The sequence below is a fragment of the Rhyacophila brunnea genome, unplaced genomic scaffold (genome assembly GCF_057557595.1).
Source record: "Rhyacophila brunnea isolate RB1 unplaced genomic scaffold, BYU_Rbru_1.0 scaffold_13, whole genome shotgun sequence".
Lineage (NCBI taxonomy): Eukaryota > Metazoa > Arthropoda > Insecta > Trichoptera > Rhyacophilidae > Rhyacophila > Rhyacophila brunnea.
This window is the reverse complement of record NW_028232785.1, coordinates 8,403,955-8,518,436: the sequence shown is the minus strand read 5'-3', so window position 1 is coordinate 8,518,436 and position 114,482 is coordinate 8,403,955. Positions and strand designations below refer to the sequence as shown.

At 36.5% G+C, this 114,482-nt stretch overlaps 4 protein-coding genes and 2 long non-coding RNA genes across 9 annotated transcripts; 5 read left to right on the top strand and 1 right to left on the bottom strand.

Annotated features, from left to right (window-relative positions):
* Window positions 1-14,891: 14,891 nt before the first annotated feature.
* LOC147076350 (uncharacterized) lies at window positions 14,892-20,907 on the bottom strand. The gene is made up of 3 exons (XR_015069630.1): window positions 20,763-20,907; window positions 19,138-19,281; window positions 14,892-17,787 (listed from the first exon to the last, which is right to left on the bottom strand). It is a non-coding gene; the product is annotated as an uncharacterized LOC147076350 (long non-coding RNA).
* Window positions 20,908-36,157: 15,250 nt separating this feature from the next.
* LOC147076349 (uncharacterized) lies at window positions 36,158-46,193 on the top strand. The gene is made up of 3 exons (XM_085941732.1): window positions 36,158-36,402; window positions 41,669-41,800; window positions 43,401-46,193. Exons 1-3 carry the CDS (start codon window positions 36,262-36,264, stop codon window positions 45,096-45,098), a joined length of 1,971 nt encoding a protein of 656 aa, XP_085797858.1. The 5' UTR covers window positions 36,158-36,261; the 3' UTR covers window positions 45,099-46,193.
* Window positions 46,194-56,310: 10,117 nt separating this feature from the next.
* On the top strand, window positions 56,311-62,264 carry LOC147076348 (uncharacterized). Of its 2 annotated transcripts, none has more exons than XM_085941733.1 (3): window positions 56,311-56,553; window positions 58,297-58,428; window positions 59,904-62,264. In XM_085941733.1, the coding sequence occupies exons 1-3, from the start codon at window positions 56,413-56,415 to the stop codon at window positions 61,353-61,355; spliced, it is 1,725 nt and encodes a 574-aa protein (XP_085797859.1). In that variant the 5' UTR covers window positions 56,311-56,412; the 3' UTR covers window positions 61,356-62,264. The 2 variants fall into 2 exon arrangements, with proteins under 2 accessions (XP_085797859.1, XP_085797860.1); XM_085941734.1 differs by lacking the exon at window positions 59,904-62,264 and adding an exon at window positions 58,072-58,135 and having other exon boundaries at window positions 56,335-56,553; window positions 58,297-58,366.
* A 2,464-nt stretch (window positions 62,265-64,728) lies between these two features.
* On the top strand, window positions 64,729-75,217 carry LOC147076347 (uncharacterized). Of its 2 annotated transcripts, none has more exons than XR_015069597.1 (3): window positions 64,729-64,942; window positions 67,545-67,691; window positions 70,228-73,789. XR_015069597.1 is itself a non-coding variant. In XM_085941240.1 (3 exons), exons 1-3 carry the CDS (start codon window positions 64,793-64,795, stop codon window positions 75,022-75,024), a joined length of 741 nt encoding a protein of 246 aa, XP_085797366.1. In that variant the 5' UTR covers window positions 64,729-64,792; the 3' UTR covers window positions 75,025-75,217. The 2 variants fall into 2 exon arrangements, 1 of the variants encoding a protein (XP_085797366.1); XM_085941240.1 differs by lacking the exon at window positions 70,228-73,789 and adding an exon at window positions 74,581-75,217.
* Window positions 75,218-77,081: 1,864 nt separating this feature from the next.
* Window positions 77,082-95,464, top strand: LOC147076346 (uncharacterized). Of its 2 annotated transcripts, XR_015069596.1 has the most exons (5): window positions 77,082-77,287; window positions 86,927-87,079; window positions 89,487-89,636; window positions 92,478-94,359; window positions 95,131-95,464. XR_015069596.1 is itself a non-coding variant. In XM_085941239.1 (4 exons), exons 1-4 carry the CDS (start codon window positions 77,141-77,143, stop codon window positions 94,029-94,031), a joined length of 2,004 nt encoding a protein of 667 aa, XP_085797365.1. In that variant the 5' UTR covers window positions 77,082-77,140; the 3' UTR covers window positions 94,032-94,598. The 2 variants fall into 2 exon arrangements, 1 of the variants encoding a protein (XP_085797365.1); XM_085941239.1 differs by lacking the exon at window positions 95,131-95,464 and having other exon boundaries at window positions 92,478-94,598.
* A 6,479-nt stretch (window positions 95,465-101,943) lies between these two features.
* On the top strand, window positions 101,944-113,144 carry LOC147076345 (uncharacterized). The gene is made up of 3 exons (XR_015069899.1): window positions 101,944-102,396; window positions 104,040-104,192; window positions 112,806-113,144. It is a non-coding gene; the product is annotated as an uncharacterized LOC147076345 (long non-coding RNA).
* Window positions 113,145-114,482: the final 1,338 nt, after the last annotated feature.

Genomic DNA, 114,482 nt, shown 5'->3' with positions numbered 1-114,482 from the left:
TAATTTATGATGACGTTACATTTATTTTGAGGTTATGGGTACCTATTTAATTTTTGAGACGATGTTATGAATTAATTCGGATTTAATATCTCTCGGGAACATGATTAAATCAATAAAGTATGTGTATCAGCCGACCCCATGTTTGTGAAAAATGAATTTTAATTTTAAATTATATTTATATCCAGGCTTTAAATATTTTTCATTGGTTCAAAAAAATAGTATTTATAGCCATACTCTAAAAAACAAAAAAGAACTCTATATGTGTATCAATGTGTGTATACATTTTATGATGACGTTACATTTATTTTGAGGTTATGGGTACTTATTTAATTTTTGAGTCGATATTGTGAATTAATTCGCATTTAATATCTCTCGGGAACATGATTAAATTTAAAAAAAGTATGTGTATCACTCGATCCGATTAGGAAATTGTCTGTCAAAATGCATTTTAATCAATCTCTTAATCAATCTTTAACCTTTATTTACCTTTATCTTTAACCAATCTCTTTGATTTTAATATAAATATCGCACTCAAAAGTATATTAGTACTACATTGTTGCAAACATGTAAACGTGACAGCCGTAAAATATTATTTAAAAAGAATCAAATTTGGAATAGCAGTAGCGCACGCGGCTGTCAAAAGGTAATTTACCAAATGAATTGTACCAATATTATGGGTTTTTCACCGGAAAAAAGTGCGCCAATGCCTACATTACGATATTTGAATAAAAATAATCGAATCCGTTTGTCAAATAAAGGATTAGAAGGTCTTAAGCGACGAAGACGTCATTCTGTGAGGCGTAAACAGTAAATATGGCGATTGCATACGGTGTGTAAGAAAATATCGGATATAAACGTCACGTACATGTAAAATCATGAAAAAATTCTGAAATGTGTTCAATTTAATCGGTAGATGAATCGGTAGCGCACATTTCGAAGTGAAGATGTAAAAATAACAATAAAATGTCGCTTAAATGAGGTGTTGGTGTAATTTCCAAAATCTCTTAGGATAATAATATATAGGAGATTATTGTATTTACACTATTATATGGAGCATTGTACATAACTACACATATATATATATATATTATATATAATGCATTTCTTTATTTTTATTTCTCCTCAAACATGTAAAAAAAATACAAAACTGCATTTTATTTACAGCTGATAATTTATAGAAATATACCAGGACCAAAGAGATTGGATGGTGCTCTCTCACTCACTCTTAGACCAGGACATTTTGATGCCTTGTGTGACGAATATTGCATTTAGTTTACCGATTATAGGACGGTAGGTACAGTAAAATGAAAATTATAATTGTTTTTTATTTTATATATAGGTACTTACTTAGGTATATAATATTGCTCACTATAATTTTATAGTATTTTCAAATTGTTGCTCCGTTTCATTGTTTACGAGTAGACAATTAAATACTCTTACCTACTGGATGTATTAATGGTCAGGGCTCAAAATGGACAGGAGCTCACTGGAGCGCCGCTCTGGTTGGTAAAATTATCGCTCCGTCTCGTGGAAAAAATATGTTGACCATTTGAACTAGATAGGCTATTTATAATAGAAAATCTAACACACTTATTTTTATATAGTAGGTAGGTACACATACAATTTGATAATTATGTAAATATCTTCAGAAAATTGTCGAGCGCTCCGGTTCGTAAACTTTTCCATTTTTAGTGCTAATGTATCTAAGGAACCTATCTACTACGGGTTTTCCCAAATACTATAAGGAACAAAAATAGGTATTAAAAATTTTTGTTTTATACTTGTTTATTTATTTAGATTTTACTCTATATCAGTGACGTCCTGTGGGGGTAGGCAGATTGAGCGACGCTTGGGGGCGGCAGTTACTCGAAGGGCGGCAAATCGAGGAAAATCATTTGAAATATATAAAAATAGCTACCTAAACTTAGTAATAACGAAAATATCTTTCCATTATAAAAATCAGCTCACTGGTGTTATCGGGTTCGCGATATTTAGCTTACTTCCGTTGCCATTTGGCGTCCTTGGTGACCAGTAACGACACGTGCAGATTTTGAAATAATTAGTCTGATATTTTGTTAATGATGTATCCATACAACACATTTCTTAGTTATTGGACTCATAAAAGAATGATAAAAATCGTGTATAAAAAAAATGAGGTGGAATTTTGGCGCTGCTTAGGGACGGCATTTTATCAGGGACGTCACTGCTCTATATTATTATATTTTTCATAAGCCGAAAGACAAAACCTGAAATGGTACCTAGCACAGAAAATAATAATCAATTAAAATAATATTTGCTATTTTACATTTGGGACAACTGGACGCCACGCAATTCAAAAATAAATAGACGTTAGGTACCTACTTATACGTACTATAAAAATATATTTATTATTATTATTTATATTTAAATTATTACCTATATTATGATTTAAAAGTTGGTGAGAATTTAATTATACACGTTAATAATGATTTAATCTTGCATATGTTTAAGTCCCAACGAAAAAAGAGTTTTTATTTTTATATAAAGCCTTAGGCATGGTAATTCTCAATCCGCAATAAAAAAAACATTATGTTAACAGTAAAATGGATTAAAACTATTAAGTAGTAGATGGAAACTGATTAAAATTCATCGTCTACGTCCTGTTTACGTGTCTACGACAGTGCGGCGTCCAGTTGTCCCATTCCCTTTTTTAGAAATGCTGCTTAGACAATAATATTATTTCTGATTAGACTTTGCCATCCTATGGTCCATGACCAGTCCTCTCCAATATTCAGATCTTCAATCCTCTTGCAGTCAATATATCCACCTGGTCAGGATCTTTGAAGCCTGTAAGTAATATCAGGTTTACAGAATAATTAATTTTATTGTACCAATGGTTTGATCATGGCCGCCACAAAGGAGGGCTGACAGGGCTCTAGCCTAGAGGCCTGACGTGGCGAGTCGCCCAGATAAATGAGCTAAACACACATACCAATTGGAAGGCTGCAAAACTATAACGTTATAAGTGCCGCATATACTCAAATGCGTTGTATTCGTGATTTGCGTTGTATCTGCCGGCCTTTACTTGTACCTTTAAAATAATTTTGAAATGCCGCTTCCTAGTGATAAAAACTTGAAGTAGCAAGTCATAATGTTGTAAGTGCCTTATTAGTTTCACTGTTCCATTTCATTTTCATTCATCCCACTCACCTCACTGCTGTGCAAGTAAAATGGTACATACAACGTTATGACTTGCACATGCGATGAAATTCAAATGCAGCAACACTTGCTTCACCCTCCACCTCAACTTCCGCCAACCAGTTTCCGTCCCTACTTCGCCTCGCCCCCAGACCGGGAGTTCTCTTCTTCCCGACCGGTTCTGGGGAGAAGAAGTCGGATACCACGAAGGAAATACTCAAAAAGGCCTTCGACCCCAGGTCTCTTGGAGTACAAATTACGGGTATCCGTAACATAAGGAACGGAGGTGTCATTGTTCACCCCCGTTCTGAAGTCGAGGCCAAGGCTCTCATGAAAGCCCTGGAGACCTCGGAGGCTGCCCTGCGAGCCGAACTCGCCGGGAAAAAACAACCTCGCGTCATAATTTTCAACCTTCCATCGACCCTTACTGAATCACAACTCCGGGAAGCCATATTCACCTCCACCAGGGAACAGACCGGCCTGCCAGAAAAGGCATACAAAGACATCAGACTGAGCCACAAAGCCGGGCCAAGAACTGGCAGATGCCACTTCGTGGTCTTCGCCCCGGCGGCTATCTGGTCTGCCCTAATTGCAGAGGACAGACTCTACATGGGGTGGGAATCCTTCCGCCTTAGGGATTACGTTGGGGTAGTTAAGTGCAATATTTGCCACCTTTTCGGTCACATGGCCAAAGGATGTACGAGCAAAACTCCAACTTGCAGCCACTGTGCCATCACCGGCCATGACCGCGAGGACTGCCCCAACAAAGGAAACCCCCCCAAATGCGTAGCCTGTCACAAGCACAAGCAGCCGTCGGACCACTCCACCGGCAGTCTTGACTGCCCAGCAAGGCTCCACGCTGAACTGCGTGAGAGGGCCATGGTGGACTACACTGCCACGCGATGATCTCCTTCGCTCAGTTGAACGTCAACCTGAGCGACGCCGGCTCGGCGGAGTTAATTGAGACTATGCGGGCCAAAGGCCTGTCTCTGGCGCTGGTACAGGAGCCGTACCACTGGGCCACTGAAAGGGGCCCAAAAGCCACTAAAAAGGGACTCGGGTGTGCGGGTCTTGTCGTCAGCGCCAGGGGTGCTGAGCCGAAGGCCTGCGTTTTCGCTCTTGACCCTCGCCTTGGCGTGCTGTCGCTCTCGCACCTGTCAACTGAGTTAGTCGCGTGTGCAGACATAAGCTTTCCCGGAGGAGGCAGCGTGGTGGTTATCTCCGCCTACTTCAGCTTTAAGAGTACAAAGGAACACGTGGCATCAGTGCTCGACAGCATCCTACGCGCAGTTGGTGGCAGGGATGTCATCATCTGTGCGGATGCGAACGCGCAATCCCCCCTCTGGGCGCCCGTGGATACCCCCCTGTGCGACGCGGACGTCATCGAGGAGTTGGTTCACCAGCACAACCTGGTCGTCCTCAACGACCCTAATAGCGTGCCGACTTTTGTGTCGCACGCAAACTCCGGAAGTACCCACATCGACATCACCCTGGCCACTGAGTCCGTCGCGAGACGTATCAGCGGCTGGAGAGTCCATGAGAGCGCTTCCATGAGTGATCACCGGTTGATCACTTTTGAGCTGGCCCCTGACTCCTCGCACGATGGCGGCTCTGACATTTCCCCAACCCCTCCCGCGCGATTTAGAACGCGCGACGGGAATTGGGAAAAGTTTGAAGAGGCGCTTTCCAAAAAGCTTGACAGGACATCCAGAACCCGATTTCCGGACCTACACTCGGCCGCCTCACGACTGACTGCAGACATCACCGGATCAGCCGAAGCTTCACTCGGACGCTCCAAGCCCAAACCACCAAGCCAGTCGCCGTGGTGGACGCAGCATGTTTCTCGCCTGCGTGATCTTTTCAGAAAAGCGCGTAAGGCCCATCAACGTGCACGCCTGCGCAAGCAACCACCTGCCTCCATCGATCCCCTTGCAACCATGGCCAAATCCACTCGAACGGAATACAAGAAAGCGATCACTCAAGCCAAGAAAGACTACTGGCGTAATTTCGTCACCATTGAGGGAGGTTCGGACCCCTGGGGTCCTCCATATCGCGCACTGAGGCTGGGACTCAGACCGACGAGCCTCTTGTGCGGCATCGAGAAACCGGGTGGCGGATTCACCAGTACCGAGTCTGAAACGGCTGAGGTCCTACTCGAGGCCCTCATCCCCCTGGATGATGAATCCAGGGACGATGACGCCATGAGGATGGCCCGCTTTGAGGCTTCTCTTCCCATCGACACGGATCACTCATCGTTGCCTTCCGAACAGGAGATCAACCACATCGTGCGTTCGTTGATTGCTGGCAAGGCCCCGGGCCCGGACTGCATTGACAATTTACTTGTCAAACGCACATGGGCCATCGCCGCGCCAGAGATTACAGCCCTCTTCAGTGACTGCATCAGAAGCGGCACGTTCCCCGACTGCTGGAAGAGGGGCTTACTTAAGGTAATCCCCAAAGCTGGCAGCCGAGAACCGTCTAGCCCTAAAGCCTACCGCCCTCTAACACTTCTGCCCGCTCTGGGCAAAGTGCTGGAGAAGCTACTGTGCCACAGGATTGAAGCCCACCTGGAGACACACTCGCCGCTTTCCGATAAGCAATTTGGATTCAGAAGAGGCAAATCAACAGTCGACGCCATTAGGAACGTGATTGCCATTGCTGAAAATTCTCGCCGTAAATACGTCCTAGGAGTTTTCCTGGACATTGCAGGTGCGTTTGATAGTGCGTCCTGGCCTCTTATACTTCGAAAGCTCCGGCTGAAGAGACTACCAGGAAATTTGTTCGCGTCAATTCAAAGTTATTTCACGAATAGATCGATCGAGTTTCGTGTTGGATCAACAACAATAGAGAGGAAAACCAGCATGGGATGTCCCCAGGGCTCAGTCCTCGGGCCCCTTCTCTGGAACGTACTCTTCGACGATCTCCTTAGAATTCCGCTTCCAACCGACTGTACTGTCATTGCCTACGCAGACGATGCGCTGCTGCTGGTCGAGGCCGACAGCAGGGCGAAGATTGAGAGCACCGTTGGCGAAGCTTTAGCATCAATTGAGGCTTGGGGTAGATTAACTAGACTATCATTCGCACCTTCCAAGACAGAAGCCATTGTCCTTAAAGGACCGAGACGACTTAGCTGTTCGAGACTACCCACAGTCCGATTCGGTGACACGAGAGTGAAAGTGTCGAAGATCGTCACCTATCTAGGCGTCAAAATGGACACAATGTTAAATTTCCTACACCATGCCGAAACCCAAGTCCACAAGGCTGGGGTGGCCTTCCAGAGGATCGGCCGCATGGCTGGTGAAGGATGGGGCTTAAAAGTAAGGGCGCTCAAGATCGCCTACGGCGCCATTTTTATGGGAATAGCGGCTTATGGCGCCAGTGCCTGGTGCCCGCGCATTCCCAGGAGTGTCAAACTTAGAATCTCTCTTTTAAGAAGACAGCGCAGCGCGCTCCTGTCCATTACCAAGGCCTACCGTACGACATCAACCGACGCGCTCCCGGTCCTGGCCGGTATTCTCCCACTTGACCTGCACATTCAGGTCAGCGGCGCTTCAGTGTTGCTCCTCAAAGGTGAGGAGGCCGACGTTGGTGATTTTCATCTCGTCCCCCCCCCCCTCGACGAGCCGGCGAGGGATTAGCACTACTGAAGCGCAAAATTAGACTCATGTCGCTAGATGCGGCCATTAAGACCTGGCAGCGAAAGTGGGACGAATCCACCAAGGGCCGGCACACATACAGCTTTTTTCCAGACATTTAGTGGCGAATGGAGATAACCAAGTATTTGACTCCAGACCATTACACCAGTCAATTTGTGACTGGTCATGGTGGTTTCGCTGGCAGGCTCTTTGAGCTTGGACTTGTAAGCCATCCGACATGTCCATGCGGATGGGAGGTACAGGATGCCAATCACATCCTATGGGAGTGTCTGAGTATGTGCTCCGAACGGGAGGAAATGCTCAGGTCGGTCCAACCAGCTGTTGGACCCATCGGCCCGTCCGACCTGGTTGCTACTAAGGCCAACTATCTTGCATTCAAAAAATTTGCGGCGTCTTACTACGGGCGTGAAAATCTCTTCACATAAATTTTGCTGCCTGTATGATTAGCTTCGTTCTTTGTTATATTAAAATAGTAGCTTCTTTTTCTTTAAAGTAAATTCCATGTGCTTTTTCTCTCCCTGGCACTTTGCATTAGAGTAAACTCAGTCAGAGCTCACTTTGAGCGTAGCAACCTAAGCCCTCTTTCAGACGGGATTCCGGTGTCGAGCCACCGGCGTGGCTCGATTCCGCATTTACACATAACTAAATGGGAGCGTTCAGACGGAAGACACCCGTATCGCACTTTTTTTAAGCCACCTGTGTGGCGGAGATTCCGCATTTACACATAACTAAATGGGAGCGTTCAGACGGAAGATACTCGTGTTTACGAGAATCGCACATTTTTCCTTTGCCCGCCACAATGTCAAGCCGCTCGAACTCATTATTATTTGCAAAACGCGGTTTTTATTACCTTTTTTTATTCATTGCCTCGGTCGAAACTCCGGCCATCGTAATATTAATAATAATTAATACAAAGACCGCTTTGATGCGGCGACACGTGTGCTATTATTATTATTGAAATTAAATTTATCATTGAAACATAATTAATATTAATAGGCATGTTTTTTAGCTAAATAGAAATTTCTTCAAAATAAAATGCATAAATGAAAACAGTGTTTCATACTGACATGACATACATGAGATTCTGAAAAAAAAAAATAATATTATTCTGTTTTCAATAAAAAAGACAATTTACAGATGGTGGTGTTGGTGAGAAAATTTCTTACGATCGATTTGATGAATAATCAAATAGATCAGTTTGGTCGAGCATCTTCAAAATACCTACTTAAGTAGGTATGTAAAGAAATAAATACTAACAAGTTTTTCTCTCAATGTATTTACTATACTTTGTCGTGTAATTATTTTTATTGCTAAAGCCAGGTTTAATTACCTATTGTCTTTTCATTGAACTCCTCGGCGCTATTTATTTTGTAAATTATAATTTATCATTGACGCATAATTAATATTAATAGGCATCTAAAATATCTAAAATTATGTGATTAAATTATAGGTACACAACTTTGGATATTTTATAGATAGGAAATATATTTTTTTATTATTTAGTTAGGATGGGAATAATCAAGTTTGTATTTATCGAATACAAAATTTGTCATTGATAGGGAACCTTTTTTTTAACATACGGTAGGTGAATAATTTTAAACACAGCAAATTTTTCTATGATAAAATTGGGCAATCTCATAATGTATATAAATAAGTACAAATATCACCAACAAGTTAATATTAATTTAAGCAAACAATCGAAACCGACGTTCTCTATAATTTTTTTTTATTCAATAATATGTACCTATATTTTTTACTGTCATTCAATTGAAAATTTACGCTAGGATAAAAGCGCTTGTATATCAAAATTATGAAATAAAATGTGGAAAAAGTAAAAAAAATAAAAACCTTTTATTTTCTAAAAGTGTTTTTTGAATGAAATATGTAGGAAGGTACCTGCCGTTGCATGTCATGAATCATGTGTATTTCCACGTTATATATATTTAAATCAAATAATAATACCTCAGTAGCGAAGGGTGGAGGTAGGCTGTTAAGATCCACTATTTATAGTGCACACTAAACTTTATCAGGTATTAGTATTTTTTTCATTGAAATAACACCACAATTTACAGAAGCTGTTGTTTCGTTTTTTTAATTCAATTAAACCCTGCGAAACCAAGCCATAATAGATAATAGTAAAAAAATACCTATCTATAAAATATCTAAAATTATGCAATTAAACCATACATAACTTTGAATATTTTAAAGATAGAATAATTTTTTTTTAATCTTTTATAGTTTGGTTTAGACAAGGCTGAATGAATTAAAAAAAACAACCAACAAAATGTGTAATGATATTTATTCTTAATCCAACGAAAACAAATAAGTATGAATGAAAAGGTATGCACAAGTTTGTCGTAACGCCCAAAATATACCAAAATTAGTATGGTTTGGTTTAGGCAGGGTTTAATTGATTTTAAAAATCTAACCAATAATATCTGTAAATTGTTCAATAAAAACAAATACGTATGACTAAAAAAGTTTAATGTGCACTAATTATGGCGGATCTTAACAGCTTACCTTCACCCTTCGCTCCTGTAATACCTAAATACATGATTGAATAGAACGGGCGTGTGTTCTTTTAGAAATGAACGTTAGCCTGCATTTTATCTACTTAAGGTCTTATAACTAATTTAATCACGGTAAGTGGTATAGTGTGACATTTCGGATTAGTAGATATAAAATATTCTAAATCTAAATAAATTAACGTTTAGTATATTTTAGTTAGTTATAATATTACTTTAGGTATATATTAGTTGGTATTTGTATGTATCTATATTAGTTAAAGGTACCTGCGAAAAAGCTATTAGATATAATATAATTATTAAACAACGTATTCTATACGCATTGTATAAAATAAATGGTTTGTTAAAGCTGCATCGACTAAAGAACATAGTTTATTGCGGCAAGTAATTTCTTTATGATTCAACGTCGTAATAATAATACGTAATAATAATAATAATAGTATTGTATTCGTCGACCGACATGTGATTATTATTATATTATTATTAATTAGACGGCGTAATGAAACCGCACCATTTAAATTAAACCGCCTAACGCAAAATTGGTTTTACCTTTCACATTTTTGTACTGTGTTTTCGAAATATATTTAGAAATGACTTATAGATATGAAATTTTCGGTACATGTAGGAGAAGGGTGTACAAAATGGCATAGTGTTTAGTTTAATGAAAAAAAGAATATCAAAATGTATAATTTATTATAAAAACGGAGCACGAATAAAGTAAAACTACTTTAAAAATAAGAAGTAAAAACGTGTAGTTAAAAATCATTTCACCCCTCCGGTTGTACATAATGGCAAACGACATAAATTTTTGTCAAAAATAGAAACAAAAATATATTATCAAATAAAAATTTCATATTTTGACATTCAATTTCCACTGGAAAAGTAGTCATAAATCTTCCAAGATGTTTATCTCCGTTTTTATTGTTTTATTTATATTTAAAAAATGCCTTCTTTAAGTTCTTCCATTCATTTTCACATCTAAAACTGCCTGATTTATTTTCATTGTATCCCATGTCTCTTACAGAGTTTTACGTAGGTAATTTCGGAACATAATCTTTCTGAAACAATAAAATCATAAATCACATAATATGCCGTTTTAGCCTACCATAATGTATGCCATTTTATCCCAATCAAATGAATTTGGCAAATTCGTTAAAAAAATGCAGTTTACACTTCAGTAATTATGATAAATTTACATCGTACATGAACACTAATAACGGCTACTTAAGCTGGTTTATATATATATATATATATAGATTTAATAATATAAAATACATGTAATATTACCTTTTTTGTCGACAAGCTGCAAAAATATTCGTTTGGTTCACAAATCTTTCCACTGTATCTTCTTGTACGACTGTTTTGAGTAAACTCAATATGGCTGAATATTTAAAAGAAGGGTCATGCATTGTTACTCAGCTAGTTGCATCATGTTAGACTGCACCATTTCGCCAGTAGAGCAAAAGTTTATTTTTCCCCACTGTGCCATTTTGAACACATTTCCCCTACTATGAATGATAGACTATTAATCCTTACATCGCTGACAGCACAGCTGTTGTATCCTCATTTGGTGGCCATTATATATAATTAGCATGTTATATAAACGTGGTATTTAAATATTAATTAAATGTTCCGCGGTGAAGCGATTAAACGTAATAATTAACTCAAATCATATAATTTTGCACTTGTGGCGGTTTAGTTGTGATGGTGCGATATGAATTCAGTGGCTGCCATAGCCACTGCAGTGTAGAGTGGCTGGATTCTTCGGTGGCTCGACACCGGAATCCCGTCTGTGAGAGCTCTAAGTCTTGGGCATCTTCTCCCAGGACACTCCCAGGCCAATTTTTAGATGCTTCACATCACCAATTGATGGGTCCCGTGATACTCTCGATTAAGACCGAGGGTGGTGCGGGGCGGGTTTTGGTGGAGGGAATTTAACTTCAATGTCAAAATCAGATCCCAGATCCCCTTGTTTCCAATTGAATTATAAAAAAATCTCAAATCAAATATATTAATAAATTATATTCAATCCTGTTATTCATCAGCTGTCAAAGTCAGACTAGTCCTTAACACAAAAACCGGTGGTAATATCGATTTCCAAAAAATATGTAACATTGATCTATGCATAACATTTGTAGAAGGTGCGTTAATGCTAGTGTATTATTTATCATGAAACTTATCTATTCAAATCAAACCATTACCTGTGTAAATACGACAGACCGTGTCAGTATGAGCACTCTATAGTACAATGACAGGTCATCCATAGACAACAACGGGAGGGGAGGAAAAGTAGGACCAGTCGTTGTGAATGTATCGGCATTCTACGTGAGTCGGCAATGCGTGGAGGAGTCTTCATTTTGATATTTTTGTGTGAGAGAAGAGATTTGGTGACCTTGGAACAGGTGGTTATTTTTTAGGAAACGTTAAGAAAACACATTAGTTGTAATTTACATGGTAACTACTAGTAGTTAGATTTATTCTTAATAGGTAATAAAACAATAACATTATGGGCGAATTACTTGTTGGCCGAAATACAACTACAGTCGAACTTGGTTAGTACGGGGAGATGGGACCAACTGAATTTACTCGTTATAAGCATTACTCGTTAATCGTTATAATATAATATTTTTGCGCCACTTTCTATTTAAGCATAGAACATAAAAAATCTGAAAACCATCGTAAAAATCCCCGAAACAAGCATGGCATTCATAAACCACAAAAGAAATTGATTATTGTAATGAGCCGGCGGCAAAAGTAGGTAGTAGCAAAACAAAGCTTGGATTGTTTACATGCAATTTCAACCATATGCGTGGATTTTTTAAAATCTTGTCGAAAACACCAATTAGTTACTTAGACACTTTTAGTGTCATAAACGTAATCCGATCTCGGCGGCATCCTGCCCGGTCGGATTTTATTGCTTAGGATCGAAACGATCGACACATTAACAGTTTTAAGAAATTTCTGACGATATTTTTGCTCGGAATACCAAAAAGTAGCTCGTTATAAATGTATGAAGAAAATCATAAACTAAAATGTCAACGAATGTTTACTCATTACATCCGAGATCTTGCTATTTCTGTTATCGTAATAACCGAGTTCGACTGTATTGTAATATTCAAAAAATTAAATGAAAAACTTAATCTATCACTGGATATCATAAGTTTACCGTCACCATTACTTTAAGAAAATATACATCTAATTATTCTTCTTTTGATCATGTGTGACCCTAAAAGGATGATTATGAGCCTCCACAGAGAGGGGGGGTTTGTATTAACAGTTTTTTTTAACGAGAAATATATGTTTGGATCTTCGTTGTCGTTTCAAGTCGTGGTCACGTCAGCGTCACCACTTTGGAGGTTAATCCAGTGGAAGTATACCTACTTAACGGCATTTAACTGTTTTTTTCAGCTTACTCTTGAGCAAGGCCTGAACAAAAACGATGCATAAGTGCGAGTGAGAAAGTATTCGGCACCCTTATAATCTCTGCGACACGCGCTAGAGTAAGATAAAAGGTTTACAGATGTGGGAGATGGTTTTCTACGGTGTAGCCGCCAAATCTTACCTACTTGCTTAACTAAGCGTCGATAACCGTGTTGCTAAAATTGCTATTTTTGTGTTAAACATAAAGTCAGTGGTAAATATTTTTAGTTAATTAAGGGGGGACATGCTCGTCGAAGGTCAAAATTGAGTTTTTATTGTATTTTCAAACCATGATCCTGGACACTCCTTAAACGTTGTAGATAATCTATTTATATAATTTTGAAGCCTTATTATCCTTTATAGTTATTTTAAACATTTAATGACTGTAAGAAGTATTTTTGTTACATAAAATAGTATTCTTTTAAACCTCTCGCTCTAATGTTTTAGAATATAGTCATATTTCGGTACATAACTGTGCAGTGGTGTTAAGATTTTTTACATTTATTAATTTTTAAACGCATTTATAAAACTAATAGCATAATTTATTACGAGATAATTTTTGTAAAATATTCACGATAAAAAATTATATTGATAATCTCTGTGATCCCAAATTTGACAAGAATTAGACATTTTATTATTCAAAAAATCGGCAATATTAACACATTTGAAGATGATTCTAAAGATACTTATTATAAGCTATGTCTTTGACCATTCAAGTGTGATAAACATCTTATGAACAATGATTGCTTTATAATAATTATTGACCTAAGAATAAGGTAGTGTTTTTTTGAAATACGCCATTTTTTTTGTCATTCCCTAGTAGTTAAGCTACAACATACGGCCGTAGCCATAAATTGACAAACTCTAATTAAAGTAGGGAGTAAAATTATGTTAACGCGCGTGTTTGAACATGAACCTAACTGATTTTTTTTAATTTTTTTTTTTAAACGGTACATGTTCAAACACGCGCGTCAATATCATTTTACTCCTTACTTTAATTATAGTTTGTCAATTTATGGCTACGGCCGTATGTTGTAGCTTAACCACTGGGGAATGACAAAAGAAATGGCGTATTTAAAAAAAACACTACCTTATTCTTAGGTCAATAATTATTATAAAGCAATCATTATTCATAAGATGTTTATCACACTTGAATGGTCAAAGACATAGCTTATAATAAGTATCTTTAGAATCATCTTCAAATGTGTTAATCTTGCCGATTTTTTGAATAATAAAATGCCTAATTCTTGTCAAATTTGGGATCACAGAGATTATCAATATAATTTTTTATCGTGAATATTTTACAAAAATTATCTCGTAATAAATTATGCTAATAGTTTTATAAATGCGTTTAAAAATTAATAAATGTAAAAAATCTTAACACCACTGCACAGTTATGTACCAAAATATGACTATATTCTAAAACATTAGAGCGAGAGGTTTAAAAGAATACTATTTTATGTAACAAAAATACTTCATGCAGTCATCAAATGTTTAAAATAACTATAAAGGATAATAAGGCTTCAAAATTATCTAAATAGATTATCTACAACGTTTAAGGAGTGTCCAGGATCATGGTTTGAAAATACAATAAAAACTCAATTTTGACCTTCGACGAGCATGTCCCCCCTTAAGTAGAAAAGATGGTTCTGTGTGTTGTATTAACATGTGGTAGCCGTGCTGATAAGCAAGAAGATGGTATTACGTTTCATAGATAAGTTGATACATGTTCGTGATAATTTATTTGAATATTATTATATATTTTAATATCAAGTGACCGTGTTTCTATAAAATAAATTAAATTGTGGATATTTTTACCTAATGGTTTCATTTTCACCCCTTAAAAATACTATATAACGTAAAAAAAAAAAGAAAAATACATTTTAATTCTGAGCGTGTAGTGCGAGCACTTTGGGCGAGCACTGGCGAAATGGTCAATGGTCTCGAACATTTGTATACTAATGAGTTCGCTCGCCCATAAACCAAACGCACGGCACGCAGCTTCATTTAGCAATGCAATGGGTGGCGTCTAGATGTATCTATAGTCTAAGATCTTGAGCTTTCTTTTATATGCTGATTCTTTTGAACAATAATTGAGCATCAGCCGTGTAACTGTATTGCTTTCAGATAAATAAATGCGTAATTATTGTATTAATGTTCAATTAATCTGAGTATTATAAAGTTATTTATACCTACTAATAGATAGCGAAGTATATTACAATATATACAGCCAAGAACTTAACACATATAGTCAATTATACAGGAGTGATGACACTTCAAATATCTCAAATGATTTACAAATGTGTTAATTTATCAGATTTCACATTCTCTTTTTTTTAAACGATCATCATCATCATAACTGGCCCAATTAACAAGGTCTGGTAAAAGCCACTTCCAAGAATCTACTCCATCTCTTCTTATCTTGAGCCAGCCATGCTAGCATATTCGTTGACAGCGTCAAAATACCAGAGGCTGGGCATGCCAATCAACCTCCGTCCGAGAGAAGACGGAGCCAGCCAAGTTTAAGGAATGCAGATACATTCTTTGAAGATGTTTTAGACATCCAGGCTTTGCCGAACACGACATACACATTTCATTTATAAGTCCATATAATCTACATAGCGTCATTACATTAAATGAGAATGAATCACTTTGTATAATATCATGATAATTGCTCTTAGACAAGTGAAATAACAAAAAATTTTCACCTGTATGAGTTTTTTTGTGTACTTTCAAAGCGTCGGATTTAATACACGAATAATCACATTCATCACATTTAAACGGTTTTTTACCAGTATGCGTTATTTTATAAAATGTCATGTCATAAATAAATTACCTGAATGTGTCATTTTGAGTTAATTTAGGCGATTAGATTAGAGTTGCATCGTCACATTTAAATGGCATTTGACCAGTGTCATTCTATACAATTTCATAATTGCATAGTACATAAGTTCTTTACATTTAAATGGCTTATCACCAGAAGAGGTCATTTTGTGCAATTTAAACCCATCTGATTTTATATATGGAAAACACAACATTAATTGAATTTAAACGGCTTCTCATCGGTGTGTCATTTTATGCAGTCATTTCACTAGGTCCTATGGATGAGTACATATATTTAACATATTTAAATGTCTTTTCACCGGAATTAGTCATTTTGTGTTTTTCATGCTACTTGCATGTATACATGAAAATTTACAATCTTAACATTTAAATGGCTCTTCACCCGAATGAGTCATTTTGTGTTTTTTCATGTTACTAAGTGATATGCATGAGTAATTACATTTATCACATTTAACTGGCTTTTCACTCGAATGAGTCATTATGTGTGCTTTCATGTTACTAAGTTGTATGCATGAGTAATTACATATAACACATTTAACTGGCTTATCACCTGAATGTGTTTTTTTATGTGCTTTCAAGGCGTTGGATTTAATACTTGAATAATCACATTCGTCACATTTAAATGGCTTTTCACCCGAATGAGTCATTTTGTGTGTTTTCATGTTACCAATTAATATGCATGAGTAATTACATTTATCACATTTAAATGGTTTTTCGCCTGAATGAGTCATTTTGTGTGCTTTCATGTTACTAAGTTGTACGCATGAGTAATTACATGTATCACATTTAAATGGCTTGTCACCAGAATGTGTCTTTTTATGTGTTGTCAAGGTGTCGGATTTAATACACGAATAATCACATTCATCACATTTAAATGGCTTTTCACCAGTATGCGTCATTTTATGTAATTTCATGCTACCAGCGCGTGTACAAGAGAAATTACATTCATCACAACTAAATGGCTTTTCACCTGAATGTGTCATTTTGTGTAACTTTAAGCCATTAGATTTGATACTTGAATAGTTGCATTCATCACATTTAAATGGCTTTTCACCGGTATGTGTCATTCTATGCATTTTCATACCAGCTTTTCGCGTACATGAGAAATTACATTCTTCACATTTAAATGGTTTATCATCAGAATGAGTCATCTTGTGCAATTTAAGCCCATCTGATTTTATACATGAATAATTACATTGATTGCATTTAAACGGCCGCTCACCAGTATGTGTCATTTTATGCAATGTCAACTCACTAGGTCGTATGGATGAGTAATTACAAATATCACATTTAAAAGGCTTTTCTCCGGAATGGGTCATTTTGTGTAATTTCATACTACTAGCTTGTATACATGAAAATTTACATTCTTCACATTTAAATGGCTTTTCACCTGAATGGGTCATTTTGTGTGCTTTCATGTTACTAAGTTGTATGCACGAGTAATTACATTTATCACATTTAACTGGCTTATCACCAGAATGTGTTCTTTTATGTGTCTTTAAGGCGTCAGATTTGATACAAGAGAAGCTACATTCATCACATTTAAACGGTCTTTCGCCAGAATGTACCATTTTATGGAATTTCATTTCACGAGGTCGAAAACATGAGTAATTACATTGATCACATTTAAATGGCCTTTCACCTGAATGAATCTTTTTGTGTAAATTCATACTGCAAGCTTGTATGCATGAATAATTACATTTATCACATTTAAATGGCTTTTCACCGGTATGAGTCATTTTATGTGATTTCATGTAACCAATGTATGAACATGAGTAATTACATTGGTCACATTTATATACCTTGTCATCGTTAGTAGTCTTTATCATTGTTCCTTCATGACTTTTTCCATGAAGTGTAAGTATATCGGAAGAAGCGAAAATATCAAAGCAAATAGAACACACAAAACTGTGTTTTTGAAAAGAAGTCTTTCTTAATTTTACAACAGATACTGCTAACTCAGGATTTTTTGTATCTGATTGATTACTATTCCGTTTACCAGTACGACAAATGCCATCTTTAGTTGTTACTCCTGCGTTATTTTTCTCTGATTCCTTTTTCAGGTAATTTGTGTGATACTTTTTGTCATCGAAAGGCGCTTGATCCTCTGACACCATACACGACGATCCAACATCGAAAGGCAATACAGTTCCTGCAGCGATAATCTAAAAAACAAATCATAGATAATAATTAACAAAAAAAAAAGTTGAACATACATAATTTTGAAAAACACTTTCTGAGAAAATATATTACAACCAATAGAAAAAATATTTTTGAAAAAAGTAAGCCACCCCGGCAGGGAATCGAGCCCTGCATCTCCTGGGTTTACGCCCCTTCCGTTGCATTTACCTGTATGCTACAAGACGACGAACTAATTGCGACAAATTTTAACTATTGGCCTTTTTTAATACCTACTCATCAGCGTTCTTTTAATTTAAGCTACTTTGGCACTTACGTACTTAGGTATTAAAAAAGACCAATAGTTAAAATAATCAGAATGGTACAGTCAAATATTGTTTAATTATTTGGCAATCGGCATAGAGGTGTTCGCATGAAAAGCTTATTAACACAATCACTGCTGACCTTTTAATTACATTTTAATTACCACATTTAAATAACATGTTAATTATATCTAATGGCCAAGTACTCCAAACGCGCCAGTCGCGGTATTTGCACTAAATGAGTTAAGGGCCAAAGGGATTATAAATAAATGCTATTAAAAAATTGTAAACAACCAGACGACACTGCGTAATTGCAAATGGCTGCCTACTGTCCTGTGTGACAATCGTTTGCCGCGACAATTGAGAAGCTCTTTAAATTGCAGATTCCATAGGGCATATCATACTAAATACTCGGGAAATCGGGAATCGAATAGACGATTCTAACGCAGGAACAAAATTAAGGTGCATGTCGCGGACTATCACGTGACGTCACAGTAAGCTGCCGCTACGGGATGAAAGTGTGAAATGTCGTTTTTCTAGTGTTTAAAATGTTACCAGACTGGTGCTCCCATCCCGTAGCACATTTTGAACCTTAAAATTAACATCCTCAGTTGGCAAAATCAGCCGAATTCACCAGAATAATAATGAGGTCACCTCACGTTGAACTGCACCGCATCAACACCTGCATGACTCAGTGCACGTTTTTATCATCTTCTACATGCCTACGCTTTTCGACTGTCATGTTAAAATGGCTTTTTTTGTTTTGAGCGGTCGGCACTATGTATTTCCTATAATAATGTTGTCTATTATCTATGGTCTGCAGGTTGGATTATGTTCAAAATATTATCTATGGATGTCATGTCGGAAGTCATTTTAACGTGCGCACACGTAGAAGCTATTAAAATTAATTGAAATTAGGATGAATAATTATTAATAATTCTAATTACTAATACGTCATTATAGTTGGCACTCTTTATCAGTTTCATTCTTCAGTGAAAAGCCCATCGCCACTGCTATATAATATTATGCATATTTTTTTTAATGGATAAGATCTTGTGTGAATATTTGACTTACTGGTTTGTAGTTCGAATACGAGCAACCGGGTTGAGGGTCTTCATAATTGAATGTGCTTATTATATTTTTAGAAAATTCGTCCTTGATATCAACCTGTCGAAAATCAGTCTCACATTTTACATCGGCCAGATTTGGTTCAGTGTTCTGAAAAACGAAACATCATTTTAAAATATAATAAAGGACATTTTAAATGGTATGGTAATTTTTAAGGGTCAACCCAAATCTATCCCCGCTCTACCAATGATCATAAAATGCATGAAAACTTAACTATCATAGACCATAAAGCCAACCGCCAGTAAATATAATATTTACATAATATTTAAGATTTTGGTATAATTTCCTAATTGTACGATTGGTTTGAATTTTTTCGCAGCCCCTTTTTAAATCCATCGACGAATCGGTCGCGTCATCTACGTCAAAGAACATCACTACGGCAGCGAATTGCGAACTTTTGTATAAAAACATGAATATTGGTAATTTTTAAATGTCCCAGGAGCCTCAAAATTCCAAAATGGCGGGGAATATTTCAATTTTTCATATTTTCATTTTGCATAAAACTAATTTGATTTTTTATATACTGGAACCCCACAAAATACGTATATGGTAACCATAATTTTAAATTGTCTTTAATTTCTGTCTGATAAGGTGATGAATACTCATATATAGACAATAAAATACCAAATTATTATATTATTTAATATATTAGATTTTTTAATGTGCGTATATTCCACACACAAGGCGACTATCGGCAGCTATCGACGTTAGTTTATCATATTTATGTATTGAGGTATTATAATTGTTACAGTAAGTAAAGCGTCAATTACATTGAGCTTCTTTACGAGCTGTCTGTTGGCGAATTTAAAAGCGGGCGATTCAGCTACTGCGATTTGATGATTACACACAAAACTTTCCATTCGCTGAGAAGCCACAAGCCAGCGACTATTTTGACAGAACGTAGTTCGTTTTTTTACCGGGAGGTTGCTACTGCGCTCTACTACGCAGGCGCAGTAGGCCCACACGCCGGCGTGTGGCGTGTGAAGTTGACCGGCTTTCAACTTTTCTCGGTAGAGTGTTTACAACCTGCTTATTAGCTTGTTCGATGATTACACTGGGCGACTTTACAGGCAGATTGTAAATTCGACAATAAACAGCTCGTAAAGGAGCTCAATGTAATTGACGCTTAAGCCGTCTAACTAAACTATCCCTCTCGATCTAAAAATAAACACAGCCAAGAGAGGCGCTGTATAAACATGGCAATTTTTGACAGGTTAGACGGTTAACTTATTAATTAGCCGCCTCAATACATAAAAACGATAAACTAACGTCGATTGAAGCCGATAACCGCCTTGTGTATAGAATAGTTCCAGATTTGCTTAAAAACTGTCATGTTAGTCTTACGCAGTAGGTACTCTATATATTACTAGGAAAAAAATATCTGGTGTCAACATTCTGTCATAGCTCTTGTCAATGTGCTTTAAATCCATGTTTTAACAGCCCTGTCTTGGCTGTGTTAACTTTTAGAGTGAGATAGACAGTTTTGACGGCTAACCTACTCCAACAACACATGTCTCAATCTCAATCACATGTCAGAAGAATGACAATAATTAGGTATTAGAAAAACTAACCTCAAATGTGTAAGTATCATCGTCGACACTTTCTTGTTTTATATTAATGCTGGCGTCAGGACTGTTATGGTGCAATATTGGCACATCAAACCAATGCTGCCCTTCTGCGTCACTCTCCATATTATCTGGTTCGGGTTTTACATCCATTTTTACAACAAAAAACAAAAATTACAGAATCGCGTGTTAGTCCGGGAGCGGTGCAGTCCATAGATATTATATTGGTATCATAGACTAATATAATCTATGTGTCACCGAGCTATATTACGCGGAGCCAACAATTATTATAGTAAATACGCATTAAAATGTATTGGTTTTTGACTGTCACAAAAAAAGTAACATGGAATTGGAAATATTCACAATTTTATTTACCTATTCCAATCAAAAAAAAAATAGGTAGGTACCGGCGAAACTGAGAAACGTTCGCCAAATTTTCCTCTATTACGAACATCGCTTATGCATCAATGACATTGAGCTACTTTACGAGCTGCTAGTTGGCGAATTTACAATCTGCATGTAAAGTCGCCCAGTGTCATAATCGAACAAGCTAACAAGCAGATTGTAAACAATCTACCGAGAAAAGTTGAAAGCCGGTCTACTTTACACGCCACACGCCGGCGTGTGGGCTTACTGCGTCTGCGCAGTAGAGCGTAGTAGCGACCTCCCGGTAAAAAATGAACTGCGTTCTGTCAAAATTGTCGCTAGCTTGTTGGCTTCTCAGCGAATGGAAAGTTTTGTGTGTCATCATCACAATCGCAGTAGCTGAATCGCCCGCTTTTAAATTCGCGAACAAACAGCTCGTAGAGTTGCTCAATGTAATTGACGCATTAATATTAATTTTTACTAACCAGAGCGCTAAATACTTTTTCGGGAATAACAAAAATGATGAAAAAAACTATTTAGCTCCATTTAATTTAAATTATCACTATGGATTGCTTGTTTTGTTTTTAATATAAAGCGTCAATTACATTGAGCTTCTTTACGAGCTGTTTGTTGGCGAATTTAAAAGCGGGCGATTCAGCTACTGCGATTTGATGATTAGGTACACCCAAAACTTTCCATTCGCTGAGAAGCCACAAGCCAGCGACTATTTTGACATGACGTAGTTTGTTTTTTTACTGGGAGGTTGCTACTGCGCATACGCAGTAGGCCCACACGCCGGCGTGTAGCGTGTAAAGCTGACCGGCTTTCAACTTTTCTCGGTAGAGTGTTTACAACCTGCTTATTAGCTTGTTCGATGATTACACTGGGCGACTTTACAGGCAGATTATAAATTCGCCAACAAACAGCTCGTAAAGAAGCTCAATGTAATTGACGCTTAATGTTAAAATAATATTTCGCATGAACATTGTTGTCAGACAACAAATATTTATTACTATTTTTTGTGTTTTGGCAACACCACAGTAAATTATTAATAATGGCGTACGCGTTGTCGTAGAATTTCTACAAACTAATATTTTATGTTTACGCTTGCAATACGAATATGGATATAAAGAAGGAATGTGACCTGGATCTATCGGATGCAGAGGAAGAGTCTTGGTTTGATGTACCAATTGAACATCCGCATAGTCCGGTCTCCCTCACTCATGTAAAACAAGAGAATGACAATGATTCCAGTTGCAATTTAGAGGTTAGTTTTTTTACAATTTTTTAGTTTTGACATGTTTATATGTCACATTGTAACAGCATACATTCACCCATCGCCACTTGCCTCCACTAGTGTAGGTTTATAGATCTTTCGTTTAATCACAATATGAATTTAAATATTATGTTTTATTATTTATACATCTTAAACATTCGAATATAAAGCAAAAATAAAGTGATTACCTATTATCATAACTGGAAATCCATTATAACATAAAAAATTAATCCCCGGTAAATGGGACACTTTAGATTAAAATAAGGATAACCAAGTAAAAAATAAATTTGTATCATTGTATATAAAAAAAGGCTATAACTCAGTTGAGGCATGGTCTAAAAAGATCGTGGCTAGGCGATGCGCGGATTGCGGGTCGCGGGTGCAAATGACGCATGCCGAACGAAATATAATTTGTCCAACATTCGTCAATACAATTTTCTGTTTATTGTTCTATTAGTAACAATAATAATATATTCATTGACATGTTTTTTTTTTCAAGTAAACGGGTAACGTTTTTAGTCATCTTTACACGATTTAAGAATTAATACCTCTGTCGCCATCACGAAACAAATTGACGTGTTCCCAGCTCGACGTTCTCTCTCCGAATGCCAGCGAGTCCAAAATTTCGTCGCGCCTATAGTTGAAAATTATTTACCGTTTCAAGGATGTATCGTCTTAACGAAAGAAATATCTATTTGAAATGGGGTGAAATTAGATCAATTATTCTATTTTGAAACTGGCATACTTTGGCTACATCATGCGGCATCCCGAGAAGTATCGCCTTCTACATCTCATCATTCAAGGGAGGATCTCCGGTAAGCGAGGCCCTGGTAGAAGAAGAACGTCCTGGCTCAAAAACCTCAGGGATTGGTTTGAGCTCAGCACTCCATCACTATTCAGAGCAGCGACGGACAGGGGTCAAATGGCCAAATTCATCACCGACGTCTGATAACGGATATGGCACACAAAGAGAAGATTCTATTTTCAAAACTTTATGTATAATGTTTTAAGAATCAAATTTCCCAAAATAGCAATGCGACAAGGTGTTAAAAAAATATGTTTACTGAGGTAGAAATAATTACAAGATAAATATAACTTTTTATATACCACGTTTTTAAATTTTCTGTTGAATCAAATAAACTTGTCAACTCTGTGTATTAATAAAAACTTTTTATTGTACTTGATAGAAATACTGAATAAATATAGAATACTGAAATGTCATTTTGACATTTCATATTGATTTCCATAGTAACGCACGTATATATATTAATAATTTAGTTGCTAGGACCCTCTAAGTAACCAACAATAACAGAATTAACTGAAAATGAATTTAATTCTGCTTAAAAATGGCTAAAAGTATTAAAAGAATACATTGTCGTCGTGTTCTGATACATTCTAAAAGTTTCAAATGTTTAGCTAGTCGGGAAGTTAGTTAAAAATCTTCAATCGTCCAATACAAATCTTAAACAAACAAGAAAAAAAATACTAGACACATGAAAAAATCTGTACCGGACAAACAAGAATACGAGCTAATAAAAACGTGGTAAAAAATACGCGATGAGCTTCAACATTTACTTGTCAAATGCAGACAAAGGTACTTTGGCGACCTCTGAAGCAGAACAAAGAGATGTGGGAGGAGGATTTCTCCAGCCGTGAATTGACTCTGGCTGATCATAATGGTGATAGGTACTGTTACAATATATCATAATGTTGTTATTTGCAGAAGTGTGAAATCGATCTGATCAATACTGTAAAGTCTGAGTATGATAATGAGGGAGCCGTCATCAAAGAAGAATTTATTGACAACGCAATCCACCAAATCAATAATGAGAATCCTCAACCTGGATGCTCTCATTCAAAATACATGCCATTAGATCAGGTACGTTCAATTATAAAGGTGGTTTTAAGCTTAAAATAACTTTTAATAACATAATATATACTTTTAATACATAAATACTTAATCGCTGCCTATGCTGCTAGCATATGGTGAACGCGTATCCACAAAACTGTCAAAATTAGGAATATCCTTTTTAGTGGGCAGCGCAGAGCGTTTTTATCTATCGCAAAACTCCACGGACGCGCTCCCTTCTCTGTCCTGAATCCTTCGTCTTTACCTGCACATACAGGTCCGCGTGCATCTACGATGGTCCTCATAGGTGAGAAGGCCGTTATTAGTGACTCACCTTGTCCCGCTTTCAAACCTTTATGCTTAAAACTATCCTTGAGGAAGGAGACAATACGTATTTTGACGCTGGATACGGCACTCGAAGATTTGGCAGCGAAAGTGGGCTGCTTCTATAAAGGGCAGACACATGTTTGTTCTTTCCGAATATACAATGGCAATAGGAGATAACCAAATTGACTCCTGACAACTACACCAGTCAGTTTTTCACAGGCCATGGTGGTTTCGCTGCCAATCTCTATAAGCTTGGACTTGTTACCCGACCAACATGTCGTCCATGTGGCGTAGAACTACGGTTACAAACTACATCCTCTGGGAATAACCGAGAATGTGTTCCAAGAGGGAAGAGACGTTTAAGTCGGTCTAGCCAGCTGTTTGCCCATCGAGCCGTCCGACCCGGTCGCCACATAGGCCAATTATATTGCATATAAAAAAAATGCGACGTCTTATCGCGGATGTGAAGATTATTTTACATGGCTTTGTTTGTCTGAATTGTTTTAGCTTTTATTTTGTATCCTATAAGTATATTATTTAAATATATTTATTTATGTTAAATCCCCGTGCCTTCCTTTCCATAGTACTTTTTATTAAATAATAACGTCTTTCAGTAAACTCAGTCAATGCTCACTTGAAAACGTGGCGGTCTCAGTCTTAGGCACCTGCTCCCGAGACATTCCCAATCATAAACAACTGTTGATGCTGCACATCCATGTCCTCTTAGCGGGGTGGTGCGGGGCGGCTTGATTTGGAGGGTACATGTTTGTATTGTATAAAATAATACGAGTTAACTAACAATGCGTCAGTTCTTGCTAGTTTATCAGCATAAACCAGCGGCTTCACGAAGCCTCACATAAAATAATCGTTAGAATATCAAATCGCTTGACCTTGGAGGCCAAATGAGAGATGTATTTCTCGAAAGCATACTTATCACAAAATTTTGAATTCAATAACTCGATCATTGCTGTCGCAATATGGCACATAGAGCCATCCTGTGAACTACAAATCGTTCGGATGAATATCATCCATATTCTAAAAATTTAAAATGATTCGGTAACGCGATATCTGTTCTCATTTTTTTTAATGATACCACCAGCGTGTAAACCGCATCAAACGGTGCATTTTTGTGGCGAGTTTTGTCTCACTTCATATGCGGCAAGTTTCCTTACTAACAAACCGTTTAGCAAAATTGAGCCTAATGCTGAATGCAATTTTGCAATAGTGTGCAAGCATACGTTGCTTGTGTCCTTGATTGATTTTTTTTTTAATTGGTAGCATTGTTCAAGCGTGACTATTTATGATGACCAGACTATACTATGGCCATCCGCTCACGCAGAAACTAAAATCTGACGAACTAGATGGTGATGGAACTCACAAACTGACCAGTGACTGAAGCTTCGCACACGGCGCTACCTAGTGATACGTAATAATCTCATAACCTCGAACTGTCAAAACCATTGTCTTTCCTACTTCATTCAAAGCGTATTCCATATATCTTTACGGGATTATTCTGGCAGTATTTCTCAACATCTGCCACATATTTTAAATTAAAAATCGGTACGCCCATCTTTAACATTTGAAGTCTTGACTTGTTATTGCTTATTTAGTTCAGTTTAGTCCTACCAATTGTTACCAGTGCTACCAATCTGCTGATATTGGTACCGGTGACTGAAAACTGAGAGACTGGGAGACTAGCATGTCACGTCTTTTCAGTTTCGGTCGCGGACGTTTTGAAACAGAGATTTCAGTATTGCCGTCAGCTAGCCGCTATTGAAATCTATTATCTAGGTACTTCCATCAACAAGATATATTCGATAACCGGAAGTCGCTAAAATCGACTAAACAGGAGGGACTTGTTAGTTCACAGTTTTAACACGTGGACAAGAAGTTCTTGTTCGACAGTAGATACTGGAGTTTCAGCCTTGTCTTCTTTGAGTATTTACGTGAGCAGATGGCCTACCTAATCAAACACGTCAAAAAGTGAGCGTTGCATCACAGATCTGTATGACAGTTAACCGTTTCGTAAGTTCTATCTCAGCAAAAATAAGACATTAGGTATTTATAAAAATAACTTTCAAAACACATGGCAACCATACAAAAGAACATTAAGGAAAATAATCATATTTTGTTTATTTTAATATTGAATTGAATATAATTACCCTGTATTTTTTGTAGGTGTCTACGCAGCAATCTTTCACGGTACATTACAGTAAACCACTGGACAGTGTTAAAAGGGTTACAGATGACAATAACCTGGCCAACAACGATATAATATTATCACAATCATCCGATAAAATCAAAAATATGACGATACAGCATTTTGAGATGGATCAACAAAATGTTAATAAACAGAAAGTTGAGAAATTATACTTGCCAAAAGTGGTTCGAATTATGTTGAGGAGAGTTAAATATTTTCCACGTAACTTTATTTGCAATGATTGTTGTGGAGTGTTTGAATCATTAAATCATCTAAATAGTCACTACATTTCACATTTTCACACTCAACAGTCATACACGATGCATACCGATGAAAAACCAAAACAACACAATGTATGTTTTAAGAAAATTGAAGAAATTGGTGATCTAGGAACACATAAAACTATGCATTCTAGTGAAAAACAGTATGAATGCGATGTGTGCTTTAAAAAATTTGTGCAAAATAGCAATCTCAAAAGACATAAACTGATACATACTGGTGAAAAACCACATCAATGCGATGTTTGTTTTAAAAAATTTCTGCAAATTGCACATCTCAAAATACATAAAATGATACATTCTGGTGAAAAACCACATCAATGCGATGAGTGTCATATAAAATTTCAGTTAATTGGTCATCTCAGAAAACATAAAATGTCACATACTGGCAAGAAACCACATCAATGCGATGTATGTTTTAAAAGTTTTCTGGAATTAGGTCAGCTCAAAAGACATAAAATAACGCATACCGATGAAAAACCACATCAATGCAATGTGTGTTATAAAAAATTTCAAGAAATTGGTCATCTCAAAACACATAAAAAGATACATTCTGGTGAAAAACCACATGCATGTGATGTTTGTTTTAGAAAATTTCGGCAAATTGGTAATCTCAAAAGGCATAAAATGACACATTCTGGCGAAAAACCACATCAATGCAATGTATGTTTTAAAAAATTTCTACAAATAAGCCAACTCAAAACACATAATATGACACATACTGGTGAAAAACCACATCAATGTGATGTGTGTTTAAAGGGATTTCTGCAACTTGATACTCTCAAATTACATAAAATGACACATACTGGCGAGAAACCATATCAATGCAAAGTGTGTTTTAAAAAATTTCGGCAAAACGGTGATCTTAACAAACATAAAATGACACATACTGGCGAAAAACCACATCAATGCGATGTATGTTTTAAAAAGTTTCGGGATATTAGTAATCTCAAGACGCATAAAATGATACATACTAGAGAAAAACCGCATCAATGCGAATTGTGTTTTAAAAAATTCCTGCTAGCTCATCATCTCAAATCACATAAACTTACACATACCGGCGAAAAGCCACATCAATGCGATGTTTGTTTTAAAAAGTTTCTGCTAATTTCGAATCTCAAAAAACATCAAATGATACATACTATTTCAAAATCAAATCATTAATATGTGAGTTTTTAAAAATTTCTGCTTGTTAATTCAAAACACATGAAACGACAAACTTATGAAAAACCACATAATGCTATGTATGTTTTAAAAACTTTCTGGAAAGAGGTCAACTCAAAAAACATAAAATGACACATGCTGACGAAAAACAAAATCAATGCGATGATGTGTGCTTTAAAAACATTCTGCGAATTAGTCATCTCATAAAACATAAAAATGACACTTACTATGCATGTGTTGAACGACATAAGGCACCACACAATAAGCTAGCAGCAGTGTTTGATATGCGTAAGCCGCTCGGCCATCGTAAGCAGAAATTTACACAATTTATATTTTACGAGTTACAAATACAAGATAGATTTTTATAGAGACAAACCAGCTTGACTTCCAATTGCAATTCTGTACCCTAGAACTGAACTATATTAAGTGCCATATCCAGATTTCTCAGTAGAGCCATTTTAAGTTTATTGAAATATATTTTTTCTTCTGTATTAAAGTTTTGGCAAAAGTTTTATAGTTCTTAATTTTTTTTGAGAAGATATTTGATTATTTTATATACTTATCACAGTATATGTGCATATTTCAGTGTTTTAACTTAGTTATATAGAAAATAAACACTTAATACTATTTAGCTTTCAGAAAAAAATATTATGTTACTTTTAGTACTGCTTCAAATAGTATTATGTGCCATTAACATTCAGTGAAGGGATATATTATGTTGAGTAAAGTACACTCAATATTGATTTAAAAATGTATAATAATTAATAATATTACAAAAATAATGTATGTTTTAATAATAATCTCGAACACTGGGATTGCAAAACTGGAAATTTATTAATATGATCTCGAATATTTTGTTTAATAAATTCTGGTATTTTTGTTGATGGCAGTTGCTTTCCTCTTTTATCGTGTTCAACATTTCCTCCAACAGACTTTTTAAATAGTGCAGTAGTAATAAATGTTTGTGAAATATAAAAAGGTAAATAAAATATACTTTGCACACTTTAATAGACTGACCATCTAATTCAAAGTAGTATTGACGTGTATGATTTCTTTTATCGATCCTTTTATCATTTGTTATTCTCTTCCTTTTTATCGGTATGAACTTTACATTTAACGTAACAAATTGCCGTTTGTGGTCAATGTTTTTTTCACTTTTCCAAAATGCCTTGTGAATTTCATTTTTATGATGAGCTGAAAAATGTATGGAACATTTAAGGCGACATTCTGTCTTGCAGGGTGCAAGAACTTTTTGTGCTGGGATAGTTTGTGTTTTAATCGGACGTTCCTCTCCTGCTGCTACTTTTTGTTTTCTAATGTTATTTTTCCAATTTAATGGATTTTTCTTTCTTTTTTTTCCCTTTCTCACATTCAGTTGTGCTTCGTCCACGATATTAGTCAAATTTTGATTATCTGTATCTGAAATTTCCTAAACTGATACATCTGATTCAGAACCATTCTCGCTTTGATGGTAATCAGGATCGTCAGCTATACAATCTTCATCGATATGTGTAGATGTTTCATGTACAATATTAATGTTATCGCATTGGAGAAGATCTGAAGTCTCTGAAGCGAGAGTGGGTTGTATTGGTGCAACCGATGTTTCCAACACTTCATAGTAAACGATGTTACCACTCTGACCAAATGCATACAGATTATCATCACACACAATATCACTATGGCTTATTTCTTGATAACCAGCCACAATTTTGTCGACATAAATCAAGTCATCTAGGGGTGAATTTATTTGCCTTTCAATTGATGAACTCCCTGCATCTAAAACGAAAATGACCCATTATCAATCTTAAAAAATGAAAATATGAATACTGTATTTTTGTTTCACGGATCTTTTGTCAAACCAAATTAATGGATTTAATACTATGACATTCGGCTAAAACAAAATTAAACAATACTATTTCTAAACTCGAATAATCGAGCTACACTATTATCTTAAATACTCGTATCAGCCAGGTTTAATGTACAATTTAATAACATTGTTTGATTTCATAAAACTGATTATAAATTCCTACCTTTCGTTTCTGAATCGTTGTTTGACACTGCGGTAGTAATTCATCACAGTCATCAATAATATTATTGGTTTGTATTTTCACTAAGTCCAGAATACGTTTACTTCTCTCCGACATTATTGTAAGTAATTAACTTTTCTTATTTGGAATAAATGTTTCAATGTAAAACTGTTTCAAACATTCGCACAAAGGAGTTAATACCTACAACAAAAATGTGCGGTCGTCTGTCAAGTGTCAAACATTGTTCGTACTAACTCCGCAAGATAACACTTAATACTGTTTAATCGTATTGGTTGTTTTGACTGAGTGGACTTAATATCAATAAATAACAAAACACCCACAACTAAAGAGTATTAAAAGACTTAAGTATTCTTTGATTCCAAAATCAAGATGCACTTAATATTCTTTAAAATGCAATATCTCAGGAAATAATTGATATAGGAGTTAATACTGTTTACCATGGGAAAGAAGAGGCAAAATCATGAAGTTTAGTGCAATAAAGTGACTTTTGAAAATTTTGGAGTTAATACAGTTCGGTTCTAGGGTACAGAATTCTATTACAAGCGTAATGGTACTTACTCTTAACGTCGTGTTATAAAACAGATTTATTGAGATATCTGGAATAACACTATTTTGAAAAACCCCTGTAACATACATAATATTAGCTCCTTGAATAAATCTTGGAATAATAATAGGTAGTTTTCACTATTTGACGTTACGATTTAGGCGACTTTAAAGCTAATAATATACAGCTTCTACTGCTATAAAATAATAGGACTTACCTATGTCATTATAATGGTTATGGGTTTTGAACTAACTTTAAGCGTCAATTACATTGAGCTACTTTACGAGCTGATTTACAATCTGCCTGTTAAGTCGCCCAGTGAAATCATCGAACAAGCTAACAAGCAGATTGTAAACACCCTAAAGAGAAAAGTTGAAAGCCAGTCAACTTTACACGTTACACGCCGGCGTGTGGGCCTACTGCGTCTGCGCAGTAGAGCGCAGTAGCAACCTCCCGGCAAAAAAACGAACTACGTCCTGTCAAAATAGTCGCTGGCTTGCGGCTTCTCAGCGAATGAAAAGTTTTGTGTGTCATCATCATAATCGCAGTAGCTGAATCGCCCGCTATTAAATTCGCCAACAAACAGCTCGTAAAGTAGCTCAATGTAATTGACGCTTTAGACTTTATATTGTAAAATAAATAAACCAAATCTGACCCACTGCAATGCTTTTGACGCGACTATTACATTCTGTTCATTTTAGTCAATGGCATCCATAGTTGTCGATCTTTTTTAATTTGGTTTGACGTCCAACTAGGTACTAAGTTAAGTTTTTTTTATATGAATACATAATTATTATTGTTTATTAATCACTAAATTGTATTCAAGGTTGTTTATTGTTTTAAAATATTATATATTTTTAATAATACATGACAGTGTGGCTATATTTATTTGATAGTTTAATGGGTACCTATCTAAGAATGCTGTAATAGTAGAATTAATAAAATAAAACAAGATTTACTAGTAGTATAATAATTTATGGTCACTGTTACACCCCCGAATGGTCCCCATCTGGGGATGTCTCTGTGTATCTGGAGAGTCCCGAGTCGGTATCAAACGAACAACTAATAGTAAGGGTTGATTGCGAAAATAATTAAATAATGTTAAATATCTGACCGGCAACATTGTCTGAATGCCGTTACAAAAAAATACGAACGGCAACGCAGCATTTGTACCGCTCGTAAACGGCAGTTTGTTTTAACGTGAGAGAAGCATTTTTGACAGCAACGCAGTAAGCAGTGTTAACCTCGCTATCCGCCAAAATTAAATTGAAAAGAATTTGTATAAAAATGTAACCATTAGATAATATTAAACGTAAATACATCTCGCCGTTTCCAACGCAATTCCGGTGTTATTTGTCCACCTCCAAGTCCTGAATCCAGACGAAAAACCACAAAGAATAAAAGTGACTGCGTGTTTTCACTTTCGAAAGTGGAGGGAAATGACATCACCCTACTTTCAAACAAAAAATCATACAAAACAGGTCTGAGCTAGAGCGGGAATATACGGGCAACTGCGTGTTGCTGCTGCTAGCAGCAAACGAGCTGCCAATCAACGCAACGATGCGGCAGCTCACATTGCAGTGATTGGCAGCAAATGTGTCAGCGGGTGTGTTTATCGAATTGGAATGACGATGCACAGGACTAGGCGGAGAGAAAGGTGGAAGCGACTGTTGCACCAGTGCAGCCCGTGTATGTTTGACTCGGCAGCAAATTTACTGCGGGAACTCAGCGATTACGGGCAGCCCGTCGACTGTAGCTGCCGGGGTCGGCAGCAGTGAGTTGCTGTGTGTGCGTTCAGTATGAGTTTTGTATGAAAAATTGTTAGGCAAGTGTGTCTATTGCATTATTTTTAACACATAATATGCAATGCTTATGCATTTTAGTAAGAATTTACATTAAGTGTACCTATTTCTCCATGCGTTATATCAGTAGAGTTTGTTATGATTGGTAATTGCGACAATATCTCTTATAATGATATGTAGGTACTGCATTTATATAAATTGGAAGAACAATGCAGGAATCCTTACTCAACTTATCGAGTACATCACGAGATGCAATACTATTGTCACAAGTCATTCACTCGATATACATAGTCAACATCATTCCACTCTTATCAAGTCTCAGTTCATCAACACAAACAAAATCTTGATCATATTATTATCTCCTACGATTTTTGCTCTATGTACTCTGCATCAAGACAATAACCATATACATCGATGGCTCTATCAACTCACTTGCCTCAACATCATCTTTCTCCAAAAATGTTTAAGATACCTAATGAATTATTATTCGCCCTTTATAGCTGTACAATTTTACTGTGGTACTAAAATAAATCCAACTATGCGCAGTCAAATGAAAGAGTCTGAGTTTTCTTCACTTTTACTTAAAAATAACTATTTGTTTCAAATGTCTGCAAATGCCCCCTTCGTCTTTATTTACTCTTACACAAACAAAATAACTCCCGAGATATCATTTTTCAAGTTATACTTTAGGCGCGTTTGGAAAATCAGATCAGAGTGTATTTTTGGCGTGTGACATGTAACACATAGTTTATTTTTTCACACGAAAGAAAACGCACTCGATTGGATTCAAACCACCGATTGTTCGGTTTTCAGCCGAACGCACTACCTTTACACTACAGTATGTTATTACAATCGTGACGATTATACAGTATAATATTATAGTTTACAATTGTTCCCTAGGCAGCAAATTTATTATTGTCGGCCATTTGCAATTCCTTACGTAAACATACAAACGTCATAGTGGAAGTTGTTACTTTAAAAATAAAAACAACGATAAATAATTATATAATTTAGTAATATAAAGTGTATAGAAATAAACCAACGGCGTTCCAATAAGCGGTCCTTTTTCTTGAGTGTGTAATTTAACAAGATAATTAAGAGCTAGTCGTAGAATCTACTTTATCACATGTTTTGTTACGCCAAAGAAATATAACTGCTAACGTGCGTACACACACCAATTTTTTATGAAATATGCACTAATGTCTCAAATATTCTCTAACCTCTCAAACACCTATGCATTTGTATGCACAATAAAAAAAAATGGATTCTGCGTCTTTCAAAACGGATTTCTGTGCAACTCCATAGCTGTGCATACACCCTAACAAAACATGCACTAGCATATAAATCCAGCCCCTAATAATAACCATTTAGTTCATATTATCAATAGTAATTATCAATGTGTGTTTTTTTCTGTACCTATACCTACCTAAGTTAAAATATTTCGCTTACTTCGAACAATTATTTGAATAAGATAGGTATATTACCTATATTCGCAAAACTAAATGGACTGTTTTTACAAAGTTCCAACAGCATTTTTAAAAACTTGAAATTCACAACAGAAATGGATGGTTTTTTTTTGAATTATTAATAACCATGTCCTTGCATTTTCATACAAGGTGGTTGTTAGTAATTTTGGACAATTACAAGTACCCAGACTTCGAGAAAAACAAATAAATTTTTGTGTCCTCACCGAGTCGAACCCAGAACTCTCGGGTGGAAGGCCAGCGCCTTATACACTGCAACACAAGAGCCACCGAGAAATGGATGGTTTCACAAAAATGATACGACATTAATAATAAAATTATTGTGAATTGGTAGATTTTCAATATGGAAATAAATAGCGATCACTTTTGACATTAGATTATTGTAACACACAAAAATGAATAAGTAGGTACCTAGATTTATTGACGGAAAATATAAATGTTGCTCTTTTTTGAGGTTAAGTTTATATTTTAACACGAATATTTTTAAAACGTCAATAATTTTATTTCCACAGTAATATCACACTTTATTTTAGAGAGATCTAAAATATGTTGACGCCTAGCGCAATGGCGCACAGTAGCAGAAAAGCCCAAAAACGTGGCCAAAACCCCAGAAATGGATTTTCGAAATGGGGTTACATGAGTAGTCAGTCAGGTAGAGGACTAATGACTGCATTTCATTGTGAAAGGGGAAGCGTTTTGACCGTATACCTTCGTCGCTGCGTCAGTTGGAAGTTAGCCTTCGTGGAGAGTGTACGTGTCGCGTGCTAAACAGACGAAAATAACGGTGACCTTGAAAACCCATAAATTTCAAGTGAAGTGTTCAATTTCAATTCTGCGACATGAATACGACTTCTGGAGGTATGTAGAAAATATTTTTACATTGGTTGAGTCTAAACTTAATGTATAAATTATTGAAATGTAGTATAAACTTTTGCATAAATAAAATTGAATAATTTTGAAAACTTGCATTTTCAACTATTCGAAAAGTTATATATTTTGTCATATTTTGCAAAGCTCATAGTCTAGGCCTTTAGTTTATTGTATAAGCTTGCGGAATTTACAAAAGTTACCTGCGGAATAGGTGCGTTTTGTGCTTGATAGGCCATTTTGTTTATTATAATTTAGCTTTTGAATGCGTAATCAGTGACATTCAAAACCCGCATATACCAATTTTTGTCATGATCTGACACTTTTTTAACATCCATGTCTGCCATTTTGGATCGGCCATTTTGTTTACAATAATTTAGATTTCGGATTCGTAATCAGCGATCTTAAAAACCCGTATATACCAATTTTTGTCAAGATCCGGTACCTTTTTAACATCCATGTTCGCCATATTGGATCAGCCATTTTGTTTATGATCATTTAGATTTCGGATTCGTAATCAGCAACCTTGAAAACCCGTATATACCAATTTTTGTCAAGATCTGGCACCTTTTTAACATCCATGTCCGCCATATTGGATCGGCCATTTTGTTTACGATAATTTGGCTTTCGGATTCGTTATCAGCGACCTTCAAAGCCTCTGTATGCCAATTTTTATTCAAATCAGAGGTCATTTCAGGTTTTGGCCACGATTTTGGGCTTTTCTCCTACTGTGTGGCGTGACCATAGCCGACCATTTGATTGTTAATATAATATTATTTCGTTTTGTGAATTTCATACTTTTTTCTATAAAAGTGCGTTGACACGGTCCAAGTACGATCCAAGTACACTTGGACCGAGTGCCATCCAAGTGCACTAGTATGAGACATCTTCATACTAAATTATTTCTATCCAAGCTACTTGGACCGTGTCCTACTCATCCAGGTTAACTTGGATAGGAATAATTAGTATGAGGCTGTCACTTGGATGGCACTCGATCCAAGTGTACTTGGACCGCGTGTCAACGCGGCTTGTGACTAGTTGTTAAAACTAAAGTTTACTAATATTATTAAAATGTGACACGTCAGTTTTGTTTGATATTATTTATTTTATGTGAAAACTATTTTCTAAATGTTTGAATATATTTTGTTGATGTGAATTTTGACTAACGCTTTTTTTGTCTCGGCAACACTAAAATTATTGTTGAAAAGGAAATGGCGTTCGCGTGTCGCGATGTCATATTCTGTAAAATTTACTACTTATAGACCGATATAAACAGTATTTGCACGCTTTAAATACGAAAATGGATGTAAAGAGGGAATGTGACGACGATCGATCGGATGCAGAGGGGGAGACTTGGTTTGATCTACCAATTAAACATAGTCCGGACGCCCGTACTCATATAAAACAAGAGAACGACAATGATGCCAGTTGCAATTTTGAGGTTAGTTTTTTTTACGATAATTTATTCGTTTTGGCATGTGTTGTTCGTCATAATACTAACAATTAACACATATATATATATATTAATATACAGTATATACTATGTGTGGCGAAGGGTAGAGGTAGACTGTTGAGATCCGGCATAAACAATCCACACTAACTAACTTTTGTCAGTCAAACGTATTTGTTTTCATTAAAATAATACTACAATATGTAGATAGTGTTTGTTCATTCTATTAAATCTTGCCTAATTCAACACGTAGTAGATAATAGTAAAAAAAAACATTTATCGAGTATTGTTTGGGTAGGCAAGGCTGCGAATTTTAAAAACATTAGTAGGCATGACTAACAAAGTTTAGTGTGCATTATTTATGTCGAATTTCAATAACATACCTCCAAACCCCTCGCAACCGATGTGCATGTGTATCATCATCATCGGCCGGAATCAATCCACTAGGTACCTACTGAAAGAAAGACACCCCTCACTCACTTTACCCCTCTCGGTCAGTAGGTACCTAGTTATTTGTACATACCTACATACATCCTCCGAACTTTACGAATTCGTCTATCCTGCCGGTTTTAGGGCCGGCCAGTGAGCGTTTAGAACCCCTTGGGCATCTCTCCAGCGGTAGTCCATTTGCCGAGCGATATTTCTAACCCATTTCCAATTCATCCGCTTAATGACCTCTATCACATCGCGCCCTCTCCTGTTTCCTTATCCATTGGTTTATTTTGTGATCTATATGCGTTATGCCCAACATCTACCACTCCATACCACGTTACAATACTCGTAATTTTTAATTTTCTCTATCTATTAATGACCATGTTTACAGTTAAGACACAATGGGGGGTCACTTTTGTAGATAGTATTAGGCGACCAAATGCACTCCATGCCAATTTGGTTCTGCGACCAATCTCGTCGTTCATACCACCGTAAATTGACATTTGTCTTAGAAAAGATCGTCAGTCGTAAGATGGACGTAGCTGTTGACTCGCTCGATTTGAGTACCATTAATGAAGATTTCTTTTGGTTCAGCAAAGCAGTTTATCATTACTCTTGACTTTGAGACATTTTTCTTTAAACTTGTTATGCGGCTATCATTTGCAAGCTCCTGCATCCTGTTCTGAAGGTCTTATGGGTTATTTGCAAAGATAACAATGTCGTCTGCAAAACCCAGGTGACAGGTATTCGCCGTTAATGGCAATTCCACTGATCTCCCAGTTAAGTCGTCCGAAAAGATCTTCCAGAGTAGCGGTGAATAATTTGCGTGAGATCGTGTCGCCTTGTCGGACACCCTTATTAATTGGAAACATAGACGCCTTGGAAGCTATACACTGACTGTTGTACCACTGTGCATGTTATTCATGTTGTTTATATAGCGCCTAGAGAATCTTTGGTTGTACAAGGCGTCCATAATTTAGGTTTTATAATAAGATCAAATGCTTTTTCATAATAAAAGAAACCCAGGTAGAGTGGTGGTCTATGTTCTTGATGTCGTTCTATAACTTTCCTGATAATCAGTATATGATCTTTTGTGCTGTAGCCTCTTATGAATCCAGTTTGCTCTCTCGGTTGGTTCTCGTCTAGCACAGTTTCATGTTATGTATGCTCAATATATGGAATGTTACATTCTCAAAAGCTTGTAAATTTTTCGATGAATAAAAGAAATGGTTTAGTAAATATAAATAATTGCATAGGTCGGTCCTTAAGCTTTATGCATCACATATAATATTATCGCACTAACCTCATCAGGCGGTGGGGGTTGCCGAGCCGCAAACTTCTGATTTTGATCAGTTTACAATGCTTGAGACAACTGTTGCGAGAGAATGCTTCATCTGATCGGAGCAATTCTGGTGTCAATCTGTGCGTAAATAGCCAACCTAATTTATACATTAACAAACAATTTCATTTCTACCTACAAAAACATGGCTACACCATATATGAAACAAAGACATGGTGGAGCTAGTAATAGTAATTCTGGCAAACAATTTAAAAATTGGTGGACCGAAATGTATGGCGTATTGGAAAAATGCGACAAAGCTGTATGTGTGCTGTGGTATCTAGAACATCATCATTTTTAAATAGATTTCTTAAAAACTCTTTATTCCCTATGAAAAACTGCTCGGCTTCGCCAACTCTGTTCTAGCTTGGAGTAGCGGTTTGTGAAAGCTTTTTACAGAATTTGGTGACAGACTATTAGGCCGATAATTTTTCAGATCATCAAATTCTCCCTTTTTATAGAGGGTGATGATCGTGGCATTTTTCCAGGCCTCTGGAACCATTGATATACTACTAGACGAAGAGTTCCCATACAAGTGTCATTTTAAAAATGTACCACAAAAGAAGGTAAAATAATATCGTCTTATAATATTTCCTTGTAGGTATAATGCGTTAAGACCGTTAACATGGATTCCCGAATTTCACCCGTATTGCCCTGGCTGTAAAACTAAATTTGCGTTCTTGGAATACTGACCCTAAGGGTGTCTGCAACCCAAAGCTTGCAAGCTACCAAAAATTCATGTCTGAGTGGACAGAGCAAGTCGTCATGCGCTGTATATTAGTTAGCAGTGACGTCCCTAGACGAAATGCCGCCCTTGGGCAGCGCCAAAATGCCGCCACATTTTTTTTATAAAGTATTTTTTATCATCCGTGCACGTGTCGTTTCTGGTCACCATCGACGTCAAAAAGCAACGGAAGTAAACTAGACATCGCGAACTCGACAAAAAAAATACAGTCTTGTTAAACCTTTTATGTCAATTAAAACATTTTATTTCCAACCAGTGAGCTGAGTTTTTTAATGGAAAGATATTTCAATATTATTAAGTTTAGGTAGGTAGCTATTTCTATATATATCAAATGATTCTCCTCGATTTTCCGCCGTTCGAATAACTGCCGCCCCCAAGCGACGCTCAATCTGCCTACCCCTACGGAACGTCACTGTTAGTTAGAGTAAGACGCAAGCCACATCGGGATTACTCATAATTATTGCCAGGTCGTTTTCGAGACAAATATTAAGTGAGCTTATATCGAGTTAAGTCCGCTGATATTAAAACAGTAAGTTTTAACACTGGCCGAGTCGCTGAAAATCGGGCGTTATTTTAAGAAGCATATGATTCATCCAGTAGTATATCAATGTCTGGAACATTCTTTTCGTACAGACGAGCTGTGAACAATCGTGCAAACACTTCATTCACGGTTTTACCGGCCACCAGAATGTGAATTGTTAGCCCATTTTCACTTGGAGCTCACCCTCTTACCATGTCTTTTAGAGCAGTGGTCTCCAACCTTTTTATCGCCGTGGACCGGTCAACGTTTGATAATTTTACAGCGGCCCGCTGAGGGGGGGACGTTGATTGTTTTTATTTAATAATTTTAATAAAAGTGTATTTAAACATGCTTTCAAAATAAAATATAGTTACACAAAAAAATTATATAAAGTGATTAATTATTTTAACTCACTAGAACGCTAAATCAATGAGAACCCTGAGCTTATTTCTTTGCAATCTGGTGGTAATAGGAGACAATGACACCCGAAGTGTGTTGCTTATGTCCAGTTTATTCTCTTGTTTTGTTTTGGTTGCTGTCATTGCAGAAAACCCCGCTTCACACAGATAGGATGTCGGAAATGGCAATAGTGGTTTTAGGTGACGTCTCTCAGCTCCTGGTTAACATCTCGTCCATGGAAAATCTCACAAACCCGAGAGAAATACACCAGAGTAAATAAAATGAAAATAATTTAATGTTCCTACGGCTACCCGGTACCATTTGATCTACAGACCGGTACCGGTCCGCGGACCAGGGGTTGGGGACCACTGTGTTAGAGCATGCTCTACCTCAGATGTAGTAATCGCAGAGAGGCAGTCTCCATCATCTTTTATTCTTTGAGAATCTGAACTCGTCGCGTTTTTGTCAGCTTTGTCATTATAGAGGGCGCTGTAAAATTCTACCACTATATACAGCAGATAATCCTAGTACCTCACAACCTAGGGGCGGCAGGTTATATGAAAGTATGGTAAAGCAGGCTGGTATGGTGAGGCGGGCTGGTAATCAAGTTGAGGCAAAATTTCCACGTTAACATTACATAATATGGGTACGTTATGATGAGCAAAGTAAATCCTCCGTGGTGCTCTGATTTTTTTTATCGCGTCATTATTTCTCGTAAGTTGTCGGCTACTGTTGTCCTGCTTCATTAACTTGTGTGAGAAAGCCGATTCCTTGCCCCTCATTTTATTTAATATCTCTATGCTCACAACAGTCCCATCTTACGCTTTTCGTGCCACGATTTGCTGTCTCCCTGGCGCCAGACGATAGTTGTTTTTATTCTTATGCTTCTACCCGCCTCTACCTAGCGCGATACCAATGATTTCAGTTTCAAACCCCGCAGTGTGTATTTTTTTTTTCAAAAATGATTTTTTTCTAGTGCGTAGTAAAATCAAAGGTGTTTTCAAGCTATGTATGTTCAGTATATATGAGTATCTTCAACATAATATAACCGTTTCTTCGTGCCAAGCCTATCAGGCACCTTTAGAAACGGGTGTAAGACTTGTAATTGCGCTCCCTAAAGACGTAAACATTTTCATTGAAGTGCTATGGCTTTTGTTTTCAAAATTTTATTTTTCTGTATGTATATAATTATTGTACTTTTGTTTTTTTTAAATATAAATTATATATATTCTCGTCTTCTCTCTATTGAGGGTAATATGTGTCGCTACATTTCAAAATCAGCCAAGTCCACCTTTAGGTATTTTTGTGAATTGCTGAAGAACTACTGCTTTCTAACATTTCTGCATTATCAAAATGTGGAATTTATTAATTTTAAATATTCTATACTCGAAATAATAGAAAACTTTCACCCTTGTGACTGTGTATTTGAGAAAACAACAAGCTGTTTTTCTCCTATTCACCTATTATAAACTTGGCTGATTTTTAAATCTAGCGACACGTATATGTTATGTCCACGATGTCTTGTTTTCTTAAATAAGTACATAAAATAGTATGGTGCATAATGAACAACATGCGGCAATACTTAAAAAATATTTGTATACTGAGGCAGAAAAAAATACGAGATGAGATGTAGCTAAACAGAGCAGTAGGCCGTAATGTCTCTCGGTGAGTAATCATTCAAAGCCAAATACAGTCATAGCTTGGCGGCGTCTGATAGCAGAACATAGAGCCGTGGGAGTTTTACTCCAATAGTGAATTGACTCTGTCTGATCATAATGGTTGGTTTTACTGTTGTAATAATTAATAATGTTGTTCTTTTCAGAAGCGTGACAACAATCTGATCAATATAAAGTCTGAAAACGTTTATGAGGAAGCCGTCATCAAAGAAGAGCTTATTGACCTTGAGAATCCTCAACCTGGCTGTTCTCATTCAAAATACATACCATTAGATCAGGTACGGTCAATTATGAAGTTTATTTTTTAAGTTGCAAAGAACTCTTAATTGTATAATACTTTAAATATATTTTTTACCTGTATGATCGATACCTATGTGGCATAACATTTGAAACTGATTTCGGCAGTATGGCCAACAAAGCTTTTCTGTGTGCGTCAGTTGTTGCTAGTTTATCATCATAAACTAGTGGCTTAACGAAGCCTCACAGGATATACTCCTGAGATGTCAAATCGCACGACCTTGGATGCCAATTGACAGGTCCATTTCTCGAAATATACATATCGTCAAATTTTCCAGTAGATGGTTGATTTCGCTGTATGACATGTTTGAACTACATCTTGTTCGGATGAATGTTATCCATATTTTCAAAAAAATATTGATCGTCGTTCGGTAACGAAAGCTCCGGTCTCATTTTTGAATGAATGTTGTCCGATAATGCCAACAGCGTGTGAACCGCATCAAACGGTGCACTTTTGTGGATGTAAGGCTTTCTAGCGACTCCTCTGGATTTGTCTCACTTCATATGCAGCAATTATACTTATTCACATACCCGTTAAACAAAAATGTGGGTACCTAAATACTGCAATAATTGCATAATTGTATTACTATAATTATTATAGATTACGCGCAGCTCGTCGACTGATTTTCAAAGTAAACTTTGACAGTTTGGTAGCATTGTGCAAGATGACTATTCATGATGAATTTCCAGACTATACCGTTCATATACTTCAAGAAGTGAGCCAAGAAATTTGATAGTAAAACCCTTTCTTTCTAACCATGCAACATAAAAAACGCCCTTTATGTATTGACACCAACACAAATACGTTGATTTCTAGTTGGTGTTTGTAGAAGTAAAATCTTAATGACATAACTGCATATTTCAGCCTTGTAGTCAATCCTTTCGCTAAGCAAAGTGACGTTAACTCCCCACAACAAAATCGATACAAAATCCCCAAACTAAGTCCCGCAGTTCGCACTGATCAGTCTACCGACTACTCAGAGTGAGCTGTGGATGATGAGAGTCGACCTACAACGGTCATGAATAAACTATAAGTATTATAAAAGGTATTACGTAAGAATAATTTTTAAATCATGTAGGTCCTGCTCGCACACATTGCGAGTCAATATGTATCTAAAATGTTTTATTATGTTATCAATTATTTAAATCGAAGATCAAATTTAAGATGTAATTTCCAATGTATAGAATCATGTAAAAGCTGTACTTTTCATATAAATGTTATTATCATACAAATTCGCGAACACGCAACTTCTCTCTCTAATAAATACTGTACAACCCTTTGAGTTAGACAGAGTCAATGTTCGAAACGAAATTCTCTCGTACATTTTGTTTCAACCGTAAAATCATAGTGAGTGCGTATAGTGCTCAAGTAGATAGTGTAGTGCTCAAGTAGGTGCGACGTCAGTGTGGCATACCAATTAAGACAATTCAACACGGTGTGCTTATCATCTTTGGCGGCTACTCCTGACAGATGAGTGTCAGTATCTCAATTAACTGTCAAAACACACAGTGTCTATCTATACAATATTATGGAACAGAATCATATTTTTTTAAATTAAATATATCCTATTCTTTTTGTAGATATCCTCCCAGCAATGTTTCACAGAACGCCACAGTAAGATACTGGAGATCGTTAGAAAAGATACAGTTGACAATACCCTTGCCAACAATATGCCAGCAATGAATAAAATCATGAAACAGCACTCTGAGGAAACCATAGATGAAAAGACCGTCAAACAGGAAGTTCAGAAATTATACTTGCCAAAAGTGGTTCGAATTATGTTGACAAGAGTTACATATTTTCCACGTAACTTTATTTGCAAAATTTGTTATGAAGTCTTTGAATCTGAAAATTATCTAAATAGTCACTATATAATGTCATGCATGAAGTCTCAGCAATTACTAACGACGCGTACCGATGAAAAAACACATCAATGCGATGTATGTTTTAAAAAATACCTGCAAATAAGTCAACTAAAAAAACATAAAATAACACACTCAGATGATAAACCACATCAATGCGATATATGTTTTAAAAGATATCTGCAAATAAGTCAACTCAAAAAACATAAGATAACGCACACCGATGAAAAACCACATCAATGCGATGTATGTTTTAAAAACTTTAAACTAGTTCATCATCTCAAATCACACAAAATGACACATACTGGTGAAAAACCACATCAATGCGATCTATGTTTTAAAAAATTCCAGGAAATTGGTTATCTTAAGTTGCATAAAATGACACATACTGGCGAAAAACCACATCAATGCGATGTATGTTTTAAAAAATTCCAGAAACTTGGTCATCTTAAATCACATAAAATGACACATACTGGCGAAAAACCATATCAATGTGAAGTATGTTTTAAAAGATATCACGTAAGTGTTGATCTCAAAATACATAAAATGACCCATACTGGCGAAAAACCATATCAATGCGATGTTTGTCTTAAAAAGTTTCTGTATATTAGTAATTGTAACAAACATAAAATGACACATACTGGCGAAAAACCACATCAATGCGATGTATGTTTTAAAAGATTTCCGCAAATAACTGAACTCGGAAGACATAAAAAAACACATACCGGTGAAAAACCACATCAATGCGATGTGTGTTTTAAAAGGTTTCTACGACTTGATACTCTCAAATCACATAAAATGACACATTCTGACGAAAAACCGCATCAATGTGATATATGTTTTAAAAGATTTCTGCAAATAAATCAACTGAATAAACATAAAAAGAAGCATACTGATAAACTACTTCAATGCGATGTGTGTTTAAAAAACTTTCAGGAAATTGGTCATCTCAAGTCACATAAAATTACTCATGCTGGCGAAAAACCACATCAATGTGGTGTATGTTTTAAAATTTTTCTGCAAATAAGTCAACTCAGAAAACATGAAATGACACACACTGGTAAAAAACCACATCAATGCGATGTATGTTTAAAAAAGTTTCTGGAAAAAAGTTATCTCCTAAAACATAAAATGACGCATACTGGTGAAAAACCACATCAGTGTAATGTGTGTTTTAAAAAGTTCCTGGATATTAGTAATCTCAGCAAACATAAAATGACACATACTGGCGAAAAACCTCACCAATGCGATGTGTGTTTAAAAAAATTCCTGCTAGTTCAAACTCTCAAAAAACATTCCATGACACATAGTGGCGAGAAACCACATCAATGTGATGTGTGTTTTAAAAACTTTCGGCAAATTAGTCATCTCAAAATACATAAAATCAAACATACTGGTGATAAACCACATCAGTGAGATGTGTTTAAAAAATTTCTGCAAATAGATTAGCTCAAAAGAGAATAAATGAAACATACTACTTGTAAAAAATACTTTAATGCGATGTGTGTTTTAAATAGTTCCAGGACATTTATCTCAAAATATATCAAAATAAACATACTAATAAAAACGACATCAATGCGTTGTATGTTCCTCCAAGGCCATCCTCTCAACAGACATAAAGTGACACATATTGCTGACCACAAAAAACCGTTCATATGCAGTTATCGATAAATTGAAATGTGATATGTTGAACGTTACCTCACATGCCGCATTAGCAATGGGCTAGCAGCATTTGCCAACAATAATTGTGTAAACAGCGCAACGTCAAATATAAACATTTTACAGAATGACAAAAACATGATATATTATGTTAAAAGGTTATGATAGATAGTCGTCGTTATAAGTAAATCCGTTTTTAAAAATTGATAAAACAAAAATGGCATTGTTTACCAGCTGCCGCCAGAATAGTGCCGTTTTTGTTTCTATCGATTTTTAAAAACTTCTGTTTTTGTTTCCAGAACACTCAGTTGTAGTTCCATTTTTAGCCATTCTTTAAAGGTTTGTGTGTTTGAATCTACGGCAGTCTATAGACATGGCCGCCTAACCACAGACTAAAATATTTTTGTCTAGACGTTCAACTTTTAGTTACCTACGCGCGAGCAGTCAAGTGTCGAATAGTTAGTGGAATATGTACCTACTTACATATTTTTCTAAAATACATACCTACTGCAATAGCAATGAATCTCGCGGTAACTTTGCATGCTGAATACGTAACGAGACGGGATGTGGATAATTTTCAAACAGTTGCTTGACCGACTAAAGCACCTTTCACATTATCTGGCCTCCGGCAACCACGAAGCAGAAGAGAATTTAGCAATAACGCATGTGGTTGCGGCAACCGGTTGTTTGCTGAAGATTGAGAAAACAAAAGCAACTTACTCGGCAACCAGAGCGAAGGACAACCGAAGCTTATTTCTTATCACGCGTTCTGCACTGCACGAGCAACCATCAATAAATTTACTTACCTCAAAGTACCTAACCAATATTTTTTCCTCTGGCGTAAAGCACAGTCTCATATTCGTATCCCTGGCCTGGAATTGACGACTTCAATGCATTTATCATTTCTTATCCTAGGTACTGCCATTCTAACCTAATTGAAAAAAATATGCAAACCTTTCCAGTCTTAGTAGTGTTGCCTATATTAGAAACTAGGAACAATAGTTAGGTACTTATTTATTATCAGGTGCAGAACTCGCCTGCCATTGGTAACCCTATATATATTTATATATTTTTAGAATTATTAATCCATGTCCTTGCTTTTTCGTACAAGGTGGTTGTTAGTAATTTTAAATAATCACAAACACCCAGGCTTTTAAAAAAACACATGAATGTTTTTTGTCATGACCGGGATCGAACCCAGAACTCTCGGGTGGAAGGCCAGCGCCTTATATTGATATATTATATTTCACCTACGTGAGGATGAGTTAGGTATGCGGATATATTATAAATTCGTAAAACAATATACCTAGTCTGCTTATTACATTCAGTGTATGTCTATAAATCGACTTTATAATTTATTGTTAGTATTAACACTTTATAACCGTTATGCTGTCTTTTAAAACTGCTTCTATATCTATGTTTTTATGTGATGTGAATGTATTAATTTTTTTAAAGTTAAATGTACTTATGGAAATAAATACAATTGAATTGAACGGAATAATTTATTTTCTGTTATTAAATTTAAATATTAATTTATTTTAAACAGAAATAATTAGGTAAATGAATTAAAATGATTCATTGATGGACATATATGTGTCGATAGATTTTAAAATCAGAAAAGTCCATAATGGATAAGTAGGAGAAAAACAGCTTTTTGTTTTCACAAGTGCACAGTCACAAGGGTGAAAATTTATATTATTTCGAGTATAGAATATTTAAAATTAATAAGTTCTACTTTCCGATAACCCAGAAATGCTAGAAAGTAGTAGCAATTCACAAAAAAGTCAAAAATACCTAAACGTGGACTGATTTTGAAATCTAGCAACACATATTATTATACATGTTTCATAGACATCGAATACCTAGTACGAGTAGAAGGATTTTCCAACATGGTGTCTTGAAATAAGAAAATACTGGAAAAGCGGTAGGTACCTATTTAAAAATACTGCACCTACCCATCTTTAGGATTTAAAAAAAAAGGTATGAAAATAAAAAAGACAAGTTGCAGCGCGTAGATCACTCTTGTATCACCGCTGCAGGGTAGGGAAGGGTCGGCCATAGCAACGGAACTCTGGAGCCACGAGAAGCGTCTAGTCGTAATTACTGCAACTATTGATACGTTTTATGATGAAAATGTAGTGTAGGCTGATAGTGCCGGAAGCCAAGACGTTTTTAACCGAAATCTATCATCCCTAGTAATATTTTCAGGGTTTCTATGGAGTTCAATGGCCTCCTTTAACAATCGTAGGAAATATCCTTTATTCCGATCCAATATCTTGGTTTCAAAGTCAAATTTGTGTCCTGTATCCATCGAGCACTCGATCATAGCTTCCGCCACTATCAGCAAAATCGAATATTCGAGCCGGTATCCCTGGTCGTAACGATTGACAGATTACTCTGAGCAACGTTTGCTCTTAGCTAATCGGATCCCTTTTGACATTCTTAGAGCAACGTTTACATTCAGATACATACACTACATTTTCATCATAAAACATATCATCTCTTGATAATGGCCTCTACAACGAGCCCGAAACGTCGAGTAAAGAAGGAAGAAAGACACACGATGGAAACCCAAAAATCTACTACGATAAAAAACAACAGTGTAAGCCTCAATCATTATACTTCAACTATTTTTTTGTGAATCTTAAACTGTGATTCTAGAACTGTATTTTTATATAGTAGACATTTTTATAAATCATTTATGACCATCTTAATACAAAATTTATTTAATTGACATTTTTATCATTAAAATTAGGTCTATTAAGTTCATAGTATGTATATAAACATTAAAATAATATTATCCTTCACTGTCTAATCCCAAAGGTTGCAATAGCAATATCACACTTGCATTTAAGCATTGAATGTACACAGTTAAGATATTTCTTTATGTCAAAACTTCTTTGACGTCTTCTTCTTTGATTTTTCCTAACCGAAAAAAAAATCTTTTTTTTTAAACGGTACATGTTCACACACGAGCGTTCACATCATTTTACTCCCTACTTCAATTATAGTTTGTCAATTTATGGCTACGGCCGTATGTTGTAGCTAAACCACTGAGGAATGCCAAAAGAAATGGCGTATTAAAAAAAACACTACCTTATTCTTAGGTCAATAATTATTATAAAGCAATCATTAATCGTAGGATGTTTATCACACTTGAATGGTCAAAGACATAGCTTATAATAAGTATCTTTGGAATTATCTTCAAATGTGTTAATTTTGCCCATTTTTTAAATAATAAAATGCCTAATTCTTGTCAAATTTGGGATCACGGAGATTATCTATATAATTTTTAATCGTAAATATTTTACTAAAATTATCTCGTTATAAATTATAATAATGGTTTTATAAATGCGTTTAAAAATTAACAAATGTAAAAAATCTTAACACCACTGCACAGTTATGCACTGAAATGTGACTATATTCTAAGACATTAGAGCGAGAGGTTTAAATGAATACTATTTTATGTAATAAAAATACTTTATGCAATCATCAAATGTTTAAAATAAATATAAAGGATAATAAGGCTTCATAATTATATAAATAGAGTATCTACAACGTTTAAGGTATGTCCAGGATCATGCACTGAAAATAGAAAAAAGCTCCATTTTGACCCACGCTGAGCACGTCCGCCCTTAAGATATTAGTACGTATGCTGATTCAGTTCATTATTTATTATTACATTCATCATAAAGCGAAAAGTATAAAAAAATAATATTACTTAAATTTAAAAAAAAAACTTAGTTTGGCACATGCATTTGCACATGCATTGTTATAAATAGATGTTTTAAAAAAAAAATCACAAATACAATTGATTACGTATATCGTGAAGTCTTTTTTATAAGTATAACATATTGTGACCATTGGTACCGAAAATAGATTCAATAAAAAGAAAAAGGATTTAAAGTTATTAACTTTTCTAGTTATTAGTAATTACGATTTATGTAAGAAGTGTTATTATTCTGGTTATTATTATCTTCCTTAAAAATATATATTATTCGGACTGTCCATCTTAACATGTAATATTAAATATATAAACAATATTTAATATAGATGATGGCCGAATGGTAACGTTTCGTGTAATAGTGGCCATGTTATAAACCCAGAACGGTTTAGGAGTCTTTGGAAATAAGTGGTATATTATATTTTCTGAAATCATGAAACTCACATTATGCTGACAATATTATGACACACACATGATTTTTAACTGACTCTAATGGATCAGTACAAGCAACAAAAAAATACGACATGCGGTAAGTGAGTTAGATTGTCTATACTAGAAAAATAAATGTTATTATAAAGTTACACGTATTTAAGATCATAATAGTATGATGGGTTAAATGATTTTTCTCCAGAATTTCTCAGTTTTTGCTGTTTTATTTTAAAAAAATATTATACACGAGCTATTTATTTATTATACGTAACATTGATATTATGGCTATTCACCAGTATGACTCATTTTGTGCACTTTCAAATGAATAGTTGTTTAATATGAGTGAGTTTTACACTTCGGATTTTTACATAATTTTTCACTAATGTCAGTCATTTTGTGTGTTTTAAGGCTATGAAATAGTATGCATGAGTAATTACATTTTTAGCATTTGAATAGTTTTTCTTCGTTTGCATGGTTAATTAAATTCTTCACATTTTAACAGCAGAATGAGTCATTATGTGTGATTTCAAGCCACTAACTCGTATGCATGAAAAATTACATTCTTTACATTTGAATGGTTTTTCATCAGAATGAGTGAACTTGTGTAACTTCATGTTCCTAGATTGTATGCATGAGTAATTACATTCTTCACATTTGAATGGTTTTTCACCAGAATGAATGTTTTTGTGTAATTTCAAGTCGCTAGATCGTATGCAAGAGTAATTACATTCTTCACATTTGAATGGTTTTTCACCAGAATGAATCATTTTGTGTAATTTCAAGTCACTAGATCGTATGAAAGAGTAATTACATTCTTCACATTTGAATGGTTTTTCACCAGAATGAATCTTTTTGTGTAATTTCAAGTCGCTAGATCGTATGCAAGAGTAATTACATTCTTCACATTTGAATGGTTTTTCACCAGAATGAATCTTTTTGTGTAATTTCAAGTCGCTAGATCGTATGCAAGAGTAATTACATTCTTCACATTTGAATGGTTTTTCACCTGAATGAATCATTTTGTGTAATTTCAAGTCACTAGATCGTATGAAAGAGTAATTACATTCTTCACATTTGAATGGTTTTTCACCAGAATGAATCATTTTGTGTAATTTCAAGTTGCTAGATCGTATGCATGAGTAATTACATTCTTCACATTTGAATGGTTTTTCACCAGAATGAATCATTTTGTGTAATTTCAAGTCGCTAGATCGTATGCATGAGTAATTACATTCTTCACATTTGAATGATCTTTCACCAGAATGTTTCTTTTTGTGCGTTTTCAGGTTACACAATTGTATGCATGAGTAATTACATTCTTCACATTTGAATGGTTTTTCACCAGAATGAATCTTTTTGTGTAATTTCAAGCCACTAGATCGTATGCAAGAGTAATGACATTCTTCACATTTGAATGGTTTTTCACCAGAATGAATCTTTTTGTGTAATTTCAAGTCGCTAGATCGTATGCAAGAGTAATTACATTCTTCACATTTGAATGGTTTTTCACCAGAATGAATCATTTTGTGTAATTTCAAGTCACTAGATCGTATGAAAGAGTAATTACATTCTTCACATTTGAATGGTTTTTCACCAGAATGGGTAATTTTGTGTAAATTCATAGAAGCAGGTAGCCAACAAGAGAAATTACATTCATCACATTTATATCGTGTGACAGTTGTATTAGTGATTACTTTTCGATTGGATGTTTTGTGAAGCTTTGGTAAGTCAGTGCCGCGAATATTTTTAAACGTTTCAGTGTATTCCTCGAGCTCTTTTTTGATGTCTTGTGCGTCAATGTCTATGTCATCGTAACTTACTCCTAGCATACACCTGTTCGATGTGAAATTCCCTTCCTTCTCCTGTACGATGCTTTCAGTAGTATCCTAAATAAAACAAACCAAAAATTAGCTAGCGTTTTTTTAAATTTTATCAAATTCTATTATTGAAAACAGTGTAGAAAGTAGTGTTAGTTTTGATAGAGAATTATAATAAAGAACAATCTAAGAATCAGCACTCCTCTCATCGAGTCCGTCACGAGATGTAGGTACTGCTATTGTCACGAGTTCTTCACTCGACATAGTACATCCGTTATTCCACTCAAATCAAGTCTTTCAGTGCATTCTTATAATTAATCTCTTGACCATATTGATCTCATCAGCACATCATTACCTCACGATTCTAATCTCACGTTAACATATTTATTATTGTATTCAGTGTATTCTTGTATCAACCAATAAACTCTCATCCCAACAACCAAGCAACGTCGACCTTCTACCTACGACCACCATATCATACCTCCAAAGTGGTGACCCCGACAGTATTATTTCATTCCGGTACCAACGTGAAACGACGATCTACCTCCAAAAATATGTACAAATATACAGTCGAAACACGATGATAAATGTATTTTTTCCTAATTCAGTAAAAATATTTATCTAGACTTTCTTCTATATGTATATATGCTAATGAGGTTTTTTCCAAAAACATCCCAACAGGTATAGTTTACAAATATAAATTTGAATGTAGCCAGGCTAGATAGCTAAAGTGATATACAGAATAGCGGATATCAGGAAACAATATAAATCATTAAAAACTGATAAGACAAGTAAACATTTCTATAACCATATACTAAAATCATTGTTATTATTCAAATATAAACCTACTAATAGGTCATATTTAATAAACCATTCTTTTATACAACGAACAATTCACAAGATTTAAGAATGTAACATTCCATATTATATTGAACGTACATAACACCTCATATGTACCCACAAGAACAAATCACATTTGGAAAAAATACTTATATCTATATATAACTAAATATTTGGCAAGAGCCGTACGACGGTTAGTAATTAAGGTAATCAGCATTCCTTATTTAAAACACAAACACAGATAAGTCAATAATAACGCAATTTGATAAGCATTTCATGTATGACCTACAAGTTTAAATTATCGCAATTAGGTAGGAGGCTCGTAGCTTAATTAGTATTAGCATATTGGCACGATACAAGTGGATTTACGGGTTCAAATCTCGTGGAGCATCGTATATTTTTCAAATGTGATTTTTTTCTGGTGGGTTTATATCTGAGGTTGTATCAAGTAATGTATGTTTAATAGGTAGGTAAATAATGTTAGTGGGAACAAAGAAAAGAAAAAACCAAAAGAAACATTAATTGAATTGCGCTTAAGGTCGTTGAAAATGCGCGTTTGAATGACTGAGTTCTGGGCGAAATTTGAATCGCTTCGGCTGACATCGTAATATAGCGATCAATAATACTTTGGACGCGGAAGACGCACACGGCGCGTAATGACCAGGCGGCCGATCGATGTAATTAACGTGCATTTTAAAGGGGGCAATTAAAATCTCATTATCTATTCAGCAGCGAATTCGTTAACTTTATGCCGAGTCAGCTAGAATTCCGACAACGTAAAATCAAGATATTTAAATATCAATAATTACTCATCTAAAATCAGCGTTTTTATTACAGGCAATGACATGGCAATCAGCTATCTCATGCTTGGTAACCAAAACAACTCGTAGTTGTTAACACTGCGGCCAAGTGGTTTCTTAATCATATCTAGGTTTAGGACTTTTGGGTGCTAAAAATTAATAATAAGTAGCTAAAATATGTAGATATAATTGAAAAATGTGTTATTAACATTCCATAATTATGTGCTAAAAAAACAACACAGGTGCTAAAAATATAAGTATTACAATAAATCATAGTTTATATATTTCAACAGTTTAATTTATTATTTATTTTAAACAGAAAACTCTTTATTACAATAAATAATAAAATAATGCTTCAAATTTTTTAAGTGAATCTTTTACGATTTGACCTCGCAAATTTTATACATGAAAAAACTTCTTTCCACTTGTACAATTGTTATTAATGCGTATGTAAGTGAAGTAGAAAAAATTTAAACATCTGAGGCATCTGATGGATATTCCAAAACAGCTTAAATATTCTATGTCCAGTATTTTCATTTAAGTAATTTTGTACTTATTCTTATTCCAACTGGACTCAACTCTGGTTACAGATACTCTATACCGAGCACTAGACTGACAAGATATATTCGTCGTACTATGGATTTTCGAATCGTAAAGCGAGGTGATGTAGTTAATTGGTGAATGGATGTTTTAGTTAATAACGCCTGGAGCCGCAAGATCACGAAGTTATAGCATCACAACCGACCGTTTGAGGAAGCAATTGTTCGAAATTTACTGCAAACAGCCACTACATACTACAGTGCTTCAAACCTGACTTCAGATAACCGCCAAAGAGAAAATTGCCTGGGAAGCGAATAGGTACTTATGTGTATAATAAAATGACGTCATATTCGATACGTTTAGTCTGCTATTATCTCATAATTATCAGTACATAATACACCGCAGTGTTAGTAAGTTCTAATGGCATTGTATTAGGGCGGATTTTTTTTTTCTTTTTTGTTTTAATATGCTATGCGAGCCCTGCGAGGAATAACGATACATTATGTAGGAAGATTAGAAAATAATGTTCTCAAAGCAAACGAAACCGGTCTTTAGACAATTATGTGGACCAAATAAATTACTACCTACATTGTTTTAGCTCTAATCACAAGAACATTTTAATAGTTTTAATTCAAAACGAACGTTTTAACGAACGAAACAACTTATCTAAATCAATTATTAGGCGTACCATGGCGGGCGACTCATTTACAGTAATGAAGTTTTAGGGTCTTTTTACTGGTTCTCCGACGTCGCGAGCTGCCACCTGTCAGTGAGCGCAGTGTTCCCAACCGAATTATAAATAGTACATTTTAGTCCGCGTACTATTAAAAAAGTAACATTTTCGTCCCCGTACTATTAAAAAGAATACGTCAAAGATACCACAATTTTTAAAAATGGAATTATTTGAATTCGCCGATTAGCATTTTTCGGTCGTAAGAGGTGTTTAAATAAAGCAGGGCAGCGGAATTTCTCGAATTCTCCGTTATGTTTATGTGACAAACAAAAAACTTACATTTTCAACACGTCATAGTCATGTATAATTGTTGCGGAAATACTATCATTTCTTGGACCGCATACTATAATCCGATGATAAAAAGATAGCTGGATTCCAAAATGGCGACTGTCAGCTAAAGACAGCGGAGGACCAGTCACAACCACTAAGTTTTATTTCAAGGCTGTTGAAATATTCCCATTTCGATACCTATCAGAAATGACCACATATTTCTTTCGGAAACATACCTTTTCCCTGTATACCTACTTATATCGATGGCGTCATTTGTTGATTTTCCCTAAGAGTCAACTCTCTTAGAATATTACAACTTTTTTAACACAAACATTATCAATTAAAAAAAAACAAACACTAATTTATCAAGTACCTACATATGTTTTTGTTATATAAATAACCTTTGAAAACTAACCTCAACAACGTGGCCGAGATCACTAGCATACTCTTGTTTGATGCAAATATTTGACTGTGGGTTATTTCCATGTAAAGACACATCGAACGAATGTTGCTCATCTGCATCAGGTTCAAAGTCAACTGCTTCGCGTTTGACGTCCATTTTACGGATTGAAAGCGTCCGTCCTCAAAGATAATCGTCTCACACTAAACACGTGCACACAATCTGTCACACATGCACTTTGCCACCGTGACAATAGACAATAAACTTTACTAGGACGTCAAAAACCTTTTGTAGGTGCCTACTTTTTGCCCGGTAATTCGATACTCTTTGGAATCGATCCTTTTCTTATATAACGACACTGGGGTCGATATTTTATTATTTGTTAGTATCGCTTTATTTAAAACTTTTCCCTCTTTGATATAATATATTTAATGCAGGCGCTCCATTGGCGAGCCAAAAGTCCGAGGACATAATATTTAAAATCGTCCGATTTGTCAATGCTCTGCTATAGACAATAAAATCAAATTTAAAAATACAGACAATGCACTCATTTTCTAATAGGTAAAATTATTTACACATTAATCAATAACAATGTTGAAAACAGTCGGAAGACAATAAAATAAGTACCTAGTCATCCATTGGCACTAAGCACTAAAAATGAATAGACGACGATAGAATCGACGTAAAATATATAAAATTTCACAAGCATAGTGAATCAAGTCCTGCTGGCTATTTTTGAGTAAGCTAGGTAGGTACCTATGTTTAAACATAATATTTGAGTACCTACCTATTTCTAATTCTGTAAGGGTATGATTGCAATTATTATAAAGTGTTGCTTTGAGTAGGTACCTACATTAAATTTAAGCTTTTATGACGTAAGGTAAAACATAGGTACCTACCCTTACAGAATAATAATTAGGAGGTACCTACTCAAATATTATGTTTGAAACTAGCTTACCTACTCAAAAATTTCCAGAATGGACTTGGTTCACTAGCTTGCTGCATCTAATATGGTGTTCTTTTTTGCGGTTACGTTAATATTTTAGCACGTCAAGTAGGTATCACTAAATAGTAAGGATATTTAAAACAACAATTTTATTTCTACAATAATATTATCATACCTACTTTATTTTGACAGCTGAAATATTTTCAGCTCTCGCGCAATGGCGTGACAATAGTCGACCATTGGTGGAATATTGTTTGGTATTGACTTGTCAAAACTATTTTTTATTAAAATGTGACACGTCAGTTTTGTTTCGTATTATTTAACCTATGGGAAAACTATTTTCAAAATGTTTGAATTTACCTACATATTTTGGTGATGTTAATTTTGAGCAACGCGATGTGCGATTAATTCCCTCCATTTCAATAATGGCAACATTTTTTTTTTGTCTCGGCAGCACTAAAATTGTTGCTGAAAAATAAATGGCGACAAAGTGTTCGAGATGTCATATTATTACGTAAAGTTTACAGATTATAGACTAATATAGGTACTATATTCACCATTTAAATACGAAAATGGATGTAAAAAGGGAATGTGATGACGATCGATCAGATGCAGAGGGGGAGACTTGGTTTGATCTACCAATTAAACATAGTCCGGACGCAAGCACTCATATAAAACAAGAGTACGACAATGATGCTAGTTGCAATTTTGAGGTTAATTTTTTTTTTACAATTTATTCGTTTTGGCATGTGTTCGACAGAATCCTAGCAATTAACATAATAGATAATAATATATAGTATATACTATATGTGTAGCGAAGGTTAAAGGTAGACTGTTGAGATCCGGCATGAACAATCCACACTAAAGCCTCAATTACATTGAGCTTCGTTACGAGCTGTTTATTGGCGAATTTACAATCTGCCTGTAAAGACGCCCAGTGTAATCATCGAATAAGCTAATAAGCAGGTTGTAAACACTCTACCGAGAAAAGTTGAAAGCCGGTCAACTTTACACGCTACACGCCGGCGTGTGGGCCTACTGCGTCTGCGCAGTAGAGCGCAGTACCAACCTCCCGATAAAAAAACGAACTACATTCCGTCAAAATAGTCGCTGGCTTGTGGCTTCTCATCGAATGGAAAGTTTTGTGTGTAATCATCAAATCGCAGTAGCTGAATCGCCCGCTTTTAAATTCGCCAATAAACAGCTCGTAAAGAAGCTCAATGTAATTGAGGCTTAACTAACCTTTGTCATTTAAACGTATTTGTTTTCATTACACTAAGATTACAATCTGCAGATAATGTTTGTTCATTCTATTAAGTCCTGCCTAATCCAACACGTAGTAGATAATAGTCAAAAAATATTCAATACCAGGGATGGCCAGTGCGTCGACCGCGAAGGTATTTTTGGTCGATCGCGTTCATAATAATATATTGTACTATTTCTTGTTCAAACGAGTCAAAACTACTCGATGTTCCAGCACTTAAAATCCGCTAGTTCTTATCTCTTCTCTTACATATCATTATCAATAAATACAATCATACGAAGAACGCAAGTGACGAGAACTTGGAAGAAATTCTACAGGAAAACATTAATAAAATAAATGTAAATTCCTCTACAGGAAAACATTAATAAAATAAATGTAAATTCCTATCCTTGCAATTTGACGAGTCGGTAGATTACACGGATATGCACAACTATGCGTTTTTGTTCGATTGGTTTTTAAAGACATGTTTGCTTCAGAAGTCTCAACAGTTTTACCAATGGAGGAACGATCAAAAGAGAAGATATCTTTAATGCATTTAAGTCGTATATTAATCGTACTCGATTTCCTATCCATAAACTAGTATCGGTAACGACTGACGGAGCTCCCGGAATGGTTGGAAATCATGTTGGGTTTATTACTTTATGTAAAAATGAGGAAACAGTACCCACTTTTATCAGTTATCATTGCATTATACACCAGCAGGCATGGCTCCCACAAGGGGTGTCTGATATGGCTCTAGTCTGAAGGGAGCCTGGCGTAGCGGGTCCTCCAGTTAAGTGAGAAAAACACAAACCACAAATTTGCTCGAATAGTAAAAAAAAGTCGCTTGCGGAGCTATTTTTCCTCAAGGGATATTTACATTTTAGAATACATAGCTGTGCGATGCAATTTGATGTGATATGATTATTGATGTAATTAAATGATAATTCATGTATAGAATTTATTTTACGTATGTTTCCTGTCTAAGGGTTGCATTTTACAGCATGATGCAGCTAAACAGATGAGATGTCATTTGGCCGTACTTTCGCTGCGTGAGTAAACATTCACTTGTAAATGCAGTCATATGTTGGCGACCTCCGATAGCAGAATAAAGAGCAGTGGGAGGTTTACTCCAGCAGTGAAATGATTCCGACTGATCCTAATGGTTGGTTTAACTGTTGCGTAATATTAATAATGTTGTTTTTTATTTCAGAAGCGTGAAAACGATGTGATCAATATAAAGTCTGAGAATGTTTGTGAGGAAGCCGTCATCAAAGAAGAGCTTATTGACCTTGAGAATCCTCAACCTGGCTGTTCTAATTGGAAATACGGAGCATTAGATCAAGTACGCTCAATTATGAAGTTTGTTTTTTTAAGCTTAAAATAACTTTTATATAAAATAACATTTTTATTCGTAAGATCGATACCTGCATAGCATTAACATTGGTTCTCGGCGAATTCTAGTTTTTCAATGTTGTCGTCCAATGCGTCAGTCGTTACTGGTTTATCAGCATAAACCAGTGGTTTAACGAAGCCTCACAGAAAGTCTACGTGAGATGTCATATCGCACAACTTTTTCCAATTGACAGGTAAATTTTTCGAAATCATCTTATCGCCAAATTTGATTTCAAGGAGTCGTTGGTTGCTGTAACCAAATTATCCATAGCGCCATCCTGTCGAAACTACATCTCGTCCGGATGAAAGTCATCTTTATTAAAAAAATATATAATAATATATATTAATCATAGTTCGGTAACGCGAGCGCCGGTCTCATTTTTGAAGAAATGTTTTCCGATTATGCCAACCATGGCCCCCACATCCTGAAACAGGCCCCAAGGCTAGGATCTTTGGCGGGCCTTTCTACCTATCGCTAAGGATAAAGGCAGTATAACGCTCTAGAGTAGCGTTTTCCAAATGGCGTTCACGGTAAAATTAAGGATATTTAGTGTTTTTTACATCCAATGTAATTATGGAGTTAATTATCAGTGACACAATTAAAAATTAAGTCGCACGATTACATATTTGAAAATATAATGCAGGCGACTTTTTTTACTATTAGAGCAAATTTGTGGTGTGTATTTATCTCACTTATTTGGTCGACTCGCCACACCGGGGCCCCCAGGCTAGAGCCTTATCAGGCCCCCTCTTGTGGGGGCCAAGAATCCATTAGTGTGTAAACTGTATCAAACTACATTTTTTTGGTTGGAAGGAAATCTAGATTGGTCTCTCTCAATAGTACATAGCGCCATCCTGTTGAAACTACATTTCATCCGGATGAATTTCATCCATATTTTCAAAAAAATACTCATCTTGTTTCGATAACGCGACATCCGGTCTCATTGTTGAAATGTTGTCCGATTATATCAACAGCGTGTAATCCTAAGTATACTTTTGTGGATATAATGGAGTCTATTGTTACTTCTGAATTAGTCCTACGCCATATGCGGCAATTTTCCTAACTGACAAACCCGTTAAGCAAAACTATACTTCAACGCAGAATGCAATTTTGCAATAATATTCATTTATAAATAATGCGTAGCGCCGACTAATTTTCAAAGTAAATTTTAGCTTTAAGTAAAAATAGAGTTATCCAAGCGTGACTCTATTCATGAAGATTTGCCAAACAATACTAGTCATAGACGTAGGTCAAAAAGTGAGAGCAGTCCCACAGGATCGGTTTAACAGTCCACCCTTTCGTTAAGGACACACATTTATAAAAAATAATTGTCAAAACACAAAGCATCCATACAATAGAAATGTTCATATTTAATTTAGTTTAATATTTATGAATTAAATATACTAACCCTGTTCTTTTTGTAGATTTCTTCCCAGCATTGTTTCACAGTATGTGACAGTAAGAAACTTGAGATCGTTAGAAAAAATATAGTTGATAATAACCCTGCCAACAACAACATAGCACACGCAACAAATAAAATCATGATACAGCATTCTGAGGAAACTATAGAAGAACAAAATATCAAATCGGAAGTTCAGAAATTATATTTGCCAAAGGTGGTTCGAATTATGTTAAGTAGAGTTACATATTTTCCACGTAACTTTATTTGCAACAATTGTTGTGGAGTTTTTGAATCTGTAGATCGTCTAAATAGTCACTATATTTCATGCATGAAGTCTCAGCAGTCATACACGACGCATACTGGTGAAAAACCACATCAATGCGATGTATGTTTTAAAAGATTTCTGCAAATAAGTCAACTCAAGAGACATAAAACAACACACACCGATGAAAAACCACATCAATGCGATGTATGTTTTAAAAAATTCCTGCTAGTTCATCATCTAAAAAGGCATAAAATGACACACACTGGTGAAAAATCATATCAGTGCGATGTGTGTTTTAAAAGTTTTCTGCAAATGAGTGAATTTAAAAGACATAAAATGTCACATAGTAGTGAAAAACCACATCAATGCGATGTGTGTTTTAAAAAATTCCTGCTAGTTCATCATCTCAAAAGACATAAAATGACTCATACTGGCGAGAAGTCACATCAATGTAATATTTGTTTAAAAAAATTCCTGCTTGTTCATCATCTCAAAAAACATAAACTAACACATACTTGTGAAATAACGAATCAGTGCGATGTGTGTTTTAAAAGTTTCCTGCAAATAAGTGAACTCAAAAGCCATAAAATGTTACATAGTAGTAAAAAACAATATCAATGCAATGTGTGTTTAAAAAAATTTCTGCTATTTGATAATTTCAAAACACATAAACTGACACATACTGGTGAAAAGCCACATCAATGTGATGTGTGTTTTAAAAGATTTCTATACGTAAGTCAACTCAAATTACACAAAAGGACACATGGTGGCGAGAAACTACATCAATGTGATGTTTGTTTTAAAAGATATCACTTAAAAGGTGATCTCAAGAAACATAAAATGACACATACTGGCGAAAAACCCCATCAATGTGATGTATGTTTTAAAAAGTTTCTGGATATTAGTAATCTCAACAAACATAAAATATCACACACTGGCGAAAAAACACATCAATGCGATGTATGTTTAAAAAAATTCGTGCTAGGTCAGCATCTTAAATCACATAAAATGACACATACAGACGAGAAATCACATCAATGCGATGTGTGTTTTAGAAAATTTCTGCGATTTAATAATCTCAAAACACATAAAATGACACATACTGGCGACAGGCCACATCAATGTGACGTGTGTTTTAAAACATTTCTGGAAATATGTCGACTCAAAAAACATAGAATGACACATACTGATGAAAAATCACATCATTAGTTTGTGAGTTTTTTTTTTAATTTTCTGCAGTTAAGTCAACTCGAAACATAAAATGTCACATCGTGAAAAACATTATCAACGCGATGTGGTTTAATTTTTTTCTGCGAATTAATCATCCTATAAAACATAAAATGACACATACTGGTAAAAACCACATCTTTGCGATGCATGTTTTAAAAAGTTTCTGCTCTGATCATCTAAAACCACATTGCAATTTACAAATATTTGCTTGGTGGTTTTTTTCAAAATACACCTGTTTCATCTGCTTTACAGATAAATTCTTTGTCGTTTTATTCTTTCTCCAAAACCACAGACGTCTGTATAAGAGGGTTTGCTGAAGGTATGTCAGCTGAAAGCTTATCCTCGTGAACTAAAACTTTCGAGCCAACCGAACTTTTGAAATTTGAATATCCATTTAATCTCATGTTAAAAAATATCGCTTGTTCACATTACAATCACAATCAATGTTCGCAGTGAATATTTATACCGTAAACAAGCGGCCACACACCCATTTATTATCCGCGCGCAATGTTGCATAACTTCAGTGATTCGACAAGATACGTCAGGCGGTCGGCTGGTAACATTCTGCGTTACATTTGAAATTTGTGCACAGACTTTTATTTTAATAGTCACGGCGAGCGGTAAAACATATCTGTACCTTAGAGCTGAAAGTCTGGAAGTCACAAATTCAATATTTTGCAGGAGAGCTGTTTTAACCAAATACAATCAGTCAATTGTCTCTATAAATGAAACTTTTTAGATATCCTCGATTATTTTGATAAATTTGTAAATTGTAAAGGTCATTCGAGGTTAACCATTTTTTTTTAAATTTATATTTCGCAAATTATTGGACTTCAGCATTATCTGCTCTAAAGTGTACCTTTATTGTAAATTTTCTGTTTGGGTGGACTTGGGTTTTAAGATATATAATAAAACATAATATAAGATAATATCAAATTAAAGTTATAGTTTGTATTAATAATCATTACAAGTATATTTTAACCCATTACACATAATGTAAACACAAATTTATGATAATAAAAATTAGCAACTTACATAATATTCTGTAAATTTGGTAACTTATAATAAAACTTACAAGATAATATCAAATTAAAGGTTTATTTTATATTACATATGGTCTATTAATAAATATTTTAATTATCTTTTTAAAGTATACTACTTAATGTATAATAGTTCATAATACAATGACATTTTACATTAATAATTTTTCGTTTTATTGCCACCTGTAACCTGTCTTAATTAGCGTGTCCACAGGTAAAATCAATATCCAAAGGTGCATGCATAGATTATACCTATTTATAGACAAAAACCACCTTTGTAGGGTAAATGATCATACTAAAGAGTAGGGTGATATTTTACATTATTAAAACTATGCATTTGGTAAACAAAAATTCAAAAACATTTTCCTTTTAAAAAAACATTAATGAAGAAAAAATAAAATGTCCAGAGGTACACGACTTGCACCTACCTAACACGGGCCACAGAAATGGTAGGTTACTCAAAGCAATAATATTAAGAGAGTGGCTAATGTTCGGCAAAATGAAGCCGTGTTTCTCGCGTACCTATAACACACAGGAGAACCTCAATTTTATTATTATTATCTTGAGTATTAAGCGTTATGGTACTATCATTAAATTTGTGCTTCTTTAGTAGGTTCGGCTAGGTCCTACCAAATTTAAACACAAAAATAATGAAGTAGAGATATTTTCTACTTAATTAACTAGGTAAAAATAATTACCACTAACATTATATACATGATGTTCGCCGGGAAGGTTGACGACTTTAATTTTGTATAACTTCATGGAAAATGAAATCAAAGTGGTTTAATGCTAATAAATGTTTTTTTTTAATTTTGGGAATTACGTATGGAAGACAATATCATCCAAATGTCCGCCTCTGTTAACCGCACAAATACGGGCTCTTTTTACAACATTTTCATCACATTTTCACACATTTCAACCGGTATTTCATTAAATTTAGTCACGAATGTTTTGCTTAAGTTGTTGAAGTTTTTCTGGTCTGTTAGTATAAACTTTGCTCTTTAGATATCCCCACAAAAAAAAGTTCGGGGCTGTTAGATCCGGCAAACGTGGAGGCCAACCGACATCACCATTTGAGACAATTTATTGCAGAAACAGATCCCTCAGTGATGCCATTGTAACATTGGCTCTATGTGAAGTGGTACCATCTTGTTGGAACCACATGTCAAACGTTGTAGATACCTAATCTATTTATATAATATGTAATCCTTATTATCCTTTATATTTTATTTTAAACATTTGATAACTGCATAAAGTATTTTGATTACATAAAAAAGTATTCTTTTAAACCTCTCGATCTAATGTGTTAGAATATAGTCATATTTCAGTACATCCATGTGCAGTGGTGTTAAGATTTTTCACATTTAATAATTTTAAACGCATTTATACAACCACTACTAAAATTAATATTAACATTATATAGTGAAATATTTACGATAAAAAATTATATTTTATAATCTCTGTGATGATTCCAAATTTGATAAAAATTAGGCATTTCATTAGGTATTCAAAAAATGGCCACAAATAACACATTTGCAGATAATTCTAAAGATACTAATTATAAGCTATGTCTTTGACCATTCAAATGTGATAAATATCCTACGAATAATGATTGTTTTATAATAATTATTGACCTAAGAATAAGGTAGTATTTTTTTGAAATACACCATTTCTATTGGCATTTCCCAGTGGTTAAGCTACAACATACGGCCGTAGCCATAAATTATTGACAAACGATAAATGAAGTAGGGAGTAAGATCATATTAACGCGCGCGTTTAAACATGTAGACATGTACCGTTTAAAAAAAAACGATTTTTTTCGGTTAGGTAGGCATCTCAAGGACTTCAAAGTCAAATTCGAATAATGAAAGGAGTTTACCTATCAATAAAACTCTTATTATTCATGTTGACTTTGAAATCCAGGTAACTTCTACCTGGTTCCTTGAGCCATATCATAATAAACAAAGAATACGCGATTTGGGTATGACCAGTAAATAAAATAAACGACAAGAAAAGGTGAGATAAATTAGTAGAATAACTCCTCAAGCAAATAAGGAAGAACAAATCCTATCTCCAAAGACTTCAAAGTCGAATTCGTACCTATAATACTAAGTTTCAATCTTATTAAATTGAATCTAATAATCTTAGAACCAACTTTATAACTGTCTGCAATGTTTTACAATTTACGTGCATTTTTTGTTATAATCTCTTTCCGATAAGGCACCTCACTGTGAACTTTCACGGCGAAATCCATCGCGCCAAAACAACAGCAAAAATGCGTAAACAAAATATGGCAACACTATTCAAAGCCTAGTGTCATGGCTGTTATTTTTATATAACGTCAATCTCCGCCCCATCGACAATTGATACAGCAAAATGGATGTGAAACGGGAACCAGACAGTAGCGAATCTGATGCTGAAGAGCATCATAATTGGTTTGATGTACCAATCATAAATCCAACAAACCCAGACACCAAGAGTTATATAAAACAAGAGAGTACCGACAACCCCGATTGCAGTTTTAAGGTTAGTTTTTCAAGGCGTATTAGTGATATCACTTTTTGTCTGTTTCACTGATTGTAAAAGCCAAGTGTTATTCATTCACGCTGCCAAAATGCGCATGTACAGATAAACTTTCCTATTTGAATTAGGTAATCAAGCTTATGTTTGCCTATTACAACCAAATGGTTGTTTCTGATTTTGTCATTTTCTAGCTCGCTGAGAAGAACACATGCATTCATGTCATTTCATTATCATCAGCCGGGGGCTGCTACGAGTTCGATCCATAGAGCAAGGTGTCCCCTTGCTTCCTTTACTTGCCTGTCACTAGTTCTACGCTGTCACGTACATATATGTACCGATTTTTATGGGTTCGTTGATCTAGCATGTTTCTGGGCGACCCCGTGATCGTTTAATTTCTCTTGGATACCACTGTATGACGGCATTTCTTAAAATTTCTCTTAGGTAGGTACATTAAAAGTCCATATTCCACACACGTACGTTAGCACTAGTAGCACACATTAGTTGATATATATGATAGCACAGAATAGTAGGTAACTTTTAAAGATACTATTCAGGCGCCCAAATGCACTCCTTGGCAGTTTGGTTCTGCGAACAACTCATAATATACACCACAACAGAACAGATTGATAAATATAATTCCGACAGGTTATACACCAATACACTACATTTTGAAGCAAGATTTTGAATGTGTGAGTGTCCCACGAATGAAACACACATTATAGACGTGCAATACTGTGTGTTTTAAGCCTTCAAATACACCAACAACGAATGAGCGTCAGTGCATAAACGAAATCAATTGTCAGAACGAAGAACAAGGTTAGAATGAAGTATTCTTGACACGTTTTTAAGTTTATGCCATATTCTTCCACACTCGAGATCATTTGCCTGTTATTCCACACTTGTTAGCTATTTCAGTTCACATTAATTCTTTATTCCATGCATACCACAATCAATTGACATTATTGTTTTCCAAGATAGACGTAGTTGTTGATTCGATCGCTTTGAGTACCATTGATGAGGATCGCTTTCTATTCAGCAAAACAGTTTACGATTACTTGTCTTTTTGAGACATTTATCTTTAAACCTAGTATGCTGTTCTCATTTATATAAGACTTCTAATTCATTCTTATACAACAATGTCAACTGCATAGTGTAGATGTTTGACTGTTAAAGGCGTTTCCAGTGTTCTCACAGTCAAGTCACCTGAATATTTCTTCCAGACTTGCGGTGAATTATTTGTGTGAGGTCGTGTTGCCTTGTCGGACACCATTGCTGATAGGAAACATCATGTTATCAAAATAGTCAAACATTTAGGCTTGCTATATCAGCAATGTTATGTTAGCAAATCATACAAATATATAAGTATCTATTGAATACCTACTCTTAATTATATCAATTCATCATGCCACGACTCCAAATTAATTACAGTAGTTAGGTAATGAAAAACATCACAGAAACACCCAGCCTTACGAACTACATAAATATGTTGTGACCACACCGGGAATCGAACCCAGTAGGTAGCATATAAGTCGCATATACGTATCCGTTACGCACTTCCCCGTAGGTACCGACTGAAATAGGACACATTACAGACGTTACGATTTAAATAACACTTTTGACAGTTACGCGACAAGTACATTATCCTAAAGTTATGTGCTGTCACAGTAAGCTTACCCTACGATAAAACAGTGTGTAATGTCGTTTATAATAGTACCTACCTACCTGTTCAAAATGTTATCAGACTGATGCTCTCATCTCGTAGCACATTTTGAACATTTAAACGAACATTATCAGTCAGCAAAACAATGAGCTCACCTCACGCGTACCGCGCTACATCGGCAACAGCATGACTCAAAGAAAGTTTTTTTTATTATGTTCTGCATGCCTACACATTTTCGACTCACGTCAAAACGCGCGCTCATTGTTTTTATTTTTTTTCTCTAGATTTTCTATTAAATTAATATTTATGGTGTTTACGTCTATTATCTATGGTCTGTTGGTTGGGTTCTGTTCAAAATATTATCTATAAATGCAATATATTATATTTTTTTTATCGTACACACACTTAGAAACTGTTAAAATTAATTGAAATTCCATGAATAATGAATAATAAATCAAAATACGAATAAATTAGAGTTGGCACTTTCCATCATTGAATTTATAGATATAGTAATCATTCAACATTTTCTGCTGAATAACACATCCATATACTAAATTTCTCGCCGTACCAGTATGTGACGGCACGTGACGTGATCATAGTATAATTGCAGCATGAGTGCTGCTAGGTCAGAGTGGCCGAGAAGGCAGCCGGGTGGCAGCTGCGTGCCCAACTCAAAGTATAACCTGAAATATTAGTAGAAAATATCTTTTTTTTGACATTTCACACACGGTTATACGTTTGAATATCACGTACCGCCGCCGCCCCTCTGCCCGCGCGTTCACTCTGGCCAAGCACTGAGTCTCCAACATCACCCGACATATCCACAAATATCCAAGTATTAACCAAATTTACCCAATCGAAACGTCTAAAATATGAATATAGCGAGCAAATAAGAGACATTATTTAATGCTCTAAATGTAGCTACTGATATAATTTTTTTTTCAGAATCCCCCAACAGACTTCACCAGTCTACAATCTGAGACAAAACAAAATGACATGAAAACTGAGTTTATAGAAGAGACAGTGGACCCCAGTTCCTACGAAGAGGCTCAACCAGGGTGCTCTTATTCAGAACGGAAATCAATAAACCAGGTTACTTGATTTTTATTCTCTTTAATGGGGAAACTATGTTTTATTTTTTACCATGCCCCATCTCAATAAGATCAAATTATGGACCTCCACAGAGTACCTAGAGGTTTTGTATTATCAGATTTTGTTTTTACGAGAAATAAATGTTAGCCACTTGCTCAACCTATTACGTCCATACTCTGACTCAAATTGAAAAACAATATGTGTACTTACCAGGCGCAGGATTTGAACCGGGGACTCACGACCGTCGCTTAGGCCGCGCGGCTATCATGGGATATGTTTTGGACAATGCAAATTTACTGGCTATAAAATATTTTAAAATATGGCATTATTTATAAGATTTGAGAATACTGAATTCTTTGGGACTAAAAAAAATTGCTGGATAGCAGTGCCACCTGTCAGCATTAATATCGATGCCATTTCTAGTAGTTAACAAGAATACTATTATTTTATATCTATATATTTACTATATAATAAATAAACTATGTGATCTATGTATTAGTTCATGTCGAATTTTAACAGCCCACCTTCACAGTTTTGCCACTGCATGATATATATAAATGTTGTGTTGTAATCCATACAACCATTTATATATATATATATGTTACGCCGAATGTGCAAAATTTTGCCTAATTCATGAAATAGTCAAGCCCGTTGCCTTATTCATGAATGCGTGAATTCGCCAGGGTATGGAATTCTTAAACTGTCAACATGACAGTAGAAAAAGTAAATTTAATATGGATGGTTTTATTAGTTATAACTGGACATAATATAATATTATTATTATTAGATTAGGTTAGGTTTTGTAATTCTGAATTCAACTAAATGTCCATTTTGAGGTTAGCTAACAAGTGTCAACAAACTATCAAATCATACTATCACAAACAAACAATCAACCATTGCCTGAGACCCAAGCACGAATCAAATCGCGAAAATACATTTTAATAAAATTCTTCCGTTATTATAGTTCTAGACTTTTTTTGGGCATAGTAAATGGATATGAACGTCATTCTAGTTATTGATTGGTATATTTTTTATATAATCAATGACACTTGACACATTTGGTTAGTTTGATTAGTTGCAATAACACCACCTGAGCGCGACCATCTATTTTGACCAATGCATGAGCATTTGACACATTTGGTTTATTTGCAAAAAACACCACCGTAGCGCTACTATCTAATTTTCCCAATGCATGAACTAGGCAGAAAAATACTCCCGAATTCACGCACTCGGCAGATATTTTGCCTAATTCATGAATAAGGCAACGGGCTTACATTTTTCATGATTTAAGCAAAATTTTTCCCATTTCATGTAATAGTCAATTTCGTACATTCGCCGTAACATATATATTGATATTGGATATATGACAGGACATTAATGCCCTAGGCAAAAACCCCTCGAAAGATAACCACCATATCGATTAATTAATCTGAACTTAATCTGAAAACCAGCTAACTGCACTTTTTGTCCAAAAATAACATTTTGATGGCATTTTGTTATAAACCATGTTTTCTATGCTCACACATACGTATAAATAAATGCGTGTTATCGTTCCTCAAACAAAACAGCCAACTGCATGTGAAACTTTTAATATCATGAATGGAACAACTCCTCTCTTTATTTATAAAAGGGATGCTAAAAAGAGCGCTGATGAATAGGTATTAAAAAGGCCAATAGTTAAAGTTTGTCGAAATTAGTATGTCACCTTGTAGCATAGAGGTAATGCACGGACGGGGCGTAAACCCAGGAGATGTAGGTTTCGATTCCCTGCCGGGGTGTCTTACTCTCTTCAAAAAGATTTTTTGTATTGATTATAATATATTTTCTCAGTTTTTGTGTTTTTCAAAATTATGTATGTTCAATAATTAGAATGGTACATTCTTAAATCTTGTGAATTATTCGTTGAATAAAAGAAATAGTTAATTATAGTGTATTAATTAATATTGCAGCCTTTTTCTAAATAAAAATCGAAGTGTATTTTTGGAATCGTTAAATTCCGCTCGATAGTTAAAATAATATATTTTTTTCTCCTTCGTAAACAATGTTCCCAAATAGATTTTGGAGCCGTGTTGGAGCCGGTTTGCAGATTAACCAGTCGATATATAAAACAATCTAAGACTGTGTTAACCAATGACATTATTAATGGACAACGCACTCAATACAGTAGCTAGCAAGTAAATTCGCACATGTATAAGTAGACGTCACGCAATTTTCATTATGCGATATCACGCATCGGGAATTTATAGCAATAAAACCTTTATTGTAATGGCGTTAGAACAGTGTTTCTAGTGTCAATGTTCATTTGAGCGAACCCGTTCGAACCGAACCATTCGGCAGACCGACAAAAAGCATCGGGAATTTATAGCAATATCACCTTTATTGTAATGACGTTAGAACAGATTATGCCATTCGGCAGACCCGACAAAAAAGTGAGTCATTTGTTGTTATTGTAGTTGTCTATGGTGCTAACTCTCATAATTTAAATTGTCGGTTAACTCATTTAAAATAAACTTGTTTTTTATTCTTTTCATTACAGATTCACCGTAATAATTATCGCAGGTATCTTTCTGACGACAGTCGTGTTCATTATATTTTACCACATGTGTGTAATGGTAATAATGCATTGAATGAAATTGAAATTTGTGAACATGGCATTAAAAAAGAAATGTCGATTGAAATTGAGAATGAAGTCTGTCTAAATTTGACAAGAGCTGTATTTTACGAGAGAAACTTTATATGCAATGCATGTTTTACGTTATTTCCATCTGAAAACATTTTAAATGATCACAAATCGGTTCACGAAGTGTCTTTATTTGGTAGTGTTAAAATAAAAGATGCAATGATGCATAACGTCAATAAACCATTCAAATGCGAACTATGTGACTTTATGTGTAACAAATCCAGTTATTTGAAAAAACATCAAATGGTGCACAGCGAAGAAAAACCGTACAGCTGCGATGTGTGTGGTCACAAATGCAATAAATCCACTAACTTGAAACTACATAAACTTATTCATAGCAGCGAAAAACGCTTCAAATGTAATCAATGTAATTATTCTTGCATACAAACAAGTGATTTCAAAAAACACCAACTGATTCATAGTGGCGAAAAACCTTTTAAATGCAAAATTTGTGATTACCAATCAGCACGATCTAGTACTTTAAAATTGCATTTAATGGTTCATAGTGATGATAAACCTTTAAAATGTGACTTGTGTGATTACAAATGCACACTACCGATTTCTTTAACCCGGCATAAAATGGTTCATAGTGGTGAAAAACCATTTAAATGCAACATATGTGATTACACTTGTATTCGGTACAGTTATTTGAAGACACACAAAATGGTTCATAATAGAACAAAGGCATTTTCATGTACATTGTGTGATTACAAGTGCAATAGATCTTCTCGTATGAAGAAACACGAAATGGTTCATGCGAAACGTAAAATGAAAAATAAAACTGTTTAATTAGTCTTATCAAAATCGTCCGTTCAGGACATCCCGGATTAAAATTTCTCTCAAATCAAACTGAAATAATATTTTGAAAAGCGCCACTGCAAAATGCACAGGGAAGAGCTGAATAATAATTCATGTTCGGATTAATCAAAGCTTTCTCAACATCACGATCAATGGCTAAAAATTAGCCGAAAAATTAATAACATATGTGCGTTCATGCATCCCTACTCAAAACGCGAACAAAACAATAATTACTCAAAGACAAATGAGGCGTCCACATTTGGTCAAAATCGATAAAAAAAATACGCACGTATTCACGGAAAAAAAAATATTTGAAGTCTCGATTTATTACAAAAAGCGCCAAGTCCGTGTTTCATATTATTTAAAGCTTGGTTGATTTTGCGCGTGTTTAAGTCAACCAATAAGGGAACGTTCAATACTAAAAAATGCGTCTCCCATGCTGTAGCATCTGGTAAACTCATGACAGTGCCATCGAAATATGTGCCTTATGCGGAGTAAATTAAAAAGTGAGGTACAAATAGCGCTACGTCCAATTTTATTTTGCCTGTATTTATTACATTTAAGAGTTTATCGGCTTAAACAAATTGCCATTTGGTTCTTATTTCGACATAGAATACAACGGAAAAAATAATCTCACGTTTAAACAAATAATTGAAGCTTGAAACATAAAAACGTTGTTTCCCGAAAATATTGAATTGTGGACTTGTCGCTTTTTGTGATTAAACGCCTCAAATCATAAATACTTCGGTTTACAAAGATATTTTATTACAAAACTAACGTAAAATCATCGGCGAATTTCTTTAACACATTTATTTTAAGCATATCTATATATTATTTTTCTTATTAACACTACAACAGATAATGAACCTCAATGACTGTAGTGCAGTGGTTGTTAAGAATAGAAGTGAAAACAATCACAAACTCCCATACTTTGAGATAATCACATATTGTGACATCTCCGGGAATCGGATCCGGAGGCCCAGGATGGAAAAACAGCGCCTTGTTCACCGCACTACAAGAGCCAATAACTCAATTGAATTATCAGAGAATTTAAAATGGGGCCTCGAAACAGTTAAAACCATTCATACAATTGTTAAATTATACAATAAAATGCATATTTCTAACAAATTGACTATATCATAACCAATGAATAACAAAATCTCTTGCAACCAATAGCAAAGGGTCTATAAGATAACCACTCAAGCAGATGCGTGTCCTCTTGGTCGTTCCCTCTTGGCTAAGGATCGTGACCACCTTAAAATTCTGTCATCTTTTCAGTACATCTTTCGAATTTCTATTTTTTTTTTCAATTTTTTTTCCTTGGGCCTCGAGTCCCTAAACCATTGAGCTTCACCACTGACTAAAGCCATACATCACGCTCAAGCCCATGTTGATCTAGGTCTTAGAGATATATTTGAAAAGAAGATATACTGCAACAAAAGTAGCACGCGGCGCTAAATGGTATAAGATTTTATTGTGATTCCACGAAAAAGTGTGGTGACTCCATCTAGCATGTCATTTCTCAAGGGTGAAATTTCATAACTAATAAAGAGACTCATTTTCAATAGATCAAGGAAAAGAAGAAGGGTCGTGTTGGTTGACATATACAGCGGTGGTTAAACTCTTTTGAACGATACAGCCTAGTGACTTAATTTTATTTTAAGTCTAGTTTATTACTTTATTACGTAGTTTTCGAATTTATAATGAAATCAAACTTATGAAATGCCTATATACTTTGTTCTGTCACAAATTAATATTGATAATAAAAAATGTTTAAACCAGAATTTTTCCTCATATAAAATTGACGAAGTTTTCTATAATTTACATACATAATAGTGTGACAAATACAATAATTATCGGTAAGGCATGTTAACCAATATAGTAATATGCAGGCGCGCACTCAAGGGCGCGGGGTTCCGAAGACGACCTCATGACTGACCCGGATGATATGGCTGTCGAACAGCCTTCTCCACAGAATGGCCACACTCTCGGCATTCTACGACACGTAAGACCTGTGACAACTCAGACCCAGACCGAGAAGTCTTCGTCGAATATGCTGGAGCATCTGCTACCAAAGAGACATCAAAGGGATGCATACAGGGTTCGTCTTGCGGCCCTGTCCTGTGGAACATAGTTCTCAACGATCTTCTCTCTATGCCGTTTCCTGAAGGTGTACACGCACAGGCCTTTGCTGATGATGTATTGCTGATTTTTGAATCCAAATAACTTGGTTCTCTAGAAACCATGACTAACAGCGTGTTGTTAAGCGTCGAGGTCTGTGGAAGGAAGGTCAAACTGTCTTTCTCCGCGGAGAAAACGAAGGCCTTATTCTTTACTAGGAGGCGCGTCTCTCCGCCTTCGCTGGTGATGAATCAAATGGGCAACCTCTATCTTTTTCTAGGGATTTTAAACTTTTAGGGGTAGTAATCGATTACAAACAAAATTGGTCGAAGCACGCGGACAGCATCTGCAAAGGGCATCGGTGACTTCGCTCAAACTAGCAAGAATAGCCAAACCCACATGGGGTGTATCTTCTGAAGGTCTTCAAATTCTCTACAGTTGTGCTATTGAGCCTATGTTTACGAATGCGGCCAGCATACAGTATGAAGCTGCCAAACGGAAAAAAAACATAGCAAAAAAAACTCAACACAATTCAGCAAGCACTAGCAATACAAATATGCAGAGCTTACCGCACGGCTCCGCTAAATTCAACGCAAGCTCTAGCAGGACTTATGCCTCTAGATGTACGTTTAAAACAAACCGCTCTCACTTCAGGGCTCGAAATGGACCGGAACGCACCGGAGCGCCGTTCCTGTTCGTGAAATCGGTAAAATTATCGCTCCGTCTCGTGTAATAAATAATTTGACCGTCTGAGCTTAGGCCATATAATAGAAAATCTAACACACTTATTTTTATGAAAAAAACACATAAACTTTGATAACTTTACTATGTAAAAATCTTCAGAAAACTCTCGAGCGCTCCGGTTCGTAAATTTTTCCATTTCGAGCGCTGTCTCACTTACAGAGCTAAGAAGTGCGAGGAGGGCCTTGCAGGTTTTCTGCCAGACGATAGGCTCTGTTAGACTATTTTCTGAAGTGGTTTCTTATCCTGAAACGTTGGAAAGCAACGAATGCAATAACATGCCGATTTTCACGGATGGGAGCAAAAGTGATTGCGGTACTGGTGCAGGGTTTGTGGTATAGCAGATAGCGCCTCCTAAGTACCGCCTTGCCAGCTATTGTACGGTAATGCAGGCCGAACTCTATGCCATCCAACGCGCTCTGGAGTGGGCAAGGCTCAGATCCAATCCAACGAAAACTATAGAATTTGTATTTATTCGGACTTCAAAAGCTCAATCTAAGCAATTGGAGATCCCTTGTCTACTAATCCGATTGTCTTTTCTATTCACAGCGAGTCCGCAATACTGAGACGGCGCCACCCCGAGTTGCACTTCAAGTGGATAAGGGACACACGAGGATAGAAGAAAATGAAATAGCCGACAAATTGGCTCGGCATGGTGCCTCTGAACCCAAGACCGCGATAGCTTATGACAAATTTCCTCTGAGCTACGCGAAAATTACAATTTCAGATATGGTGAAAAATGAATGGAACTCACGAAAATTTTTACGCACCCGTCAATTACATGCGTGGTTGCAGCCATGTCCTATTTTGGGTGAAAGCTGTTTCCTCATGTCAGGCTCACCAGGCACCAATACCAGCACCAGTTGTGCGGCTGTTCAATGTACCTACTCCCTAGAGATGTCGATATTTTTGGAGATCCATTATATATTCTGCTTTTTAAATTCTATTTTATTGTTTAATTTGTACTTTTTGAATCATTGTTGTTTTTTTTAATTTTATTTCTTTTGTATAAAACTATTTTTGCTTTTCCTCCACTTTGTTTTTTCTGATTTTCCGAACTTATTACTTGTAATTTTTATTCTAAATGTCATGTAGTGAACGTCCTGAATTAATAATTTGTTATGTACTCAACGTGTCTTTTTCAAATAAATAAATACCTAAACTCTCCGACAGGGGAGTTGACCCGAAAGTTTTTACCTTCAATTTCAGCAGCACGAGACGTCAGGGTGCATAAGGGGCTGTGTTTTGAGATGACTCAGATTCTTACAGGTCACGGAGTCATGCGAGCATACCTGCACCGGTTTAAAATAACATCTAATGGAGTGTCCATGCGACGACGGAAGCGACCAGGACGTTCTACATTTACTCCTAGATTGTCAAATCTTAAGCAAGGAGCTGTACAACCTGAATTTTTTATTACAGGTGGCAGATGCGGACATTTGAAACCTTCCGGGGACCATGGCAAACGAGGCCGGAAGAGATGCACTTTTTAATTACTGTATTGATGTAATAAAAAGAATAAAAATAATAAATGGTGACATGTAATGATGATTCATGCCTTTCAGATCCAGTGACTGCAGTCATATAAGATAGGATAAGTATATGTTCAGAATATCAGTCCAATGCGACTTTTCTTTTACCAAGGGAAAAACTCAGCTACAAATCGCAGTCCTCAGTTACCTACCAATGAATACAACAAAATATTCATCAGAATCACCACCGCCTTGCGCTACAAAGAATTTTGCAAGGCGGTTTCATAGGCCCTGGCCGAATTCAAATTAGCAATACCCGATTCGGGTAGAAGAATAATTTTCAATAATGCATATTCTCTTAGCCGGCACAATTTTCATTTGGCTAGCTTCAAGTAGAGTAGTTTGCATGCCAAAGTCTTTAAAGAAACCTCGACAGTAAATGCGAGGTATCCATAGAAGCATCTAAAAAAAACTTAGACCCACAGCACTCATAAATTGATGTATCTAACTATCTGAGCCATCCAATGTTGTCTTTAATATTCTGATACGGCATAAATAATAGACGACACACACGGACACTACCTAGCGATCTTAATAAGTATGACTGTTAAGCCACGCGCATTCGATAACCATTTGTGGATTCGTCAAACATTTGATTCAAACGCTTTACGTTGGACACCGGGCGTAGGGTCTCGTCTTGTTTGTTGCTGCTTCCTCTAGAACCCTTGAGTTCTTTAACTCCTCGATCTTGAAAGTGACATCTGCTGATTGACGCATTTGAAATTCTTTCCGTTAAAGTAAAGAATGACTTACCAATGGTGGTTTCCGCACAAAGGGTATGCGGGCTCCGGCTATCATTATCACCAATATTGACGAGGAGGTACCCTCCGCCATCCAGACTCCCCGAAAGTCTCTCAGGCGGCCCCCAATGTTGCTGGTCGTCCAGATGTGGTCACCTCTGTTTGAAGTATGGGCTCCTGGTGGAACCCCTACCTCCCCTGAAGATTAGTAGAATAACTTCTCACGCGAAAAAGGATGAGCAAACCATATCTCAAGGACTTCAAAGTCAACATGAATAATAAGAGTTTTATTGATACATAGGTAAAACTCATTTCATTATGTTTTAAACAGCCTGTAGTAATATTATTAACTCATATAACATTAAAGAATCGTGGTATTATCATCACATCTTATAAAATTGCTGATAGAATGTATTATTTTCCAATAATAAACACGTTTCACATAAATTATTACACAATATTATAGGTAACTGACGATCAAATTGATAATATTAATTGTTTTTTGGAACCGAATATTTCTTATAAATCCATACTAATAATTTTCATTCTGTAGAACCTAAAATTTTGGACCTAATCTGTTAATACAAACCTCCACTCTGTGGAGGCTCATATGATCCTATTAGTATCGGGCATGGTCAAAAGAAAGAATAATTTATAAACAGTAATGAATTATTTAGTAAAGAAAAAATTTTAATCCAATATTATTATAAAGTGGCAATACCGTTTATATAATATTATGTTGTCTATAAAAGTATATTAGTCTATGTTGTCTATGGTAAACCATTTCAACGCGTCGCCGTACTATTTTCATGCACGTTCAGTCACAAAACACGCAAAATGGAGGTGAAACGTGAACCTGAAGATATCGAACCTGTTCCAGAAAAGCAGCCTTGGTTTGAAGTGCCGACATTTTATTTCAGTAGCCCAGATGCACACACTTTTATAAAACAAAAGAATGATGACGTTGCCAGTTACAATTTTGAGGTTAGTTTTTAATCTATTTTTTGACAGTTTGGGTCTCATCCTTGAAACCAGAGATTTTGAAAAATACTTTGTATAAAGTTGGCGTATCGCGATGCAAAACCCGGTGCTTTATTGGTTCTCCGTCGTCTTTATCTGTCAGTCGCCATTTTGGAATTCAGCTATGTTTTTGCCATCGAATTATAGTACGCGGTCCAAGACATTATAGTATTTCGGCAAAAATTATTGGTCGTGTTGAAAATGTAAGTTTTTTGTTTGTCACATAAACATAACGGAGAATTCGAGAAATTCCGATGCCCTGCTTTATTGTAACACCTCTTATGACCGAAAAATGCCAACGCCGGCCGCCGTCATTAACTGTCAAGTTACCTAGTTTTTTAGAGTATTCAACGCAAGACTACTCCATCAATGACATAATTAATGAACAACGCACTCAATACAGTAGCTAGCAAGTAAATTCGCGCATAGTGACGTTCGCACATGTATAGGTAGACGTCACGCAATTTCCATTGTGCGATATCACGCATCGGGAATTTATAGCAATATCACCTTTATTGTAATGGCGTTAGAACAGTGTTTCTAGTGTCAATGTTCATTTGAGCGATTCCGTTCGAACTGAACCATTCGGCAGACGACAAAAAGCATCGGGAATTTATAGCAATGTCACCTTTATTGTAATGGCGTTAGAACAGATTATGCCATTCGGCAGACCCGACAAAAGAGTGTCATTTTTTTCTCCAGATGCTTCTTCCATATTAATGTCATTGACGTCCATAGACTAACATCGCACACTGAGATCTTATATTAATTATATTATATAGATTATACTTACTACGTCCCTCGCTTCACGTTATTACGATTTGCTATGATTGAAGTACGAACATTTTACGGAACTTAAACATCGACAATATAGACAACTTTTAAACGCAATGAAATTATAAATGGGTAATATTCGCACAACCGGCGAATTCAATTAATTCCATTTTTCAAAATTGTGCTATTTTTGACGTAGTATACTTTTTTAATAGTACGCGAACGAAAATATTACTTTTTTAATAGTACGCGAACCAAAATGTATTATAATTATAGTTCGGTTGGTAACACTGCGCTCACTGACAGATGACTGCGAGCGGTGACGGAGAACCAGTAAAAAGACCCCAAAACCCTACTACCTATTTAACGAAAGTCCACAAAATAAGCATATATGTTTTTCGGCATCCTATTCATAGTCCTCTCTACATTCTGGCATTTTTCGCTACTTAGTATTCGCTAGATGAATGCTACGCAATGCATGCGTAGCCAGCGCATTGCATTCTTAAAACCGGTTTAGGCCTACCGCGCATGGACGATTACATAACCGGCCGGTAGCATTCGGACAATCGTTAGTTTGCTCGCGTATGATGCAATTTATTACCGGCCAGTTTGTTTGAGCGCGCATGGCGTGATATAGTTTGAAGGCAATGCGCGCGCACTGAAGATATGCGTCCGCACCGAAAAATGGCGCACGCGATATGATAAGAAACGTCAAAATGGATTTTGTAGAGCTTATATATATAGAGGTTTTGTATAGATTATCAAACTGTTTTAAAACGTGGGTGTATATATTATTAATTTATAAAGAAAAAAAACTGAAAAAATAGGACTGGTACGCGCATGCAAAGCCAATAGGTACGCATCGATGAACTGTCAAATGTGGATCTCGTAACGGTTCGATGTATGCGTGCGCTCCATACAACCGCTTCACTTGTTAGTGCTTGTGTGAGTGCACTCTCGGCCGGCTATGACGTGTCATGCGCGGGCTCTCATTTAAAAGCACTGCCAATGGGGCTCCGGCCGGTTGGTGTTAAATTTTGTGTCTGAACACAGATTTTCAACTACGCCTTTCGCTCGATCGTCCATGCGCGGGGCTGTATTGCATTACGATGGATACACCTCCTCGATTGTTGGCCGTACGATAGTAAATCGTTCATGCGCGGTAGGCCTTAAAATACGATTTTTCATGATAAAAGTGCTAGCGTATAGATCCATTACATCAGTGTTGCCAACGGAATGAATATTGTACTTCAAAATTAGCCAAAAATACTATAATTTTGTAAGATTCAAAAGTCAATTATACTGTGTACTATAGTTTTTTTTTTCAAAATACCTTACTTTTTACATCATTCTATGAAAAGCAATGTTATATAAATATAATAACAATTTCCGTGAAATTTTTAAAACTATTTGACGTACAATTCAACTTATTCTTTCAAATTATAACATGTGCAAAACTACTCGCTACCTTTTTAAACCATCGCATCTATTCTATACACAAGGCTGCTAGCGGTGGCCATCGAGGGTATTTTATCATATTTATGTGCTGAGGTATTATAATTATTACAATAAGTTAGCCGTCAAAACTGTCTGGCTCGCTCTAAGTGGGCTCACACATCAGAACTCGCCTCATGCGTCGCATGTCGAATTCGTCGATGTGATGTCATCGTAAACCAAGAAACAAACGTTATCAAATTTAGCTTCGCAGATTGGCCGACGCAACTGCGACGCTTGAAAAAAATATGTTGCTGCCGCATGCGTCGAGTTGCATTGTGCCAGAACCTGAATGTCGACATCGACTCCGCGCATGCGCACAGCCGCACAATCGGGCATTTCTGTCTAGACTGCTATCTGTAACAGCGACGGTCGAGCCGTTCTGACGTGTTTTTGCATCGTTATCATTTCGCTTTCGTTATTTTCAATTTTGACCCTGCTATTCACAAGTTTTTGATCCCGTTTTTTAACTAATACCTTTGCCTGCCCATGGAATACGATTTGTGAAACTTTTGTGTGTTTTCCCCTAGGACTTTCCCGGTAAATGTGCCTTTTTCCTTGCCAACCAGCAATGAACTCGCGAACAATCATATTTCTGCATAAATTTATTGCTCCCGTGTAATTGATAACCATTAAATTAATTAGTTTAATTATTATTACAAGTTATAAACAGATGTAATTAGCGTTGTTGTTGTTAGATTTGGTGTTTTAAAATAAGTATTTCCATTCCTTCATTTAATAATAGTATTGTAATAATAATTAATTATTGTAATAATATAATATTTATTGCGTGATAAATTTAGTGTAGGAACTGCTATATATTATATGCAGGGACGACCAGTGCATCGATCGAAAGACAATATTATTATAGTTTGAACCAGACGCTCAAATCACTTCAAACTCGTACAGTGAATGAGCAACCGTCTGCCTAACATAATAACGTTACTCATATGTGAATAGTGTGAAACCTCAGTGATTTTTCGCGGTTGTTCCTCCATCCTAAACCCATACTTCAAAATCCACGCCCACTTTTTAAATTTTTGACGTCAGTCGCTTTTTGGCGGCCGTCCAAAGCGGGCGGTCACCTCGCCTTACCCGCACCAATATTTCATATTTCAATTTCCGACCTTTAAATTCTCTCTCTCAGATTCACCAAACCTCTCTCTTTTTCTATTTATTATATACCTACATCAAGCCCATTTTGGACTTAGAATTTTTTCACGCTTTTTCCCCCGTCACCTCGTTACCACAGCATATACTCACGTCAACCTCGCCAAAACATCGTCTCTGAGGTCCGCCGTACCCCCCCTCGTGTCCCTGTCCAACTTTGGATAGGGACCATTTTTGGACCGCGGGCCCAACTTGACCTCCCCTGACCAAACGTCAAGGGACCCCATTTGGACCCCGACCCTACACTTGAGCACCCCTGGTAGCAGAGTAGGCACTATTGTTGTATACTCAACATACCACACTATCGCATCGCTTCGCCCTCTTCCACCATTTCAAAAGTGTTAAAACACTAAGACTGCACAATATCCAAACTACCGGCCGTGTAACGATCCCTCATATTAAATACAGATCCCATCCGCCTTCTCTCACTCTCTACCTTCACACCATTGCGCACCTACATGCCAAATATGGTGCGCACTCCTCCACAGGAGGCCCCGGATCATACCAACCCCGACAACTCTTCGTCCCTCACGGCATCCACTTCAGGATGCACTGCCTACGCTCCATCTTCGGCTAGGACGGCCAAAACTAAACAACGTTCGCCAAAAACGCCAACGAAAAAAGCAACCTCATCTCCAACAATTACGGAACCGGAGCCAAAAAAGGCCAAATCAAAAAACCATCAGGCGCCCCCTCGACAAGATGATGACGACTCTTCCTCCTCTGGCGAAGACATTGGGATACCCATGGACTTCTCCAGGATAGACCCTGATCAACACGACGAAATTTATACCGAAGTCTCAACCTGTCTAAACGAGATTATATCGGCCTTCCGCGGCAAACAGGCCGGCGCCAAAGAGCGAATATCCAATGCTCTGCTGAACCTATCTGAAGCCCACAGCCGGCAGAATCTCGCCATGGCCAAACTCGAGCGAAAATCCATTGTCCAAGAAGCCAGAATACTACACCTGGAACAACTGCTCAAAGATAGGACCTCTGGCCTCAAAATTCAAAAGAAGGCCATTAAGGACTTGCACGCTCAAACCAAGATACTTAAGACCATCCAGCCTCAAGCGCCCGCAAATGCCCAACCCGCCGCCACGACACCTGCCCCTATGTCATGGGCCACGGCATTGGGCAGGAAAAGCCGCCTTCCCATGGCCACGACGTCAACACATGCAGCACCCTCTACCTCCTCCGCCTCCACCAACCAACAGTTTCCATCCTTGCTTCCCCTCGCCCCCAGACCGGGAGTTCTCTTCTTCCCGACCGGATCTGGGGAGAAGAAATCGGATACCACGAAGGAGATCCTTAAGAAGGCCTTCGACCCCAGGTCTCTTGGGGTTCAAATTACGGGTATCCGTAATATAAGGAACGGAGGTGTAATTGTTCATCCCCGTTCTGAAGTCGAGGCCAAGGCCCTTATTAAAGCCCTGGAGACCTCGGAGGCTGCCCTACGAGCCGAGCTCGCCGGGAAAAAGCAGCCTCGTGTAATCATTTTCAACCTTCCCTCTACACTCACAGAACTACAACTCCGGGAAGCCATCTTCACCTCCACCCGTGAACAGACCGGCCTGCCAGAAAAGGCATACGCGGACATAAGACTGAGCCACAAAGCCGGGCCAAGAACCGGCAGATGCCACTTTGTGGTCTTCGCCCCGGCGGCCATCTGGACTGCCCTTATTGCAGAGGACAGACTCTACATGGGGTGGGAATCCTTCCCTCTTAGGGACTACGTTGGGGTAGTGAAGTGCAATATATGCCACCTCTTTGGTCACATGGCCAAAGGATGCACCAGCAAAACGCCGACGTGCAGCCACTGCGCCATCTCCGGCCACGACCGCGAGGACTGCCCCAGCAAAGGAAACCCACCCAAATGCGTGGCCTGCTACAAGCACAAGCAGCCGTCTGATCACTCCACCGGCAGTCTCGATTGCCCAGCAAGGCTCCACGCCGAGCTGCGTGAAAGGGCTATGGTGGACTACACTGCCACGCGATGATTACCTTCGCTCAGTTGAACGTCAACCTGAGCGACGCCGGCTCGGCGGAGTTAATTGAGACTATGCGGGCCACAGGCCTGTCTCTGGCGCTGGTACAGGAACCGTACCACTGGGCCTCTAAAAGGGGCCCCAAGGTCACTGAAAAGGGACTCGGGTGCGCGGGTCTTGTCGTCAATGCCAGGGGTGTGGAGCCGAAGGCTTGCGTTTTCGCTCTTGACCCTCGCCTTGGCGTGCTGTCGCTCTCGCACCTGTCAACTGAGTTAGTCGCGTGTGCAGACATAAGCTTTCCCGGAGGAGGCAGCGTGGTGGTTATCTCCGCCTACTTCAGCTTTAAGAGTACAAAGGAACACGTGGCATCAGTGCTTGACGGCATCCTTCGCGCAGTTAGTGGCAGGGATGTCATCATCTGTGCGGATGCAAATTCGCAATCCCCCCTCTGGGCGCCCGTGGATATCCCCCTGTGCGACGCGGACGCCATCGAGGAGTTAGTTCACCAGCACAACCTGGTCGTCCTCAACGACCCCACCAGCATGCCGACTTTCGTGTCGCACGCAAACTCCGGAAGCACCCACATCGACATCACCCTGGCCACTGAATCCGTTGCGAGACGAATCAGCGGCTGGAGAGTCCATGAGAGCGCTTCCATGAGTGATCACCGGTTGATCACTTTTGAGCTGGCCTCTGTCTCCTCGCACGATGGCGGCTCTGACGTTTCCCCAACTCCGCCCGCGCGGTTTAGAACCCGCGACGGGAATTGGGAAAAGTTTGAAGAGGCGCTTTCCAAAAAGCTTGACAGGACATCCAGAATCCGATTTCCAGACGTACACTCGGCCGCCTCACGACTGACTGCAGACATCACCGGATCAGCCGAAGCTTCACTCGGACGCTGCAAGCCCAAGCCACCAAGCCAGTCGCCGTGGTGGACGCAGCATGTTTCGCGCCTGCGTGATCTTTTCAGAAAAGCGCGCAAGGTCCATCAACGTGCACGCCTGCGCAAGCAACCACCTGCCTCCATCGATCCCCTTGCAACCATGGCCAAATTCACCCGAACGGAATACAAGAAAGCAATCACTCAAGCCAAGAAAGACTACTGGCGTAATTTCGTTACCATTGAGGGAGGTTCGGACCCCTGGGGTCCTCCATACCGTGCATTGAGGCTGGGACTCAGACCGACGAGCCTCCTGTGCGGCATCGAGAAACCGGGTGGCGGATTCACCAGTACCGAGTCTGAAACGGCTGCGGTCCTACTCGAGGCTCTCATCCCTCTGGATGATGAGTCCAGGGATGATGACGCCATGAGGACGACCCGCTTTGAGGCTTCTCTTCCAATCGACACGGATCATTCATCGTTGCCTTCCGAACAGGAGATCAACCAAATCATGCGCACGTTGACTGCTGGCAAGGCCCCGGGCCCGGACTGCATTGACAACTTACTTGTCAAACGCACATGGGCCATCGCCGCGCCAGAGATTACAGCCCTCTTCAGTGACTGCATCAGAAGCGGCACGTTCCCCGACTGCTGGAAGAGGGGCTTACTTAAGGTAATCCCCAAAGCTGGCAGCCGAGAACCGTCAAGCCCCAAAGCCTACCGCCCTCTAACACTCCTGCCCGCCCTGGGCAAAGTGCTGGAGAAGCTACTGTGCCACAGGATTGAAGCCCACCTGGAGACACACTCGCCGCTTTCCGATAAGCAATTTGGATTCAGAAGAGGCAAATCAACAGTCGACGCCATTAGGAACGTGATTGCCATCTCTGAAAATTCTCGCCGTAAATACGTCCTAGGAGTTTTCCTGGACATTGCAGGTGCGTTTGATAGTGCGTCCTGGCCTCTTATACTTCGAAAGCTTCGGCTGAAGAGACTACCAGGAAATTTGTTCGCGTCGATTCAAAGTTACTTCACGAATAGATCGATCGAGTTTCGAGTTGGATCAACAACAATAGAGAGAAACACCAGCATGGGATGTCCCCAGGGCTCAGTCCTCGGGCCCCTTCTCTGGAACGTACTCTTCGACGATCTCCTTAGAATTCCGCTTCCAACCGACTGTACTGTCATTGCCTACGCAGACGATGCGCTGCTGTTGGTCGAGGCCGACAGCAGGGCGAAGATTGAGAGCACTGTTGGCGAAGCCTTAGCATCAATTGAGGCTTGGGGTAAACTAAATAGACTATCATTCGCACCTTCCAAGACAGAAGCCATTGTCCTCAAAGGACCGAGACGACTGAACTGCTCGAGACCACCCACAGTCCGATTCAGTGACACGAGAGTGAAAGTGTCGAAGATCGTCACCTATCTAGGCGTCAAGATGGACACCATGCTAAATTTCCAACACCATGCCGAAACCCAAGTCCACAAGGCTGGGGTGGCCTTCCAGAGGGTCGGCCGCATGGCTGGTGAAGGATGGGGCTTAAGAGTAAGGGCGCTCAAGATCGCCTACGGCGCCATTTTTATGGGAATCGCGGCTTACGGCGCCAGCGCTTGGTGCCCGCGCATTCCCAAGAGTGTCAAACTTAGAGCCTCTCTTTTAAGAGGACAGCGCAGCGTGCTCCTGTCCATTACCAAGGCCTACCGTACAACCTCAACTGACGCGCTCCCGGTCCTGGCCGGTATTCTCCCACTTGACCTGCACATTCAGGTCAGCGGCGCTTCAATGCTGCTCCTCAAAGGTGAGGAGGCTGACGTTGGTGATTTTCATCTCGTCCCCCCCCCTCGACAAGCCGGCGAGGGATTAGCACTATTGAAGCGCAAAATTAGACTCATGTCGCTTAACGCGGCCATTAAGACCTGGCAGCGAAAGTGGGACGAATCTACTAAGGGCCGGCTCACATACGCGTTTTTTCCAGACATACAGTGGCGAATGGAGATAACCAAGTATTTGACTCCAGACCATTACACCAGTCAATTTGTGACTGGCCATGGTGGTTTCGCTGGCAGGCTCTTTGAGCTTGGACTTGCAAGCCGTCCGACATGTCCATGCGGAGGGGAAATACAGGATGCCAATCACATCCTGTGGGAGTGTCTGAGTATGTGCTCCGAACGGGAGGAGATGCTCAGGTCGGTCCAACCAGTTGTTGGACCCATCGGCCCGTCCGACCTGGTTGCTACTAAGGCCAACTATCTTGCATTCAAAAAATTTGCGGCGTCTTACTACGGGCGTGAAGATCTCTTCACATAAATTTTGCTGCCTGTATGATTAGCTTCGTTCTTTGATATAATAAATAAGTAGCTTCATTTTCTTTTAAGTAATTTCTATGTGCTTTTTCTCTCCCTGGCACTTTGAATTAGAGTAAACTCAGTAAACTCAGTCAGAGCTCACTCTGAGCGTAGCAACCTAAGTCTTGGGCACCTTCTCCCAGGACACTCCCAGGCCAATTTTTAGATGCTTCACATCACCAATTGACGGGTCCCGTGATACTCTCGATTAAGACCGAGTGTGGTGCGGGGCGGGTTTGGTGGAGGGAATTTAACTTCAATGTCTAGACTGTCATTGCTTGCTCATCGCTGGTCGCCGCGTTTGACGTTTGTCCATACAATCAACACACCAACAAAAATGGCAGACGAGAGCTTTCTTCTTAAATGTCTGCGGTACCGATACATTATAATCGCTGTTTCCGCGTCTGATGACATATTTGCGCAACGCCGTCGTCTAGCTAGAGTATATTTTGACGTTTCGGGAGATTACGCGCGAATGCGGCGATACGGCGAATGTCGATGTCGCTAGGTAGATGTGCGAGGTTGTATCATGCAACACTGACCGGCAGGTCTCCAAAGTCTTGATTTATGGCCGTCAGGCACACAAGGCGAGTTGTGATGTGCGAGCCGGCTAAAAGTTAACACAGCCAAGAAGAGTGCTGTAATAACATAGCACTTTTTGACAGTTCAGATGGTTTACTTATTGTAACATTTAACCGCCTCAACACTTATATTATATAATGAACTACAATCGATAACCACCAATAACAGCCTTGTGATGTGTCTAGAAGTGTTTGATGCAGGCAACGTACTGGCTACGCATGCACTACGATACGTTTATCTAGCGAACGAGAAAAAAAAAGACCGAATGTCGACAGTGAACATTTTCAACCACCTGATCAGCGTTGATGCAGTAGGTATTGAAAGATTTGCAGACCCTTAAAAAATGTGCTTTAACATACAACATTTCCACAGAACACTGCTTTAGACCTGACCAATTTAAAATCTGAGAACCATTTCCAACATTTCAACATCAAGGAAGAGTATTTTGAAGATATACCACGTCCATCGTATCATGAAGAACCACAGCCCAGCTGTTCTTACACGGAATGCAAGCCAGTTAACAAGGTAAGCAATATATATATTTGTTTTCAACAATATAAAAACCTACATAATGAATTATGGAATCGTGGTTTCCGACACGTCGCCCATATTTCTGGTACGTCAATGCTAGGCGCAATGCACACTGATATTCGACTCGACTTTGACAAAGTCATACATCGTTATTAAGGCTATACCTCAGTTGAGTCATGGTCTTTAGATCGTGGCTAGGCGATGCGTGGATTGCGGGTCGCGGGTGCAAATGATGCATGCCAAACGATATATAATTTGTCATATAAATCCAACATGCGTCCATTAATGTTCTGTTTATTGTTCTATTAGTAACAATAATAATATATTCATTGACTGTTTTCTTTTTCAAGTAAATGGGTAAAGTTTTTAGTCATCTTTACACGATTTAAGAATGAAACCCCCGTCGCCATCACGAAACAAATCGACATGTTCACAGCTCGACGTTCTCTCTCTGAATGCCAGCGAGTCCAAAATTTCGTCGCGCCTATAGTTGAAAATTATTTGCCGTTTCACTGATGTATCGTTTTAATAGCTGACGCCAGCTATATTGTAAGTTTCTCGGAACACATTGACGTCGCAACCTCTTTCAATACAGATAAACGTCACTGTACATTCCAGTGGCGTGGGGTGGAGGTAGGCTGTTAAGATTCGACATAAATATTGCACACTAAACTTCGTCAGTCATATATATTTGTTTTCATTTCACTAAGAAACAATTTGCAGATGGTGTTTTCAGTTTTTTTTTAATTTAAGCCTTGCCTACGCTAAACCTTAATCCATAAAAAATATTCTTATATTTATAAATGTCTAAAATTATGTATGGTTTGACGCCACAATGTAGATAAACGAATGGTTTAAGTCACTGTACATCCCAGTGGCTAGAAGTGGAGGTCGGCTGTTAAGATTCCACATAAATAGTGAACTTTCTCGTAAAAAATGTTCTTATATCTTTAAAATATCTGAAATTATGTATTTAATATTTATTATTTTTTTTAAAAAAATATTTTTTTTTCGGTTAGGTACATCTTCAAACACGCGCGTTAACATCGTCGGTGTTTTGTAAAAAGGGCGAATCAACCATTTTGGCGAAATCGAGATTTTAATGAAAATACAATATGTACCCCACTAGCTTTGTTGTGTAAAAACGGCGAATTTTTATCTCTACAGGAAAGTACTTAAAAATGATAATCGAGTAAAATTAAATTAATTAAAATTACGAAATAAAAAGCAAATGTGACATATTAGGCCTTTTAAAATATTATATAATATTACCTATTATAATGACAGTATTATTTCTAAGCTTTATTATAAACTTGTTAGATATTTATAATCATCTACAGGTAAAAAACAAATAAATGTCTAAAGTTAAAAATCCTCCTCCTGTAAAGTAGCATTTTGGTTAATTCGCCCTTTTTACAAAACACCGACGACATGATCTTACTCCCTACTTCATTTATTGTTTGTCAATTTATGGCCTCTGCCGTATGTTGTAGCTTAGCCACTGGGAAATGCCAATAGATTATTCTTAGGTTAATAATTATTATAAAGCATTCATTATTCATAGGATGTTTATCACATTTGAATGGTCAAAGACATAGCTTATAATCAGTCCCTTTAGAATTGTCTTCAAATGTGTTAATCTTGCCCATTTTTTTTAAATAATAAAATGTCTAATTCTTGTCAAATTTGAGATCACAAAGAATATAAAATATATTTTTTTGTCGTGCATATGTCACTATATAATGTTAACATTAATTTTACTAATAGTTTTGTAAATGCGTTTAAAAATTAATAAATCTAAAAAAATCTTAACACCACTGCACATGAACGTACTGAAATATGACTATATTCTAAAATATTAGATCGAGAAGTTTAAAAGAATACTATTTTATGTAATAAAAATACTTTATACAGTCATCAAATGTTTAAAATAAACATAAAAGATAATAAGGCTTCAAATTTATATAAATAGATTATTTACAACGTTTAAGGATTGTCCAGGGTTATGCTCTGAAAATACCATAAAAGCTCCATTTCGACCTACGCTGAGCATGTGCGCCCTTAAAAATAATGTTAGATGTTAGAATTAAAATAACATTATATTTTTTAGCGTTTTCTCACCTTAATATTATAATAAAGTTTAAACGTGTATATTATTATGCATAAATACGTATTTAAGAATATAAAATTACAAGCAAAATATTAAGTAGGTTATATAAATATGTTTACTGGGCCAAATGTGATGTAGCGCTTGTTCACTTTCCAAATGCAGTCATCAATTATTGGCGCCCACTTATAGCAGAAGCAAAAGCTGTAGGAAGTCTTCTCCACCGGTGTGCTGACCCTGGCTGAACATAGTGGTGATTCTCTTACCTAATATAATTAATGTTGCTATTTTCAGGATCATGGAAACGGTCAGATCAATATAATATCTGAGAATGGTAATAAAGTCGTCATCAAAGAGGAATTTGATGAAAACTCATTTCGCAAAATCAATAATGAGAATCCGCAACCTGACTGCTCTAATTCACAATACAGGCCTTTAGAACAGGTACGTTTAACAAATTAAGTTATTTTGTTATCCTAAAAAATCTTTGTAAAGTATCGTCACTGTACAGGCTAATTGCCGTACCCCTCACTTTTCTCCGAAGTGACATTTTGGTGGTAATGGACTTATTGCATAAGTACACTTACATGAACTGGCCAAGTATCAGAACTCCCAAAAAAAATTTCATATCAAAATAAATCAAAACAATTTTTTAAGCCATTTGTAACTTGACAAAAATTATTGTAGCCAAACGCACCAAATCATTTTTTAATAAAATAAATCAATGCCCACAGTTTTTTTCAATTCCTGAACAATTTGATATTTGACTGCGTAGTGACGATGTAGAACAAGTAACTTTTAATAGTTTTTTTTTTATTTGAAAAATTGATATCTTCGTGGCATTAACAATTGAAATATTATCGGGCATATGGCCACCGCAGCAGTTCTCAACAAATTCTAGATGTCCAATTAAGACAACTATTTGTCGAACACTACTGGCCGTATTTATACCACGTATAACACAACCAATGTTGGCATACAATGCGTCAATGGTTGCTGTTTAATCGACATAAACTGAAATAAAAATATGACTAAACTAGTACAGAGATGTCAAATCGAACGACCTTGGAAGCCAATTAACATGTCCGTTTCTCGAAATCAACTTATCACCAAATTATGAATTCAATAAGTCGATGATTGCGGCCGCCGTATAACACATAGCGCCATCCTGTTGAACCACATCTCGTCCGGATGAATGTCATCGATGATTAAGGCTTGGATTCACTACGGATCAAATCGTGCAACATGACGCACAACATCTACGTCGATGTCTCGGGAACGATGCCGCGAAACATTTTTCTTGTACACAATACGCACACACTACGCAAAGCCGCGGAACATTTTGCTTGCACACACTTGTGGCCGAAATGCGATAGCCGCCAAAGTGTGTGCATATTGTGTACAAGAAAAATATTTCGCAGCATCGTTCCCGAGTAATCGACGTAGATACGAGGGTGGGTCAATAAGTCCTTAGAAAAGCCGACAGGTGGCGCGACTAGTACTGTAAGCGGTTTGTTTTCATGCAGCGGCACTACCGATTCAGTATGCTGCGAAGTTTCAATCAGATTGGTCGGGTTGTTGTGTGTTTCTCGTACATTTAAAAAAAAAAATTGCTTGTGGAAAATGGAAAAATGGAAAATGGAGAAAATTGAGTTTAGAGCTGTTATTAAACATTTTAATATAAAAGGGTTAACAGCAAAGGAAATAAAAAATGAGTTGGATTTAGTTCACGGCATATCTGCTCCTTCACTTGCAACTATTTATAACTGGTTAAATGAATTTAAACGTGGTCGTACATCAACAAAGGATGAACCACGCTCAGGACGTCCTGTAGAGGTGACTACACCAGAAATGATCAATAAAATCCACGATATGGTGTTAAGTGACCAAAGATTAAAGTTGAGTGAGATAATTGAGGTTACAGGGATCTCAAAAGGTAGCGTCATTTCTATTTTACATGACAAATTGGGCATGAAAAATATTTCTGCAAGATGGGTGCCGCGTTTGCTCACAGTCGACAATAAACGCAATAGGGTGGTGGCCTCTAAAGCCCTGTTGTCGCTCATGCAACGCAATCCGGATGAATTTTTTCGTCGCTTTGTGACTGTAGATGAAACATGGATACACCACTATACTCCCGAGACGAAAGAACAGTCAAAGCAGTGGATTGCGAAGACAAACCATGTCCAAAGAAGGCGAAAACCGTAAAATCAGCTGGTAAGGTTATGGCTACTGTATTTTGGGATGCACGTGGAATTATTTTCGTTGACTATTTGGAAAAAGGAAAAACAATAACAGGAGATTATTATGCATCTTTATTGGACCAGCTAAAAAACGAAGTTGAAGAAAAACGGCCTCATTTAAACAGGAAAAAAATCCTCTTTCATCAGGACAATGCCCGTGTTCACACATGTTTACGATCAATGGCTAAAATTGAAGAATTGAAGTTCAAATTGGTCGACCACCCACCGTATTCGCCAGATTTAGCCCCCAGTGACTTTTTCCTTTTCCCAAACTTAAAAAAATGGCTAAGTGGACAAGGTTTTTTTCAAATGAAGAAGTCATCGATCGGACAAATGCTTATTTTGAGGACCTTCCGAAAACTTATTTTTCTGACGGTTTAAAAAAATTGAGAAACGTCTAACCAAGTGTATTGAGCTCCAAGGAGATTATGTTGAGAAATAAAAAAAAAATACAAAAATAAAAACTGTTTTAATGCTTTTTTCTAAGGAATTATTGACCCACCCTCGTATTGTGCGTCATGTTGCACGATTTTTCCCGTAGTGAATCCAAGCCTTGGGGCTTTATGGTTCGGTAACACGAGCTCCGGCCTCATCTTTGATGAAATATTGCCCGATGATGCCACCAGCTTGTAAACCGCATCAAACGGTAAATTTTCATGGAAGACAATGGACTTTTCTGGATCGGTACCCATTGTTCCATATGCGGTAATTAATAATAAACCCGTTATAATGCAATTATTATAAGTTGCGCGAATCGTTAACCTATGCTCTAAGTAAGTTTTGACAATTTTGTTGCGTGGCTCTATTCATGATGATTTTCCTGACTTTACTAATCATACAGTGAGTCAAAAAGTAAGCGCAGAATCACAGTCGTTTTGACAGTTAAGTCGTTCGTAAGTTCTATCCAAGCAAAAAAATCTCCCATTATTTATCACAAATAACCGTTAAACACATAGTGTCTCTGCAACATTTGCGAACATAAACATATTTTATATATTTAAAAATTATTATATTGAACATAGGTGCCTATCCTTTTTTATAGATTTCTACCCAGCAATGTTTCACAGTACGCCACATTGAACCACTGTGCATCATTGGAAATGATACAGTTAACAATATCCTGGCCAACAACGACATAGCACATGCAACCAATAAAATCATGTTACAGCATTCTGAGATAACCATAGATGATGAAAACGTAAAACAGGAAGTTCAACAAATTTACTTGCCAAAGGAAGTTCGAATTATGTTGAGAAGAGTTACATATTTTCCACGTAACTTTATTTGCAATAATTGTTATGGAGTATTTGAATCTATTGACAATCTAAATTGTCACCGCATTTCATGCACAAAGACTCAGCGGTCATACATGACGCAGACTGGTACAAGATCCCATCAGTGCGATGTGTGTTTTAAAAAATTCTCGAATATAGGTAATTTCAAGAGACATCAGATGACACATACTGGTGAAAAACCACATCAATGCAATCTGTGTTTTAAAAAATTCTTGACAACAAATAAACTGAATAGACATAAAATGACACATACTGGTGAAAAACCACATCAGTGTGATGTGTGTTTCAAGAGATTTCTTGCAAGTAGTGATCTCAAAATACATAAAATTCAACATACTGGTCAAAAACCACATCAGTGCGATGTGTGTCTAAAAAAATTCTCGGTAATCAGCAATCTCAACAGACATCAGATGACACATACTGGTGAAAAACCACATCAATGCAATCTGTGTTTCAAAAAATTCTCGGCAATTAGTTCTCTCAAAACACATACAATGTCACATACTGGTGAAAAACCTTATCAATGCGATGTGTGTTTTAAAAAATTTTCGGAAATGGGTCATTTGAAAACACATAAAATGACACATACTGGTGAAAAACCATATCAATGCAATCTGTGTTTCAAAAAATTCTCGGCAATTGGTAATCTCAAAACACATACAATGTCACATACTGGTGAAAAACCACATCAATGCGAAGTGTGTTTTAAAACATTCTCGGTAATTGGTCATTTAAGAACACATAAAATGACACATACTGGTGAAAAACCACACCAATGCGATGTGTGTTTTAAAAAATTCATACAAATTTGTGAACTCAAAACACACAAAACGACACATACCGGTGAAAAACCTCATCAATGCGAAGTTTGTTTTAAAAAATTCTCGACAATTGGTAAACTGAATAGACATAAAATGATACATACTGGTGAAAAACCACATCAGTGTGACTTGTGTTTCAAAAGATTTTTTGAAAGTAGTGCTCTCAAAGTACATAAAATTCAACATACTGGTGAAAGACCACATCAGTGTGATGTGTGTTTTAAAAGATTTTTCGAAAGTGGTGCTCTCAAAATACATAAAATGATACATACTGGTGAAAAACCACACCAATGCGATGTGTGTTTAAAAAAATTCTCGGTAATTAGCAATCTCAATAGACATAAAATGACACATGCTGGTGAAAAACCACATCAATGCGATGTGTGTTTAAAAAAATTTCTGCAAATTGGTCACCTTAAACGTCATAAATTGACGCATATTGGTGATAAATCACATCAATGCGTAGGTAGTGTATTTTAAAAAATTTGTGCAGATTGGTTTCTACATAAGTCAAAAAATGACAAATTCTGGTTAAAAACCACACCAACGCGCTGTATATTTTAAAAGATTTCTCGAAAGTGGTGTTCTTAAAATACATAAAACGAAACACACTGGTGAAAAATAAAACAACGCAATGTATGTTTCAAAAAATTCATTCAAATTGGTAATCTCAAAAAACTAAAAATGACACATACTTGTAAAAAACCACATTATCGTGAAGTGAATTTTAAAACTTTACAGTAATAAACAGTAGTTTAAAACCACAAACTGGTTTTAAACTACTGTGACATTGTATCGTTTGTATACAGTACTATATTTTATGATAGATTTTCGTTTATTATAATTACCTACCAGCTGTTATTTTGTTTTCAAGCTTTATGCTACCTGCAACTGTCTAATACTTTCCGTTCGCCTCGTCATTCATACTCTCACATGGCATCTGTAATATTTAATTAGGTTAATATAGATATGTTCTATCAAATCTCTTTTGTTTATTAAATCTTCTCCTAGTATTTATTATTCAATGTTATTGAAGCTAGAATTGGCACCCATTTTTTTTACTTATCTACGCACTACCATATGGTGTAGTCTAACTTTGCCTTCTGTTTATCATACCTTCTTCAAATAACTTATTTAACTTCGTCCATCTTTAATGTAAATACTCGACTGCAGGTAGATCGGTGGATTAAAATAAAGAATTCCTGACAATCGTGTTCGAGCGTTCTCACTGGCTAGTGATTTATCATATTCCTACGCCTTTCAGAACCTTTTGTTCCTCAAGAATCTTCTCATTCCTTAACTTTGCAGTATATTTTTGTTATTTGATTTGTGTGAGTAAAGTTTACAAGCCTGGAAGATAACTTCTGTTATAAAATTTTATTAGTATGTATATTATTTCCCTCTTTCGCAACTCTTCGTACTTCTAACTTTTTTGAATTTACCTGTCATTCCACCCCATATTTACGTAACTTAAAATCAAATATATAGTCTTTAAGTCTTTTATTCCTGGATCGAAATCGAATGATGATAACAATGCACCGATGGTATTACATAAATTACAATATATATATATATATAGGTACCGAGGCACTGATATGACCCTAGACTTCTGGTAGACCTGAAGTACTTTTTGGGAGTGTGGAAAGGCCTAAACACGTCCTTGGCCTTGTAGTCAAATAAGGGCTTAGGAATAAGTCACACGGTCTATGTTCTTGAAGCTGAGGACATGGTTCGTAGAAGATAAGGTGAAAACCTTAAAAAGTATGCGAGGAGTCGAATTATATTCGGCTTTTGCCTCCCATTAACTAATAAAATGTAATAAAAATGTGTAAATTTTATTTTTTGTATATAATTTGTAAATTGTAAAATGTATGAAAATTATCCCATGTAATATATTGTAATAAATTTTTCTCAGAATGAATAGGAAGGAAAAAAGATTGTGCTAGAGGAATGGAAGGGACGCATGCAGACAATTAGTGTGTACAATTTGTAAAATAATATGTTTAGAAAAGCTATCGTTTGTATGGGTTTGTAATCGCCATAGCTTGTAAGTGTTTACGAAAATTGTATTCAAATCTACCATCGAAGAAATGTAACAACTCTTTCTAAGAATGAATGAGACGAAACTTAGACTGTGCTAAAGGAATGAAAGAGACGTAAGCAGACAATAAGCATAGAAAAAATGTAAAGTAACACGTTTTAGAAAAGACGGTTGTATGGGGGCTATACTTGCAAAAACTCGTAAGTTCCCATAAAAATAAATTTATGCAGAATGAGTGACGAAAAGTATGAAGTAGTAATGTCTGGAGTAGTTCGTAAATGTCTGTATGACGTCGTATTTAGATTCAGAATTAGGTGATGGATGAGCAGTGACGTCCCGTGGGGGTAGGCAGATTGAGCGTCGCTTAGTGGCAGCAGTTATTCGAAGGGCGGTAAATCGAGGAGAATCATTAGGTATATGTAGAAATATCTACCCAAACTTAGTAATAACGAAAATATCTTTCCATTTAAAAATCACTGGTTGGAAACAAAACAATGTATTAATTCACATAAAAGGTTTAACAGGACTGTATTTTTTTGTCGGTTTCGCAATGTCTATTTTACTTCCGTTGTCCTTGGAAGTCAATGACACGTACATTTTTGAGAATTATATTTGAATTGTAGATAAAATACCTACATACTTACCTAATTTAAAATGTACCGAAAAATATTTTTGCCAGTCACTCGTGAGTTTTGGAAGTTATCAGGTGTATTTTAAATGCATCTGAAACCGAGGACTTGCAATACTGCCTAATAAAACAGAGATGGCATTTAAATAAATTGAGATATTAGATTTAGTGGTAATTATATTTTGTTAGTAATGTATCCATAGAAAACATTTCTTAGATATCGGAGTTATGAAAGGATGATTACAAATGCTGTATAAAAAATGGGGCGGCATTTTGTCCAGGGACGTTACAGTGGATGAATAATGCCCCTAGAAAACGAATTGTACAGTAAGGAAAATTTCATTTAAATCTGGCATGCCTTCCGCTCTGCTGCTCGAAATGTACTGGGGATAGCGCGGAAAAGGTGTATATCTCGAGTCGGAGGTGCGGGACGGACCTGATTGGTCAGATTTATTTGACGATTCCGCAGGATGGGAGAGTGACAGATGAATAAAACGGTATAATTAACAGATTATCATATGTACAACATCACAGAAAGTGCTTCACACTATTCTGCGATGTAATCAATAGTTTAAAGGCATTTTGGATCAATTTCGGCGTGAGGAAAGCCATATATATATCTCACATGTAAAATTGAGAAGAAACCCGTTGACCACTACAAGATTGTTCTACCGAATTGACAATTCCGGTAATCTTTGTATGGGGACGGAGGCCTGAGGTGTTTAGTATCTAAGTTGTCATATGTTCAAACTACGTGGAAGAACATTAGGCGAATAACGACAAATTAATTAAAGATGGGACAATTCCAACCAATGTTAATTAATATCTCTGAAACGGACAACAATTTGGAACTCGGGTTTGGAGCTTCTCTCCCTGAAAACTCCCTTTAGAAAATTCGCTTTTGTCACGCCTAATAGTTCCTTGCACGTGGTCAATCGTTTTGCACCACGAATTACGTTTATAAAATTATCTTAAGTATCCCATACTGGCGACTGTAAATGTACACTCTAAACGTCTATAAATCGATTAGTATTTACTTTGAAAGCTAATCGCAGGGCCATCCGGTTGATAATTCTGTCCTCTACGGTTTGATACCAAGATAAGCCAATTCGGAGAAATTCGAGGAAAATTAATTTTCTTTAGAATGGAAATTAACTGATCTCAAATTGACTTTTCTTCTAATTTAGTTTTACCTATGCACCCGCTACTATGAAATCTAACTATTGCTGCCAACATGAAGAAAAGTTATTAGAACACGGCCAGGAAGTTAATTCAAATAAATATCTTCCAAAATCTACCAAATTATTCGCGGGAAAACTCGCTCCAAAGAAGAAAATTCAAATTTCACAGTCAGCCAATAGGGAGAGGCCTTGACCTTCAGCCGTGGGTATAAGAGCTCAACTTTTTCATTTTTCCAGTCAGTAGATCGTCGGAAAAGCAAGTGTAGAATCCACGACGCTTGAAAGGAAAAGTTATGTACTAAGAAATCGCGAGGAGGACCTTCTCCATACGATATTGTCGGTTTTGTTGCGAAGGGTGCGTGGGAGGCATCTGTTCGGGAAACCGGATTCCGATTTTTGGCGCCGGCGCTTAGCGAATTCTTAAGGCACTAAACGACGGCAATTTTGGAATTCCTCCTGTAGATTCAATAGAAACGTCACTCTGACAGATATAGTAGTTTAAATATCAATTTTTAAAAATTAAGTTCTTACAATTATAACAATTATTATAAATTATTGAATTTAAAAATTCAAATAAATCGCATACAATAAGAAACGATTATAATAAATTTTTGTAGGTATTTAAAAACTCAAATAAATTGCATACGATAAGAAACCTTTTAAATATTATTAAATGACAAATTAAAAATGAGTTTCATACAATAAGTAACAACTTATATAGATTATTGATTTTAAAAAGGATTCAAATAAATTATATGCAATAAGACATCGTATATATCGTTAAATATAAAACTAAGTTGTATAGACAATAAGTTTCACATAACGAGGCAACATTTTATATTGAATATAAAATTAAAATAATAATGTAACGTAATACGATGTAAGTTTAACTGTGTGAAGAAAATAAAAAGAAAGACATTTTATCTTCCATGGTGTTTCATTTCATAAATATTCAAACCAACTTAATTTTACGTTTGTACTTACTGAAGATCTAAACATTACCACCTGAGCTAGCCCAGACTCTTCTAATGTGTCAGTACCAACTGGTATTTTTTTGAAATTGGCTAACTACAATTTTTCTGTGTGTGCACCTGAACATAAGTGTCTACGCACAACTAGACGTAATAGGTATTTTGTAGGTACTACATTGTTTGATGTCCAGCTAAATAACCTAACCTAAGAAGTGTGAAACAGGAGCAAATTACGTATTTTTATTAAAATTAGATTACATTTTAGACGCAAGTGGAAACATTGATATAAGGGGCCATTCACATAATGACGTCTCTCCCTAGGGGAAGTGTCTGATATATTAATGTGACGAATGAAGGAGAAGGAATCAGAAAAATGTGACGTCACAAAATAAATTAAAAATTTACCAATAAATAATTTTAAAATAGTTTAAAGTAAGGTGTCAAAAATGTAACATAATATAGACAAGGGAGTAAAAATTTATGTGACGATGAGGGAGTTTTAAAAAAATAAGTCATGTGACGTCTATGTGGCCGGCCCAGCCGCTAAGTATAGGTACATATTTAGTATTTTAATTGTACAACAACATAGTTTAACACTAATGACATTATAAAAAAAAACACTGAAATACTGAAAAACACACACGAAAATAGTGAGTTATACAGTCATCTGTTTAAGCAAAAATGGTCGAAATAGGTAGCGGTTTGCTAAATTTTTCAAACACAGGTTTTGAGTTTTTTTCTTCCAAAGTAGGTAGGTACATTCTGCAATAATATTTTGTTTTGCTTTTTTTTGTTTGGGATTTGAAAAATTCCAAGCTCTGCTACCTACTGACAAATGAACAAGTAAAATTTAATGTCGAGCTGTCAAAGGTCAACAATTGCAATCATCGTACGTAATTTTTATTCACTTCTGATAATCCTGAAATGTTTTGCCATTAAATTTACAGGTAGAGTTGCATAAAATAATAATTTAGCAGTGAAAACAACACAATTTAATACAATATATAAATAATAAAAATAATCGTTAAATTTCTTGATTTCTAATAAGTAGGTACCTACTTACATAAATTAAGAAATAAATCAATCAAAAGATTACGATAATTATTACAGGTTTTTTTCGGTAAGAGTGATTGCGTTTTAATGCCAAATTTAAATAATTGGTTCCACGTACGTATGAATTTTGACAGTAGGTACCTCTACCGCTTTATATAGCTCAAGGAACCAGGTAGAAGTTACCTGGACTTCAAAGTCAACTTCAATTCAATGATCCATTAGGTTCATACTTCACAATGTTTTATTTGTCCCATGCTGGTTTGTAGTTGTTGAGTCGAAGGCCGCCGTCCGGAAGTAAGGAGTGCTTCTTTTCTACCGTCCAATCTGATGTTATGTCTGCCCATCCAAAATTATCCATAGATAAAGGTAGTGGGTCCTTGGAGGTGGACGGTTGGTCGCCGTATCTGCTAGTGTCGTCTCTAGGTGAAGACGTATTGTATAAGTTGGTATTATCGCCCTTCGTTAATGACCTTACACTAGGTACTCAGTATCAGTGGCGCACCCAGGGGGGGGGGGCAAGGGGCCCTGGTACCCCCCAAACATAAAAATTATCAGAATGATTTTAAACATTGAAATTGAAAGCCAATAAACTATACCTTAGGCTTAGACAAATAAAAACACGGCAAAAAATGATTTGTAATTCTCCAGCACCCTTTTTAGAAAAATTTCCAACACAAAAATTTCGAAACACTAATGTCGGGTTTTTTTAGAAACCCAATCCTTAATGGAACTGTTAAAAAATTCTCGGTGTCCACCCGAATTCCGGACAGGGCTCTAGCCTGGGGGCCCGGCGTGTCGGGTTGACCAGAAAAGTGAGATAAACACATATCATAAATTAGCTTTAATAGTTTAAAAAAAGTCGCCTGCGGTGCTATTATACTTCTTGGCCATGACCATTATATAATTAATTTGAACTACCGCCGTTATGCCTCCAATTTAATAAAAACTAGGAGAAACTGTACAAATATTCCACCGTGTATTGTGAAAATATGTAAAAATAATATATGAAGAAGAAAAGAACCTATGGGACTAATTTAAATTCTCCTCCTTGCCCCCCCCCCCATATTAAATCTTGAGTGCGCCACTGCTCAGTATAGTAGACAATGGATAAGAGGATAAGGGTGACCACATAATTTTATGGCTAGTGTTTGGCGCAAAGACAGATACCGCCAAGCATCGTCAACCCGGATGGAAACTAAGCACTTCTACATGTCAGAACATCGACCCTGTAGTCTGGTTACGGAAACTCATCTGCGTGTCAAACTCAAGGAGAGAGGAAGATGGGAATATTTCGGAAACATTTATATCTTCAAGAAAACCACCAATACCAGCCACCAGGTCAGTTATAGGAAATTGGATAAGGTCAGTACTGTTAGAAGCATTGGTACAAGAACCACCAGGCAGTGTCCGCTCAGCGGTGGCTTCCTTTAAAACTGGTTAGGAAAATACCCAATAGATATCATAGAGAGAGGCAACTAATGTAGTGAGTCCACATTTCACGACTACTACCAGAGAAGGATGGACACACTATCATCAGAAGGGGAAAAGAACCCATTAACTTTTCTATTCAACCTATACATTGAACGACACTTTGGACTATACCTACCCCGTCAATGGATCATTGTCACATGTATGAATTTGCCAAACCCAACACCAGGTGATAACAAACAGATATCTCAAGGACTTCAAAGTCAAATTCGAATAATGAAAGGATCCTATCAATAAAACTCTTATTATTCATGTTGAGTTTGAAGTCCAGGTAATTTCTACCTGGTTCCGTGAGCCAAAATATCATAATGCGGTAGAGGTACTGTCAAAATTCATAAGTACTTACGTAAAAACTGTCTGAATACCTGTGAATCGTCATACATGCGTGCCAGTGGATCACGTGCATTAGTTACCTATCGGAAGAGAGAGACGCCCAAGATCCTGGCCTGGATGACGAAACTATGGATGTAACTGATTCCAATACAGTTGATTCTGGAATATAGGTAATCATATAATCCAAACCGTCCAATATCTTGGGTATACCTAATCAGATAATATAATATTATTCTACCTACTGAATAAAAAAGAAGGTAGGTACCTACCGAAATGTGAGTCAAATATAAACAACAATGTCGTGGCGGAATTATTACCCACGTTTTTGGTACCTAGCTCGTATTCTTGTTTGTCCAGTACATTTTTTTTTCTTGTGTGTCCAGTACACTATTATTGGTGTCTAAGGGGGTCCTAGCAACTAAGTTATTAATATATATGTGCGTTAATATGGAAATCAATATGAAATGTCAAATTGACATTTCAGTGTTCTATATTTATTCAGTATTTCTATCCAGTACAAAAAATAGTATTTGTTAATAAGTACATAGAATTGTCAAGTTTATATGATTCAACAGAAAATTTAAAAACGTGGTAAGTATATAAAAAGTTCTTTTTACAAAGAGATTGAGTCCAATCTCTTTGTCTTTTTATCTTGTAATTATTTTTATTATGTTCCTTTTTTTTGACGCCCCTCTTGAATGGTAATTTAAACAAACGAAGGTATAATATTTTAGTTTGTCTAATAATATGTAACTACATCAAATCAAGTTTCCATTCATAATTATTTTACTGGTAGGTATTAAACAGCGAAAGATACTGATTTAATTTCTCCCAGGTAGCATAGACAATAATTATAAATTGTGGTCGACTTCCTAATGTCTATGGTAGAAGCCATTAGCATAATATTAGCCGATGAAACACGTGCAGATGACGCCTGATGTCGTGAAGCTATTGATATCAAATATCGTATAAAATGGAAGTAAAAATCGAAGAAAACTATGAAATGTTATGTGATAATACGGCGGAGGTAATCGGCGACGGTGTATACCAATGGATAGGTATAAACCACTTTAAAAGAAAAGATCCATATGACGGATCTGCCAAACAGGAAAATCTCGAGGACGACAGCATCAGTAACAATATTGAAGAGGTAAGTAGATTCCTTAATCATTTAAGCGAGGCATCGCCGACTCAAGAAGAAAGCCGATACATTCACAACACGACGACTGGTCCTACTTTTCCGCCCCTCCGTTGTTGTCTATAAGATGACCTGTCATTGTTCTATACAGTGCTCATACTGGCGCATCTGTCGTGTTCACACAGGGAATGGTTTGATTTGCATAGATTAGTTACATGATAAATAATACACTAGCACTTACACACCTTCTACAAATGTAATACATAGATCAATGCTACATATTTTTTTGGAAATCGATATTACCACCGGTTTTTGTCTGAAGGACTATTCTGACTTTGACAGCTGATGAATAACAGGAATGTAAATTATTTATAAATAACACTGATAGGTGGTTAATATATTTGATTTGAGATTTTTTTTTATAATTCAATTTGAAAAAAGAAAGGGCGAATCAATACCTATCTCAAGCAATCTGGGATCTTATTTTGACAGCTGAACAGTGGACCACTCGTTGCTTGTGCAAAAAGATATGTTCAAGCTTTCTTAGTCTAAAGATGGCGCTGTGCGAGGTTATTCATAATTTTGTTTCAAATGCGCAGTAAATTTCTAAACGGCAGTAAAGACTTCTCAATACAACACAAGTGCTAGTATCTATTGCTGGACCACACTGTTTTAAGATTGAAGGGAACAAAAAGGTTAATACAGTGGTTTTTCCTACGAATTTTAGTAAAAATAAGTACTGTAAAAATAAATAATTACTAACCACGTTACCTACAGACATCAGAATATACATTAGTAAAATAACTTGTTGTTGAGTGACAAGTGCGAGTGCATCATATTAACGATAGTTATCTTTTTGTCAGAAAATTATTAATTCATGAATTTTAGTGATAAGCTAATAATCTTAAGGCTATACCTCAGTTGAGGCATGGTCTGAAAAGATCGTGGCTACGCGATACGCATTGTGGGTCGCGGGTGCAAATGACGCATGCCGAACGAAATATAATTTGTCATATAAATCCAACATGCGTCCATTTAATGTTATGTTTATTGTTCTATTAGTAACAATAATAATATATTCATTGACATGTTGTAAATGGGTAACGTTTTTAGTCATCTTTACACGATTTAAGAATTAATACCCCCGTCGCCATGACATTCGCTCTCCGAATGGCAGCGAGTCCAAAATTTCGTCGCGCCTATAGTTGAAAATTATTTGGCGTTTCACTGATGTATCGTCTTAATAACTATTTCACAAAATGCAGTTTCAGTACCTAATTATTTTATTTTCAGTTAATAGTGATCATTATTCATACAGTGTACAAATCGCTAAAGATAATGTACTTAAGTATATAGATTAAGATGGCTTCCGTTAAAAGTGAGAGGTATTTATCTACTACAAGAGACATAATCGTTTCTTAAAACTAAACCATTAAAGTTTTAAGTAACTCGCAATTTATTAAAAAATATAAATATAAAATATACATGTGCTTTCTCAAATGTCAATAACGTTTTGTCAAATCAAAAACGAAATTTATTTCATTTTTCAATAAGGTATTTTCTTGTGCGCACCCTCAAAAATTACAATAAACAAAATCACCGGCCGCCACTGGTGGTAATACTTGGCGTAATATTAATAATGTTGTTATTTTCAGAAGCGTGAAATCGGTCATGTCAATATGATGTTTGAGAATGATAATGATGGAGTAGTCTTCAAAGAGGAATTTGTTGACAACGCAATCCGCCAAATCAATAATGAGAATCCTCTACCAGGGTGCTCGGATGCTCAATACAGTCCATTAGATCAGGTACGTTCAATTATAAAGGTTGTTTTAATGTAAATTTTAAAAAATTGACAAGTAGGTACTTATTTTTTTTTTTTTTTTTTGTGATTTTACCGAGGCTTTGACTGCGACTCGCTGTCATATCGCCTCTTCTCTTCTAGAAGGGGATCCGTCGATCAGGTCCTCACTCCTATTCTGTTAAATAACTTTACAATTTTGCCTAGCTCTTCCGTCTTACCCACCGCCAGGACACCCTTCAATTCGTCGACATTCTCATAGATATCTGCAATTCGCAGCTGTACTCTGTGAATTTCATATTTGGGGCATTGCAGTGCTATATGTGCAATGTCCTCTAAAACATGACATTCATCGCAGAGCTGCGATTCGCTTCTTCCCATGAGGACATCAAATCTTTTGCCCATGGTGTGCCCTGTTCTTAGCCTCAGTATTAACTTAAGCTCATTCCTCGTCAAAGAAGACTCTACAAACCAGGGCACCTCTCGTGGTGATGGTAGAATTGACTTACTCCATTTCCCCTTTTCTAATGATGCCCTATGGTGAAAATCTATCCACATACTATGGCACATTTTTTTTATAGCCTCATTCCAGTCCAGGTTTTCTGGTATCCACTGATGTGGTACCCCTGAATGGCCGGCTTCCTTTGCCAGATCATCTGCCCTTTCATTTCCCTCAATGCCCATGTGCGATGGGATCCATTGAAGGCATAGATCTCCTCCTCTATTTTTCTTGGCGTCGATCTGGTCAAGGATGTGGTATGCTATGGTTTTACTGTTATGTGAGCGAGTTGCTGCGGCAAGATGTTGTAAAGCGCTTTTGGAGTCTGTTAAAATGACAGCGGATTGCGCCGAGAAATCATCGCTTAAAGTGTATTTAATTGCTTCGTTTATCGCGATGAGTTCCGCCGTCATTATTGGTATTGCTGGGTTTAGCTTCCACCTCTTGTTTATACCTACTTCTGGTATCACAAGAGCTGCTCCTGCTCTATTCTGATCTTTGGATCCATCTGTATAAAGGTGGCTCCATCCTGCGTACCTCTCTGTCAGCATTTTTTCGACAAGCTCTCTTGCTTTATCGGATACTATGCTCCGTTTTGGTTTGTCTATTCCTTTGACCTCTAGTTGGATAACAGAGCTGAGGTCGTAGGTACCAACTGGCCTCCTCAGCGAATACATACCTAGGCATTTTGTATTTAATACCTCCCAACTTTCTGTGGCTTTAAGGATTCCTACCAGTAGTGGGAGCTTTCTTTTCTCATAGTATGTATTGCTTTTAACGAGCTCGTATAGGAGTTTCACCTTTGCCAATAAGGGGTTATCTATTATAGATTTCCACTTCATCCATGTCTTGGTAGCCAGTGCCCATCTCCTGACATTCAGTGGAGGTACGCTGAGTTCCGCTTGTAGCACGTGAATGGGCGTTGTCCTGATAAATCCTCCACATATCCTTAATGCTTTGGACTGGATGCGATCTAGCCTCACCGAATTAGTTTCGGCAGCGGAGTGGTAAAACATGCTCCCGTAATCTAATCGGCTTCTAATGAGTGCCGTGTATAACCTTCTCATATGAATGGGGTGTACGCCCCACCCACCTCCCGCCAGTACTTTGAGTATGTTCAGAGGTTGTGTCAGGCTATTCGCGCAATGACTAATATGATGCTTCCACGTTAGTCTATAGTCCAGGTTCATACCTAAAAATTTATAAGTGTCTACTCTTTCTATTATAGTGCCGTCGATTTTTAAGTTAAGCTGGTTTTGTCTCTTGCCTCTGGCAAAAAGTACCACCTTAGTTTTGCTGGGAGCTACTTTGAGGCCTCGCGTTTCCAATAATAATTTTATTTCGTCAAGACTCTTCTGCATTAACCTTTGACATTCATCTACTCTTTTTCCCGAACAAAAAAGTGCAAAATCATCTGCATATTGTACAATGTTGACCCTTGTTATTAACTTTAATATGTCAGTTGTAAGAATGTTGAATAGTAATGGGGATAGGGGGTCTCCTTGCGGAAGGCCTCTTGAGCATACCGTACTCTTCTTTTCATTATTAATGCACATGGTGATTTTTCTTTCATTTAAATACTGCTTAAGATATTTAGTGATCTTCCCACCGATTCCCCATTCATTCAACACCCTTGACACTTCTTTCACATGCACATTATTATACGCATCCTGGATGTCCAGGAATGTTGTCAGAGTTACTTCGTTTTTGACCTGTGCTGCATTGATGTCTAGTACTAGGTTGCCTATGTTCTCCAGAGTCGACTTTTGCCTTCTGAATCCCGTAGTATTGTGATGAAATAGTTGTTTTTTCTCTGCAAACCATTCGATTCTTCTTGCAATCATCTGGTTGAACGTTTTGCACATGCATGATATGAGTGCAATTGGTCTGACTGACGACACTAGGGTAGGGTCTCGCCCTGGTTTTAAGATTGGGATAATCATCGTTTCCTTCCATTGCCTAGGGACTTTTCCGGTTTCCATGATTAAGTTGAATATCTCCACTAGTTTATTTTTACCGGTCTCTGGCAGCTGAGCGATCATGGAATATGAAACTTCGTCCATGCCGGGGGCAGTGTCTTTATTTTTGGTTACTGATCTTAGTTCCGCCACTGTAAGAATTTCATTCATTGTATCATTAGGATTATATGTTTCCTGTTCTGCAATTTCTTCCTTCGTTTCGTCACTTTTACTTGCTAGTTGTTCAAGGAGGAGTGACGCCATGCTTTCATCCAGTTGATTTTTGAATTTGTTTCCCGATTTGCCCTTCATCCAACTCATTTTTCTCCACATTTCTGAGTAGGAAGTCTCCGAGTTGACGGAGTCACAAAATGCTTTCCAACTTTCTCTTTTGGCTTTTAGGATTACTTTTCGAGTTGTGGCTTGCTTTTTCTTTAGTTCTAGGTAGTTTTCTGTTGAACTGATTTTTTTGAAGCGAGTATAGGCAAGCCTTCTCTCAGCGATTGCCTTTGATACTTCGGAGTTCCACCATGGTTTTGGTCTAAAGTTTGGGTGACTGCATACTTTGAGTCTCGGAATGCTTGAATTTGCCCCATTATTCAATATTGCCTCCAATTTATCATACTCTACTTGTACATCTCTGGTAGGTTCTGTAAGTCTGTCTATGTCATTTGAGATGATTTCTCGATATTGTTCACAGTTTGCTTTTGGGTAATTTCTTCTTGGGATAATTTCTGTTTGGCATTGATTTTCCACAAACTCGATGATAATGGGTAAGTGGTCACTGCCCATAGTATCGGAGTCTATTTTCCAATCGGTTTCCAGTACCAGCTCATTGGAGATAAATGTTATATCCGGTGCCGCTCCTCTCTGATTTGGAGGGGCGACCCTGGTACTTTGTCCATTGTTAATCGCTACTAAGTCAGAGTCAAGACATACGTCAGCGACATCCTCTCCTCTTGCGTCTCGAAGTATATGATCCCACATTGGGTGGTGTGCATTGAAATCCCCACCCATAATTGATCCCTCTCCCATTTGATCGAAGAGCCTGCTCCATGCGTTTTTCCGAATGGTAACATTGGGTTTACAATATATTGCTGTCACTGTTTTTAGTTTTTGTGTCCCTCTGATTTCGACTTGACATGCCTCCAGTTCAGTTGGAAGGCCTTGTAGGGTCTTTTCTTTAGACGCCAGTGTTTTATGCACCAGAATCGCTATTCCTCCGTAACCATCCCCTCTGTCTTTTCTATACATCGTGTAATCATTGAATTTCAGATAGTCTAATTCAGACCTCAGCCAAGTCTCTGAGATTAATGCTATTGAAATTTTTTGTCTTATTAAGTAGAGTTCTATATCATCCTTCTTTTGCTTCATACTTCTGGCATTCCATTGTAAAATCCTAATTTGTTTTTTACTATCCATTTTGCTGCAGAACCTCCCCTAGAATTTCCCCTAAGTTTCCTTCTTTGAAGTGTTTGCATACCCAGTCCACTGCTTTAATTATTAGTTGTTTAATGATCTGCTGCCAGTCTCCCCCTTTCAGCAAGACTTTCATAATTTCTCCCATCGCGTTAACCTCTGTCTTCCCCTTTGAATTTTTCTTATTTTTTGTAGGCTTGACGCTACTACCTGTAGCTATTATTGTTGAGCCTGAAGCTTCTACCACCGCTTCTTCTTTCTTTTTGATTTCCTTAGTTTTTTGAATTGTTTCGCTTTCATCTCTTCCTACGATTTTTTTTTGTTTTAATATGTCCGCATAGCTATTATTTAACATATTTTTTTTTGCTTCCTTGAAAGGTATGTTCATTTTTTTCATTGTTTCTTTGCAATTCTTTTCCTCTTGCCACTTTGGGCATTTTTGGCTGTTTGCCGCGTGGTTGCCTTTGCAATTGATGCACGTAATTTCCTCATTTTTTTCGCAGGTTTTGTGGTTTTCACCACACTTAGGGCACGTTTCTACTGTACGTCCGCAATTGTTCGCGATATGCCCATATCGCCAGCATTTGTAGCATTGCATAACCCTGAATACATACGGTTCTACAGCAAAAGAGACTCCATATATGTAAATTGTTCTCGGCAATATTTTCTCCCCAAATTTAATACTGACTGACGAGGTCTTTGTCAGCTCTCCTGTATCACCTTTTCTTGTCAACCTCTTAAGGTTGATTACTTTTGCATCACTTTTGATTTCCATTTGCAGTTCTTGGAGGTCCATATCAATATCGACTTTTCTTATTACTCCATAAGAGCAGGAGTCATTCTCTTTGGTCACAAAACCGAGATCTTTGAGTTCTCCAGCTTGTTTCACTTTATCTGCTTCTTTTTCGTCTTCTACTTGGATGTACGTCTTTAAATTTTTATTGTAAATTTTCTGTACTTTTACTCCTGCCTTATGCAGCATCTGCGCTATTTTCAGCTTTAATGGAATTTTACTTCCCGTCGCTATCATGACGATGTTTTGGTTTCCCTTTGGAGTGACCCCAGAGTCTCTTCTGGGTTTTTTTCCAGAGGTAACCGTCTGCCATTCTTCTTCTTTTTCTCCAACCACTTCCTCTTCATCATCGTTTCTTTTCTTCTTCGTTTTTTTCGTTTCATTCACTTCCATTGTGGTGTTTTCCATTTTATTGTTTTTGCCGTTCACGCGGTCTTGGAATTCGCGCAACAGTGTGAACAAAAAACAGTGTGGACAACCCCTCGCTTCACAGCGTTTGACGCACTCCCCGCACAAAGTGCACTATCCGTGCAACAATAAATATTTTTCACTTTTTTTCAAGCACTGGCACTGATTGTCAAAATCACATGGGACCACACATGTTGAGTTTATTGTCAAATTCATTTACAAACAATATTATTTTTGTTGTATCACGTATTTATAAACGTTCGCGAGTAACCAGGCGAATATCGACACGAATACGCAAGCGAAGTTGTACAACCTCACTCCACCGCTGTTGGCTTCCGACTGTACTTATTTTTTAATAGTTTTTTTTATTCGAAAGATACCTACATGGCATTAACATTTGAAAATGAATTCGGGCGTATGGCCACCGCAACGAAACAAATTTTGTGCGCCCTATTTGAATCACTTTTTTTCGACCGCTCCAACCGTATACCACGAATAACGAAAACAATATAGGCTTCAGTGACGTCCCGTGGGGGTAGGCAGATTGAGCGTTGCTTGGGGGCGGCAGCTACTTGAAGGGCGGCAAATCGAGGAGAATCATTTGGTATATATAGAAATAGCCTTAACTTGGTAATAACGAAAATATTTTTCCATTAACAATATCAGCTCACTGGTTGGAAACAAAATGTAATAATTAGCATGTTGAACATAACTGTAATTTTTTTGTTGAGTTGGCGATGTCTAGTTTACTTTTGTTGCCTTTCGACGTCCATGGTCACCAGAAACGACAGTGCACGGATGATACAAAATTTGGGCGACATTTTGGCGCAGCCCAGGGGTGGCATTTTGTCTAGGAGCGTAACTGATAGGCTTCCAATGCGTTAATTGTTGCTTGGTTATCAGCATTAACTAGTGGCTTGACTAAGCCTCAGAAAAAATACTCCAGAGGTGTCAAATCGTATGACCTTGGAGACCAATAATTGACATGTCCATTTATCGACATCAGCTTATCGTAAATTTTCGTATGTTATTATTTATATTTATTATTTTATATAATTTTAGTGTAGCAGATAGCGCTATTCTTTTGAAACCAATTCTCGTCCGGATGTCATCCATATTTAATAAAATATTGATCATGGTTTTGTAACGCGAGCACCGCCTCTTTTTAAATAAATATTGTCCAATGATACCACTAACATGTCAACCGCACCAAACGGTACATTTTTGTAGACGTAATGGAGTCTAGGGTTTCTCCTGGATTGATCTCATTCATAAGTGCGCGAATCGAGGACTTGTGCTCAAAGTAAATTTTGACAATTTGATAGCGTGAATATATTCATAATAATTATCCTAACTTATAATATTATATCGTGGTTATACTTCCAAAAGCTGGTAAGTCTCAAATTCATGTTATGGAGTAATCGCAATTTGAATGTTTGACATGCCCTCTAAAATCAGGCATAATGCTAATTTATGTATGCTTTATTTATTTAGATGAATTATTAAAGTATTAACTACTATCCCCGCATATTAAAAAACGTAAAAACTAAATAAATCATACAAAATAATCGCATTTTGTAAGGTGGGGCGGGACTTACAAACCTTTGGCAGAAATGAACCAGCTCTTTTGATAGTTACCTATCTGTGCATAGCGTTGTGTTAGGATTGAAGAAAGGAAAGGTTTATTGGTAAAAAAAATACATTTAAAATCATTTTTTAATGATAAATTTAATGCATCTATAAATTTAATATTTTAACGGACAAACAACAGCTGATATTAAATAATTTCAAGATAAAAAAAACTTACTTGTACTTGATATGAAGTAAATAAAAAACAAACTAACAAACAAATAAATATAGAATACTGAAATGTCATTTTGATTTCCATAGTAACGCACGTATATATTAATAATTTAGTTTGCTAGTACCACTCCTTTAGCAACCAATATTGGTCTTTTACTTTTCACAAATTTTTCTGAAATAACTTTCAATACAAAACAAAATTAACTAAAAATGAAGTCGTATTCTTATTTGTCCGGTGGTTGTTTGTCCGGTACAAATCTTGCAATCGATTTTTAACTAACTTCCCGACTAGCTGGACATTTGAAACTTTTAGAATATATTATAACACGATGCTAATGCATTTTTTTAATACTTTTAGCCATCTTTAAGTAGAATTAAATTCATTATTAGTTAATTTTGTTTTGTATAAAAAGCTATTTCGATACCATTATTGGTTGCAAGGGTGTCCTAGCAACTGAATTATAAATAATATATACGTGCGTTACTATGGAAATCAATATGAAATGACATTTCATTATTCAGTATTTCTATCAAGTACAAATTTTTTTGATTGTTTAAGCTAGTCAAATCAAGTTTATATGATTCAACAGAAAATTTAAAAAGATGTAAGTATATAAAAAGTTCGTTTTATCTTCTAATTATTTTCTTTTCATTAGTTGTCGGCAACATCTTAGTATTTTATGCATTCTTTAATTCACTATGGTACAGTGGTAACAGGCAGGTTTTAGTGTATGGTCCGGTATGGTCATATCTGTATTGAAGAACGTTGCGCGATGATTTTGGTGGTCCTTGATTTCTTCCGTAGGACTTGATAACAGCATAGAAGAGCCCTGGAATATTTTTTTCATAATTTTATGTTATTAAATCTTATTCAACAATGTTCTTATAAAAAAAGAATGAGTCACTAACATTAAAGCTAGGCAGACATTCTAAATGATTATTTTTGAAACACAACACGTCATAGCGCCATAACTTGGCTGTTAAATAATTATGATTCTATATTAGTTTAGAAATAGGTGAGTGGACTTGGCTTCTTGATCTGTGCCTGGAGGTTTTGTACATTTTTTTAGCAAAAATAAAACCTTATTTTTTAAATATGGGGAAGAGAGATGGAATAAGGAACAGGCAGAGTAGGTTGACTCCAAAATGAATAACTCAGAATTTGGTGCGTGAATGAAATGAACCCTGGTTTTATTATCTCCTTCCAAATAAATATTAATTTAAGTACAGATTATAATTCAGCTGACTGAAATCACGATTATGCGTTCTGATGAATTGCAAAATCGGTCGGGCGGAGCTTAACGATAACCTTACGGTGAAATCTTTGATAACTGACTGACATGTTGATTTCATGTACTGAGTGTTTTTATAGTGATTCGACACAATAGAAAATGCTGCTATCACTACTTGAATATTTTGATATCAATGCTTTATTGTGTAACGCATGATTCGTTTCATAAAGTATAAACAATTGATTTCAATTTGAACAATTATGCACTTTTTAATAATTGGGCAAGATTGATTTTCATATAAACAACTTTTGTGCATATCATGATAAACTTACATATCATTATTTATTAGTTTGTAATATTATTGATTAATTGAATTATTTTATAATTTTGCTACATTAGCTTCTGTAGAAATTGATTGATTCACATAAATCGCTTGTTTTGTTTTGTAATCATATTTTATATATTTTAAGATTATAGAATTAACATAGGTGTTAACCCTTTTTTGTAGATTTCTACCCAGGAATGTTTCACAGTACGCCACAATAAACCACTGTACACCGTTGGAAAAAATATCGTTGACAATAAACTGGCCAACAACGACATAGCACATGCAACCAATGAAATTATGATACAGCATTCTGAGATAACCATAGATGAAATAAATGTCAAACAGGAAGTTCAGAAATTATACTTTCCGAAGGAGGTGCGAATTATGTTGAGAAGAGTTACGTATTTTCCACGTAACCTTATTTGCAATGATTGTTGCGGAGTGTTTGAATCTGTAAGTCATCTAAATAGTCACTACAATTCATGCACGAAGACTAGGCGGTCATACAAGACGTATACTGGTAAAAAGCCACACCAAATGTCTTTTAAAAATAGTATGCAAATTGGTCAACGCAACATGTATAAAATGATACATCTTGGTGAAAAACCACATCAATCCAATAAGTGTTTTAAGAAAATCCTGGTAATTGGTAAACTCAATAGACATAACATGACACATTCTGTTAAAAACATACATCAATGTGATTTGTGTATGAGAAAATATCCGACAATTAATCATCTCAAACGACATAAAACAACACATTTTGATGAAAAACCATATCAATGCGATGTATGTCTTAAAAAATTTCTGAAAATTGGTTCTCTCAAAAAACACAAGATACAAACTGGTGATAAACAACATCAATGCGATATCTGTTTTAAAAAATTTCATTATTACTCTGGTCTCAAAAGACATGAAATGACAAATACTGGTGAAATACCACATCTGTGCGATGTTTGTTTTAAAAATTTTCTACATATTTGTAATCTCAAAAAACATAAGATCACACATACTGGTGAAAAACCACATCAATGCGATGTATGTCTTAAAAAACTCGTGCATCTTAAAACACATAAAATGATACATGCTGGTGAAAAACCAAATCAATGCGATGTTTGTCTTATAATTCAGACATCTCAAATCACATAAAATGACAGTGGTGAAAAACCACATCAGTGCGATATATATTTTTAAAAATGCTTGCATTTTGGTTCTTTTAAAGTATATAAAGAGACAAATACTGTTAAAAAACCACATCAATGCGATGTCTTTCAAAAATTGTGCTCTCAGAAGACATAAATGACACATACTGTTAAAAAAACCACATCAGTGTGATGTATGCATTAAAAAATTCTCGCATTTTGGTTCTCTCAACACATATTAAATGACACATACTGGTGATTAACCCCATCAATGCGATGTATGTTTTAAAGGATTCCTGCTAAGTCATAATCTCAAAACACATAAATTTATACATAGTGTTACGCTACAAAAATAAAAAATTAACTATTTTCTGATTATGTATTACGTTTGTGATTGAATCATTTCTATTAAGACTGCGATTGAAAACGTCAATGTAGTCGTGACACCCCTGGGTGTTAGTCCTCTACTGGCCTCAACCCTGGAATATTATTTGAAAGGCCTAAACATGTAATCTGATCCAATAGTCACGTGGATAAATGAACCGTTTGCCCAAATTCCTTGATCAGTTAAAATAATAATATTCAGGACTAAGTCCCACGTCTTATGATTTCGTAGCTGTTTGTGGTGGTATGAATGACGATGATTTAGTATAACATTTACAATCAAATGTATAAATTAGAACATAAGCCTGTAAATAACATGTAAAATTATATA

Coding starts and splice junctions, on each gene's coding strand:
- LOC147076349 (XM_085941732.1), top strand. CDS start 36,262: ATGGATGTAAAGAGGGAATGTGACGACGATCGATCGGATGCAGAGGGG. Junction 36,403..41,668: donor ATGCCAGTTGCAATTTTGAG/GTTAGTTTTTTT, acceptor TGTTCTTTTCAG/AAGCGTGACAACAATCTGAT. Junction 41,801..43,400: donor AATACATACCATTAGATCAG/GTACGGTCAATT, acceptor TTCTTTTTGTAG/ATATCCTCCCAGCAATGTTT.
- LOC147076348 (XM_085941733.1), top strand. CDS start 56,413: ATGGATGTAAAAAGGGAATGTGATGACGATCGATCAGATGCAGAGGGG. Junction 56,554..58,296: donor ATGCTAGTTGCAATTTTGAG/GTTAATTTTTTT, acceptor TTTTTATTTCAG/AAGCGTGAAAACGATGTGAT. Junction 58,429..59,903: donor AATACGGAGCATTAGATCAA/GTACGCTCAATT, acceptor TTCTTTTTGTAG/ATTTCTTCCCAGCATTGTTT.
- LOC147076347 (XM_085941240.1), top strand. CDS start 64,793: ATGGATGTGAAACGGGAACCAGACAGTAGCGAATCTGATGCTGAAGAG. Junction 64,943..67,544: donor ACCCCGATTGCAGTTTTAAG/GTTAGTTTTTCA, acceptor TTTTTTTTTCAG/AATCCCCCAACAGACTTCAC. Junction 67,692..74,580: donor AACGGAAATCAATAAACCAG/GTTACTTGATTT, acceptor TTCTATTCACAG/CGAGTCCGCAATACTGAGAC.
- LOC147076346 (XM_085941239.1), top strand. CDS start 77,141: ATGGAGGTGAAACGTGAACCTGAAGATATCGAACCTGTTCCAGAAAAG. Junction 77,288..86,926: donor TTGCCAGTTACAATTTTGAG/GTTAGTTTTTAA, acceptor ACATTTCCACAG/AACACTGCTTTAGACCTGAC. Junction 89,637..92,477: donor AATACAGGCCTTTAGAACAG/GTACGTTTAACA, acceptor CCTTTTTTATAG/ATTTCTACCCAGCAATGTTT.